The following is a 144,179-nucleotide window of genomic DNA, read 5'->3' as shown; positions in this document are numbered from 1 at the left end:
ACATTTTCTAAACCACAAATTTAATCTGGTAACTAAACTATTCCATGTTTGGAAAAAGACTTAACTGGTCAAAAACTGGCATTACTGATTTGGGTATACATCTTATCATAGTGTGTTCCTCCAAGACAGACTCATTCAAATTTCATGACCATCCCTTAGTGGTCCCATTATTATGTTTTTTTTTTTACACATCTGCCCATAAAAGTGAATTAAAAGGAGGGTGAAAGAATGGTCAAGTTACCACATCATTAAAAAAATCCCAAATTCGAGCATTCGAAGGAAAGGAAAACACAAAGTTCATAGTGTTACGGTAAAGCTTGGTCATGGTTAGGAGAAAAAAAAGCAGGCTATAAATTTCTGATGGAAGCTTTGTTCTGCTGAGCTCTCTATAAGATATAAAATATGAACTAACTATGTGATTATTAATTGGGCCCATTGTAATTTGAGGATTCTGGGCTGCATATTGTTGGCAGCTCTCCACGGGGTCTGTCTGTGCAGGAACGTGTCGAGGGGGTACCAGCCAGGATGCCTCAGCCATTTAGAGAGCAGCTTGCCACTCGCGCATCGGCATACCAATGAGTGGGGTTAAAAAGGCACGGCTCCTCTCAGAGACAGCCCTCCTTCTCCAGCTCGGCTCCAGAGGGTCTCCACGGACTAATTTCCAAAACCACCTCTTAATGTAGGCTTGTGTCAATCACCTGAACAGACAGCTTCATCCCCTGATATGGAGTAGTCACACAGTAGAGCCAAGCAGACCAAAAGGAAATACAATAGTGCTTTACAGTAGCAGTCACATGGAAAATAATAAGGAAAGCTTTTTAATGGCACACAGATTATTATTAATAGCTTTGAAAAAACACATGTTCATATTTACATTACAGTGGTAAAACCTGAATCAAATGATAAATTAATGGTATAATGATAAATCCAATGTTTTTTTCTTACAGACTTTTGGAAACCAAACTCTGGAGAGGGTTTTTTTTGCACATTATATTCTCTTTCATTTAAAAGGTAAGTCTTGTCCCATACCACATTTTTCATACACAGAAATATACAGCAGTGTGCATACAGAGGGTTGCATGTTTACTGATACATGCACATATAACATGCGCATAAATATGGATGTGCAATGGTTATACGTGTATGGATGTACAAAATCTCAGTTTTCTAATCTTTTTAAACCTTTTTATTTGTAAGAAGTGTTAATTAATAAATATCTCAGCATATGTGTAAATGAATATATCTAACTGCCATGGTAACATTATAATCAGCATTGTTTCTTATTAGAGACATAAGTGTGAAATTCTAAATATTAATATTTCAGTAAGCGTTTTGACCTGTTTGTGTGTGAATATAGAAGAACTGATTATAGTGAAATGCTTATTATAGCTGGTATATCGTTTTTTGGTCATAATTAGCCTAATTGGTACATAATAATAATGTTGACTGGGCTCTGGTGCCTTCTCAATAAAGAATATGGATTAAAAATATACATGTCGTACAAATAGAAAATCACAGTGTACAAAAGATAAAACATATGGTTTACTGGAGCTGTGTAGCTTGAATAGAGACACTGCTGCCATTTCTGATCCGCAAACAGCTACACTCTCCACTTAACTCCTAAACACAACTTATCTCACACTTCTTCCGGAGCCCTTTCACGCTCTGGCTTCTCTGAACATTGAATAGCTGAAAAACCATCCCTCATACTGAGTTTTGCTTTTTGTGTTACAATCCAAGATGACATACGACACAAGAAATGATGAGAAAACTGTGGGGAGGCTTCCAGTAGATTGATTCTCCCATCGCTTCATTCTTTTCTAGTTAGTCTTTTATTGGCTACAAAGGTAGAGTCGTTGTGAAGCCGAGTGAGAGAGGAGTGAACCAGCCTGCCCTGTTTAATCCACGGGGCATTGAAGGAGGGTGATCACTTCTTAAGAGCACAAAGGCCTACAAGGAAATCAGTGCGGCCTATGAGATCCCAAAGCTGATTTAAAGGAGAGATGTCCCAGCTTGGGCTCCAGGCCTTTAACAGGAATAAGGCCATCCTGTACAATAACATCCTGAGGCTCCAGAGGAAAGCACTATTCATGGTCAACTAAGAAGATCTCAGGTTTGGATAGAAACCCTGTGTCCCTTATAGAAATAAAGACGTTTGCTTCTTACAGGAGGAAAAAGTGATATCTGAATTATTCAATCAATGCATCGCACACTTCCAGATTTGTGCAAATGGTGTAAAAGTAATACAGTTAGATGATGTAGATCTGCTGTGTTTATCATACATTTCCAATTACATGTACTATATGTACATGATATGATATACTGTTATAGGCAAGAAAGAAATCCTGTGAAGTCTTTTTCTCTTACGGGCAGATCAAGTCCATCTTTATCCAAAACCCTAATCATAGCAGATCATAGCATTGAAATGAAAACCCACATCCTCTGTTTAGCCACAAAGAGGGAACAGAAGATAAGGATATTATTTATATGACTGTGTTTTACTGAAATACAAAGCCATCAGATGTAAAAAGATTAGCGAAGCGACAGTTGGCTGGACAGCCAGTAGCAATTTTAGGAGATAATCAGTGTTCTGGGTTTTACTTAGCAGCTTTGTCATCTTTATTTCAAAAGCATTGATTGCACTTACGAGCTCTTATCTACCTGATGATGTGCATTCATTCGCACAATGTTAACATTATCCCAAACTAGTAGTTAAAGTTTACGTAATTTATTGAAAATAGCCCATGTGGACAGAAGCAGCTTTGTTGCCAGTACAGGCTGACGGGCAGACATTTTTGCGCTAAAGAGCGAGTGCAAAATTAATGAAGGGGAACTCTGACTTTTAGTCAATGTAAAAATGTCATTAATGTTATTATTCAGTCACCTCTATGGTCCTGAATTTATATCACAGAGACCTCATGTGTTGAATCCTGATTGCATGTATTTCCATTTCTTCAACATCAGGGGACCCAGAGAGCTGAGAGGGGCACCTGGGATGCTCTGCATGAGTGACATTAGTGTATCTGAGTACTGAATATCTTTTTCTTTGTGTGGTACTCTACCTGAGAACCTGTAATACTCCTCATTTTTTTTATTTGTCACATTAGGAGGTATTGTAAAGTCTTTTGCTAATCACGTGCCTTTGATGGATTATAACAGAGGCTTTTGAAGAATCAGGCAGGCCAAAAGTATTTAAGCATAGATACTTAAAGTAATTTTTAAAGTTGTTTTTAAAATACACATCTTTAGAGAAATAGATTTGCTTGTCCATTCCCTTTCTCTTATGTCACATTAAAGATTTAAATGTGGGAAAATGACTTTAGGGTAAATCCATGGCAACATTTGCATGGTCATATGACAGCAGAAAGGAAACAGACTACTGCTATATTGCTCAACATAATGACATTTAGTATTTTGCTCGAATGTAGTACGGTGAGTGCATAGTCCCAGAAAAGGTGACCTCAATATGTAACGCCATTCGATGGGATGATTATATATGGGAATCTGTATAGACATACTTTGTGATTTGAGAACAGATAGAAGGAAAAGGCCAGAAATTTGAATATACAGTACAGTAGCATTGTGTGTAATTTGCCTTGGATTCTCATTGATTCTTAAGTATTCGTATCAGATCAATGGTATTCTTCAGACAAATATGTCCCTGATCTTCCTCCAATATGATCATGGAAAAATAGGTCCAAACAGTGTTTAATTGACAGTGGTTTTCTCAGAAGAAGTCAATATTACAGCACACCTCACAAATAGAAATCAACTCAAAAAGCCCCTTGGTCCTCACTTGTGTATCCTCCTATGCCACTGCTTCCTCTTTCAAATGTTTTACCTTCCCAGAAACACAATGAATTCTCAATACTGTCTTGATGGCCTGGTCAGTTTATCAGATGTTCATTATTATCATTGGTCAATTATTTTGATGAGCTCGTTAAAATGAATCATGATAAATGAGTAAAGATTTGGCTGAAATATCATCATCATGATCATAACGGCCAATACTGTTATACTGTATCTCCCAAAATGTTTAAGGGTAACAGGTTACTCTATATCCCATTGTATATTTATTGAGAGAACAGAAGACTGTACATTTATTATAAGTCCTTCATTCTTTTCTCAGTGAATTGGGTGTCACCTACATTGCCCCAAGCTTGGCATAACTGTCTAAAACCTTCAGAAGCAACCTGCAACCACTGCTGGGCTTTGCTTTTATTAGGCTCAGCCCTACACAACACAGCATGACCTGATTTGGACATTTACTGTAACTGAAACATCTAGTTTACATAACCATATTAGGTGTGTGCAAGGTAAGAATTAAACAAAATATTTATATGTTAAGTATATTTGTGATGGCCAGGATTCTTTATTTGTTTAATATATAAATAAAGGGCAAGACTGGTTTGCTCAAATGAAAAAGTTTATATAGCAAGACTTTAATATAACATATTTGACATAAATTTGGATTATGTAAATTCTGTATACCCATGTGTTAGAGAATACAGTTAACTTTGCGTTAGTTTTCATTTCTATGATCTTTCCCAGGTTCCCCATCTTTCGCCAGTAGCTACATCATGTTGACTTTAATTGGCAGGTAACACACATTACAAGGAATTGAATTAGATACTGAGCCTCTTATTGTGGAAGGAATGTAATGACTTTTTTTATTTATGGGAAGAAGATATGTTCAGAGGAACAGCATCATAAAGCTCTTCCACAATGGCTTCCATACTCAGACAGTTGACAGATGGACTAAATCAGATAGGGAACGAACAGTTGAAGTACATCTTTTGATCTCATGAGAGGATTACGGGCTGGACTGTGTGCGAGTGAAAATCTGGAATAGACAACAACATCCAGCAGCTGTAAACTGCTCAAAGACTGAAACCACCTGATGCCTCCTGTGAATCTTCTCTGTATTCCAGGTCACAAACCATTGAAATATATTTAAATATCATAATGTTGATTTGTGAAATGTATTATTACTCAGTTGTTGAACAGTTATACATGACTTGCACTGAGCCTGTATACACTCTTGATCTACAGTACAGTATATCGCACTGACACGGCTGAAGTTTGAGATGGCAATTCCACAAAGGTTGTCTCTATGCTAGAAATGCTGTCAATTTACATAATAAATACAATGTCCTCAACTGCAGAATCTACTTGTTGACTATAGCCTATAGGGTTCAAATAACCATTTTCAGGAAATTCTCATGAGCACCTCATCATTTTAAGATTTTTGACTTTGCTTACTTTGGATCATGGGAGCTGTAGATTTTACATCTTATTAATTAATCAGAGTTTTGCCTAAAATTAGGTGTACATATGTACAACATACTAATTTGTTATTTTGATGAAAACAGTGCTCATTTATGACTCTAATGTAATCATCAATGCAAAAGCAGATATCAATGTGGGGTAAGGCGTCAACGTCTTAATGTGCCTCTCTCATTTAAGCCATTCGATGAGTCATTCAGAGGTCCCTGGTGCTCAAAGATTTCAGAGAGCACTACAGAGCTGTTTATATTGAGTCGAGTAAGTCTCAGTGTACACAAACTGACAATGGTCAAAATATTCTGAACTGCTGGAAATCTGTGCTCAACACTGTAAGTGAAATACATGCTTTTGCTTTGGGGAAATAGTCCTCTTCCAATTGTGCTGAAATTGTGCTATCCTTATCTCAAGTACTTCTTCACTGATACGAGGAGCAGCCTGCTTTGCAAAAAAAAAAATACGATGTCAAATCTTTGCAATTTCAATTTCCTGTGACATGGCTCTCCAATCCATAGGAAAAAAAATTGGGGGGGGACTATTTTTGAAGTGCCCATACAGTACTGAGATTGAAGAGGAAGATATGAGTTTATGCAGATGTGATTTAGTCACTCAAAGTGGACGAGTTTGATAACGCAAAAATAAGCAACAGCAATAACACATCTCAAAGTGCAAATGTAATACGTCATGATTACACACTGCAGCTCATCTTGTAAATGACACATTAATTGGCCATACACTATACAAAATGTTAACGGGTGAAAAATTGTCAAATTGTTTTACCATGTCTGGTTTGAGTACAGTATACAGAAGAGTATTGCAGCATAAAGAAAGCGTTGAGCAGCCATTCGTAACTCCCAGCACAGCAGCAGAGAGAACATAGTTTATTTATTGACATGAAAATCTGTATTAGCAGAGCGGTGGCAGCAACATACTGTGACTACACTTTTTGTCTACAGCTTTAGTGCACAACTATTCTGTATGGCCAAACACCTCAACAAAGTATTTAAGACAACATCATCACAGTTTAATCATTTGTTCCATACAACATGTACCAATGAGTGTGTACCTATGACGGCAATGTGTTTTATATCAGCATTTGTAAAAAATAAACAGATGTTTGTAGCTCATTTGAAATCAGTATAAGTTTGATAATGCACTCTGAAGTGTCAAATATATGAGTTTTTATAGTAGCTGTACTGTACACTGAGTAAAATGACTTCCCAGACAGCATTGTCAAGGCTACATTCAGACACAGCAGGTTATATATCAGATTACGTAATTAATTTAGCTGACCATATGCATGGCTGCACGAACACCACAGGCCATGTTCTTGGCTCTTGTCACTGTCTTTGGCAGATTTGGCTTAGCAGGGGACATAAAGGGAGATGTCTTCCTCTCTGTTTTTCAGTGTACACCTGGTCTGAAGTCAGTTTGAGGTGGCACATCCACACCACGCATTCATCTTTTATAAAATACCAGTTCATGAGGGGGAAATGGCGTATGCATGGTTTTTGTGCATACAGTATGTATTGTGTATACATCTGGCCCCAGGTGTCCAATATTCTCTCTTCTTTCATCTTTGGTTTAGTCTCCACCAGCGCCTGAGGGAGATATGTGGCCTTTTAGCTGCTAAATGCTCTACTGTGTTCACCTGCTATTTGCTATCTCTGACAATCATAGTTTGTGTGGTGATAATAAGTGATACTTTGTAACAAAAGGTTCTCTGATCCATTTTTTCTTTCAGGTAAATAGTAAAAATGCATGTGTATGTGCATGCCCATGTGCGATGATGTTTTTAGCACTATAAGCAAACCACCATCCACCACCATGGTTTACACTGAGGGACACACAAACATGTACACGCTGAGGCTGTAGCTAGTAAATTATTATTGCCATGTTTCAGTCTTCAGAAGAAATACGACAGCAATTACTCCACCACCATGTGAGTTGACCACCTCTGCAAACCATTACACATAAATATGTTGTGATCCCTGTGTTCAACAGTCTGTTATGGACAAAGATGCATTCCTCTCCTTTTAGTGTGCAGTCATGTCTGAGGTCATGGCCATTTTGTCCATATCCCATTTCTTGGTGTATCTTTAGTAAGCCACGCAAACCGTGTGCCGTAGCTCAAACTGAAGTTCTTCACTGTTGTTGGTATATGTGGGTCAAAGAGGAATCTTTTGAAAACAGGAAGATAGGAATACTGGCCAGCACAAAATGAAAGGGGTTTACAAAGCTAGAACTATTCTCTTAAATGTCTGACCAGAGCAAACTGATATTCAGTGGAAATACTCTAAGTGCAAATATTGCTGCACCTGCTCCATCACTTTTGTACCTTTATACACACAGAAGCATCTGGAAGGCAATACTGGACTGAGATTCAATTAACTTGTGTTATAATAAGGGGCAAAGACTGGGAGTTAGCGGTACACAACTAAGGTCCAGAGGTATGATTGACGTTAGCCTCCATTCAACCTCAGCATGAAAGGAAGCGCTAAGTAAACAAATAGCATGCTCTCAAAACCTTCTGTGTATTAAATTGTCCAAAAACCCTCATATTTTTTTTTGTTGGAAACATGAAATGGTGTTTGGTTTGTGCGTGGTTATAAAGGAACCATTGCTGTTTACCGGATCAGTGCTTGGAATGTGTATGCATTGTGGCTTGTTGATGAATTGAATAAAGTCTGTGAGCTGAGCTGTAAATCTCTGAGTTGAAGGACTAGCTGTATCTCATACTGGCCTCTATCTGAGGGAAGAGAAAGCCTCTGGGCAATGATAGAGAGGTAGAGGAGGACAGTGAAGGGACAACTGGTAATTTAAACAGTATCTTATTTTGAATATTTTTCTTTAAAAGAATAGTAGCACTGTCCTTGTTATCTTTTTTTGTTTCATTTTGTATTATTTATATAAAAAAAAACACTGATTGATCGTGGTGGGCATGCTTAGTGTCATTGTACTGTACTTGTGTTTCTTATAGTTCTTTGCAGATAATACTATGAGTTCCAGTGACAAATAGGTTTTTATTTGTGCTGAATGAATGACAGTGTCAGATTCTGTCTAGAAACCTTTTATGTTTCACTTGACTGCACATTTCACAGTCTCTCTCTTTCCTCACAACAGCCCCAGAATATATTAGTCTTGTTGTTCTGGTGTTTGGTCATGTTTGTGAGACGTACATGAAGTGTAAACTAAACACACACACACACACACACACACACACACCTAATTAAAGAGGCAAACACTGTTAATAGGCATGTCGTGTTCACTGCAACATTTTCACACGGCATAATGCAAACTTTTCTAACAGTGCATCACCTGTTTGAAGTAGTTTGATTTAAATTTGAATCACTACTTCATACAGTATCATACCAGTACTGCTTGTGCCAGTGAGTTTAACAGAACCACTGAAAATGTATTTATGTATTTACACTGTATAACTGCATGCTTGTAGCTTTAACACTAAGCCAGTCAGTCAGTCAGTGTGGTTGCTGTGTAGGACTGTGTCATCAGTGACTACTGTGAGTAAAGTAATAGCTAATCAGTGGGGTTGTGTAATCAGTGGCGTTTGAAGGTGGAAAATATGAAATGCTTCATATGCCTAAAAAAATAATCATTAATATTTCGACTCCTCTAGAGCAGGACTACAGGATACTGCAGGACTAGGTAAAATGATGCAATGTGATCGTCATACAAACACTGCTTGCACGCTGAAGGATAGCAATAGGAGAAGAGGAGTCAGCCATGACCATTAGAAAAGTGATCTGATGTAATCAGATTACACATACATACCATGCTATAACAGCAAGGTAGACTAAAAATCTTTCACCCACCGATTCAAAACTCACTTGAAGAGAAAGGAGGCACGGCGGGTTCTTCCTCTTGGCAAACTTATCAGAGAGCATGGCCAGCGCAATTGGGGCCGCATGGTGTTGCGAGTGAATGTTTTTATTCTCTTCAGAGTGGAGAAACTCCTTTCTGACTCAGATGTTGTCACAGGAGTTGTCATGATGACTTTCAGCTGCCTGACAGTCTCAGCAAGTTGTTGTCATGGATGGATGATGGCAGGGACAGGGTCGTCTTCCCATTGTGAAGCCCTGAGTAGAGTCACAGTGTGGTCAACTCAGTCTTCAACTTCTCCTTGTTCACCAGGGGCCAAAGTTTTACAGCGCAGTCAAGTTCTGGGGTGGGAAAGGATTTAACAAACTCTGAGAAAAAGGGCTGTCAGCTAGTTTAGCAGCAATAAGGTGGTAACTGTGAGATGATGATGTGGCATGCTTCATTCATAACTGGTGCTTTATTGGTGGGGTAGTAGTGGCCAGTCTGTCAACTTTTGGTCCACTTTTGCAGAATATTGTACAAAACATCCACCTGTGGCATGAGCAATAGCTGTAGGAAGGTGGGGTCCTTAAGCTTTTATGCTTTGATGATGGTGGCTTCATCCCAGCTTGGCTGCGTACGTATGTCCCCCACTCAGTTGTTTTTTGTGATCCTCTCGCTCACTGTTTCAACCCAAGCACCAGTGAGAGAGAGACAATATTGATATATATTGCTATAAGACGGCTGCAGAATGTTGTAATTGTTAACCTGTTCCCTCGAGCAGCCCGAGCCCAGAGGAGAGGGAGCTGACTCCAGTCCAGCTTTCCAACGTTAGCCCGACTGCTGCTACTCCCACGGCTACAGAAATTGCAGTCCACAGCGACATTTTTGATGATATTGACATTCAGGCTCTCATGAGGGAGTTTATCAGAACTCCTGAGCGGAAATCTACTTTTGGAGTACAGTGTGCCTAAGGTGAGATGTTTCTATATTTACTGCCGCCATGCAATAATTACTTATGCTAACTTGTTTGTCATATTATGCACCCAAGTTGTGATTTTTTACTGGTTGTGTTTAGACGTTTTGGCGGATTAGGACTGTGTTCTTATTGCACTGCATTTTCATGAACATAACCTGGTTTGGGTTTGTCTGTGTTAACGGTTGCTTTACCTGACATTGTAGAAGTTTGACTGCTCTCAGAGCCCACTCTGCGGGTGCCATTAACAGTGTTGTTGCTGTGTGTGATTACTTTGGCCGCTTCTTGTGATATTATTTCAAAATTGGCCCTTTTGTTATCACCTTCCATCGATCGCTGCCTGTTCTTCACAACTTGCTGGTTATGCAGCTCAATTCCTCGTTTATATGTGTTGTCAGTTTGGGTAGCTATGTTTGCTCTGCCAAGCAAGTCCAATTTAACCGTGTTGTACTGATGACTCCCGCTGCTTTCATGTTTGGTGATCCTCTCTGAAAGATGCTTGCAGTCCTGAAAATCTCTTCTTGTCCAACCTTTCTGAATAACACACACACGGGAAGCAAAAAAGCACCTTGTTTGACAAGCTAGCCATTTTTTCCTGGAGAACCACTCCACGTTAAATCAGTGATTATTTTTACCAGCAGTTTGGTTTATAACAATATCCCACAGCTGGTGGGCAACGAAGCATTTCATCTCCAGTTTTTCTTCAAAAGGCAGACTTTTAAATTCTTTCTGTAGAAGATAATCCACTTTGTTCATGACGACCGCAGTTGAGAGAGCTCGCTTCTTTAAAATAATTACTAACTTCTGCCAACTGCAAGCAAAGGACGACAACAGTACTTGGCAAATAGCCAATCAAATAGCAGTGTGGCAACAGGCAATCAGCCCCACTTGGCATCAAATTTGTGCCATCCGCTTTCATTGCCAAAGGCTTTGTGCATGCGTATTGTTGCTTTTCCACACTCGGGGCACTTGACATTGCAAATGTGGGGCTATCCCCAAATAAAGAAAACACTATTCTATTGTAGAATAATGATAAATATGATACACATTAATCCATAATTCTATTAATTCACTCAGAGTTACTCTAAAACCACACTTTTTTCCGCTGCCAGCAGGGTGGCTTTGCCTCAAATGATCCGTTGCCTCTGTATGTAATGTAATGTTTGTGCTGCTTTCATTCCTCCATGGTGTTGTAAAACTTGTGGGACAGTATCCACCTCAACAAGCATCGATCAGCATTAGAGGGCTGATTAGTCAGCAAAGTCTCATCTCTGCAAAGTGAAGACACAATCCTGTGTACCACATCTGACAGCATGACTTTCATTTATAATTCATTTTTATACGTGTCTAACTACCTCTTTCTTCTGTTTCTATTGCCCTGTTGTAAGTTTTGTAAAGAATGTCATTGTATTGTGTAACTCATTATCTGTGCATATGACAAACAACACAGTGAATGAAATTGAATGAAAATCAGATTTCTTTTTTATTTACAGCATCATTTCAATCATTATATAACACATTTCTTTTTCTACATTTAAAAATGTTGTTAATCTTTTAAATATTTGTAATATTTGAGATGCATACAGCCGTTATTTGACAACAAAATCACCCTGAGGACAATTTAAACAATTTAAAACACTGATAGCAAATACTGGGAGCCTCTGCCAGCTGTTCTGATGAAGAATCATGGACAAGTACAATGGCACTGTCTTAAAAATGCGAAGAGCTATAGTATAAATGCTGTAGACATACAATGCAATGAATTGTAAAGTCATTAGCTTGTGTGTGTTTGGATGCTTTCTGCCCTCTTGTGGTGGTACTTTGTAGAATGAGGCACATTTCACATCTCATCAGCAAGAAGATCTAAGTGACACGAAATTAAATGATTTGCAATAATTATATAGATAAATATAAAGATATATAGCATGTAGATATATGAGAAAAATTAAAAGAAGGATTTTGATGCATATAATGTGCTTTTGTAAAATTGATATGAAAGAGAAATAAATACTTTTGGATCACATATAATGTATTTCCTTTATAAATTACATAGGCGACTGTCAGTTCTATAGTCTGTAAATTGTCCAGCATATGTCAATTTCATTTTCAGGTTCTCGTTTTGCTAAATTTGTAGTATGGCACCTCGACATGTAAAGTGAAAACAAAAGATTTGAATAAAGACATCAAAGTAAATGTACGAGCAGAATAGATTAACATAATTTAGAACCGCCAGTGTGATACAGTAACACAGATCCTTCCTGACTCTGAGCCAGATTACATAGAGAGGGAGTCTGCTCACAAATGCCCAGCAAAAGGTCAGCGCGGTATTGAATTTTTTCAAATATTTTTCAAAATACCTCCTGGCATTGCAAATATTTTTGACCACTGCGTAATACTTTGGGGAAGGATGAATCCCCACTCCTCCATGCCCCCCATCCTTCGCTCTCCCTCTCTCTCTTGCACACATACACACAGATACCACCACACAATGCCTGCCAATCTGCACAAAAAAAACACCGCTCTGGGTTATTCATCGATTGACCATTCAAATCCCAACATATGCTGCTCTGCTTCTATTCCACTGTGTTCTCAGAAATGGATCATTTCCTAATTCTTCCACAAGGCTTCCCACCCCGTTCAGGAGTCACTCGCACACCATGTAAATGAGAGAAAAAAAAGTAGGCTGTAATGTAAATTGATCCAATACGTGTGTAAATGTGCTTGTGCACATGCGCACGTGTATCCGTGTGTGCCACTGTGAACATTTTGACCTATTTTGCAGAAAAATGCAAGGACAATACATCATCCTAAGTTGTGCTCTGTAACCTTGAAGTAAATTGCCCCATGATATATATCATGTTGTTTTGAAGTTTCTTTTCCCAACTACATGTTACGGCGTGAATGATAGCGAACGCAGGAAAGTGCATCAGAGAGTTTGGGTCTACTTTTGCAGTGTACGATAATATTCACCCCAAGTGCTGCACTGTCAAACATCTCAAGCTTTACTTTGCTTTTCATGTCTGTCTACCTTTAAAGTCCAATATGTTTTCCTCTCCAAGACCCCCTCCTGGTTTTACCCCTGTCGTTTTCCTTTTCTTATCCATCCTTTTGATCACCTAAAACATCAGTCCATCACCACCAGAAGCTGTGGTTTATGTCTCCCTGCTGTCCACTGCCTTCCAGGGAGAGCTCCTCCCCGCTGAGCCGCCGCCCGTTTGCCAAACTCGAGTGTTTGTGGGAGAAGTGAGCAGGTTTTACATGGAGGACTGCCTTAATGTTGTTCAGTTGGTGGGCAGCCACACAGGGTGCTGCACTTCAGATTCACTGTTTGTTCATCTGTGCAGGGCCAAAGTCATTCCTCTCTCTCTCTCTCTCTCTCTCTCCCCCCCCCCCCTCCCTCTGGCTCACTACCTCACACACACACATTATACACGCAAACACAGCACACCACCATAACCTATATCTGTCACAAAGAGAACATTTCAGAATTAAATCATCTGAATGAAGTGAAATGTTTTATGTCTTGATATATGTCAGGATATCATCTGATTTCATGTAAACACTTGGTTTGCCGGGATGTTGCTATTTCGTCTGAGCAGTGGAGGTATGCCTTTCAACTGGGGATTAGGAGGGGACGTGGCCTCTATAGGGCTCCCTCAGAGCAAAGCCAGTCCTCCCATGTTAATTTCTCAAGGTCAAGAAGAACCTCTGCAATGTTCCAGCTTTGAAGGTGGACTGAAAATACAATAACAGGAACCCTGCTGTATGTGTGTGTGTGTGTGTGGGGGGGGGGGGGGGGGGGGCACTGACTCGATACCACTCCATCTACCTGTTTGCTAAGATCAAAGAGGCCAGTTACAGAGGTGTTTCAGGCCAAACAACAAAAGACAGATATGTCTGTTTAATGTGAGTTCATACAGGACTTTGTGTTAAAATGAAACTTTTGGCTTCGACATAATAAAAGCAGTAACTCATATTAAAGAAAAAAACAAGCTGATCTGCAGTATTACTGTAACAGAGCATCTCTCCACTCTTGTCCTTGTTGGCTCGGCTCCTGTAGGAATAAGCTAATATGACCATTCATCACTCACTGTCTTAAACAGTTACTTTACAGGCTGCACTGTCTAGGTCTAATTGAGCTACTTTACATTGTAATAAGGCAACAAAATGCGCTGGATTAAAGCAGACCCTGTTCCCTCATGTATTTAAAAATAGGGCTTTGGAAAAAGCTACATTGCGTGTGTCTCGCCTTTTGAGATTTAATGACTATCCTGTGACTCCACAGAGAATTACTGCCAGTAATTGATTATTAAAACTTGAAATTGCAAACTGCATCCATTATTTGACGAGTGCATGTGTTATCCTTGTAATTAACAAAGCTTGGCACTTACCGTTTGCCAGTTCCAAGACCCCCAGAAAAAAATATATCAGAGGTTAGAAAGGCGATTTATAGAGCAAGCACTGTTTGGGCAATTATCTGAGACATAATACATTACCAAAGATGCTCAATACGCCACGAAAACTCCCCTTCACACCACGGCACAACCATGGTCTTGAGAAATCTCATGCAATGTGTAAAAAGATATGACAGGCATTCATTGTATAGCTTTAGATTTGGTTTAGAATAAATGTCTCCTTATTATTGCTGTTACATTTTAATACCACAAAATATTATCTGCATAAAACACTCGTTATTGCAACGTTATAGAGCATAGCAGTATTATTTAACTGCATATGACCTCAAGATTTCAACCCCTAAAACCCTTGCTCTTACAGTAAGTGTCAAAATTTGAGAAATTTTGTGCAATTTTTTATTCATCATAAAAGCCTAGATGTCTCGTAATCAATTTATCAACAACAAATAGAGAAAGTACTGTATAGCATTTAAAATTTCTGGGGGCATTTTGGATGAACTGGACATATTGAATAATTTGCCACCAATACCGATAATGCCTTCATGTTACAGATAGAAAGCACAAATGCAGAAATATAACATTTCTTGAAACCATGAGTTAAATCCCTGGGCTGCAAAAAAATGTGTCTCTGTTCTTGCATTTACTTTTTTTCACAATTGTTTTTTTGATTTACATCAAAATAATCAGCACAGTGGCTGACTTTGCAATCGTCAATTTAAAACAAGTCAGATTTTTGATCTAAATTATGTTGTACTGTCCACTGGAGTGGTGCCACTGTTATAAGGGCAGGGAGAAAAATCCTCCCTTTTAATTCTGGCGTTATATAAAGAAAAGAGCATCAAATCAACCTGCATGGCCTCCCTTGCTGTTAGCTTCTGATCTATAATCTATTAAGACAAGATGTTTGTTATGTTGTGTTTGAACATTGTCAATGAAAACTGAATGTTTATTACTGCAAAATGAAAATAAAGTAAAAGCAAAAACAGAACAACTGTGAAATGTAGCCACAAGTTAATCACATTCTACAGTTTGTCTGATTTAACGTAGCTAATAATTTGCTCAACACTGTTTGATGATATTTTACAATTTATCTGTATTATGTGTGAAAAACTGAAAACAGATTCTTCCACGTATTAAATTTTTTCGCTCTCGACACATGATTATCTTCACTCCGGTCCACTGTGGCCACTGCAGCTACAGTAAAGAGTTGTTGTATTTGCTTCTGGCTTTAGATACTCCTGATGGGAGAGCCCTTTGCAAAGGAACAGTTAAAGCCTCTAACCTTCACTATAGTGCATCCCCTAAACAAACCTAGCTTCATTTCCTCACAGACTCATACCCAAGCCCAGATAATGCCCCTTTGCGGATCAAGAGCAGAGCAAACAGCAAGGTCTTCACTTCATTGGAGATAATCAGTAATTGGCCGAAGACTGCGAAGCCAGATAATTGAATACAGACTGGGGGAATACAACAAGAGGGGCATTTAAGAACAGAGTGAAGTTGACAACACTCAAGTGCAAAACCTGAAGTCATAAGAGTTAGAGTGCAGGCAGGAGTAAATCCAATGTAGTGGTGAGAAGTATTGCGAACAGTGGTGGTTGTCCATGAGGGCCGAGACAGAGTGGAGAGAGGCTTTATTTACTGGGAGAAGTGCTGTATCCACAGGCCGTTTGGGCAGGATGGAGCTGGATGAATTCATTAAAGGAAGCGCAGTCTCTCCCAGCTGCCATCTCTCCCCCTGCAGCCAGACTCCGATCAATGGCAGGAATACATCCAAAACAACATTTAGCACAAGACCTCGGAAGCAGGGGTGCATTTAAGACTTCTCTGTGTGCGCACATCTCCCCTGGATGTGAGCACTGTTCCAAAATGTGCTATTGAAGTAGAGCAGAGGAGGTATATGGGCAATGTGCTCGTATCACAACAGAGAAGTTTGTTTAACACGGATGCTTCAAGACAAGACACTCTGCCGCTTACTGTTGTGTGGGGAACCATAATCATATCCATTACTATTTATTTCCATATTCTATGGAGCCCTGTAAGTCAGTTGTAAATGAAGATGTGATTACCTTAAATTCATTACTTCCACCTGTAATATTAAATCATTACCACCAGAGGATTGTTGTTGGTGTCATTGTGAAACACACTTGCAATGTATACATACATGTGTCTTGGAGTATTCTATTGTATTCTGGTGTATGCATATTTCTATGCGTATTAAATGTCAGATGCTCAATACCAATGAAGTCTTAGTTGCACAACCTTTAAGCAACTTAACTTTTTTCAAGTCAACATGAACCTAACATGCATCTTTGACACATTTTAAATGCATTATGTAATTTAAATTGCTCTACAAACATTATCATTTCAAACATAAACCTGGACAAGCTAAAGCAAAATGCTTCTAGTACCATCTAGTGGTTGTGAAAAAATGTATGTGATGGTGCTGCGAAGGACACGTAGAGTATGTACTATGTATACATACAGGGCCCACAGAATTCAGTAAATCATACTTGACAATGTGAGGCTAATGTGTCCCATACACATATATAGTGACTAAATTTAACTATGTGCTGGATCTCATTAGAAAATCATGACTTATGTATTCACTATAAAAATCTTTCTGAGCACAGAAGCACCCCACTGTGAGCTGATGAGACGGCTCAGGTGGACATTTCATTTTATAGGTGAGATTTAGTGTCTGACATTGCATTTGTATCACAACCCTGTATGTCCTATTTACCATACAAAGACTATAAAGTGTACTGTATTATACTTTAAATAAAGGCTGAGTTTATCGGCCTCGTGATCGATTGCTTCACACTGTCCCAGATCTCATCAGGGCTTTTGAGTTAAGAGTTTAGTGTGCTGCGTGCTGAACTACAGCAATCCCATTGCTGGCCGTTTTTAAACATCACTGAAACCTACTGGAAAGCTTATTGTTCAATGTGACATTAATTCATACAGAGTCAAACATTACAAACAAACAAACTGTTTATATATACAAAACTATGCAGTCCATGACATTCATTGTTCAATGCACTGTCGTCCAGTTGGGGAAAAAAAAAACTACCAACAGAAGATCATTTCAATCATGTCACTGATTTAAAATAAGTTGTTTTTAAAAGCTGATGCATAATTCGCTTTATGAGAACAAACAATATCTGACACTGTATATGCACAGCAGTGGCAATAACATCAAAATACAACCAAGCCAGGTTTTGCAAACTGTATACCTGAATTTCTGGAAAATATAAAACCTAAATTTCAATATACAATGAATTCAGATATGATCAAAATCAGTCACACACCATTTCTGATTTCCATCTTAATGGCTTATATCTAAAAAATTGGTGAAACATTTTTCACTGCTCTTGCTCACAACTAATTTCATGTAATACAAAGATTCCATTTAATCACATACATTTAAAATGAATGTACAGTGCAGGCTAGTGAGGTTGTGTGCTATTTCTCTCCACCTGTACATTTACCCCTCTCTTTCTCTCTCTTCAGCAGTCTTAGTCCAGCTTACAGGGCATGCACAGTGACACTTCCTGAGAGGTCATTTTATCTCTCAAATAGAAAACGATTATTTTCTTTAAAAAAAAAATAGAATACCTGAATACATAGAGATACAATGACAATGAAAAGTAGGATAGCTTAGTTTTACTCAAAATTAACAGGACAGACATTGTGTACTACAATTCCCAGCATGATATAATTTAAAATAAAAGTAGATGCCCTTGTTGGGGTTCAACCATCATTAGCTTTGACAGACCATGACTGAGAGGTATATATAATTACTGTATACATACTGTTGAAATGTTTTCAGTGAAAATTCAAATTCCAGCTACTGTATGCCACTTACTTCAAGAAAAAATGACTTTCACTGGTGTCATGATGTTGTTAGACTCACAAGCTGTTTGCAGTACACATTCAGCTCTACGTGAGCACAAGAAGTCATGTTTGGACTTTGCACAATGGATTTACCGCCATCTATGGGCACATTACAGAGCCAAAGAGTAATGTTCACCAGACAAAACAAATCATCTTCAGCACATGTAGTCAGTTATTATACAGTCTACTGTCAAAAAGAGGGACCATGTGCCACACTATGAATGTGGATGATAACAGTGGTTTCAGTGAGCATGGCTGATCAGTTTGTCTGTGTATCTTTCTTCTTCAAGGCACAGGAACACTGGGAGTGTTTGTCCAGAAAGCCCCCAGAGTTAAGGTGCATGTGGGCCCTCGGGGGTCTTTTGGGTCCCTTGTTCACAGGGTGATCCGGGCACAGTGGTGTTTGAGCTTGCAGGGCAACACCCCTCGGTTTAGCTGGTAAAACTCCACCAACTGGATCAAGTCGGTGAACCGTGTGTGACCATCATCCAGACTGTAGAATAACTCCCCTTCATCATCCACCTACAGTGAAGTATGCACACATAAACACACAAAGGAATTGCACAGAAGAGATAGGTGACTTACTGAGCACAAGGCTCAAATTTGGAGGTAGTTTTTGGAAGATGAATGAAAAACATTGTGGAACTGTACACCCAAACAGTGGATTGTACTCACAGGTAAGATCTGAAAGTGTTTGATTTTCTGCATGTGGCACAGTGACAGTACAAATGTCTTTGGGTTGCTTTGGCTGTCCCTCAGAAGAAATACTCTGAAAACAAAAAGAAAACTTCAAACTGTTGTTTTAAGTCCTCACTTTTACCGTGTTACCTCGAGATTTCCCAAAGTATAGATAACAATGAATCTAAATCATTTTATAACACATCATGCGGCATTTGCTAGCAATTCAAGAATGACTTAGGACAAACCGTCTCTTAAAGTCCAGTCTATTATGGACCACTAGAGAACATTGTTTTAGCCCCTTTGTTTTGCTTTTTGGAGATTTTCTTCTGTATGTTGACAGATGCAAAAATGTAAAGACACATTCAGATGTTGTGATAATACAATAAAATAATACAGTTGTAATGTTTCTTATGTCTTCTTAAAAGACTAATAAACCTAATGTCTTTAATGACACAATATAAACAAAAAGCAACAACAGTCTAACTGCTTACCCATCGATAAGACCCTGTTGAGTGATTAGACGCTGAGCCTCATCCCGAGACAGTTTGCCGTGGAACCAGGACTGAGCACAGTGGAGAGCTGAAGCACAAAGAGTAGACAATATATTAGAAATGATTTAGTTCACCTGTGTACAGAGAGCAAATAAGAAATGTCTCCCACAAACCTATGTTTAACACTGAGCTCTGCGATGTGGAGGGGCTCCCGTGGCCGCTCAGACGGTGGCAGCTTTTCCTCTACAGGAGAAACGAATTACAGCCACAATATTAGCTAAAGTAATGTTAATACATAGTTAATTTATTAATGTATATTTCTTTTGTCTTTGTATTCTATAGGTAATAAAGTATGAGGTGCTCACAACCGTTGACCTTATTAGCTTTATTTTGTTGTGTTAACTGTGTTGTGTGTATAAATATATATTATAGTATATGTTCACAAATACAATGTAAATTCTTAATAACTCGTTACACTGACATTAACAGGTAAGATAAGGTTGTGAATTGTAAGATTACATCTGAAGAATTTGTTCCTAGATTCTCTTACACCCTTTTTAGCACCATTTATTTTAAAGATTTTCATTGAATTCACCATAATCTCCATAAACAGATATCTACATATGAATGTAGAATCTGTCTGGTCAGTAAGATTTTGGTATCGGAAGTGTTCTGGTTCCGTTTGTAGTCCAAGTAGTATTGACCAATCACGTTTGAGCAGACTTTGGTTGCATGCAGGTAAACAGTCAAATCATCTTCAGGCGATAGCTGATGGGTTCTGAGATTGCTAATTGGACTGTAAACAATGACCGGTGCACAGAAGAGGAAGACTTGGCGGGGATATCAGTTATCCGGATATCTGCTGGCTACACCGGAAGCCCCGAAACATTGGCCGTTTTCATTGCTGGGTTCCGAGAATGAGTTCACCAAAATGTCTAGAGTACATGTTTTCACTGGGTGAAACAACAGAAACATGGCTGTTGTTGGGAAATGTCTCTTACTGTTGTTTCTCAGGCAGAGAAGGTTTTGTGAGCGTTACCCTGACTTACCCTCCATGACAGGCCTTCCTCTACAGCCACAGACAATGCCTCAGACGGGTTCTCAATCACTCGGCTCTTTTGGCCAGAGAAGTCCATGGCCACCAGTGAATTCTCTGAGATGCTTCTCTGAAATTGCACACGTACACTGAAATATTATTTTTGCATTAACTGAGTTTCTATTTGTTTAAATCCATCCTCAGATTTTTGCTTTATTTTCTCATGATACAAAAAAAAACTACTGTATTAAAATATGTATTGTACTAAAATACCCAGAGGTTTTTCTTTTTTGGTTTGATTTCCTTTGTACACTGTGGAAGGGAAGTAGACTGACTTCTGCCGTCTTGTGGTATTGTATTGCCACCTAGTGTCTGAGTAACGTGACTCCATCTTCATCATTTCTAGATGATTCCAGACAGAAAACTCCATTGAAAAGAGATTAGAGTGGCTTTGAAAAGAATGACACATGGGCACATTTTAGTCCTTTAAGCTGCCATATAGTGAGTGGCTCACTGCACACACACTTATGAAAATTCTTCTTATCAGGATTACCAAGAAGCTTTTAAATTACCACATTCGCTCCTCTACCAGCTACTAAGCTTACAATTTAAACGAGTGGTTAAAACAAAGTGAACAGTGTTTACTTTGAGGGTAGAGGCATTCCTGTCCGTCACTTCCACTCTGCCCCAATTCCAATGATACGTATCATTGCTTATAGGTATGTTACTTAATATTCTATTTGAATACAGCTGAATAACATTTACTTTTCAGTTTTCTCAAGGTAGCATGTTGAGCTAGATGTGTCAAGTAAACCACAGAAGATTCAGCACCCTGACCCTGCATTCAGCAGATTCGTGTACTCCCTTATCTTTCTAGCTAATCCTCTTGGCGAGGCTGTTGGTCACATATGACCCTCCGACAGCAGAGAAGAGGTGATGAGTTGTTAAATCTGAGAGCAGCTGATCACTGTGTATTTTTAGAAAGCAGAGGGTTCATGAACATGTCCAAAAGCCATAAATAGATTGTGTTCACTGCTGTGAAAATACTCCCTGTAGAGCCTGAGGCTATTCTGGGACACCAAACCTACATTAACACACTGAAGGTGCCTCATTTGTCCTGTGCAAATGTATTAATGCACTGCTATGTCTTAGCTCTGAGAAATTGTCATTAAAGCTGCATTAATTGATTTGCTTTTGGTCACCTGGGGGCAGTGGAACAACATTGATGTAATATCACCTTATTAAGTTGTAATGGCAAAGTTGTTAGCAAACATTTCCCCATACATCCAACAGACACGGAACAGCATGAGCATTAATTTGTATTTCATAAGTTTTGTATTTCTGGCCACCTGATGAATGCAAGTCCAATATTCACTTTCCTTTTGGCTCTGGTCTGGTCTCCACCAACTCCTGGGGAAAATATCAGGCTTTTTAGCCGCTATGCTCAACCACGTTCCCCAGCTAGTTTCTAACATGATACGTCTGTCGTTTGGAGAAAGTGGGTTAATCAGAGCTTTTTGGCTGAAAAAAAAAAAGAGCTGCCTACTGCAGCTAAACACAACGTTAATGAGCGCAGAGTTTCTGGGCTGAAAAAACAAAACAGTGAGTGTTAAAAGAGGCCAGAAGGCCCCACAAGGTGAAGTTCAGGTAAACTGCAGAGTTGGTTTTAATTTTTCGCGTGAGTTCTATGACATAAAAAGAAGCCCTTCATCTTACCATTGGTGAAGCTTTCTGTTTCTGGTGTGGCTGGATGAAGTTTTGGTACAGTTGCATCCCATACTGAAACACAGAGAAATATTAGCATTTCAAATTCTAATCCCAAATATTTATTACATGTTAACTTTAAACTTCTTTCAATATACCTGTAGTGTGATGATGAAAAAGGGCAAATACAAATAAATCACAGTCTGTTGGGCTTTACTGTATATTATTTATAGACTTGCAGGAGAGTGAGTAATGCTCTAAACTGTATCCAGCGGATATCCAGACAATGAACACATGCTGCTTCTATAAAGAGCGGGAGTGCTAATCCAGCAGCACTCAATAGTTTCCCTCGACCTCCTCCCAAAGCTAAATCTGATTCTAGCACTGACTCAGCATTCCTCCTCTTAGACATCACCCGGAGTTAGTGATCAGCAAGCCAACCTTTAACAAGCGCATGGCTGTGATCCAGCAGGTCCTGGTCTGCTCATCATCCGCACAAAGCAGCTTCAGGTCCCGGGCTGAACTACACTTTGCGGACTGGAGAAAGAAGTTACAGGGAGACAAAAGGAGTTCAACATGCTGGAAATCAATACTCTCTACTTCTCCTTTTGTACAGTTTTGACATTTTTAGAAAGTGATGGTACCTTGACACAGAGGCCATAATCTGTGGGTGCTCCGTGTAGTTTTTTGGCTGACAACACTGTGTAGACATCACTGTCACTAAAGTCGGCGATGAACTGGAGATGCCTCGGTTCCTGTAAAACAAATAAGAAAAAAATACAGTATAGATATGAACTTTCATGCAACATCAAATCAGTTTTGGGTCTAGTATTCATCTCCACAACACGTCTGTAAATCTGTTGTATGTGAGGGATGGAGAAGCATGTAAGGTCTTTGTTTGTGCTTGTGTCAGTATCTCTTCAATTTATTCTCTGATGTGATCACTAGTGTGAGGAACAAAACAAAACAAAAAAGAATGAGAAAAAAGAACTGCACATGAAAGTAATTTCCTTTCAGAAATGATGGGGACATGTTTCAATTAGAAAACTTAAAAACTGAAAAGTGGATAAAACCAACTTGAATCAAGCCATGCTTACAGTCTAATCTTTTGGCCAGAAGGAACATACAAGTCATTTAGGACAGAGGTGGAGCACACTTATATTTAAACAACGCATATTTATCTATAAATAACAGTGTTATCAGTGATTCTGGGTGTGGTTAACCTATAAATGTAATGAAAGAGATAAGGATAAAATTAGACATATTGATAAGGGCTGTACTGAAACAGTATGAACAGCCACATTGTGCCAAAGATAATTTTCCAAGGAAAGAAAAGCACAAAGACTACCATTGTGCTTTCTTGTTACGCACACACCGCTCCCACTTCCTTTTTTAAAGTAATGAAACAGCCGTTAGTGTCTGTGCTGACTGACTAGCAATATGTCTGACCACAGATGAATGGTAAACCTGCTGAAGTAAAAGTGGGCACCATACCAAAGAGCCTCCCTGCACTCAACAACAAATGGGTCCACTGTTGTAGGAAATGAAAGCAGTCGAGAAGTGGTTGAGTTGGCATGGCTGGTGCCTATAAGCTTCACATGTCAGCAGCATTGAGAGTACTGTTTCTGCCTGACTGCTATGCCAGCTGACCTAAGGAAAATCAAGCTAAACCTGTTCCACTGCCCTCTCACAACATGAGTGAGATATATACAGAGGATGAACTGGTGACCCCACTGCGTACAAACAGAGGACGAGGATGTATTCATAGATTAAGTCAAGAATAGAAATTTTCCAATTGGTGCCATGCATTATTTAATTCTGGATGTTTACTGTGTCAACTAAGGACTATGTGCATTTAATTCAAGTAAGGGAAAAAACATGATGGACCAATGTAATGTATTTACATATCAAAATAGGATTGCATGTGATCGAATGGTTTTATTTGTATGCAACAAATAACACATTAATCTGCTTTTTCAAATTGCTTTTCATGCTTTTGCTAATGTAATTTTGTTTTACTGACCTTGGAAGTTCCCTTATTGGAGAAATAAAGCCCTGACCTCCGCAGGACAAAATAAAACTTCTTCCAAGACTTCCTGCTTTGCTCTTTGGCATGGAGGTGTCCATGTATCTCTGGACAAGTGCTGGAGTTGAGAAAGGTCTGTGTTGGGAAGAGAAATATTTGTCCATAGATGGGTGTGTGCAGGGGATTCTTAAGGTACAACACATTTAGATAGAGGTTCAGAGCTATACAATTGGCACTCAAGGGCAAAGAGATTGCACTGTAAACAGATGGAACTTGATACCTGTATAAGCTGAGAGGGATCCAACATCCCATTGGTTTCACTGGATATGGAGACCATGTGATCCGGGAAAAAGTCCTACCAATATGAAAGCAATGTCAGTTATGACAAACACCCCTCAGCCCACACAGTGGTGGGAATACAGGTGGGTTGGTTCAAAGAGATGATATACCAAATGCAAAAATGATGTATATGAATCCATCACCATATAGAGAGATAATTTCATCACAAACTCACCAGAGGTTTCCTGAAGAATTCATATTTAGCATAATTTTTCCTAAAACACAGCCGGCTGTCTGTGTCCATTCCCCAGCCTGATAGCACCTCCATAACAGACTCATGGTCTTCAATGGTTCTCTCTTGTGAGATGAGGAGAAAAGAAAAAGAATGACCGGTTAACCTGTTTTTCACTTCTCTATGGATAACAGATGGAGACCAACTAGAATCAGATGTAATGCCAAACCACAGTAAAAGACATACATTTAAATCTTCTCAAAATCACAATGCAATGATATCTGCAGAAGGCTTGCTGATAAGAGTTATATTGCTTTACTTCGAGGAGTTTGATTATTAACCTTATATCAATGTGTAACCTCTGGATGAGAGCATGGCTCGCAAGTCAAGCAGCACAACAGAAACATTAATTATTTCCAAGAACTTAAAATGATTGTTGAATTAATGGAAAATGACAGCCATGTGGAGCATTGTTGAACAATGAACTATGAACATCAAGCCAAAAAGTCACCAGACAACAAGTAATAAGTCCTGGTTTACATGGCTGATAAGATCATTCTAAAAAAATGCATATGCCCTGCTTCATAAATTATTGAATTGAATAAGCATTTATAAGTGCCCTTTACATATGAATTTTGATCGTTGTGCAAAAAAGCAAACTACAGTCTACAACCTAAATATGGGCTTAATTTTTCTTAATTTTTATGAGAAAAAGAGCCTTTAGCTTTGAGACATTACATTATGACACAATGTTTAAAGGGTTATATTAGTCCAGGGGAATATTGTCAACCCACTGAATACATTAGTTTATCTGAAAAAGTAAAATAATATTTAGATACATGGTTTTCACTGGATAGCAATGATATGTAGTTTTGATTAAAAAAAACATTGATGACTGGAACAGAACAGATGGATGAATTATGTAATGTCTGCAATAGTGTGAAAATGCAGCTGAGAAATCTTTTATACAGTCACACTGTCCCCTAACAGATCAGTGTTAATATATCATTGACAAGTGTGTGCGTTTTTCACTGTTGTCTTAATAAGAACTATATTTTATGTCATTCATAAACTATTCTTAAATGCAAATGGAGGTAATGTGCCTTTCATGTACAAATACCTCTGTCACAGCATATGTTACATAAATAGTTAAATAACAGCAGGTAATGCTGCTTAGAAATGCAGACCTCACAGCAACCTCTTGCATTCCACAAAAAAAGCCATGAAAATACAAGTACGGTTGAAAATTATACAAGTGAGAGAAAATCCATATACCTCAATGTAGACAGTGGTGTCTTCACACATGCACTGAACTACCTCTCTCCTAATGCAATGCCAACGGTGGATAAGACATAATATTCTATGCACAGGAGATCTATAATTGATGCCTCACAGTGATTAAGACACAATCAGTACCAACATCAGCTCCCTCATATTTTACATGATGTGACTGGGAAATGAATTGGTTCAGGATTGAGGACGATGCTCTGTTCCACTCACACATATCTCTACACATTTCACCACTCCTCCCACCAAACCAAGCAAACCTCACCCATAGGCCTAACAACATTACCATCACATGATTAATACCAGTTCATACTACAATAAAAATCAAGTTTATTCATGCATATTTTGACCAACAGCAATTAACCTGAACTCTGCACATTATCTTAGACTCTCACAAATGCCACATTAAATTTTCTCCTGGAGCCAGAAAGCCATTTCGTTTTCACGTCATCATTTCATTCATCATTACTGAAATGTGTACACTGATTGAGAGGTGTGGAACCAGTCTAGAAAGCCAAAACCTTTATTTTTGCTAAATGTTCATTGCAAAAAATATGGCTAACAGTGACTGACAAAAATGACATCATATAATGATGAATGATATATATTATATGTCAGAGTAGTTTTTTGGCTACAATGTAGAGTATAGGAAACCGTGCGGCTCTGAGCCTCTGATACACTGGGTTGCAGTGGGACCTTCTGATTAAATACAACTTCAGTGTTCTGAGATTTGATTAAGATATTGATCCTGCTGTTATCACAATTTTTACATTCTTGTAAAAAGATGACAATGATGACAAAACAGAATCTTACCTATTCCCAGATGAGAGAGGTGTTCAAAAAGAGTCCAGCTGTGGTCATCAATGCAGTGGTTCTTCAAGACAAACAGCTGGCATATGTCCCGGGCAGTGATGTCACTGGGAACCTCTACTGCTCTGCTGGTGTTATCTTCATTATAAACTTTGATTACCTGAAACAGGAGCATTGAATTAACAACCATTTCAGCCTTTCTGCAGGATGGGATACTTTTTACCTTGAAGGAGTACAAGCAGAGTGTTGTTTTTGACTTGAGGTAATGCAATGAACAGTATTAAAAGTGAGACAAAGTATCAGACAAATTAATCAGTTTGACCCACATACACCAGCTAGGTTTGTCCTGTTTTCTATTGCAGCAACTCGATATTCAAAAAATTTGAGTTGATGAAAGCCCTAAAAAGTAGAGATCAAAGTGCAATACAGGTTCCAGGATGTAAATATTTGAGCTTGTGAAGAAAACCGTGTAGTAATCTTGCAATAATACCACAGTGAGACATCAAACACTTAACAAATTAATCCATCTGAAAGTAGAACTTACCCCCCTGTTTGGAGCCAAGCAGAGTTCTGAGTTTGGGCAAGCTCTGTAGCCTATGCATGGCTGAGTACACAGCATTGCAAAAGAGAGCTTTTGTAAGAATCATAAAAACGTGCATCAGACAGCACAGCAACTGTCAGCTGGGAAGCAACCAGTCTCTCTCTCTCTCTCTCTCTCTCTCTCTCTCCTGCTCTGTGCTGCAGTGGAGCTGAAAGGAGGCAATTAGACAAAACTGCCTCTTAGCACAGGGCTGTCCTGACTCCACATATCTGTATCGCAACCAAATCACCTGCTACCTTTCTCTACCACTAAGCGTAAAGAAGCCAGAGATCAATCTGCTCATTCACTGGAGCCCCTTCCAGACATGCACCCCTTTACGTTAATCTGACTGTCTGATCTGATCACCTATGTCTGAATGACAAAATGCCATCACTTTAACAAACAGACGAAGCCAGCAATGTTGCCATGTCTGAAAAGGGCTAGAGAGAGAGAGAGAGAGAGTCACAAGGCTCCAACCCCCTCTCTATTCACATTCACACGCCCATGGCAAGCAGAGCTCCCAGCATAATGCTCTGCAAGAGCCCACAGAGCAATTTACAAAAGGTGCTGGTTAAATGTAATGCTAGTTGAGTCAACTCAGTCTAAAGTTGACAGAGTCGGGTGCGGGGGGGGGGGGGGTTGTCTCTTTTCTCTCATTGAGCTCTATTTGTCGTTTAAAGCTGGGCATGATGAGCCCGATTCCTTTTGAGGAGAGAAAGGAGGTCAGAGCTCTCAAACACGGCTGAGGTTTGCACCCTCAAGGAGTCATCAGCAAATGGGAGCATCCAGCGATGACATCACCTCTCAGTGTAAACCATTTAGTGGTTAATCAGCCCGCTTGGAGCCTTACAAGACAAATATCTTTGTTTGTAGATGTCTAACAAAGACGAGGGGCCTGCATTAAACAGATTACTCCAGCAGCCGGTGTTTTAATATAGTCAACGCTGCATCACAACACTGCAGGTTAATTATCCAAAATCCTTCTCAACCAAATCTGAGACAAAGACAACAACAGCCGAGAACTTGGCACAACAGTGCAAAATCATAATCATTTAAAATAAACAAAAAAATGTACCCCGTATTTGCTGCACTGATGTCGATAACTGTATCTAGTTTGGGCTTCAGTTGCTGTGAGGGAGTGGCTTCCTGAGAGTTGGCCAAATCAAATCATTCAGGCATCACATTTCACCAGGAACAGGGTAGGGTTTGTCAGAGGGTGAGGAAACCTTTGGTGCATTAGCATTGCAAATGTACTTTATGTTTGCATTACTTAGCCCAGACAAACTAAAATATTAGTTAGTTAGTTTGTTTGGATGTCGAGAAGACACACATCGACAATGACTGCCAATATGACATTTTATCTGAACCATGAAATGAATCCATTCCATCAGTCAGTCCATATCCTGTAAACTTGCATACAACAACCTCTTATATGACTATTATACAAGAGGAAGAGACAGGGAGACTACACAGTGTTGAAGCAGGAGTTGTGTTACTGCATATTGAAGTTTTGTAAAGACCTATGGAAACTCTGAGGGAGCTACTGTGTTCCACAGCTGAGATGAAGATACTGTGCATACAGACTGTTGCCCAGGTGCTTCACCAGTCACAGCGTCATTCTGTTGGGTTGCATCTCTACAGTAGACCTTGGAGGAATCGTAGAGGGTATCAAAAATGCAGCAAAAACCATTGAAATCCTCACTGAAATAATTATGAAGCAAACTTCTTAGATGAGATAAATCTTTTTTTGGGAGGTGCATTATCACTACGTTACTGCTGCTGGTGAAGGTGGACATCAGAGCCACACAAGTAGAGCAGTTTCCTGTGAACGTGCTAAAGTGCTGTCTCCATGGTTACTGTGATAGTATTTTTTTTGTTACATTTGCATAATTATCACCAATTATTTGATGTCAAATAGTGGGTGTTTGGCCTAAGGCACCAAAATGGTATTCACATGGTTTGCTGTAAAAGCTATTTAAAAGCGAGGCACAGCAGAGGAAAAATGAATTCTGCTCTGCAGCTTGTTTTAGATTCACTAATTAACTTAGCTGATGCCTGAGTCATGCAGAAAAGTACCAGATGTTGTTTCCAAACATGAAAAATATTCCATGCTGAAGGAAAGATGTATAAAATTCTCTAAAAAAACAACAAGATGTTCCATTTGATGTAGTGCAGTCATATAAAATGGCATCTTGTTTTGAGTTTTTACCTGAAATATATAGGAAGTATGATATTGTAAAATCTTGTGGAATTTCATCATTCGGCGATGTGAATCACAGCAACAAATCAAACAGGACACACTGGTGATATTTAGTCTTCTACTCATGTTACATCTCTGGAAGGCAGGCATACAACATACAAAAACTTTAAAAGCAGCAAACGACAACTTTCACAAATCAATTGTGAAATACACATACTTCCATAATACACAGTATATACCGTTTATATTATCAACAGATAGGTCAAATAATTATAATTGCAGAACTCAGAACTACTAGAAACAAATTACTGTATCATTATGCATAATTCTTCACTCCAGGTAATTGAAAACAGTGGAGTGGAAGGTACTGTTAATCATTGGTTAAGAATTTTTAATGAATGGCCAGGCAAGGTAGCATGCTGTGTAAATGGCTAATGTCTTTATCAGTGAATACAGAGCTGCATTCATCAGCAAGTAATCCTGATCCAAATGTACACACGCTTTCACCTGAAAAGCATTCATGTCCGCCTACATCATGTCAATCAAGTACACAAAGTTTATGTTGCAACATGCAAAAATAAAGTATGTTAGCTGGAGAGATTACTGTTCTCACTTTAATAAGAAAAAGAGAAAACTGGCATCAGTTGTTCAACTAAAAATATTGAGTTGTCTTGGTTGCAGCCATGCCAAAATGAGACGTCACTAACATTAACAAAGTGATGGTATTAAAGTCAGCCTCATTGGGGGAGATACTGGACAACAATTTTCTAAAAAGTGCATCTCAAATATGTGGATAGTTTGTTAAAGGTTGATTAAAACTCACCACCCAGAGAAAATCTGATGAATGGTTTAATTCATTCTAATCTAGGCAACCTTCAGCAGTGGTGACACTGTCAACATTAATTTATTTTCACACCTCCCACACAATACAGTATCGCTAGCTTGGAAAATTGGCAGAGCAAACAGACAAACATTTTAGCCTCCTCCAACTTGAAGCCACAGTTAAATCTGCTGTCTAATTGCTGAAACTGGTTGGTGCAACAAAGTCTCCTGCGGCAGCCAGAAATGCAAAAACATAAACAAATAAGAATACCTTCAATTTGTGTGTTACAGAATCGTGACCAAGATATATATTCCAAGTGAGATATTTGAAAGTTGGAAAAATAAATTTGTCAGTGCCCTCTAGTCAAAAAACTTTGTTTCTAAATTAACGCAACCTTATCCTACACATTGTTTGATACTTATCAGCTGAGATATACTCACGTATAGTGATATATACGTAATAAGCCAATACTGGAGAAATCATATAGTCCCACCAATTTATGGGTCAGGCTCTATCGCTACAGTATGCAAACGCCAGCTGTAATCAACATACTTTGATGCTAACTAGATTTGATTTGTAGAGCTGCATGCATCTCAGATGTGAGGGGTAAAGCTGGGGGCAGAGCAACAGAACATGATGTGCACAAAAGGCCTTTCAATGAAAAGCAAAAAAAAAACAAAAAACAGTCTGGACAAGGCAGAGTAAATCCAGACATTGAGTATGTAGCAGTACATAGTCTTGTTGAACATTAGACCTTTTTATCTCAAGGACAGGACGGTGTGAACCATTTTGCCAATTAGACTGCTCTGGTTTAACCTTGAACTGCACTCCCACAGCTGCGGCTCTATCACTGCATGGTGGTGAGGAGGTGGCCTCCAGCCTCATCTATCTCAGGAACCATTGAGAAATGTCCTCCCAGCTCCTCACTGTAACAACACTGAAAAAACAGACAGTCTCAGCTTCATACAAGCCCATTCTCTCTGAAGGCCAAGCCAGGTGTTATTTACGCCTTAACAGCTTACTACATTATTTGTGGGTTACAACTAATTGCTCCCAAACATGAACTAAGATGCCGGTGCTCTCAGTGCTGAAAAAGACATGGTCCACTTGGAAATACAAAGTAATAGCCAGAATACCATTTGCTTTACAGAGCACTCAGCACCAATGATGTGATGAATTACAACAGCAGACAAATGTTATCAAGCTACACAGATAAGCATGCTGGAAAGCAAGTTGCTACTTAACACAGTAAAAATGACTGTTGAGCTGCTGCAGTCTTTACCACTGTAAATAATAAATACAAATATTTGGCCGAATTGTTATTCTGCTGAGTTTGTTGGGATTGGATTGGCATAATATGTTGCACTCAGAGATAGGATACAAAAGATACTTGTAGTGGCTCTAAGAACATGAAAAATGTATTATTATTAAAACACTGCAGCTGTGTCCCATCATAACACTATATTTATCTCGTGCTACATGGTTCACAAGAAGGTGCCATATTTGTCATACAGGTCCACACTTCATTGTACAATTCAACTTGCCAGATGGTTTACATTCCAGGTCGTCCCTGTTGGTAACAAGTGATTTCATTGTTAGTATGATATACAGGTTAACTCCCCCGTGTCAAAGTAAACAGTAAGAGCAAGTCATCATAAGAAGGACGGCAAGGATCTATAAATCCATAAGACATTATGGAACAGTTTTAAAGGGGGAACAGGCCGGAGTTTTATAATTTACATTATATTGTTGTTGGACGGATCAACGGATGTTTGTGAACATGAACAACTTTGAAATCACAGGACCAAAACTCTAATCAGGTATGTCCTACCAATGTAAAGCGCTGCTCCACAAACAACACAAAAAAACAGTCTATTGACATTCATACTTAACGTGTGCACTTTCTCTGTTTAGTATTTATGCTCCTTAAGTGAACTGTAGTTTAATACATCATCTTTGACTATCAAATGATAAGTTGCATCTGTGTCACACTCACATAAGCTAACATTTTTTAAGAACCCAGTGGAAATCCCAGCGGAAATTCAGTTCAAACAAGTAACATTAGCACAGGTAAATAATTGTGAACCCAATATGAACATATTTATGAAGTTTAAAAACTTTGGTAATATAACTAATAATCAATAACTTTGTCTCACATGAGGTTGGATCTCATTCATCGCCATCTAAAAAGAAAGCTTAAAAATTTAGAACAATCGGCGAACATTAACATTGAAGGCAGCGCTTCACTAATACAGAGGAAAATGTGAAGATGTTAAGAGATAGTACACAGGAGATGAAAGATTCCTACCCGCTTCTGCAGACAAAGTGGTGTGATGGCAGGCAAAGTGACTCTTCTCGCATGGAAATTCATTCTTCTGCCTAAAGTGCGCAATTAATTACTAAAATGTCTATACATAAGGAATAAGGACCATGTAGAAATTAGTTCTAATGTCAATTAATAATAGATAATATAGTATTTAATACAGAAGAGTTTTTTTCTATATGGTAACCCCTTTGGCAGCAGTTATAGTGACATCCTTCACAATGAAAGAGTGAGAAACTAAGTCACATTGCCTCCCCAAACACAAACTCCTCCTTTGTCCTTGGGAATGTAAAAGCTTTTTCCTTTTCACTCCTTTTAGAAAGTCAGTTCCAATAAAAACGTGAAAAAAAAGATTTTCTCATGGTGGACATTGTTAAAATACACGAGGCCTGAGAAAGCTCAAATACTTGGAATCAAAGTTATACATTTGGCATGGTGATAATGTAAAACACAGCAAAGGAGCTGAAGATTTCCCGGAAAGAAGGCTACATGTATCAGATTGTTTTTGCCTACTTTGTAGCCAGACACTACATGGCTATTTTTAGTCTTTAGTCCCATAATACATTTCACTAAACAAACACTCATGAGCATATTCATGAAAATTTCACATTAATGTTGTATACTTTGTGTGTGCTGATATTAGACAAGGATATAAGCAAAGAGTGACCACTAAAAAGTCCACAGTTTGTTAGATTACTAGATAATGAAAAACTAAAGAGTGTAGTGAGGGAAATAAAAAAAAGTTAACACCTGTTAGATCTACATCAGGCCTCAGATTATTTGTTTATTCTCTTATTTCACTTTTCAAAAATGCTTTTATTTAATCACTATTATTATTATCATTAGTAGTAGTAGTAGCAGTAGTAATAGTGTCCACTCGTAACTCTTATACATACACACACAACTCAACTATGTCATGTTTCTTTTCCTTCTATTGAAATTTTTTTGCTAGGCATTCTTTAAAAAGTCATACGAGGATGAATAAACCCCATTACCAAGATATGTTTTTCTTTTGGGTTTATATTCTCTATCTAGATTTTTTTTAGTGTTTGCTATATGGCGGTTTTCAAATGTTTGGCTAGACACAGAAATAAAAAACAAATTAAACTATGCATTTTAGTCTTAATGTTCTGAATATGCTGTATGTTTGAGTCAATATTCATACAATGCTTTGGCATAACTGTATCTTAATATGGCCATGCCCTTTAAGAAAGAGAGAGATCCTAAATAGCTCTTACTCCCACAGCCACAATTTACATCTGTTTTACTGTGCGACTAGACAAAGAGGCCTTGTGAATAGTAGTGTGCCATCTATACAGGACACGCCCATTTTCAAGCCTCAATCTTTACCATTAGAGTATTAACAACTATAAATCAATGTCAAATAAAACAAAGTTTTAAAGGTTGACAGTTATATTTTAGGCCTTAATCGTTCGCCTCTAGTTTAACATATTACAAGGCATCTAACTTTCCACTGGTACAACATGGAACTATACTAGTGTACTCATTTCAGAAATTACAGTAAGCAAAAGTATGAACAAGATACCAGATGCTGTGGAGGGTAGATGCCATTTCAATAAAGCTATTAATGCATTTATAAAGAAAGAAACAGTCACAGACCACAAGGAGCCTGAAACTCATTGACCATGTCACATTCAAACTCATTCAACCCTGCAATGGTAACACTGTACTGTATATCTGGTTCAAGTGGTGTGTATGCCCTTTCAGTATGGTTTATATGTTAGCCGTGGAGTAAAAGTAGGGTAGCTATGTTGCAAATTTGTCACTGAAATCTTGCAAAGCTACAGTAAAAAGCCTGTGCACTGCATTTCAAATTTCATGTGCATGGGTCTATACTTCTTCCATCTTCTCTCCTTATAGACATAAACAGTATATGTTATCATGATATTTAACTTCACATCCCTGAATGTGGAAGTTTGGCACCAATCATTGTCCTCTGTTTCAACTCATGAGAACAGACAGGAAAAGAAGAACCTCCCACAACAGGCTTCATGTTTATCTGGAAACACAGCACACTGACTTGTGAGAGCACAGACAAGCAGACGCTGCTAGTTATCACACAGCTAAAAATGAATTGGAATTAATGGAGCCAGGATGATAACACAGTCTCCACAACTCCCATTATAAAGCCAGCTCCAGACACATCGTCCTTGTCCAGGGTTGATTTAATCAAGACCCTTTGCAGGCTCTGTCAAAGTAACAAGTCACCAAACAGAGGTGCAGAGGCGAGTGTCTATACAGGTAGTGTATACCTAACTCTGGGCAGGAGGGGGTCATCTAAAAACAGCAAGAGATATATATCAGTATCCATCTTGCAGAGCAAGGACGCAGCCAGACATGTTACAATCTTATCTACTCAACAATTTTGTTCCCTGAATTCAGCCTTTAAGGCAGTATTGCCTCCCAGCAAATGGGTAAACCCTAAAATGGCATCAAGCCAGGGAAGAGGCTTTAGGATATACTGGGGGAACAGAAGTCCCTTATATTTCTTTGTCATATCATGAGCTTCGTATCATTATGGATAACAGTAAAAAAAATAGTAGCTATTGTCCACACACATAACAACCAACAGGAAGTACTAAATGTTTGACTGACCAAATCAGAGTAAGTTTGGATTTTTAGTGTATTCACATGGTAATTCTGTTTCTGATAGGATCAGAAAAGAATGTGAACACAGCCTATTTATCTGTGTGATGTGTGTGTGTTTGAGAGAGGGAGAGAGAGAGAGATGCTACCGGTGTTTAACACAAACACATGTTCTGCATTTGACCAATTAATATCATACTACTCACAGTTTAATCCCTTAAGGTTGCTGTTTATACACGACCCATACATAAGGTATGGTAACAGCATAGCTCTGTTCGGTCAGTAAGCAGCTTTCTGACAAATCATTAGTTGAATGGAGAGAACATGAATAAATGTTTTATATCTGTTACGGACGTGGTGCTATGTAGCATCTGAAATAACATCTCTAAAAGGGGAAGGCGTTTCCTCTGAGTCATATGGCTGAACTGAACACTCAACACTGTCTGGACGCAGACTGTCTATGTGCTTCTGGTTTCTGGTAAGAGTCCAAGCATGACTGCCCACTATATTCCTGGAGAGTGGAGGCTGTGCCAGCTACTTGGACTTCCACAAAAAACTGTTTATTTTGCTGTTGTATCATGAAGATATTCCAGTTCTTCCATGACGTTTTGCTCTCCAGCTTACACTGCCCTTATCAACAATATTAACACAGAATTGTCTTCACAATGACCGACTAGTAGCATGACAGGTTTCTCAATCCTACAAACATTTACAGCAGCATCATGTCATGCTAAATTTTGTGTGTTTGTGTCGGCAGTGGCGCGGTGCTGTGGCTGAGCCAACAGTCTTTGAAGCTGAACCCTTGGTATTGCCAGTGTGCACTTTTCCTGAGGTCACACTCAAAAGTGCAGGAGGATTTTATGTCACAAAGTTATCTCTAATGTCACGGTTGTATGTCTGAACCAGCTGGGGTGGTACAGGACATATTCTGACCACACACGTTATATGACTTTATATCCATTTAGAAATGTACTTTTCTGGAGGCTGGAATCTAGGTTTCTCACTGACATAATGTGGCAGTCACTTGGTGGTTTTGTTATGGAAATGTACCATGACACCGCAAACACAGGGCTCACAGGGGGCTCCGATAAACCAGTTTCTCACGAGTCACATACCTTTAAAGCCTGTGTAAAACAAAGAGATGTCAAGCAAAGGGTCTTGCCACAATTCAGCAAAGCCATTCAAATCAACTGCAGTAAAACGAAAACGTGGGTTGTTTGAGATGCCACAACAACAGACACCAGTGCCATTTTCCTAGCCTTCTCATTTTATAGATAAGATTGATAAGATTATCAATTGTAACTGACGGGAAAATTACTACCCAAAAAGACACACAGGGAAGCTCAATGGACAATTTTCCTTTATAGAAAAGTTAGAAGGGTGGGTGAGGGGATGAGTGCTGCACAGTTGGAACAATGATGTCATTGGTTTCTTAAGTGCTATTGAAAGAAGGTCATAACCCTGTGACATGAGGATTATATATAAAAACAGCTGGTCAGTCTGACATACTCCCTCTGTCTTCCCAATACCGCTGCTGAAAAGACTAAGTGAGAGGCTGTCAGGCCCATGAGGTGCAGGCACAGGCCTCATCAGCGAGATACATAAGGATCATTCTAAGACTTGCTAACAAGCAAGCCACATTGTTGCAGAGTGAGGACAACTGGCTGTCATTTTGCCACTTCACTGAGAAACTGGCGGATTATTCTCGCACTTATCAAAGAAAATGCCAAATCTGTGCAAATCCCTGACCAGTCTTCACAATAGGTAGGTGAAAGCACAGGAGAACTGGCAATCACTTTTCTGATGTGAAACCTTGACTTGAGTGAGGATGGAATAGAGTAGAAGGGCTCATTTGAGAGTTTGTATATCAAGTGGAGATTCCAGTGTTAATAATCGAGCAATCTTACCACAGTGGGTGTAGAGGAACAAATACACTCCTGTGCCAATCACACACATACTACAGAGGACAAGCTTCAGAAAACACTAAAAACAACTTTCTGTATGTTTTTTTTCATTCTCAGCATGAAATCCACACATGAGCACAGAGAGGTTTAATACTGCTGATAGTCCTTGGTAACTGCTGAGCTCTGTAATTTCAAGCTTTCCTATGAGTCATTGCTTTGAGCTGCCCCCTGCTGCTACACACGCACACAGAAATACACACACACACACACGCACACACGCACACAGAAATACACACACACACACACACACACACACACACACACACACACACACACACACACACCACAAAGATACTGACAAACCTGAAATCAACATCAGCATACAGTATAGGGATCCACATCCTGGAAATATCTAGTGGTTGACAAACCAGACTAATTTAACAGCCCTGGAAAATGTATAGACAAAATCCATTTTGAAACCCATGCACTTTTGAAGCAGACCTATAATTGTTAGCTTTCCAAGATAATGAATGTGCTCTCTTTTTAGAATTTGGCAGTGAGTTCGGTATAAATGTACAATTCAACTACAGATCACAGGGTCAAATCAAATAATTGTTTGTTGTGCATTATAATACATTTTCATATAATTTGCGCTCATTGTTTAAAAGAGCAGAAGGAAATAAAGTAAATGATTATTCATCTTGAGTTGTGAATCACCTGCGTAAATGTCTGCGCAAGTTGTCGTAGACTGATCTATTGCCAAAAATTATGGGATAATTAGATTGCAGGGGCAAGCAACAATAGTTGTACAACACTATGGCGGTGTGCCATTAACAAAAATGTGTGTGTGACGGTGTGGGTGTGGCTCTAGTGCGGTACTCAGTAGCTTTTACTTTAACTTATCATTATGAAGTAAATATTGATTGCACAATACAATGGCTATAGAGGCATTTATATTGGTTGCCTATAAGCCTCACTTTCACTGTGTAATTCTGTCTGCCACCAAATACGATCTCTTGGATCCCAAGCATTCTTCTTCCTTATATCTTATATCCAAAGTGGTGGTGATCGTTTCTTGGAAATTTGGAAACAAATGCAGTGTTGTCTTGTGTTGTTGATAGTTGCCCGGCTCTGAGGAACACGGGAAGCGATCCGATGGTCTTTGTAACAACTGACAGAGTTTGTGTTACTTAGTTAACTAGCTGGCTAGCTACAGCTGATATAGTCTGCCTGCAACAGTTGTGATTTTGGCCGCCAAAATCGACAGTCGTTGGCAAGCAATGAGCAATTTACTTCTGGTAAAAATCAAAGATCCCTTGTTTCTTAAATTACTATCAATATCAAGTGGTAAATCTGGCACTGTTATAATGGTCAGCTGCACATGTGCCATGCAAGACTGGAAACCTTGACAGGCACAGTAGTAGTAATTAAGAGGGGAGGGGCTTAGTATATGGTCAGTTGGTGACCAGAATTGGCTCAAGATCTAGATTGGAGTGAAAGCTTTTCCAGCAACAGCAGGTACTTCCCCACAAGTGCAGGACAAACCACACACCCTGTGCTAAAACAAACGTACAAGAGTGGCTGTTGGGCACTAAGCCAGGTATATCCTGGGTAAACCATACGGTTTTCAAATACAATATCTACAGGTGGTATCAGACCTCACATGTATTGCACATTGTAATGACCACTGTATGCAGGTATAAACCTGGGCCCTCAAAATTAACATTGTGTGTGGATTTTCTGAGTGTGCTGAAAGCATTTCTTTCTCCTCACTGCAACTAATTTACAGACTCACAAAACTGGTTCTACCATCCATATGCCCTGAAGTTTCAGACAAATCGTAAGCCAAACTTCATGTAAATATGCATTTATTTAAATTTAAATATGTCCTGTGGTTGTTTTTCTGGCACTCATTCCAATTACAGTGAGCATGACTATGCTGCCTGAGGTAGCATATGGAAAAGGTTACAACAGAGGCCTTATTTTTTCAAATAATATGCCTCTTACTTTCACAAACATCAAGTACTGTAAATGGAACACTCACCTGAGTTGCACTACTTTTGGTCCATGGTAATAAACATTCAGAGACAAGGGGGGAGAGGGTTGAGGGGATAAGCTCAGGAAAAGGGTTTGGAACAGGGGAAGAGAATGACTCCTCTTCCTCTTTATTGCTCCTAAAGGACAAAAACACACAGACAGAAAGAAAAAGACGCTGCATAAAATACAGCTAGCATTGTTCAGATCTTGTTTCAAATTCTGTATGAGGTCCCATAGTTTTTAAAAGCACCGTTTTTGGGCAATGTGTAGAAAATGATGCACACTTCTACAAACCAAAGTATCTTGGCCATTGAATCTCACTTAAAGTATCATACTGGTATACAGAAGCTTCAGGGACATTTTGGATGAAGCAGATAGAGAATTAACAGTTTATGTGATATTGTGAGAAACTTAGGGAGCACTTTCTGTGGAAAATCAGGCTTTTAAAAAGATTAATACGAACAATAGATCACTTGTCTCCCTGCGTTGCCTGTAAGAGTCAGTCCAGACTGTAACATTGTAATGATGTATTAGACTTTATACTACACTGATTTCACAACCTGTAGCTTAGAGAGCTGTTACAACATATTGCTGGTTCCTCTGCTGCCTGTGTCCCATGTAGAGGAATGAGGAATATAAATGGAGCAGGTGATAAACAAACGGACAGAAACAGAAAGCCGTCTCTGCATGGACCCTCTCAACTACCAGACGACACACCCCACTCACCATCAGACTTAGATAAGATGGCAGGCAATGCACGTGATCAAAGAGTAAAGCAATTTGTTTGTCATAATCTCAAAATATTTTATAAATGTGTCACTCATCACAATTCCTAAGGGTTGCTGCATTCTTATCTGTGAAGATTTAACACTACAGAGAAACCATGAGGAACGTTTTGTACTTTACTTCTAAAATGCATTTAACATGTCCTTGCAGTCAACTAACATCTATAAAACTGTGAACATATCTAAAATACAATATTCCATTTTCATCATAAGGTAAGAAAGAGTTAGATTTTAGTACACTTGCAGATGAGAGGGCCTCAGTGTCTGAAAGGTGCTGTTCTCTGACTGACGCTTTCTTTACTGCTCAGTAAACACAGCAGTTACTGAGTTACTAATTATCTCCCACAAACTAACAGGTGCTTGATTTGATTCCAGGTCTTTAACTGCACTGTTGAAATAATACATTACACTTCATTGACAGCTGCGTTTGGGTCGAGCCAATTGTGTTTACAGGTACAAAGTCTATGCTACAGCTTTCGAATAGACCTCTGTGTCTCACTCCTGCAAATACAAAGAGTGTACTATTCTTTAAGGCAGCTCACACTGTGAGCAGTAGTGTGTACAGTAGAAAATACTATCAGTTTAAGTGGAAGTGAATTTATCTTAATTTAATCTCATGAAACAGAGTGGTGTCATTCATGGCAAGTGTAAAGAAGAGTCATACCTGTTCCCCTTGCAGAGCGTAGTCCTGATCTTCTGGGCATTTGGTGTTAGGAAAGGAGCTCGCAAAGGGATGAGGGCTGGGCTGGAAAAGCCACTCACATTACCACTGCCACTCTGAAAAATCTCTGCTTTCTCTCCGAGGCTTCCAGAAGTGTGTATTTTGTCCAGTGTGTTATTCATATCACTCATGTGGGCCAGCTAAATCCAAGGCATCATCTGGAGCAGAGAGAAGAGACGAGCTGTTGGACTGGAGTGTGTGCAGAGCACAGTTAGAGAAAGCTGGCTGGCGGGGCTCCTCTGCTCACAGCTCAGCAGAGCGCGCACACGCACACACACACACGCACACACACACACACACACAGACACACACACACACACACACACACACACACACACACACACACACACACACACACACACACACACACACAGTGTCTCTCTGGCTCATCTGCTGCCCACGAGGCTGGCCCAGTGGGGCAAAACGATCCCTCCTACCCAAACATGATCCACCACAATAAAGATATTTTTAACACAATGACTCCCAAAACAGTCATCCTTGCTCTGACACAGTAGCGTACTCATAATCAACTAATTTGCTCAGCCTCCTCAAGTCTTTTGTTAATGCTGTTGCTTTCATTTCCCTTGTTTTGCTTTTTGATATAGTTCCCTTTGCAACCTGGAAGGCAGTAAATGTGCACACAAAGCACACTTACACAAAGGGGGTGTCTTTAGCTCGGTAATGAGTCCGGGAGGGCCGCCAGTACTATAAAACAAACTGTTCTTTTGTCATGGACTTCGCACAGGGATCCAAATTGCACTTTAAACTTAGTACACTGTAGAAGGCATGTGGTTGTACAGAGTAGCCAGCCCAGCAGATTGGTTGTGTTGTGGGCTGTGTCATTCAGTGACAGGCTCCATGTGGGGGATGGTGGGGATGATAACATCTTTCTGAAAGGTAATGTGTAACAGAGTCTGACCAAGGGAGGACAGGCTACTGGAGATACAGACTAACAGGCAGCATAGGGTTAAAGCAATACCTCACAACATTAACAGAAGACAAAGTTAACTTGATTACTTTGGTAAATATGACAAACAGGGGCCGTGGTCCAGTTCTTTTTACTTTAAAAAAAGGAAGAAATGCAGAGTAAGGAAAACAGTACAAGGTTGCATCTCAGAATGATTCAAGACATGAATTTCATCTACTTGAATATGTATCTTTTGTGTGGTTTAATTCTCAAAGGAAATATCTTGCTAGGAGGTGGAAATCAGACTGATCTGTATGACCTGTGTCTTTCTGTCTCCATTAATCCACTCTCCCAGACATGTACCTACCATAGCATCTGTCACAGCTCTAGGTGGCTTGGGTTACCTTTTTACACAAGCACTATTATATGCATGCCATGAACACAAGAGAAACAACTGAACACCAGACAAATCTGCACCTCGGTGTGCCAGTGCTGCTCTGGCTTAAGAGGTAAAACCAGCAGTGTCAGTGTTAGTTTCTTGAGATTGATTCTGGAGAGCAGAGAGCAGCAGGAGACGGGTGTAGACAAATGGTTTAGCTAAGGTCCTCCAGTGGACTGATACAAGGACAAGAAACCCCAGGCAGCATGAGAGGGCCAGAAATAACCCATAGCCTGGAACACATTCTTTTGGTATCAGTCAATGCAAATGCTAATTACATTGGTGTAGGATGAACGCCAAATCTATTTTAGGGACTTAATAACAGTGTTTCATATAACCGTAAGACAGTTTTTAAAAAAGTATAAGAAAGGTTGCACAAAGAATTGTTGCTAAGCAAAACTTTGAGAGTCAGTGTGACTAACTGGAAAATAGGTAGATTTCTTTTACTGCAACGGTTTTGTACCAAAAACTGCTAAATTGATTCCCTCATATTGATGATTGATTGTCCTTGTCCACTTAACGCTAACATCTGCATAGAGTTTCCATGCTACACTGAAAATTGTTTCAGCCTCCTTGTTTGCTCTTGTGCACACGTGCTGTAGTGTAATGTAACTGTAATGCATTTTGGTTTAGGTTTCACACATTGAGATCACTTTACTTTTGGTACAAAAGTAATACAATCATCATTAAATGTGCCAATCAATTATTCAATTGCATTATTTTGTTTTTAAATGACAGACTCATTACCTTTTAATATCATTTATTAAATTATTTTTTAGGAATTTAGGAAATTCCACCCTGTTGGAGCTGTACTTATGGTAAGTGCCAAAAATGACATCATGGGCACAGATTAATTGGCCTAATGAGACTCTGGTTGTTGCCATTCTTAGCAGCTCTGCTTTCAGTGCCACAGCGCCAAGAGTTGCTGGCCTGCCACTATGCTAATTGCCAGGCTTATAAGGTGTTAGTAGTAAAGAAAGTACTACCACTGTTGTTTTAGTTCAGATTAAAACAGTGAAGCAAAGTGTAGTAGCACCTCATCCAAACTTATCACCTCCTCACTTTTGCAAAGGCCGTCCTGCAGGCCACCCCTCAGCAGAGCATGGACAAGGAGACGGTGGAAACTGGATATTCCACCTTGCTATACAGTTGGCAATGGTGGCCAACAACCTGCGGCTGCTGGGTGTGTCCCTGTCACAGCTGTAACAACAGGTAAGACCTCTGTATTAGCTCAGAGGTTAGATCTGGTGGAGAGGAAAAACCTCAACTGCCATAGGCTATGTTATGGCCCATGTTACACAACTGCCCTCTAGCACACTAACAATGAAGATCCCCTGGATGCTCTATTGCTACTATAAAGAACTGTTTGGAGAATCCATCTCCCTCAGACCCCAGCATTTTCAAGAAGACAGCCCTTCTAAAACAGCACTTACTATTGGGCTCCTCTTACTTTTGAAAATTAGTTTTGGTCTGTTGGTCCACCAGCTGATGTACAACTTAGACAAAACCTTTCATGCTAAAGAACCTCATGAGTTTAAGTCAAACTACAGCTGTCCAGTTCAGCTCGATGCACTCTATCCATCTAATGAAATGGAAAGGTTACAACATTTGTGCACTCTGTCGGGTGGCTTATGTGGAATGCGATGGAGAGAGGCATAGCAGCTGTTGGAGACTACAGGGAGAGGGTGGCTGGCTAACACTTGTGCTGCAGCCGTGTCTTTACAGACGAAATCCACGCTAGCCCATTTATAATGTGAGATGTCAGCGATCATGTCATTTCTCACCACTTGCAAGAATAATTATTTGTGCATTCTGAAATTTCTCACTTGAATTCAATGCATAATTTCTGGCATGTTATAAAAAAGTTGTGGAGAAGCAAGGGCAACTGTCAGATACAAAACTGTATCGTTTTCCAGCGAGTTATCCTATTTTAACATGCTGAAAATTGTGATAGTGTGTTTTCTTTTTCCTCCTGGCTGTGTGTTTTGATGACAGCTTTGTTTGTGACACATTTGAAAATCAAATTATTCCCTTTTCAAATGACATACTGTCTAATATCCTCTTCTCACTGAATTGCTGAAGGAACGCAGAATATGCTGCCAAAAAGAGAATTACATTGGATGTAAATGGGTGCTCAGTCAATGACATTTGTCTGGTCTGTTTTTTTCATTACACTGACAGTAACTAGGAAACTGCAGGTAAATGAAATGAACATAATGATAATTAAAACATGTTAATTCTGGGAGGTCATATTTACTCACAGCCGTCTTTATTTTACATGACATCTGAAAAGTGTGATATATGTTGTTTACATGAAGTTAAACACACAACCCTTCATGCTCATGAACAACAAACGTTGGCTGCCGTTAACGTTTAAAAACACCGACGGTGTCGAATTCAACACTTGGGTTGACGCTGTTAACATGGGATATGTTGCTAGCTTAGACATTTCATGGAGCTTGGTAGAAATAATGGATAACAGTTGGGAGGATGTTAGCATTAAATATGCTTTGATAATATCCACTGCATGTCCGGGAGGTCTGCCCATTCGTATCCCTCATTTAGAAACGTGTGGGAGAAAGCACGACCTTGATGTGTTTCAACTAGTTAGCTATCACAATCATTGCTAAGTGTTGTACGAAGAAAAGCTCAAGTTCTGTCCCGTTGTCCAACTATTTCAAAGGCTTTAACGACCTTTCGGACCGTAACGTTAACTATTGCCAGACTTCTTCGTAGTGAGCGACTCATTTTCATTATAAATCAATAAGACCTGCAATTCACTAAAATAAAAACTTAGGTAAACGTTGTTCAACTACAACAACAACAAAAAAACACTTGAAAGACTGAAAATGTGACACCGTCGCAGCTCTTCCTGCTCTCTCTGCACCAGCTTCACTCGACTCAATAATACGTTTGAAATGACCTGACGTGTTTACAGCAGTTCTTACCTTGTTCCCCTTTTAGTGGAGTGGAGTCTCCAATTCAAACCCTGAAACCTGGTCTTCATGTCGCTGCTCCAGTGGGGAATGAAACTCACTCACTGCTCGCACGTGCAGCACAGGTGCTCTACTGTAACGTGCTTAGCTTTGCGTCACACACGGTGATCACGTTTTACCTGTTGTGAAAAACAGGCTGTATTCCACGGGATCCGAGTTCAGCAGTTTATACAAGGAAAAAAAAAACTGTATTGCATCATGTTTGCACTCACTGAAGGCAATGACTTCTTTAATAAAGACAACTGGAATGATAAAAGCTTTATTCATCACAACACTGCTTGACAAGAACAACAGGTGTACTGTGCACATCAGTGTATTTCTGCATATAGCTTAATCAAAACTCTGTAATACTTAAATATGGATTTAATGTATAATCTTAGGAGCATTTCAGTACCATAGGTCAGACCTGGTCTGTCCTACACGTCCAGTATTGTTTACATTTATTATTAGACATTTTCTGAATAAACCCGATAATATTACAACTGTGGAAGTCAGTCTAATAATTTATAGAATTGTTCTCATTTAAACGTCCTTATTCACTCACAACAGTAATGCATTAAATGCAAGATAGTCATCACACAAAATAAAAGAGAAGCATTAAAATATGCAGGTCAGCCAGGGATATTACTTAAAGACATATGAGAAAATAAACCAAAATACAGCAATTATTAATGATCAAAATACATCATTTTATGTACACTGTTGGAGACTACCAAAAGAGGTAAAACAGAAGACAGTTTCTGCGTCTGTGTCGTGGTTCTAGAGAACTCAAAGTCGACAGGATAAGCTCCTCCTGGAAGAAAAACAAAGAATACAATGGTTCATGTATGTATTTTAGACACATTTAAATTACATCATATTAAAATGTGTTGGATTTTGCTTACAGTAGGTGATATATTGTCAGAAGAATGAAGGCACTGCTATGGACTGCTCTCTCCGTCCATTTGAACAATCCCACTAAAAGCTGGTGGTTCACCCTCTACTCCCTGCAAGGAGGAGCCTTTATTGCCATCCACCTCTGTATTTTCCTGTGATGTTAACAAAGAGACACAATGTTTGCAATCACTGAAGACTTACTGTGCCAGACAACATGAAGAGACTGAAAATGAAGGATTGTCCCTACAAAATTTAATACAAAAAAAGCCCCCAGTGCCCTGTAATGCTCCCAGTAGTGAAGGAATAAAGCATGGGACTGCATTGTATCTCGACTCAACAATTCTCTTCATTTGTTTGGACTATGTGGACTATTATGAAAAATTATGAAAAAGTATTCAGAGAGTGAGAAGGGTTGAGAGAAGATATTTTGTAGCTTTGGAGTACAGAAAATGCACACATCAATCAATGTATAAAATCAGAATTTACTTTGGTTTTATGGTGATCTGCATGCACAAGAGTTAGTCCTGAAATCCTGTATTCAGTATCTTAAGTCTGTCCAGATATTCAGGATCAGGTCAGAAATATCTGAGTATGGTAACTAATAAAAGCTTTTCTCTAAACCCACAAAATCGTGAAAACCTCACAAAGTCCAACTGCTGTATAAGGTATACTTTTCTGTCTGGAATAAAATACTGCTTCATTACAGACACGGTCACAGGTTTGCCATAATTTAAGAAGTCATACTAGAAAATCTAATTCTATATTTCTTTCTGCATTAAAATTTAGTCTACAGTCACAGCTACAAGTTCTTGACCACCACTAAAGCTCAGATAGCAGTGAATTATGGGGTATACAGCCGTCATCACTCTACGTCTATTCTGTGTGGAATACACTGCAGAAATAATTAATTGTTAGAGGATTGTGCCCCTCATTCCCTCTTTGTCTCAGCTGCCACCTCTCATCCTGTTTCTCTTGAAATTGTCTATAAACCCTCTTGATCCTTAATTTCAAATGAACTAAACAGAATAAAAATTCAAACTGATTAAAATTGAAAGCCCACTGCGATCGCCTTTAAAAGGATTTGGGAATACAGCAGTTAGTTTATATCAAACCCAGGGCTGCTTCAAGTCAACGGGTCGCAGGAACTATTACAAAGTATTCTGCTACTTATCAAGATTTTATAATGTTCACCACTGGTCACAGTGTAAATGGCTGACAAAGCACCAAAAAGAGGCACCACAGCAGTTGTAAAAGTGGTTTTTATTTCAAACAAACTAAAGCAGTAGTGGGTTAAGTCACACTCTTGTCCACTTCTATACAACTCTTTTAAGGGAAAACCAAAAACGTGCTTTGATCAGTAGTGCAGAGTGCTCTTCTGCTCGAGCATTAACACATCAGTGTACGAGTTAAAGTGTAAAAAAAGCTATGACCAGCGATACAAAATAGTCCTTTACTGCTTTCATCTTTATTTAGATATTTAAATGTAAGTATGCTTTGCTATCAGAACTCACCTTGAGCTTCGATAATCCTTTCGACTCTATGAGTGATGAGGGACTTTTAATTGGGGAGATGGGTGGTGAAACAGGCGAGGGAGGCGAATTTGGCCCATGGGACAAGGACTGGCTTCTTCTCACAGCAGAGGACACTGCCTGGGCGAAGCGGGATGGGGTTGCAGGAGAATAGGGCCTTGGGGCAGCAAAGCTCCTTAGTTTTTCCAAGCTTAACCCTGAGCTTGGCTCTTTAGATGACAAACTACTTTGCCTAGTCATTCGCATGATGGCTACATTCTTGTCATCCCCTTTAGGGCTCAGCTCGACATTAGTGGCCCCTGTCGTCTCCTCTTGACACTGCACAGGAGGTGGGAGAGGAGGGGGCGGTAACTTTGCTCTCTCTGCTGCTCCTTGAGCCTCCCTCTGGCCAGAGCCAGGACTGGCACTGAGATTCTTTTCTGCGGCTGAAGTTACATAATACCCAGGTGTTTTTTTGTGCTGTGCCAAGCGGAAAGAGCCAGGCTTAGGTTTAGTTGCGGGTGGAATTTTCATTTCCTTGACCTCCGCCGGTGAACCTGCTTGAGACGCCCCATCAGCCGAGGATGAGATCTTGTCGTCTGCTTTAGGTAAACTTGTTGGTGATGAGGAATGAATGGATTCAGGTATACTTCCATTAACAGTGCCTTGGGTAGTAGTAGTGCTAGTCAGTAAGTCTTCCCTGGGTATAGTAGAGTGTAGCTCACTTTCTTCCTTTGAGACCTCCGTCTGTCCACTCGGTGTTGTGCTTTCCTCCAACTGTATAGAACCAATATCAAGTCCCTCCTCTGGAGCTGCAGGCGTCTCCAGTGTCAGTGCAACTTCAAAATATCTAAGTTTCTCCAGAGATTTCTGAGGCACGATAGTATACGTAGTCATTCCCACCTTGGGGATGTAGTCTCTTGTCAGCTCGTTGGAAGGCTTGGGCTTTGGCTCAGAGTTTGTGGCATAAATAGACGGTGCCTTTGTTGCGGCAGGGGCACTTGGTGTTGAGTCTTGGCATGATGAGGTCTCTGAGGTGTGGGAAAAGGCATGTGTGAGGTCAGGTGGGTCCAGTTCCTCCGTCAAAGTGGCCATATCTGTCTTCCCTGCTGATTCGAAGGCAGGCGCATTAGCTGAGGAAGGAACTTTGTCCATGTGTTGTTGTGGAGGCAAAGGCAGCAGTGTGAAATCTGTTTGCACTTGAGCATCCTCTCCAGCGGGGCATGATGCGCCGGCAGCCACCGGGCTCTCCAGCCTGTCAGTCTGCTCCCGGAGGGTTTCAGTGTTTGCCTGAACAGAGGCCTGCGCGTCTCCATCCTGCATTACAGGCGGAGGGAGGCTGCTGGATACAGTACTGCAATCACCTTCGACACTTTCAGGTATAGACACTTCACAGATGGGCTGCTGGCTTACATTTTCAACTTGACGCGGACCACCATCTGTACAGAAAAGACAATTTGTCACGTGAGACAGGTGTGCTGACTTTCTTGGCTTAGTATAGCAAAGTTCAAGAAATACATTAGTATAATACCACTATAATCCAAGTGCAAACCCACTAGTATCTGCCACTTCAGATGAGTCTGTGCTGTCAGCTGTCTTCACATCACTCAGAGTTGCAGAATCATTCACTGTGCTCTGCAGCTGACTGTAAAAAAAGAGAGGGAATTAAAAGTACTGCTAACACTAACAGAGAAACGTGGCTCAGGTTTGAGAAGTCATACTAGAGTTCGTACTTGCCATCTGAGGACAGATCACGAGACTGATCTTCCCCATTGCCCTCACAGGACATTGTGCTCAGTTTCTCAGTATCTGGGGACAGGGAATGCAATGAAACCCCAGCAGACATGTTGAGGATGCTGTCCTCTCCCTGGGTATCACTAGCAGTTGCAGACATTAAAGAGGCAGTGGTCTCCTCTTGCTCCATAATCTCCTCCAGTGTGTTAGCAGCTGCACCCCCTGTAAAACAACAGCATAAAGAGGTCATGTAAAAATCACTGACATTTACCGTACCGAAAATGGCATTATAAGCCAAATGTTGCTAGGTGATCAGTGGATCCAACATCACATGTGTTAGCTGTAAAAATATTTTTAAAAATGTTAAAATTACTTTTGGCAATGATATGATTATTTATTTTAGTTATTGTGTTTTCCCATGCATGAGAAACCAAGCATCTTTCTATATCCATGTCTGTGCTCATTAGGTACACACATTAATAATGTTCTGATGAATGAATTCCACTTCATCTTTTACATCTCCGTCTCCCTTGTCTAGTTCCTAATTTAGCACTTCAAGGAAGTGCATCACAGAGAGCAAAAGGAATTTCAAGGCTACTTAAACAAAACTGCAGCTTCTCACTGTTCTCAGCCTCTGATCTCTATATCTGCCGAGCAGCACTGGGCTGTTGGGGAAATAGCAAAAAAAGGGAACTTTCTCTGTGAACTTAGTGTTTGAAAAATTAGGAGCAATGGGAGGACGGAAATGGCGGCTTATACATGTAGAAAGCATTCGTAAAAAGTCTGTGAACACAGTTTCTATTAATGAGGCCTGGGAGATATGCTGCTAGTGAACTATGGGTAACAAAAAAGTTGTGAGATTTTTTTGACGCAACAACAATGTAAAAGTTTGTAAAAGAACGAGAGACAGATGCATTTAGACAGTAATTTAACGGAGATTAGACAAGAAGGAAAAGTGCTATGTTCATTGGGTGTCTGTGAGATATACAGGACACTAGTTTTATGTCTAAAGAAAATACACTTAATGGAGTGAAGTGAAATTTGTCTGTGGTGCTCAAAGCAGTTGAAACATTCATCCTCACCTCCAACGTATCAGGGTGGCGGCAGAGATGTCAAAACCTCAGCCAATAAAACCACAACTAGATGCATGGCTACATGCCGTCAATGGAAAGTGAGAAAATATGCTTTAAAGAAAAAAACAGGATACAATCCAACTTTATCTAAGGCTGTATGTCCTAATATTTCTCTCATCTTTATCACTTCAGCCAAAATAAATTGCCTGTGTTTGTTTATTAGACCTCAGTTAATTATTTTGGAAAGATAGGCTTTGTTTTTGCTTTAAATTGCTTTGTATACAGGACGGGAGGAGTTTCCCTCACAGGACAATACAGTGAGGGTCAGCTGTTTCTACACAATCACAGGAAAGTATGTCAAAGCAAGTTAATTATAATCAACCCAGAAAAAATACCGGGGAATTCAGAACCTACAATAATTTGGAATGTAGCAAACAGTAAGTTTCCTCAATATTAGACATTTCAGAGATATCTGAATCATCAAGACTTAATTTCTAATTAGATAAAAGTGAGTCTATGCAAAAAAAAAAAGCTTGTCTCAAGTAAGTCAACATATGTAAATAAAAGTGGTAGAGAGCACACAGAGACCGGAAAAACAGGCAGATGAAGCCCAAGCGCTAGAATTGTAAATGAATGAAAAAGGCAGTTTAAAGAACATGCTAGCAGAACCAGTGCAGCACAAATTCACAAATGAAGCAGAATCTGCAGAGTCAAACATAAAACCTGTTTAGATGAATAATTTTCCATGCTCCGACCACCATGCAGTTCCCATGATCATGTCTCCTAACAGGGCTGTAAAGTGTTTAAAATGAGCCACTGCTCAAAAACGACCACTAGGAGGCACAAGAGTCAAATAAAATAAAAATTGTAGACTTGGGCTGCAAGGTTTGAAATGACCTGTCTTTGTCTTTTGAGGCCAAAGTACACATGACAAAACATCACACAACAGGCAATACTTTATTTAAAAAAAAGGGTCCTAGCAGCCCCTCTGAGTGATCAAGAAAATTCACAAATATATACAAAAACAAACCTTGCAAACTTTCATCTGGAGGAACTGTTTCTTGGACCACAGCACTAGGGGATGTTGGGGGTGGAGGAGCTTTGCGTTTGGTTCTCTTCAGTGAAGACTCTGCTGATGACCCACGACTCAAACCAGCAACCTATGGTACATAAGAAGATTTAATGAAGTTATACAATCAATTAGAAATCATATTGTCATTCACTGTCACTGTCAGAGCTTCAGTCCACTCACCTGGTCACTGTCCAGTTGTGCATTAGGTTCAGAGTTGAGTCTCCGCCGAATGCTGAGGTCTGAGGGGCAGCTCTGAGACACGAGGATTGGGGGTGCGGGTGCACGTCTCTTCTTTGGCACATCGGCAGGTATCGTAGGGGAGCTGAGCGGAGACGAATTTGAGCTAGGCAAGGCCATGCTGAGGGGTCGAGGCTTGCTCACAAGCACAGGAGAAGCTGGGGCACTGGCTGTCGTTGCCTTTAAAAGAGCAAACATCCAATCAGAACATGATAAGAGGCCTGTTCCCAAACAACATTGTGCACGTCAACCAATGGCAAACCAAAGTAAACAAACCTCCCACTGCACATTTAAAGCTCCTTTCTGATACAGCTCAATCTTTGCATATTCAGTAAATACAAAATACCTGGTCAGATTTTTTCTTGCTTTTTCTAAACTTGCTGAAGAGGCCTTTGTTTTCTTCCTCTTTCTGATTTTTATCTTTTCCCGGCATGACTGTTCCTGAAAAAAACAAACAAGAAACAAAAAACACAGTTTTAAGATAACAAGTAGTCATGACAGTTCTGTTGATATCAATCATGCAGTTTACAAACTGAAATACCTGCATGAGCTGGTGAGGCTGGACACACAGGAGAAGCAGGTTGTCCTGCAGAGTCAAAAAGCATGAGATTCAGCACAAAACAAGTGGTATATACAAGACGATATGTTGGTTAATATGATCAAATCTGCAAAATCTCCTGCCACATGAAGCATTGGTTTGATTTTTTTTAATACACCCGTACTTACCTTTAGTGTCTCTTGCATAAACCTCCCTTATTGCATAATCATTAAGAGAGCTGGACAAGTCCAAAGGGGCCAGTGATTGGACATCTCTCAACAAAACTGTACTCTCTATGTCAAATTCACACTTCTCACAGATGGCTGGTAAGTGTTCAGCCAGGGGGACTCGAGGATTGACTCGTAGAATAGTTTTCTGGGTCTTCTTGTAGTTTATCACCATCCGAACTGTTGCCTGGAGAACACAAAATGTGCCACTTTGAGAAAAATCTGTTAATTATAATAGCATATAGTGGTGTTTACTGTATGTGCCAGCATGCTGTGATGTGTTTGATGTACCTCAGGCATCTGAGGACCTGTCTTTTTATTTTTATCCTCCCCTTTAGGTTTAAGTAAGATCTTCTCTACATCCAAAGTTCCTATGAGAGCATTGGGCTTGAGTTTGGTGTTCTTCCTGTTGGCGGTGACCAGTTCTAAGGTGTGGCTCGACGGGTTCAGGTGATACTTTGCACAAAGCATCACTAATAGATCCATTAGGGGTTTGCTGAAAGAACAAAAACAAAATTATTTGTTTGGCATAAAGGGGAGACATGATGAAATCTGGTTAAGTGCCAGTTACACAATGCAAAATAGAACATTCGGAACAAAGCAATTTTGAAATGAAAGAAAAATACATATGATTTGACATCTGATGTCTCATTAAAAAATGGGCATGAAAATTGCCTCGTTTATCAATTCATTCTATGCTTTGATTTGAGGATAATTGGATGATTGTTTTTAGGGCTGCAGCTACTACTTTTCATTATTGATTATTTTGCTGATTATTTTCTCAATTAATAGATCAATCTATAATACGTCTACAAAACACCACAAGAAACTGTGAAACATGTCCATCCCAGTTTGCCAGAGTCCACAGAGTGTTTGGCATTTTTGTTTTTAAAAAAATTACTTAAACGATTAATTGATTATGAAAAAAGTTTTAGATTAATTTGCTGTTGATAGTCAAATTGTTTTTTTGTTTTTTTTAAGACAGCAGATTTCATAACTTGGTACACTCACTGATTTAAATTAAATGTTTAAATTTAAACAAGCTGTGCAGAATGTGTGGAAAAAATAAAGAGCACATTTACATTAAGTTACAGTAGCAAGAGTAGCCGCATAAAGCTTTCCTGACACTGATAATACAGTTTAAACATAATGCCTTAAACTTTATCCTGAAAATAAAGCGTTAACTCTGCTGTGCAGGCACTTGGAACAGGTTTAGATGGAGAAAAGAAGGTAAAGAATTCAGTGCTTAAATCCTTTCATAATGGATTGCTCTCAGCAATTTCTCAAGAGGCCAAGGTGCAAAAGACACCCAGGAAAAAAATGTTTGTAAACTGTGTGCATTGTGGGAAAGATAATCATATCTTAAGTAAACTCTGCTGATGGAAAGTCTGAGCTGTCTAAGTCTGCGTAGACTCACAGAAGGACACACCAACCTTGTTCTAAAAAACTTTGACATACAGGTATGTTGACACATGTTGATCTGATTAGGTGGTGCAGACCTAGCTTAAGATGTGCATGTGTCTTTTTTGCACTGTAGCATGCAATACTTACTCACGTCATTTAATAGGAGAACAAACTGAAGAAATGCAATCAATTCTGCTCCTACTGCAAATATTAAGCACACACATTCAGCTACTCCACCTATCTGACTCAATCGAACTGGAACTGAACTTTATCTGAGTCTCATGACGCAGTGTTTAAATATAATATTGAAATGTTCAGCATGAACAAATGGTGTTCTTGGTCAAACTGACAAACTGATTGAGAGATACTGATTTAGATACAGCGGTCAAACTGTACCTTCCATGGACTATGGTCATCTTTTCTTCTCCACCAGGCAGAACCACAACCAGAGAGAGGTCTTTATCAATAAGGTTCTCCTTCTGGTCCATGGTTAAATGAGGTTTTCCTGGGTACCACTGGGAGAAACCTGGAGAGTCCAGCCTCTTTAGTCCTGGCGGGGATGGTGCTTTACTTTTGGTCGACACCCTGTAGTTGGACAAGAACGTGTAAATTATTCTCAGAGTTGCATCAGCATTTGCAAAAAAGTCTGACTATTGCTTTGACACAGCCGGACAAACTGGGAATGGTTTTCCACTTCTGTGCATGTGTGTGTATTTTTAAAAAGATGTCATCAAAATTGGTTCTGCTATCTCAGACAATAATCTGATTGAAACTCAAAGTGCACCAGACAGCATGAAAGGAATCCTTTCTTCCTTAGGTTTTAGAAAGCAGTGAGGCTATTACATGAAAGAGCTCAAGGCCACTTTGCAAACAAGTCACAAGACAACCAAGTGGACAGATTTACTCATTGAGCCTGAAGAAATGGCTGTGAATGGACAGACATGTGAGAGAGACTGATAATAAGACGCAAGACAGAGACCACAGTTTTTGTAACTGCAGACACTGTGTTTTATAATGTAAGTTGTGGTAAAAAAAAAAACGGTTTTATAGCGTAGTGCATGTTCTTTTTAGTATAGAGACAATGCCCCATGTATTAGTGAACATGACTTGGTGTGCTTTTTTCAGTGTGACTAACTATGACAAACACATTTCGGTTTTGAGGTGCATTTTTGAGTGTTTGTCTTAGCTTGACATTCCTGGAAACTGTGTCAATACAGTGTGGGAGAGAGCATAAGCAGTCATGGGAGACCAGGTATGCCACACAAAAAGAATCACAAGCCATGTACCACTTATTTCATGTACCACTTATTTCATTCACCTCAAGATGTCAGCTGGCCATCTGTTGGACACAAACAGGAAATATGTGACGCATTGTATTCAAGATAATTACACCCTTCTCGTAATGCTCCTGAGAGGTGGTGGACAATAAAAACCTGCTGTCAGTAAACAAAAAAACACTGATCTGAACAGGGTCATAATTATACGGTTTTGAGACTAGCTGTAACACATCTTGTTTGGTGTTAACGTTCGCTTGAAAGGAAAAAGCTGCAGATGTTATGATAACAAACCAAAGCAAACCCAAGATCACATCAAGTCAGCAAAGGCCATACCATTGTACTGCGATGCCATCAAGGCCAAGGAATAAATAACTTAACATCATTGAGTCAGCGCATTGATAAAAACAGGCTTTTTGCAGACCCAACGCCTTGAATTATAGCCTGTAAAGTCTCACGTGGGGGCACTGCTTATTCAAACAGAGGAATCCGAGCAATGCAAGGTCACAGGCTCCACTGAGGCACGTCTAGCAAAGGATTATTAGTCTTGCTATGGGGGCAGCTGTCCTTCAACACTATGACATATATGAAAACACACACACTAAGACACATGGAGTTACTTGTATTTTGACTGACAGAGTTACTATAGTCTGTTGATATACAAATCATAAAGTCAATATGCAGTATTTGCCATCCTATATGTCATATAAAGTCCAGAAACAAGCCATTATCATGGACATTCTTGTCTCAGTCACACAGGAAATATGCTGTACTGCCAATACTACTGTTACTATATACTACCATGATAGGAAACAACTTTAATGGTGACTTTTTCTGGTCTTACAGGGCAACTTTGCCAGTTTAGACATGATCTATTTCCTACAGTTCTACAGTAGAAGCTGCTGTGAAAAATCTATGTCTTGAGTGATGGTACTGGGATACCAATGAGGACTACAAGTTTGGAAGGAAAAGCTCACACAAACCTCGAAACTCAAAAGTGAGTTGCACCCACAGACTCAGGCAGTTAATATTTTAGCATGCTATTGCTAAATTAGCTCCCGCTAGCTGAGACCTCCAAGTCTCAGGATGTATTTGGTTATTTCAGACATCAGTCATCCATTATTGTCTGTTATTCCTCAAGCAACTACATGGCTGGCTTTGCAATACATACATGTGTCTACTGTTTTATCTGATCAAAAGTTAGCCAGACTACAGGAAGTACAGAGGATACACAATAATTTGAGAAATTGCCAGAAGAGCTGAGGCAGCAACAGGAAAAACAAACAAGCAGTAAGCAGTGGGACACAACAGAAACACACTTGTTTATCTGTTCATCTTTAGGCCAATCGCACCAGCAGTCTATACAATAAAACCACACGATCTAGTACAGACAATAATGAGTAAACCCAAATAATATACCACCGTGACTTGTGAACTGTTTATTTTTGTTGATTCTGTTCTGGCGTGTCTGTGACAGACTGTAACAAGCTTGAAAAAAAAAATAAACTGAAAGGAAAAATGGCAAGTAAACCAAGCAAGAGGGTCCAACTGCAGAGCTCTCTCCTAAGGATCCCTGGATTGGGTTGTGTCAGCTATTCCTAAATCCAAATACATAATCCATTAGTTTGTGTTTCGTGTTTTGTTCTTAGTTTCAAACTGGATTTTTACTCATTCGGATTGCACCAGTAAAACTTCTTAAGAAACGCTATAAAGACTTAGATAATGTGTAAGCTTTTTCTGGGTAACATCTGTAGCACCTTCCGATCAAAAGCCATCAACTATGTCAAGAAAAAGACCGTAACATACTGTAACTCACAAATGTAACAGTTTTAGGAGGCCACACTATATATTCAATTAAACTGGCAATCTTTTGTATGACTGCTTTATTTAAATGTGCAAACATGGAGAAATGTGTTCTTCAGAGTGTCCCTCGGAGTTAATATTAGATATCAAAGTACAAAGTTATTTTGTCATTTAATCACATTAAAAGGTATGAAATTTCCCCATTTTATACCATTATTAAACAGCATTTTGATGAAGTTTGGGAATATTTCTGAACCTTGTTAAGAATAAGACTCTTCGCTCTTTCCATTGACTCACTAACCTGGGGTCCCAAGGAGTGAGGTCTGATCCTTCTGGCACTCTTATGGGTCTGTTTCACTATTGAGAGTTGGTGAGAGGTAACTGGTAATATAGCATTGAGCAGAAGTATTGTTGTTATGGTTACTTGTAGTTTAATATCACTTCCCTAATTTAGAATAGAGGTTAACTGCCAACCAGATCCTGGCCAAGATACAGAGAATTATCACCTAGCAGAGGTCTACTGAGCTTTGTAGCCACTTTTAGCTCACATGAGTTTTACAGCCCACAAATTTACAGTATGCTTCGGTCTTACCACTCTCATCAACATGGTTTCTGGAGGCAGCACGCAGCCGTTTTCAGCGAACACGACAAAATAAACCCCCTGCCGAAGCAGACAAAGTGAGCAACCAGCTGGTGAAGACAGACAGATATCTAGCAAGCAACTGTAAGACATTTTTCTTGGGAGCTGCTGGGGACCAACTAGAGTTAGAACAGTACACTTAACATTTGTCATGTGGCAAAAAAACTCCTCAAGAAGGCTGCTGTATGCTGACACGTAAGCCATAACAACAATATGAGGTCAGTTTCTCTTGATATATCCGTTTTCATGGCTGTCTGTGACTGTCAGCTTGTTTTGAGTTAATCTGTCTTCAAGTGGATGAAATTTGAGTAACGAAAATTGTGTTGATGAGTATGATGCCTCTATCTGTCCGTCACCATTTCCACTGAATAAACCTAACAAAACCTGTTCCAGTGAGGTGCAGGCTGACAGAAGGTAGACAGGGAAGAAGGAGAGGGCTGCACACTCATGACCCTGTTGCACTATTGATACATCTACATTTAACCTTGTGGCACATATTGCAAAATTCTGGATTTAGCCCCTTATTTTTATTCATTTATTTATTTATAGACTGTAGGTCTCCAATTCCCTTTAGTTAAAAGACACCAGGATTTTCCAATCAACAACAATTACTCCTACAGCTCTGTTGACATTTTGGAGCCAGTGATATGATGCTTGTATTTCAATGTTATAATAATGATAAGTTTAAAATCCAAATGTCTCTAAGCCATTTTGATCTAATTGTTTGCATTTTATCTAGTCAAATCAATGCAGACCAAAGTCTTGCAGTTATAGTTTGCTGGTGGCTGAGCTTAAAACAAAATCACCATAAAACTTACTAAACATGGTCATGCTCCCAAGAGGATCTCTTTTCATTTAGGTCACACATGAACTTTGCTTTATTTGTGTGTGTGTGATGAACATCATTGCTTTATTTGCTGTTGTTTAGCTGTTTGTGTCTCTCCTTTGTACGCAATCTTGCCATCTCAAATCTTCACGTTCAATCTGAGTGTCGCTTTAAGCAACATCATCAACTTTCACTTCCTCCAGAAAACTCACTCGTGGCAGAACTGGCATGACATTTACTGTTGATATTCAATATTCATTGTTCCCAAAATAGTATGATATTGCCACACAACAAAATGTTCACTTCACACATGGAGGTGCATAATGTAACAGGCTTATTTCCATAACATTTGCAAAGTACACAAATGCTCCCCAGAGCAGATGGTAATTCCACCTTGAAGCCAAAAGTCAAATGGGATGTAACTGTACCACTGCCACCTCTAGGGACCAGCAGTGGTACCTTAGATGTGAATAACATTAATGTGTTGAAAACTTCTCAACCCCTACTGGACAGTGTAGAAGGGTGTGTTACAGTGTTAGATGAATAATAATATACCGATTACACACTGTTGGTGTGGAACCACCAAATATGACCATGGACACCATGAATTCCCTGCACATACAGTGTGTCAACAGACTGGCTAGCTAAAACAGACATTCACAATGTGGTCTCTACTGGGTACAAAGTCCTGGTTCATGGCTCTGGCTGTTTATTTGGCAATGGGATTATATTCCTTTAGCATTGCGTCTAAACTTTTTCTTTTTCCACACATTTTATAAATGCTCCAAAACTGGGCCATGCAAGTAGATTTATTAAATGGATACAGCTCTTGTGATTTTAATGGAAAAAACAGAATGTGATATCTGACTGTGAATGCCCCGAATAGAATCAATTAATAAACGAGTATGGAAAAAGGACACAATAGCCATGCCTCAGGTTCAGGGTCATCCCAGTTTATACAGCTGTGTCATCAGTGATTTTTATCAAGACACCTCGAGCAGGTGACAGACACGGACACACAGGCTGGTTTGTTTTTGCCATCCAGGCCTGTGTTTTTTTTCCAGAGGCCCAGGATGTGTTGCTGAATGAGAGGAGACGTGTTGAAGCTTGACTGTGCTGATGCCTCATTCACAGGGTTTCCCTGGGAGGTCTGACACTCACAAACAAGCCCATTCAATACCAGAGGACACGCTTGTCAGACAGGATCACAGACTACCAGGAAATAACAGGCCTGCTGTCATTGCACTGTTTGTTTCATCATACGATAATCTTGTGAACTTCAGTAGTGTAAACAAATGGACTCTGAAACAAATATGCTGTACTGTGATGAATAAATACTGCATGCTACGCGTTGTTGTGTTGTGTCTTGGTTTAACTGCAGCCACCAACTCATTTGTGATGTGAATATGTGTGAACGACAGATGTCTGGTGTTCTGCCTCACACCTGAGGAAAATATGCAGGATAACTTGAGACAGTGGGGGAAAAAAGAGCTAGAATAGAGGATAACGAAAGGCCAGTATAATATCCAGATGCTGCTTCACGTGTAAAAATACTTCAAATACTTTTGTGATGATGCGTGAAAAAGACAGAATGACAGAGAGAGACAGGGCCAGAGAGAGAGTCTGAAGAGTGGTGGAAATGCATATCTGTCCTTTTGTCATAAGTAATCAAAAATGAAAAAATAATCATAATATCTGCAGGAATCAAGCAGCTGAATAAAGGGATATCCAAATTCCCTACATTCCACTACACTTGTTCCAGCTGGCATGACTTTTACCAGAAACATTTCAGTCACTTCTATGTATTCTTTCCACCCAATCAATTAAAATCCCTTCAGGCAAATGCTGGATCAAATGTAACAATGAACAGGGGGAAGCAGCCCAGAGAAGAAAGCAGCCCAAAGAACTGGTAGAAATTTAACTTTCCTTTGAAAGTCTGAGAAGGTGAAGCATTAAATTGCCTACTGTAGTACGTTAGCAGCTGCTGGGTAGCAGGATGGGGCCTTTGGGGACTTGTGGGTTCATGTACATAGAAACTAACACATTTTCAAAGAGGTTCCTTCTGCTCAGACAACACCCAATTATTTTAAGAAACAACAGCAACAATTGAATGCTCCAATGACTTAAAACACTCCCATAACTCTGCTAGCAGCAGCTTACTAGCTGGCTGCACAGTCAAATGTACAGGCTCAAACATGCCACGGTGTTGCAAGTCCAACACACCCTCCACTTCAAGTCAAAACACAGAGGTAGTTAACAGTCTGTGTAAAAACATTTAGTACTCCAAAACATTTCAAGGTCCTCTCTCAAACACTTTTAGGGGAAGTCAGTGAGAGCACCACTGTGCTGTAAAGATAACACAATAGGCTTTACAAGAAGAAAGAACCAGAAATTTGGAGAGCAGGTGTGACAGACCTGCTTTTCCTCTCAGTTTGCCAACATTTCTTTCCACGCTCTTACCTCTTTGCCTAAGGTTGTCTCCGCTCAAATAATTTCCATTCTGCTGTGCATCTCCTATGAGTAGTCAGACAGACTAAACTCTATCAGCATAGCTTAGTAATAGTAAAGGTCCACCTTAATGCCACGCCCAAGCTGTGACATCAGACAATCTGCCCCCTCTACCTAAATCCTGTCGGCCCCCTCGCTGCGTCTCTGAAAGCTCCGGCGGCACAGTGTGTAGTAGCACTCCCCCCTCGGTCATGAGCAGAAAGGTAAGCAGCTTTGCCTCCCTGTGCAGACATGAACCTGTGGGTGGGGCCAGTGGAGCAACAGTGCACTGAGCCACACTGCAGCGTGTGCCCCCCTGGTAGCTCAGGAATTTAGACTGGATTAAATATGCTGAATTATCATGATGTGTTTCAATCATGAATGAGCCTCAGAGTATCAGAGTAAAACAACAAAGGGAGTCAGAGGGACTCCTATCTCATTTATTGTCTTCTCATTGGGTTAAAAACTTGGAATCCTCCCCACTCCCTAATTTAATCAGGTACTTCTCCTGTGTTTGTGTTTCGTTACTAAAAAACACTGCCAACTTTTCAAAACCACACCTTACTTCTGCTGCACTGACTCACTCCAAAATCATGTGAGAGGACTTGTGGGTTGAGCGTCACGCCAACGATAGTGATTCTTGACAAACAAAAGGTAACATATATTTCCTAACAGTAAGCACTTCCTCCACGTAAACACTGAGGAGCCTCACATTTGTGTTGTGATGATTTCATTATTTCTTTCCTCACTTTCTTCCCTTCAAGACTGCAGACATAAAACTCCCAAGGTACAATTCTTAAATGCTTACACAGAATTTCAGACAACATGGTTTAATTTAAAAACATAAATGTGAAAAGCTGTGACTAATACAATATTCTAAAGTCAATAAACATATTCATGAAAGCAGGCAGGTAAAACTGATAGTACAAAGCTGTCAAAGGAGGCTGTCAGCACCTTGCACTTAACAGATCCGGCCACAGAAAGCACTGCCTTTGGTAGGTTTTCCGTTGTTGTCACTGTTCACTTAATCAACACTTCACAATTCAAATTAAAAAGTATTCAGTCTTGAGGAATGACATGTAACATAACACTTATTTTTAGCTGCATATGTATTTATCTGTTTACTTTTTATAGGTATGGATACACGCTTTGCACATTATTCACTGGAGAGAGTGCTTTAGCTCTGCTTCCTCACCTTTCTCTGATCTACACAAAAGGTTTACAATAGAATATGCAACCAAAAGCAGGGAGCTTCTAGCAACAGCAACATTAGTAGGTTATTGTGACTTCCCGACATTACACAGCATTAGATTTAATCAATAGAGTTTTACTTATTTTCCTGAACCCTATAACCAACAGTACGAATGTTGTTTCCTGCAGATTTGATGCTTGATGTGCTTGATGCAATGTAAAAGCTGCGGCTTTGTTTTGCAAACTGTACACCGCCCGGTACGGAGGCAATACATTTGACTTTCCATTATGAAGTAAGTGCTCATTGCCAGTCCTTTATCAGTCAGCCCTGCACTTTCACTTAAGAATGTGCGGCCTACTCTACAAACACCACCATCAAATACCATCAGACGATAAGGAAGTTAAGTGGTGAATGGAGATGTTAGTGTGTAGGAGCAGGCCGGAGGGGGTGGAGTTAAAGAGTTGCACAGAAGGGGGTGGGGGGTGGGGGGGGGGGATCCCTGAGGAAGGACAAAACACAGGGCCAGAGCCACAGCTGGTAATTTGGTGAGAGGTCACTCACAGTAAACACAAGATTTTTAAAGGGGGTCTGGAAAAGCCATTACTTCATAAGCAGTGTGGGATATGGAACGAGATTAGGGAGAAAAAGAGCACAGGGACCCTATGAGAACTTCCCACTTCCTATGTGCATCGTTTATTTTTGCAGGCAAAACAAAAACTTTTTCCCACAGCGTTTTGCAGCACAGGCCTGGTCAAACTCAAACTCTCGCATCCTTAACACCACAATGTACAATTCTGATAAATATTTATGGACCAACCTTATGACATTATTAGCTTTTCAATGCAGTCTGTAATACCCGTTTGTCATGATCCGCCTCATTTTCACTCAGCATTATTGCTCCCCGTGGTGCTCACTCTTGCACTATATATTGTACTAATACTACAGTACAGCAGAGCCAGAGTGAGCTAGCAGGTCTGCCAGGCAATCAGGTAATGAGATTATACGGGGTGATCTCTCAGTTCCCTATACAATACAGCTGACGTCATTCTAGTCTGTGAACTGGGGTCTGCTATGGTACATTACCCTCATCTTATCTCAGAGCAGCTCAAACATTTTACTCTAAACATTACACTGAAACAAACCAATGGTTCGGTCTCTGTTAATGTACAAATACATTTCTTTGAATTGAATAAGCCTGTCAAGAAGGTGAACTTAGAATAAGTTGTTCATTTCCAGATACACACAACAGCCCTACACAGCTTGAATAGCATGCACAGAAAAGATAATTATCACTCTAACCTCTGGTGACTTGACCTAAAGTGTGTGTGTTTTTTCCAAGCGAGACCAACATTTAGATGAAATAAAGTTGGTGAGAAAGAAAGCTTCCCCTTGAGTCATAATTATAACTATCACACTATGTCCTTTCATCTGAAACAATGCAGCATTGTCTACAGTGGGGCATCTTTCAAAAGGCTCCACCAGCATGCTTTCCCTCTTTTGCTGATCACATGAACTGAGGTTTCTAAAAAGTGTATATGCGCACAGTAATTCTGCACTAAAACAGGCACATTCAGTGTCTTACTTCATAGCTAATTGTGTAAACATAATATTCAGTGTTGCAAAACCCTCAACACCCCAAAAAAGAAGACTTCATTTCATCCTGATGTCACCAGGGTTACACCCTTTCAGGCAAGAACAACACAACTATCCTGATCTTTCAATGTCACGGTCAGAGGAGGAGCTTGTGTACCTTTCCTTCAACTTTGTCTTTGAAACTGAGTTCCCTATTCATAACATTAACTTGTGAAATATTTCATGTGCTTCTGTTCCTCTACAAAGTATGAACGAAATTCTGAAATTCAATTGCAATTTCAAGAAAAATCCTCAGAGACATGGTATATAATGAAAAACAGCTGGAACAGAAACAAAGTGACAGAATCTTTAATACACAGTAGCTCTGCTTGCTTTACTTACTAATGCTCACTGTTAGTGTGGATATCCTCATTGAAACAGCTGGCTGATGTTTGTTTATGTCATGCCGTGGTTCACGAGCTTGCTACAGTTAGGAGATGATAAGGTTCGGTAATTCAGTTCATTAACTAGTGCCTCCATACCCATATGCACAAACATCTGGGTGGATCCAACATTCTGAACATATGCACAGTGATGGTGCCATCTAGAGAACAAGGTGTGCAATTTTGCATTTTCCATTTTACACCTGCCAATATTGGTTTAAGGTTGGATTTATGATTTGTCATTGGTTGAATAATTGCTATACAGCTTGTGAAAGACCAGTTGTAAACTCAACCAATGCCAACGTCAGGGCTGGCTTGGCCTTTTCTGTGAATATCTCATCTAGGCAAGACAAACACGGATAATGAAGGTCACGCAAATCATGGCAATTTGTCCCTTTGTCACACAAAATGTTTGAATGCTATTGGAGATAAGTAAAAGTTCATATTGAGAGCACACAAAGGACTAATTCACGTTAGGTCATTCTGAATGTTACCCAGGCCGAGAGTGGGAGGCATCCAACTGTTATGCCCTGGAAGAGTGCATAGCAGAAACAAAGAGGGGCCAAGACTTCCAGTCTGTTTAGCCAGAGTCCAGGCAGGATCTGTGCAGCAAATCTATTTAATTTATGCTGCTGTGCACAACATCAATATCATATAAATACATAATCGTGTCTACTTTAGCGATAAAAAGAAAAGTTTGCTATAATAACCAACAAACTTTGTTTCATAATGTTCATAGCTGTCCAGTGAGAGGTATTCACTGGTATTTACGGTCAATGCGTTGGCTTCAGTGTGGTAACAAAGACAAGCCATTATTCCCCGTTCCCTGGATGTTAGCCATTTTGTCTGTTTCAGCCCTGTGAGGCAGAAAGCATCCATGAGATAAAACGTCCCAGTAAAGCAAAGACACACCAGCTCATTGCCAGGAGAAGATTGCTGATTTTCCCTCTTGCTTTATTACATCTAGTGGGTGGATATCTTTGAATGACACCCTTTATCTTGATTCTCGAGCACAGAAGATCTGAGTGGGTCTCCTGTGGGCAGCATGTTGTAGACCAAATTATATATTTTCCTGAATGAAGAAAGCCTTGTTGTCTGTGAGAATCATTTTGAGGAGAAAAGGCTGTGTTATGCTTTAGTGTCCTTGGTTTCGACAGACTAGAAGCCTAGATGTTGATCACACATCTAGTTGTTGTGAAACGTTAATCACTGCAAAAACAAGTGACTGCCACCGTGTTTCAACTCAACATGCCCACTTGCTTCACGTGTTTAAGTTTCGCCACTCACGCTTGCCACAATTTTCATCTGTAGACTCATGTGAGCAGCTGTGCCCTTGGACTGCCTGCATGTCGGGAAACAGCTGTGGGGATTCACAATACCTTAACTAATTCCTCATTCTGCCCTGAGGAAAGCCAGCCATGTGAGCTCATGGTTTAAGGTGTGTCCAGTTAGCAGGGCCAGCTCCAAGCGGTGCACTGTGTAGGAATAGGTGAATATGCCTTTTAAAGATGTACAATTGAGAAGAAAAAAAAATGCACCAGTTATAATTCTATTGTTGTTAATAGATCTTGTGTCTGTGTTGTGTGTGCTAGCAGCATCTCTGCTTGGAGAACAGCCAGCCCAGCGATTCTGACAGGGTCAGTATTTTGATAACTAATGTGGCGTAGCTTTAGGGGTCACATGATCACATATGACTGCATTTGAAAAAGCAGGGAGCAGCGGTTTATTGGCTCCAGAAATACAAGAAGCCACAAATAAGACAGAGAACATGCGTGCCCCCCTCCCCCCCACACGCCCTGAGCAGCTTATGAAGGAGTGTGGTTTACTTTTCCAAATAATAGTCAAACCACAGAGAGATTTAGGTAGTCTGCTGCTCTCCACTGCCAGGGAGTGTGGCTGTGCTCCCAGATTACACAATATTTATGAAATATGAATACAAGTCACACCAAGAGAGTGTATATGATGTGCCTGAATGCTATTTTTTTTTTACAAATGGGGAATTACAGTATGCAGGGCAGGACTGGAAACTATCATGGAATACTGGAAACTATCATATGTTTAAACTCTCCATCTCACCTCTAATTTAAATCTAAAAAAAAAAAAACTCGGCAGATCTCCTCTGGATGCCAAAGGAGTGAGTAGTGACTCTGTACAAAAGCTCTGGAAACTCACTCCCCCTTTTTAATGATTCCAACCTCTGGAATACAAGCAGCTGACATCACCTCAAAGTCCCTGAACCAAAACTGATGAGAAATTCCATCAAGTCATATACACAGCACTTTTACAATGTGATTTGCTTTGACTATTGGACATGACGAATCAGTATTTTATAGAATATCAGTTTCAAGCCCAGTGAACGCATGATTTCCACAAGACGAACAACCGTAAGGCTCATCACAGGGAGAAGAGGCAGAATGTTTTGCCTAGCAAAATACTTCCCATGACCTCTACACATGGTCAAGGCAATTTCTCAGTAAAACTTTTGAGGGCAGGAAATGAGGAGAGTTCAAAGGTTGAAACGTCTGCAACAACAGTGACTTCACAGAGATGCACTGAGTGAAAGGAACGTTTGAAAGCTGGTCATGCAGATGCATTATTTTACAAAAGTTGGCATTATATTCATACTTTAAACAGTTTGGGCAACAAACAGCTGGTAACCTGCTACCAACTGCACTGCACAGTCTGCCAGTCAAAGGTGGAAGAACTTGAGTTTAATGGCATTATTTGTGCACAATGGAAAAAAAAGCAAAGACTTGCATTTCCAGGCCTTTGTACTTTATCTGTTTTATACTTTTATTTTCCAAACAATAATGGACAGGACATTGGGTTTATTGGCTCAGTTAACAGTAAATGATAATTAATATTTCTTAATTTTTCAGTAAAAAGGCGTCTCTATATAACACAGACAGATAGGACAGCTGGTAATCCAACTGACAGTTTGCTACATACCTCAGACCAGAGCTCCGTGGATGGGGCTGGGATCCATGATCATCCATGACTAAACTCATTGGTTTAACAAAATCCCTCGGACTAGTCAAACACAAACAAAAAGCACAATTCATTTTTAGTAAGAGTTCACATACCAAATGTTGTAAAGGCTACTCTAACCTGCTGCTTTCAAGTGATGCAAACGGGCAAATACTGAAATATGGGCGAATCCCACATGAGGTCATCAGTTTTTCAGTCATATGAACGTTTTTTTCCCCTTCTTTTTACTGGAAATAGGGCTAACGATTAAAAGTATTTACTGATCACGTCTTACCATGAATGTAGTTGGTTTTCGACGTAGTTGTCAACTTCCATCAGTCCTCAGAAAGGTAACGTTAGTTGTACACTGCCACAAACAGGCTTTGTTTGGATAAATGATCCATAATTCCGCTGTGAAGTTCCGTGTTTTGCGCCTTTTACGCAAACCATTCCAGTGTGGGAAGATAAGTCTCTCCTCCTTTTAAACTACACAGTCAGCCATATCGAAATCACTCTGCCCCTGACTTCGTGGACAGCTCTGCCAACTTTTCTCTATACATCCAAGACACTGCATCGCAACATTGAGCTGTAAAAAGCGGGGCGTCTCTCAGATCCAGTTTCCCTTCCCTCCAGGATCCTGCTGAAGCGTGTGGCATAACGGTATCATGTCCACGTTTATATGATGAGCAAGAACACACAAAGCAACAACCATGCCACGAAAAACAACCCAAGTAAATTCACTCATTTAGTTTGAATAAAAAAAAAACATCAGTGTTGTTGTTTTGTACTTCCTTTAATAAATGCTTTATGTGTCTACAGTGACATCGTGTGGTTGCATATGGAAACGAAAAAGAAATTCACCTTCTGAGTGATACAAATAATCCAGAATAATAAATATCAAGACAGACTATTAATTCCAAAAGTATGTGGACACCTCAACATTACACCATATGTGAGAACATCTCATTCCAAAACCATGGGCATTAATATGCTGCTATAACAGCCTCCACTCTCCTCAGAAAGGCTTTCTGCAAAATATTTTGGAATCTGGCTGCAGCAATTTGCTCCCACAACAACATTCAAGTTCATCTTAAAGGTGTGAATAGAGGTCCGGGCTCTGTGCAGGCCAGTCAAGTTCTTCCACACCAAACCCAATAAAACATTTCTTTATGGACCGGGCACGGGGGCACTGCAATGTTGAAAGAGGAAAAGATCTTCCCCAAACTGCTACCACAAAGTGCGAAGCAGACTATTTTATGAAATATCATTGCATGGTGTAACCTTAAGATTTCCCTTAACTGGAACTAAGGAGAATATAGCCCAAACCATGAAAAAAAGCACCAGATCAAGTACATAAAGGTATGTGGACAAGGGTGTCCATATTTTTGCCATATATAATGTAAGTTTAAGTTTAATTAAATATTTGGTGGATGTTCATCTCATACAGGTGGCACAGTGCCAGAGACATTGGCGTCTGCACAGTAGAACATCTCCACGCCATGTGAGCAATCCTGAGGGTAGAGGCCAGTCATGGCCAAACCGGTGATCATGATAAACACACCGAGTAATATCAGGATGATGGATATCAAGTTTTCACCATGGAACCAGCGGCCGGGGGAGAGTTTGAGGAAGCACGCAGATGGAATGATGAAGATAAGAGGGGTGGCGCTCAGAACGCCCTGGATGGCAGAAGAGAAGACCATCAAGGTCGAACACACACTTAATAAAACACTCACAACATCACATTATAACCAAAATTAAATGTAGACAAGTACAGACTGGATGAGTTGATATGACTTACATTCAGCTCCAGAACAACTCCCAGACAGTCAAAGGCCAAAGATATTGACGCGCAAAGTGCAACTATGACCAACGTTATGGCCACATGTTCAGCTTTTGAAAGATCCCTCCTGCAAATGACATTGGATACCACCTGAGAAGATAAACAAGGATGTGAATGAATTGGTCCTAATTAGAGGCTAAGTAAGTACGTTTATTTACACTATATAGCACCTTTCAAGAGCAGACGTCATAAAATGCCAAAAAAGCAAATAAGAGACATTAAATGCAGACATCCAACTAAAAACATAGACACAAACTAAACAAAAGCAAATCTAAACAAATGGGTCTTGAGTTCTTTTTTAAAATGTGGCCACAGGGTCCACAGATATTAAGTCCAATGGAAGAGAGTTCAGAAGTTTAGGAGCTACAAAAGCACAGTCTCCTTTTGTAAGGAAATTAGGATTGGTGTTCCATGAGACCTTTCGGAGGACTTGGTAAGAGGCCTGGCAGCAGCATTTTGGTCCGTTTGTAAGCGGTTCAGGGAAGTCTTGCTAAGGCAGGTGAAAGGGGAACTGCAGTAGTCAAGACAGGAGGAAATAAATGCATGAATAATTGTCTCCATCTCAGCTAGGGACACAGTGGGCCTGAGTTTTTGCAATGTTCCTCAGCTGGTAGAAAGAGGAGCAAACCCAACATATAGAAAAGTAATTCAAATTAGCATCTGACATTGTACTGTCAGCATTGCTCTGCAGGAGCAATTGGGTGTAAATGCCAAGCTTTCTTTTTTATTCATTTAGTTACAAAGCCACGTCTATAGCTCAAAACCTCAAAGTACCACTTTCCCTCAAATATGTAAACGTTTAACTGTTAAATTCTTAGGTTGCCGTGTGTGGGAAAGTATCACTTACCTCTCGCGTAACGAAACACTCCAGTGGAAATGTGGTTATTATGCTGAGGCCAAAACAGAAGCGGCCGAATGTTGCCAGGTTATCATTTCTGCAGTAGTTCTCAAATATGTCTCCTAAAAAGTGGAAACACAAGATCATAAAAAACACATTTGTGATGTAAAAAGAAATTAGAGGCATGTAGTTCAACATCTCTCACATTGATACCTTGTGTGTAGCCAGTGAAGGTGGTGTAGCCAGCAACAGCAAAGGCAACACTGAATAATAGCGCAGAGCCTACAGACACGTGGGTGACCCGAGACCAGTTGGCTAGTGTGGGCTGCTCCAGAGAACCGTAGATAAGAAAGCTGTTGTGGTGGCATATAAAGGCTAAAGAGACACACAGAACATACAGAATAAAATCATTAAAAATATTGCTCTGTTTAGATGAAAACCCCAGAACAGACAGTTTGAAGCATTTTACTTCTGTGCTTGAACTTAAACTGTAAATGCTCCTTTAGAAACTGAGCATACGAGACTGAATCTTTGCACATAATTAATGTGTCTAATATTTGTACTTTTCCTGTATATGAACCAAGAGGGTCTCTTCGTCTTAGGTCAGGCTACACAGCACTGTATTTTCCTAAGAGCATGCACATCCCCATCTAAATGGCCTCCTTTGTAGCAGTGGTAGCTATTATCATCAAGGCACTTGATTCAAGGCCATAATTTTCACCACAATGTGCGTAGAGGCCTTGGTGGACCGGAGAAAACCCAGACCTCTACTCACTGGCTGCACTGATGGGCCGAGCCTCACTCAACACTGTGCATTAAAGCTGTGGGCTTCGGCTCTTTGATAGGATCAATTTAATGACATTAAATTAAAGCTGCATTAATCGATTTCTGGCCACTAAAGGGCAGAAAAACTCAAAAACAAGCTGACGGACACAAAGCCCCGACATTTTCTCACTTATATTGAGTCGGGCAATATAAGTGGCCAACTCAATATAAGTGAGAAAATGCACACAATTTCCTACTTAAAAGAAATCTAGCAGACATAGAGCAACATTATCATCCTATTGGAATGTTTTTGGCCTCCCAACAAATGTAAGTCCACCATTCACAGGTCTTAAAGCTCTGTTTTGGTCTCCACCAACTACTGAGAAAAATATCTTAATCTTGTCAGGTACTTTGTCAACCCTTTGGTGCTGGGAATGCAGCAGACATTGGTTTGATCAGGCGTATTGCGATGCATATGATCTCTCTCGCCCAGGTGAGGCGATACTGCTTTTATCCTGTTTTCTGAGTTTTGTGGAAAATCTTCATTTACACAACTTTTCTACTATTAACGTATTTTTGTCTGCAGTACATACGTTCAGTCTACTAACAACATATTGTTAAAATATTCTAAATTCTATCTCCATCATCACCATCATGCAGACAAACTCACCAAACGACATTACACCAACTGCCTGAATTGCATTCCACTTTGCAAATGCCCATGCATTGTCTGTAGGGAGGCTAGAGAGTGATAATCATATTCAGTCATCAAGGAACAGAGAAGCATATGTTTGTATAATAGCATTTTAGTGGGTATACATTAAAAACCCTATTGTTCATACACATAGATATTTAAATTAAAATCCCTATGGATTAGCAAATTTCTGAATATTCATTCATACATTTGGTGTCCAAAGGTAGCTGCTCTGATGATTACAATGACGAGGATGGTAAGTGTCAGCACCATTGACAGGAAGGACACCTGGTAACACATATGGATGATTTACAGGCAGCTTCAAAATCACTAAACAACACTGACAATTGTGTAATAATCAGACTTACCTTCCCCAGTTTCTCAATGTTTCGATAAAGCGAGAGAGGCAGCGTAAATGCAACGGTTGTTAGCAAGATCACAAAGTGACGCTCTGCAAGTATGTGATCTGGACCAACTGCAAACGCAACACATGACACATATACATTGATCATTTGAAGCATTTGAATATTCTAGATACACTGCATGTGTTTTCATTTGGGAACTTTATTTATCGCACATGTAGTGTTGTTTGGCTTTTATCTGAGGGAGGGAATAAACTATATGCAGCATACCTCCTGGTATTCTCTGAAATACTTTGGTCAGTGTGTCACCAGTTGTGATGTTGTAGCTGATCATAGCTGAGGACGAAAACAGAGATCAAACATCATATTATTCATATATAGTCAAAAGGAACGGAACAGAAATAGGAAAAGGACAATAGATACAATTATTTGTCAGACCATTACACATACATTGCACATAAAATGCTACTGCACATATGATATAATATTTAACTTTGGATTGAACTATTTGCACACTAAACAACTTACCAATAAAAGGATAAAGGAACTGCAGTCCAGATAAAACCAGAAATCCAGGGAAACCAAATGTGCTTTGCACCAGTGACTGATAACTGTTTGTTCCTGACAAGTTGCCTCCTTTGATTAGTAAGACGATTGAGTAGTCTGCCATGAAATGCGAACATGTTATTAGTTTGCTCATTTGATAGATTCATGCTTCCATTTTCACAATGACACCTTCAATACACCCACCTGTGATGAATGCAACAACTATCAACAGCAGAAGGCCAAACGGGAGCCCTGCCTGGTTCAATGCATATGGCAAACCTGGTAAAAGAAATATATATATATATATATATATTATATATATATATATATATATATATATATATATATATGTATATATATAACATAGTGCATATACATAACTGCAGCAAAAGAATCCCTTAAGAGAATATCAAAGATCCCTTACACAGGTAACACACAATAAAGACAAGTTCATGTTAAAGACAGGATGACAACATGAATTTCATGAGATTATCACACATTCTGTACTTCCCCAGATTCTTGAAAACTTCACTGTAAGACATTTTGAAAACACAACAAGATTATAATAGCATGAAACAAAAGAAGTCTGAAGGGTGTCATGTTTACTAGACACTGATTATATATATATTAATTTAGTGATCTTCTGGAGAAAAATCCAAAGTTTAACTCTAAATTGTTTTTGTATTGTAATGCAAAAAGTGTTACAGTTACATTCAATAGCCTAGTCTATAAAATGCTGTGCTGCTTCTTTGCTGTTTGTGTTGTCTGTGAGACTCTGAAAGAGTTAAAGGGTAGAGAGGGGGCAACAGGCGCTAGTCATATGATGCAGAGGGTTTACCACTGCAGGGCTATAATAATATGAAAGCTTCATCTTGTTGCACCAAAATGAGCAAATTAAACTGATTATTTAACCAAATCATCTCATCTCAGAGCTTGACAGGCTGTAGTTTATCATTCATATCATCATTGCATATTATTTAATTATTAGGGTTTGTTAGGCAACACAATGTAGGCTACTTGAATGATGAAGAGAGTATTTACCAATTATTCCAGATCCTATAATGGAATTGATGAAATTAAAAGACGCAGATATCATTGAACTCCTGGGCTCTCCAGCAGCTTTTAGTGGAGGAATTAATGTTGCCCCTTCTTCATTGTTAAACTGGGGGGAAAAAAGGAACACAAAGCAGCGATAGAAACATCAGAAAACTATCAAGTGGTGTCCTGCAGCAACAGCATCACTTTAGACCGACCTGCTTAGCCATCGTGAGCACCTGCTGGTCGCTGATCTGTTCCTCTTTGTCTCTTCAGTGTTTCACTCTCACATATCTGCGGTGTGACTGAATTAGCAGAAGTTTGTAAAGAAGGTCTGTCAATTCTACTCAACTAAAGCCTTGTTATATCTCAACAGCGCCCCTGGTCGGTCATGGGCCTGTACTCAGGGGTTAAACTGCGGCCGAGCTCCGCCCCCTGACACCCGGATCTCACCCTGTCAGAAGCCAGACTGTCTGCTGTCATGTGTCACACTCATCCGCTGTCTCACGCTGACCGGACAGATGTGGAACAGGCTCCTCTTCCTTGACTTTATGAAGTAGCTGTGGCCAACACACAGCAGCAGGATCTAAACATGTATCTGAGAGAGAGGCTGTGCGCACTTCAAGCACCTGGTGTCATTAATTATTTACATATTCTGACGAGGCTCGCCTTTTTAACCTAAATGCTTTTCAGCTCAGCAACCAGTCGAGCTGTTGTACACCGGTTGTTTATATACGGCGAACTCACCGTATAATAATGGAAACACAATTTATTGTACTAAGTCTATAAGTTACTTTTGATGCTGTAGTTACCTCAGTGGAAAAATATGTCTATTTTTAAGCCAAGTCAGTGTTTTGTGAAATAAATGCAACTACGAATAACAATCGTCTGCTAAGATTTGGGTAATGGCTTTTATAGTTGGGGTGTTGTGTTATCGTCTTTTGGGACCTCACAGAAGCCTCTCTCTATTTCTGGCCATTTAGATTATATTCAATTTGAGATACAACAGTTTTCATTGGACCTACTTCCTACTGAAGAAGTAGTCCCTATGAAACCTGTCCACCCCTCCATCACCCAACCCCCCAAACCTCCAGCCCTCCTCACAAATCCCAGTTTAACCCCTGCTTATACTGAGTGAGACCTCTATACGTTGTAATGGATGCAAATCAGCAGTGGTGAAATAAATACTGACTTTTTTTGAAACATACAGCCTGTAATTTGGACACTGCGTCAGACGAGTGTTAATTCAACTAACTTCTGGGACACAGGTTTGCACTTTGACACAAGGCCAAAATGTGTACGGAAATTAGGAAATGAAGGATTTAAGGATTATACTGTAAATCTGACTATTAAAGAGACGCCTTTGTTCAGGGACAGAAACAATTAAAGAATAAAGAAGGAATTGGAGATAAACTGTGGGTTACAATAAGAAAAAAGAGAACTGTTTCTCGCGATGAGGATTGTGAAATATTTTGTGAAATTGTATCAGTTTAGGTCAGAGACTCCTTCTGTTTTCCCCACAATAACAAACTATGTTCACGTGGCAGAGAAAACAGCCACCACTGTAGAACAAGAAATGTGACAGCAAGTACTTTTCCACACATAAAGATAGATACACAAGCAGCATTACATAACAAAGTCTACACCTGATATTGATTTGATTAGTTCAGTTTGTAAAACTGAAACGCTGCTAAATGTGTTTTGGAGGTAACACCTTTAACTCCCATATTCATCATTTCTATGCAGCATATACATATTTAATAAATTGTTTATAACACACATAATGTAGTTGGTTTACAGTATATGTCATTAATTGTAACTATGAAGACATACAGTGTTTCATGTGATTAAACCATTATATTCATTATCTGTTTATTACCAGAATGGATGCTTCATAGGTGGAGTTATAGTCGTTCACAAATACATAAATAAACACTTAAAAATGTCCTTAAATCTGCCAGCAACTAGTGTGTTATATACAATTTGTTAAATGTTTATATACTGCTTATAAATGCTAAATAGGTGGGTTCAAAATCAGAAATCAGAAATACTTTATTGAAACCCCGGGGGGAAATTACACAGTTACAGGTGCTTCCATTCAAGAGTAGAAAAGTAGCATAAATTTAGAAATGAGAAGTATATACAAATAAAATATATACAATAACAATGTATATATATCTATATATATCTATATCTATCTATCTGTATGTGTGTGTGTGTGTGTATGTATTGCACTGGCAGGTGAAATAAGTCCAGAATCAGTCTGTTTATTCTGAGTGTCTGACACTCAGAGGGAGGAGTTGAACAGTTCGATGGCCACAGGCAGGAATGATTTCCTGTGGCGCTCCGTTGTGCATTTTGGAGGAATGAGTCTCCCACTGAAGCTGCTCTTGTGTCTGACCAGTACATCATGGAGAGGATGTGAGACATTGCCCAAGATGACCCGTAGCTTGGACAGCATCCTCCTCTCTGACACCACCGTCAGAGAGTCCAGCTCCACCCCCACTGTCTGTTGGGGTCCACCACCCTCAGCCTGCTGCCCCAGCATACAACAGCATAGAGGACAGCACTGGCCACCACAGACATATAGAACATCCTCAGCATAGTCCAGCAGATGTTGAAGGATCCTCAGCTGCCTCAGAAAATAAAGACAGCTCTGGCCCTTCTTGTAGAGGGCATTAGTGCTCTTAACCCAGTCCAGTTTATTGTCAATGTGACCTCCCAGGTACTTGTAATCCTCTACAATGTCCACACTGACCCCCTGGATGGAAACAAGGGTCATCGGCGCCTTGTTCCTCCTCAGATCCACAGTCAGCTCCTTTGTCTTTGTCACGTTGAGCTGTAGATGGTTCTGCTCGCACCATGTGACAAAGGTGTCCACAGCAGCCCTGTACTCCTCCTCATCACCCTTACTGATACATCCAACTATTGCTGAGTCATCAGAAAACCTCTGAAGATGGCAGGTCTCTGTGCAGTAGCTGAAGTCTGTGGTGTAGATGGTGAAGAGGAAGGGAGAGAGGACAGTCCCACAGCACGGGGACCCTCTGAAGACTCAGGCTCTTGTTGAAGACATGGTGAAGTGCTCCACATAGCTGGGGGGCACAGGCTTTAAGCACCATGGGGCTGACACCATCAGGGCCCGCAGCCTTGCTTGAGTGGAGTCTCATCAGCTGTCTCCTAACATGGTCAGCAGTGAAGCACACTGTCGAGGTTACCGGTGGGGGTGGGGTAGAGTCGTCCGGTTGGAGTGGTCTTTTGTTTCCATACTTTTTTTGATAATGATATTATTTGTCTAGTATTTCATACACAGATGCAAATCTTCTACCAAACCTTTATGTTGTGTTTTCTTGAATAAGAACATTACGTAAGAATTCTGTTTTATTCGGTCTATATTACTGTTTAAATCATTTCCATGGACTATTTCCATTCATTTACTTTTCTCTAGTTTTTAATTTTTTCAACGCATTTTTGTAGTCATTGAAGCTTTCAATCAGAATAGTTTCAATATATAGGTTTATATGGGAAAAACACACCGGTCGAATATCTACTGACTACTATATATATAGGCTACACATACACCGTATGTGTGTCGCTGTGGAAAAACACACCGAAACTGGATATATATATATATATCCAGTGTTTTTCCACTGTGGAAACTCTGTGATACTCTGCGCTACAACTCAAAGACCTTCATAACTGTTTCTGACAATGCTTTCTGCATCCACCAGGTGGCGTAAGACTCGCAGTGAATGTCCTGGCCCACAGTCAAGTCACCCACCCAACTTTACAAAATAAATGATTACTGATGTGAATAACATAAATCTCAGTTACAGGTATACCTTAGCGATTTGCTTGAGCTGCATTTTGATGTGTTGTGTATTCACGGACTGCAGGAAACTCAGGGTTACAGTTGGTGTAATGACATTTGAATAACTACAGGCTCCTGAAAAGTCTGCCCCCCCCCCTCCTCCTCTCCCAGAGTTTCAGAACACAGTCTGATTCATAGTCGTGGTTTTAGCTTTTAGTTTCTGATACACGCCAAACATCTGTATTCCCGACAATTACGCACCATAATGTCCACCACAATATTATCTCAACAGCCATTCTGGCATCTCTGTCCGCACTTGGTACCCAGGAACATCCGGAAGCGCCACAGTCCAGCACTCTGACTCTGCCGCACGGAGGGGCGGATGAAGTACGCGCTCTCTCTCAGCATTCTTCTGTCCAAATCGTGAAAATGACCAGTTCTGCGCTGTGAGAAGAGTCAAACACCTTCAACGGACGGACGGGTTTGTTTTAAACAACGTTTTATACACACTGAAGCTCTTCCACCCTCTTCATTTTTTAGAGTTCACCTGTCGAGGATGGAAAACTGATGGTGAGTCAAAAGAATCTGTTCAAGTTGTATCTGAGTGCTTTTTCTGGAAAGACATTGGGCTGAAATTGACTGAAAAGTTTATGGAAGTGTGTAGCTGATAAAACAAAAAACATTTGCTTTGTGTTTTTAGAGTTTATCTATGTATCAACATGCATTCAAATGTGTCTGTTCAGAAAGGAGTAGTTTCCCTTTCATCAAAATATTGAATGTCCTTATATTTAAAGAGTTGTGTCTGAGGGGTTTCACACCTGACAATATGGTGTAGCCTTTGTATTTCACATTCTATCATATTGTTAGTGTTGCTATTATTATTATTATAGTAACTGTGTTGGAAGGCCTGTATAGGGGGAAAAAGTGATTGATCTCTTGTAGTCCATATGGAGAAAGACTAGAGTGCAAATCATGGGCAACAAATATTACCGAAGTTAATGGACATGGCAGCGATTATTAGCCCACACTCCACCTTAGACGACTTCCTGCTTGGATGACTGTCAACATCATTATTAGATTGCTGTCAATTAGAGATTAGACTGCCCTGTTTGCCTTCTATCCACACTGTACGTACACACAGTGTAGCCTGGCAGGTTGTACGTAAAAACATGACTTTATTCCAGTTAACAGCCCCTCAGCTATTTCGCCAACGCCCTGAATGAGCAAGATCCTGACCCTGTAGTCAGTAAGAGGCAGCAGCAAGCATTAGTTGTGAGCACTTAAGAGCTGTGAGTGTGTCGGTCCCTCAGGAGCCCGTGGATACTGAACTGTGATCATATACAGGTATGTTTAAGTGTAAAGAACATGTTATTTCAATCCTGTGCTCATTAACGAAAGTCATCCTGCTAATCACTAACTCTGCCTTAGTCACTCCAGTCGCCTTTGTTACAGTTCTGCTGCTCAGTTGTAGGCCTGTTGAGGTGGTCAGCATAGCAGGACTCGGTCAGGACTGACCGAAACTGAGCTATAGTATGTAGTGATGTTGAAGAACACCCACTGTCTTTACATGTACTATGTATCCCACAAACCTCAAGTTTCAAGCAAACTAGTAAAACTTCGATCAGAGTACATCAGGCTAAATTATTGGTAGCTGCAATTGTTCCTCCTGTCTGTACTGTCCCGGTAGAGATCCAGTGCTTGTGTGATTCCAGTGTGTGACAAAATCCACGGGCCACTTTGCGGTGCAGAGCAAACACACTGTATCATGCTGTGGTTAAGTTTATTCATCAGAATGATATTCAGGTTTTGGACAATGTTTTTTCTTTAACCGTACAACTAAAATTAACACACGATTATAAGTCTGTCGACGCCGAAACCTCCAGTAGCTTTACCCTGCAATGGTTCCATTGGTTTCATCTGGAAGCCCAGAAGCAATAGACTACAATCTGTCACAAACCATCTCTTACCTTGTCTAAGTACCAAGAAGCATTTTGAGGTCAATGAAATTAAGTTTCGCAATGAGTAATGTACATTAAATATTCAAGCTGAGCTGCTGTTTGACACTGCGTGAGTGTTTAATATACTTGTTGGTGAAACAGGAAGCTAAAGCGAGGGTCAGTCATCACTTAAAGCTCGTCAGCAGGACACAGTTAAATGCAGGTTGAATAGCAAATACCAAACTAATGTGTTGACGTCCTGTTCCAGCGAGGGTTGAGGGAAACAAATGTATCCATTTTAGGTTAGTCGACACAAGGTCATGATGCCGACAGGTTGCAGATAAAATGAAGTGGGCCTATTTGAAGCTTCAAAGTGGCAGCTCATATCGCAAGTTGTGTGTAATGAGTTGGGGACAGATTGACAGGATGGTGCATACCTCTTTAGAGGTTAATCACTGAGGGTTGACCTTGTTGGGTGAACATCAAGTCAAGGTTTATTTTATTTTATGTTTTCAGTTAGCTTTCAGAAAGTTAAGAAGTTTGTCTTACTATTGTTCCAATGTTCCTTTTAACCAAGACTGTATTGTATTCCTCAAAATATAGTTATATGGAGTAACTGTTGTTGAGAAGATCCTCTCACATCAGAAGGACTTTATCAATGCACATGTGATGCACTGTAACAAATGGCTAAACACATTTTACTCTAAACTATGACGCTATATACACTTATGACATTTATTGTTATTTAATGTGTTTCATTCACAAAGGCCGCAGCAGAGCAGAGTAGTTGTGCCATGAGCAATATCAGCCATGAAAGTGTGCATATTTGAAGCACACTGCACCACTTATCAAACAAAGCCAGTAAAATATATAATATCATTTGCACTCAGCTATAAAATACAGTCAATTCATGAAAAACTGTATTTTGTGTGAAATGACTGGAAATGATATGGAACTCTGGTCCTAGATGGTTCACTTTTATTTTGTAAAATGTTATGTTAGAAAGCACATTTCTCATTGTAGTGTGTTTGTGTTGGAGCTGGAGCAGATGCATGTAATTTAAAAGTTTGATACCAGATCTATAGGTACTTGTCACTAATGACTATGACTGCAACAACTGAATTCTGTTGGACTGTGACATGTTTAGATTAGATGAATTATACAGCAGGTAAATATTTGTAACCAACACTTTGTACTTGCAAAGGCTTGTGTGCTGCATTTGACTAGTTCAGCAGTTCAGCGCCACAGATGCTCGCGTGCAAATGATCATCTCTCTGTGAGAGGCAAACAGGGAATCTTTCGACTACCAGAGGCAATGTTAATGCTGTTGATTTGTAGTACTGTAGTTAGTAATCCTTTGATCCGAATCCCATCTCTTCAACTGTGTCTGTTTCTCTCAGTGTAAACATTTGAGTAGATGTGAAACCATGTGGAAGAGAAAAGAGAAAAGTCAACCCTTTTTTTCAGTAGTTGGACCTTCCTTTGTCGTTGCAATTACATCACACATGTGCAACCCAGTGCTGTGGGCAGTTGATTGACCAGTGTGTTCATGATGGATTTCTTGCATCAGAGCGGGTGGAAGTATTCTATTACACTATTACATTCAGACCAGGCAAAAAGCTCTCAGTGGCAGGGCACCCAGAGACATTCAGTGCAGTCTGTAGTGCATTCATATTTAATACTGCATAGGTCTACCCAACACGTCACACCAGTCAGGCCTATTAGCAGGATGAATCTTTTCTTCCCCCTACTCTGTCTCAGGCTCTGCGGGAAAAGTGAGCTCTTTTCATTTTGAGGGATGGAGGAGAGGAGCAAGAGTCTCACCTGGAATTGATCATTGTCATGTCAAATCTTAATTTTATCTACAGAAGAGCAGATAATTAGATCTAATTTTACCATAGCTGGCAGGAATTTATGTGTATGACAGCCATCTCCAGGCTCATTATAGCCTGCCACTTCCTGAGAAGATGATCTCTCACCAAAGAACAGGACCACACCCACCTTCCTCTCGTCTTCATTTAAAGCCGTTCTTCTCTTCCAATAGAAATGTGCTGCCATAAATACATTCAATTATTTGTTTCCAATAAAATTATATTTTATGTTAAGATATAACGTAAAATTACATATATAAATTTAAAAAATAGGATATAACTCAAATCAACACAACAACAGGGCGTTGGCGAAATAGCTGAGGGGCAGTTAACTGGAACAACACTTGTCAACCTCTAATCAGTGCTCCTTATCCGTCTGACCCCTCAGGCCTTTCTCATGTTGGAGGCTAGCTGTTCACTCTGAAAGTGCAGGATGAAAAGATGGAACAGCTGCTTGTACCACCAGGTCCAGACAGCTTCCGCCCCTTTACTCTCGAGTCCCTCACAGCCATCGAGACACGGATAGCCGAGGAGAAAGCCAAGAAGCCCAAGGGACAGAAAAGAAAACGCAAAGATAAGAATGGGCTCAAGCCCAGCCGTGACCTGGAGGCGGGCAACTCACTCCCTCTTCTGTATGGGGATGCTCCGAAAGACATGGTGTCGATACCGCTGGAGGACCTGGATCCCTGCTACTGTAATCAGAAAGTAGGTTTGCTTGATTTCAAACTTGAGCATGAAGCCTAAAGATTGGATGAAAACAGTGAACACAGAAGAATCAGGATTCAAATTTTGATATAGATAAAGAGTATTTAGACATTTACTTGAGAAAATGCAGCAAATGCAATTTGCTCAGTTGTTATCACATGACCCAAGAACAAAACTACCATTTCAAACGTCTACTTCCATGCTCACATTTAGATGTTTTCTTAACTGTGTTAAGACGTGGGTATTGGTTGTTGGTTAAGATTCTTAAAGAGGCTTGGGGAGAGTAGCACAGAAATTTGGATTCTCTCATCGAGCACTGCAGCTGTTATCATGGCAGTGCTGTCATGTAGCCAGAGGCTTTGAGTCTTAGATGACAGGAAGACTGGGCCAGTAGAAGAAGATTTATGTGAGGTTCATCAGCAATATACAAAATGTGATTAGTGATTTGAACACTGAAATGGGTGCTGTAAATCATAGCACTAAAGTACTATTTGATTAGTAGCTTTAAGTAGCCCTATGATATTATCATTTGTTGTAAACTATAATGAGATCTTGCATGTCAGAGTATTTTATATGTATTTCTCTTTCTCTGTCAGACTTTCATAGTATTAAACAAAGCAAATGTCATCTTCCGCTTCAACGCCGCTCCTGCCTTGTACCTCCTGAGCCCCTTCAACTTTCTCAGAAGAATATCAATTAGGATTTTGGTACACTCATATCCTTTCATCAAGATATTAATCTGATAAGAATGAATCATGTTTATGTTGAGCCCACACTGAATCTGTGGTTACTATCCTCTATCCGTGAGGGGTGAATTGTTTATATTTATAGTGTAAAAAAAAAGTGGCTTCCTTGACAACTGCCTGCAAATTGTTCAGTATGGTGATCATGTGCACTATCATCGCCAACTGTGGAGTTATGACGCTGAGTCGACCCCCTGAATGGGCAAAGAACGTAGAGTAAGTTTCCCATGAATTACACACTGAATTGCCTACTAAAATCACAAATCTTACACACAGTGAAAATGCGGTTTAGTTTAATGGCTATGTTTCATCTCCAACAGGTACTCATTTACTGCAATCTACACGTTTGAATCCCTCGTAAAGATTTTAGCTCGAGGGTTCTGCATAGGGAAGTTCACATTCCTAAGAGATCCCTGGAACTGGCTGGATTTCAGTGTCATTGTCATGGCGTAAGTACTTGCCACATGTTTAGTCAAATAGAAAAATGCTTGAACAATTGTTAACATATTTTCTCCAAAGGTTCCTTAGTATAGAGTTTTATGTTTTACTGGGTTCACTGTTAGTAACAAAAACAACAGTTTTGTCGAAATGTGTTACTATTAAAGTATGAACATTACTTACCTTATTTCTAATCCATAAAGCTACTTTTTTAGGTCTTACAGGATAAGGCTGGTGTCACTCTATATTTTTCTGACAGTTAACAAATCCCAAACCAATAATGCGTTAGCACATCTCTCAAGACTTTCATTTTTAAAAAAGGCTAGATACTTTTCTAAAACAGCTGAACACTAGTTTTTAGCAAACATCTCACGAACAGGCCTGAATAGTGCATTTGTTAGGCACTATTTTCAGCTGTGGATTAATACACAATCCCACAAACACCGCCGGGCACCCAGTGCAACAATGTGGCTCATTAATGTGTTTTTGGACAACAATGGAGGTCTATGGCACAAAGGAATAAGCTATATTGGACTTTGGTAACAAGGACAGTAGTAGTTAGTACAAAAAATTGATTGTTGGTTTTTAGGGATTTGAACAATATAGAACAATATAGAATATCACCAGACGTATCCTTTAAGTTTGTATCACATGGGACCTAGTGTATATGTTATTGCTCATCAGTCACCTCATTATTTTACCTTCACTAATGTGCATGTCTCAGTTTACTGTTTGACTGCTTAACCTGATGTTGTTATATACTAAAATGTAATTATGTAGTTTATCTATTTAAATTTGTAGGCTTCGATCTATGTTAACTATGTTATCTATGTGTTATTGTCTCAGTCAATTTCCCATAGTAATTCTAAGTTTCCCTGCAGGTATGTAACAGAGTTTGTAAACCTAGGCAATCTGTCAGTTCTTCGCACATTCAGAGTGCTGAGAGCTCTTAAAGCCATTTCAGTTATCCCAGGTAAGCAGCAGGAGTAAGTGCATGTTAGTTAGACTCTTGCACGATTTTCTCACCCTGCCCCTTCACCTCCTCTCCTCCAATTACCTTCCCTCCTGCAACTGTCATGACATGTATGCGGGGTTATCACAGATATGTCACAGAGTTGTTTCAGCAATGTGAAATTCCACAATCGTAAAAACAATCTTTGGCATCCCAGGTGAGAGCGAGTTCAAATGGGCGTGCCTTCAGGTCTTTAATGGATCAGTTTCTGGCTCTGGCTGTCTGACTCTCATGCACAGTGCAGCCACTGAAATCAGGAATTTTAAGCAGCAAAATTAAAGATTTTAAGTTCTTGTGTGTTTTCCCTCCTACAAGGGAATAGTAAATTTAATTTGCATAGTTACTCTGTGAGATCTGTGGCATTTGCTTATGTCTTTTGAACAATCTGCTTCTTGTGTTTCTTGCACTGATGCTTCTGATTATTCCTTGACTGCCATTTGCTCCTCTTTGCTTGTGGTTAATGAAGGCATAATGTCATGTAATCTGTGGTGAGGATTTGTCCCATTATTGTTGTCATTATGCATGATCCTAATTTTCTGTTACTTTCTTCTGATTACCACATTGAGTGATAAACAGCCTCCATTTTTCCAAAAGAATTGAGAACAAAATGTTATCAAAGGGGGTGGCTAAAGACTTATTTTTCTGTAGTATTCATAGAGTTTGCTATTAAAACATCTCATCATTATGAAAGATCTTTATCCCATCGCTTATACAGTGCATCCGGAAAGTATTCACGGCGCTTCACTTTTTCCACATTTTGTTATGTTACACCCTTATTCCAAAATGGATTAAATTAATTTTTTTCCTCAAAATTCTACACACAACACCCCCATAATGACAATGTGAAAAAATTTTTGCAAATTTATTAAAAATAAAAAACTAAGAAATCACATGTACATAAGTATTCACAGCCTTTGCCATGAAGCTCAAAATTGAGCTCAGGTGCATCCTGTTTCCACTGTGGAAGAAGTTTGGAACCACCAGGACTCTTCCTAGAGCTGGCCGGCCATCTAAACTGAGTAATCGGGGGAGAAGGGCCTTGGTCAGGGAGGTGACCAAGAACCCGATGGTCACTCTGTCAGAGCTCCAGAGTTCCTCTGTGGAGAGAGGAGAACCTTCCAGAAGGACAACCATCTCTGCAGCAATCCACCAATCAGGCCTGTATGGTAGAGTGGCCAGACGGAAGCCACTCCTTAGTAAAAGGCACATAGCAGCCCGCCTGGAGTTTGCCAAAAGGCACCTGAAGGACTCTCAGACCATGAGAAACAAAATTCTCTGGTCTGATGAGACAAAGATTGAACTCTTTGGTGTGAATGCCAGGCGTCACGTTTGGAGGAAACCAGGCACCGCTCATCACCAGGCCAATACCATCCCTACAGTGAAGCATGGTGGTGGCAGCATCATGCTGTGGGGATGTTTTTCAGCGGCAGGAACTGGGAGACTAGTCAGGATAGAGGGAAAGATGAATGCAGCAAAGTACAGAGACATCCTGGATGAAAACCTGCTCCAGAGCGCTCTTGACCTCAGACTGGGGCAACGGTTTATCTTTCAGCAGGACAACGACCCTAAGCACACAGCCAAGATATCAAAGGAGTGGCTTCAGGACAACTCTGTGAATGTCCTTGAGTGGCCCAGCCAGAGCCCAGACTTGAATCCGATTGAACATCTCTGGAGAGATCTGAAAATGGCTGTGCACCGACGCTTCCCATCCAACCTGATGGAGCTTGAGAGGTGCTGCAACTGCTGCTGAAACTGCCCAAAGATAGGTGTGCCAAGCTTGTGGCATCATATTCAAAAAGACTTGAGGCTGTAATTGCTGCCAAAGGTGCATCAACAAAGTATTGAGCAAAGGCTGTGAATACTTATGTACATGTGATTTCTCAGGTTTTTTATTTTTAATAAATTTGCAAAAATCTCAAACTTTTTTCACGTTGTCATTATGGGGTGTTGTGTGTAGAATTTTGAGGAAAAAAATGAATTTAATCCATTTTGGTATAAGGCTGCAACATAACAAAATGTGGAAAAAGTGAAGCGCTGTGAATACTTTCCGGATGCACTGTAGGTGTTGGGAGTACTACTGCATGTGGGGAAAAATGCGGTAGTCAATTTGCATTGTGTGTAATGTAGGCACCAGGCACCAATGCGTGGAGTAAAAAAGACGATATCTCTGGTTCTGCTGCATTGATTTTGATCCTTTTTTATTTGAAATGTCCATTACGAGTCTGATAGTGTTATAGGAGGGCAGTGCTAAATCGGTGGAATACTCCTTTAAAGACAGAGCTCGCTGGCATCACTTTGCATTGCTTGCACGTGCCTGCTGTTAATATTGACAATGTCTCTTAATTGACTACTTAGAGTGACAAATGATACTGTATCTGGCAGGCCTGAAGACCATCGTTGGTGCGTTGTTCCAATCAGTGAAGAAGCTTGCCAATGTGATGATCCTCACCGTCTTCTGCCTGAGCGTCTTCGCCCTCATAGGGTTACAACTGTTCATGGGCCATTTAAGGCAAAAGTGTGTACTGATGCCGATGAATGACACTTCCACCATCAACTGGACTGAGCACACACTTAATAAGAGTGAGTATTTCATTTTCCTCTGTTCTACTTTAAGTTGGTCACAACTTGTTCCTGCACAAAAAAACACATCAAAACACACATCATTAAAGATATAACTTGTATAAGGTGTACTTTATTAGGTACACCTTAACAATCTAATGCAACAACTCTGCAATATATTCCATCTATGTGAGTTTTTGTTGACATTGTGTGAGAGATACAATACATTGTAATTTACATGGCTATATTTGATGATGCTGTTGTACAGTATTGGACTGCATTACATTGAGATGTGTATTTATTTTGTCTCCTCATTGGGGTGGACAAAACATTAGAAACACTACAAACACCATTCAGTATAATGCCATCTACTACAACAATGCCATTAACTACAGCCTCAAAAATGGCCACAGAGTTGAACTGACACATCTCTAACCCAGTGTCAACAAAAACGTAACACCACAAGATTCACAGAGAGATCATTTATTGTCAAACACAGTCCTCACCACAGACTGTGATTTTCCTTCTTTCCCCATCAGGTAATCACTACTACCTTCCAGGCAAACGAGATCCATTGCTTTGTGGAAATGGAAGTGAAGCTGGGTAAGCTTATTCTCCAATTACTAGAAAACTAGATACACTATAGAAAGTAGAAAGACTATATATATATATATATATATATATATATAGAATATAATACTTATGATTCATCTGCTTCTGAATTAACATTACCATACAGTGTGAATATGAGGAGGGACGATTCCCTCTGAGCTTCACAGACTCTCTGTTTGTTGCAGGCAATGTCCAGAGGGGTATTTATGCCTCAGAGTGGGAAGGAACCCAGACTATGATTACACCAGTTTTGACTCGTTTGGCTGGGCCTTCCTCTCCCTGTTTAGACTGATGACACAGGATTATTGGGAAAAACTTTACCAGCAGGTAGGCAGTGGAATTAGAAAGACAGGAAGAACTTTTCCAGGCATGTAATACATATAAACGCACGTATATATAACCTTCAGTAAACGCCTTTTTGATCAAGCTGCAAGAATGTCAATTACTAAATGCTTTAATTAAATTAAAAATACAGCAAACACAATGATAAAATGAGAGTGTATTAACAATTAAATTGTTTTTAATGACATAACTACAACCACTTTAAATCCTATCGAGATTTCTAAATGTACCACTGACTGCTAGTGGATAAAAGTACACATTGAGTGGGAGTAACCAATTTTCTAATGTTATGTATTTTGTCAGTCAATGACAAATTTAATGATGCCTCACATCTGTATCTGAATGAGTGAGCGGTGTGTCTTTAAGGCTAACACTGAAATGCTGAAAAGCACACGAATAGCTGTGTTAAATTGCTTCATAAAATCCTTGTGATCATCAAGGTGAACTGCTAATTTAGTCCAGATTTTCTTGTGTAGCTCTGTTTTGTATGAAGCTAGTTACTTAACCTCAAGTGCCATTATGGGTCTCGGTCCTTTGGTTGCTCCGTGACCCAGATGAAATGTTTCACCTCATGTGCGGTGGAGGATGCTGTGTTTGTACTGTCTGCTTCTCTAAATAGCAGAAACAGTCAGAGCTTGCTGTGTTAAGGAGCGGCTCTGTCAAAGACAAAGCGTTCTCACATTACAATACTGGTAATAAAAGTGTTCAAACAAACCTCTAAATGCAGTGCAGGTGCATCTTGGACAGAAGGAACAAAGATGAGTCCCGCTTTGACTCAGGCAAACACAACTTGAATGGCTCTAAAGGCAAATAGGTGTCCACTGAATGGGCCACTGCTTAACATTGTAATATCAGCAAGTACAGCAAACAGTAATACAACAACGCTCCCACGAGCAAATCTTTGTATCACTGTGTGTGATTGGGTAGCATTACCTGTTTGGCTCTTTTATGTCAGTCAGATAACCATATCAATCGTATACTTAATTTACAGCATATAGCACAAAGCAGGCAGTTTACCAAATGATTTACAGAAAGGCAAGAAAATAAGAAAAATAATGTGGAATTAAGAAACACATTATTAAAGGAAGAAGAAAATGCATTATATTAAGTATAGGTATATAGAACAAGTATGAATATACCAATACATTGTTTATTTTCCTTCCAGACCTTGCGAGCATCTGGGAAGCCCTACATGATCTTTTTTGTGCTGGTGATATTCCTTGGTTCCTTCTACCTGGTCAACCTGATCCTGGCTGTAGTAGCTATGGCCTACGAGGAGCAGAGCCAGGCCACCATAAAGGAGGCTAAGGAGAAGGAGGATGAGTTTCAGGCCATGCTTGAGCAGCTGAAACGGCAGCAAGAGGACGCTCAGGTACAGGACAATCCAAAATCCCCTGTAACAGTTGAACATCTCTCTGACACAGTGTCAGCAAAAACTGAACAATAAAAGAATCACAAAGATCTATTCCACCTGTTTATCTACCATTGTCCTCTCTCTCCTCTTCTAGGCAGCAGCAACTGCAGCTGCAGAGAGCGGGGAGGTCAGCGACAAAGTCGGTGGCATTGAGAGCTCCTCTGAAAACTCCAAGCTCAGCTCCAAAAGTGCCAAAGAGAGACGCAACAGGAGAAAAAAAAGAAAGGAGGAGGAGGGAAAAGGGGCTGATAAGAAGTTTCCTAAATCCGAGTCGCTGGACAGTATGAAGAAAGGTCGCTGCCGCTTCTCTGTGGATGCAAACCTGCTCAACTATGACATGAAATGCTCATCCGCTCATCAGGTTCAGTACGATCTGTCAGTATGATTTGTCTGTGAATCCAGTGATATTCTTCTACCTACGAATCTTGAACTGTTGCCCTGCTTTCAGCCTAATATTTCCCAAATTCATAATCCCTTTTATACAGTACATTTCCCATTATTTTTACCTTTAATTCAGATTACTGAATAAAAATTATTCAGATTACTTTTTCAAAAGACAGTGTATTGAAATCACTTCCATCCCTTAATATTTACGAATGACCCTATTATAACTAATATCAAAGTCCATCTACATTTGAACTTAATGCATCCATCCAAGAACTAAACTTGCAGTTGTTCTCAAAGAAATCCTGTTTATGGAGAACAAATATAATCCAGTGGACAGAAAGCTTCAAGTCTAATTCCTCATTTAACCCGCTTGGGTTTAAAGTGACCAATTTCTGAAGAAGCAACTTCCCTAAATCTTCAGTTTACAGTGCCATAGTGGCATAAGCTGTAATATTCAATATCAACATTTTTTTTCAGTATGACATGCACCTTTTTTATTGCAAAATAATGTTAAAATACTGACTCATGTATTGAGCCTGTCAGACAGTAGCAGTGCTTGAAATGGCCACAGACTGTAAAAGATTCTCGATTTTTAAGATTTCATCAGGATAAATCAAAACCACAGTCTGTGATAAGTGTTCTCTTAATGGAGTGGCAGATAAGTTGTGAAGCTCTATCTGACTTTTATCAATAAGAAGACTCCCTGCCTTTTGTCAAGCTCTTTCCAGAGCTCAAAATGAGTGACAGGCAGGAGAAGCAAATGGACTGATAATGTGATTACCGAGCTTTGACTTACATTACAGCCTTTTGAATGGCAGATAGTTGTTAGCAATGTCCAAGTGTTGGATTTTAGAATATTCAGTATATGTTTCGTTGTTCAACATATATTTTGCTAACTTTCCTGATGCTGATTTTATAATTACTTTCATATTGTGCAATTAAACCCAATTCAACGTTTCTTTCACTGCTATGACAATGACATTTTTTATCAGTATTGTCGTCATCATCATCATCATCATCACATCTTCTTCTTCTTTGTCTTCATCAACTTCTTATGTTCTTGTCATTGTCAATCAACATCAAGATGCGTTTTTTATTTATCATCACTATGACCATCGTCACCACCATCACCATCACCATCCTTATACCGGTCATCACCATGTATTTATAATTTTGCAGTTTCTTCAAAATGCTCACAGGCATCATTATGATCATTATCGTCATTATCATCATCATCGTCATCATCCTGCAAGTTTTCCTTGACCTCACCGCAGAAATCAATATTTGATTTCATTTGCACATATGCCGATCATCACCGTTCTTTCCTCTTTACAATCAGCATGTATCATGTATCCCCTGAAGAATATCTTTCTCTCCTAGTCCTTTCTGAGTTTCCGCGGACCCTTGTTCTCATCCAGACGGAACAGCAGGACCAGCCTTTTTAGTTTCCGAAGCCAAGTGCAGGACGTGGGCTCAGAAAATGAGTTTGCCGATGATGAGAACAGCATTTTTGAAGACAACCTGAGTTGGAGGGGCTCTTTGTTTCTTCCCCGGAGTTGTGATCGACGCAGCAGCAGCATGAGCCAACGCAGCTTTTTGCCGCATCTCCTACTGCCACCCAATGGGATCAAGCACAGCTCTGTAGACTGCAATGGGGTTGTGTCTCTGGTGGGTGGGAATTCACTCCCATCGTCACCTGTGGGGCTCCTTCTGCCTAAAGTGACTGTAGATATGGCCTCCACCGGAGACAATGTAAGAAGGGGTTGTCTAGCCCCGATGACCCTCTTTCATTTGTCTATAGCCCATAGCCCATAGCTCTGTCTATTTTGGTTTGATTCTTTTTCTTTGTCCTTTCCCTGACTCACACTGTGTGTTGTGCTGTTTACCTTCATGTGAATTTCAGTGTTCTCTCAAATTTCAATCCATGAACCATACACACTTAACAAAAAAAGCCTCATGCCACTAGCATGGATAAAAATATTAGCAATTTTCTAAATTTCTTTGCAAGCTTTAAAGATAAAGCGGCTGATATTTGAACTCAACTTTAGACCCTTAAAAAATATTTCCATCTGTGATACACTGGCGCAAATATTCAGGAAGGTCAGGAAGGAAAGCGTTTCTCAAGACTTCCTACCACCCTTGTGAGACACAAGAGCCTTGTGGGATGCTAAAACTAACTTTTAACAGGTCATGCTGTTTTTAACGGGTCAGGAATGACAAAAAAAACAATGCAACTTTGTAATGCACAATTCTCTCTCGCTTTGCAATGTGATGCAAAATACTGACACTTGTCACTAGTCATGTTGTAGCTGCTGTATATCCATGGTAACATGCAACTTTTTTTCTGTAACACATCTGTAACAATGTTTTTTATCTCCAGGCTGACACCACTGACACAGAGTACAGACAGGCCGGTGGAGGAACACACCAGGAGTTTATGGACTTCCTCGAGGGCCCAGAGGCCAGACAGAGAGCTCATAGTATAGCTAGTGTCATAACAAGCACAATGGAGGGTAGGTATTGTACACCATGGTATAAGTCTCCTATCTTGCTTATATCTTTGGTATTGAAAAGATAAATGGAACTTTCAGATAAAAATGTTTTTTTTGTTTTGCCGCCACTTGTGTGTTCAGAGCTTGAAGAGTCGAGGCAGAGGTGTCCTCCGTGCTGGTACAATTTTGCCCACACCTTCCTCATCTGGGAATGTTGTCCAGTATGGCTGAAGATCAAGAATATGGTTAAACTAATTGTGATGGATCCATTTGTGGACTTGACCATCACCATCTGCATTGTACTGAACACATTGTTTATGGCCATGGAGCATTATCCAATGACCCCGAGTTTTGCCCATATGCTGGCTGTGGGCAACCAGGTTAGTGGACTGTAGAGTGTAGAGTACTGAGAACATTTTTTGCAGAATAGGTGTCATGTTTTTAAATGGTCAGTATTTCTTTCTTTTTTTTATATAAAGGTATTCACTGGCATCTTCACGGCAGAAATGGTCCTCAAGATCATTGCTTTGGACCCATACCATTACTTTCAGGAGGGATGGAATATTTTTGATGGAATCATTGTCAGTTTAAGCTTGGTAGAGCTTTGTTTGGAAAATGTGGTTGGCATGTCTGTTTTGAGATCATTCAGATTGGTAAGTCTAAATATATATATGTGTCATAGCCAATATGTTCAGATGCATTTTGAGTGCAGAAACATGTGAAATTACTTTTTTTTTTTTTTTTTCTTTTACAGCTGAGAGTATTCAAGTTGGCGAAATCGTGGCCCACTCTTAACACGCTGATCAAAATAATTGGTAATTCAGTGGGGGCTTTGGGCAACCTGACGCTGGTGCTGGCCATTATCGTCTTCATCTTTGCTGTGGTGGGCATGCAACTGTTCGGAAAAAACTACAAGGACTGTGTGTGTAAAATCTCTGACGACTGCACTCTGCCCCGTTGGCACATGAGTGACTTCTTCCATTCATTCCTCATTGTGTTCCGAGTGCTTTGTGGAGAGTGGATAGAGACCATGTGGGACTGTATGGAGGTGGCTGGGACGACCATGTGCATCATTGTCTACATGATGGTCATGGTTATTGGAAACCTTGTGGTACATTATCATCTCTTATGGTCAATTCACAAGTCCACCTTGTCCAACCATTCTTCTGTTATCATAATGTACAATAGCTAAAAGATAACGCAATCTTACATCATATCTATCTGATATCTGATAGGTGCTGAACCTGTTCCTGGCCCTGCTGCTGAGTTCGTTCAGTGCCGACAACCTGGCAGCAACGGAAGACGACAGCGACAACAATTTGCAGGTTGCCCTTGGACGGATTCAGAAAGGCATTGCCTTTGCCAAGTCCCTGCTTCGAAGCAGCTGCAACAGTGTCTGTCTCAGGAATAAGAAGAAAGGGAAGGGTGAGGACAAATCGCTGGATGAGCTCCACAAACCTTTTGGGCCGAATGGTGTCCCCAACCATACCATCAAAGACTTCCCTAAGAATGGCAACGGGGATGTGATTGGAGTGGACAAAAATGGAGACAAGTACATAGTCAGCAGCAAGAGCGATGATTCTATAATGTCCTTCATCAACAATCCTAGTCTGACTGTCATTGTTCCTATCGCTGTTGGAGAGTCTGACTTTGAAAACCTCAACACGGAGGACTTCAGCAGTGCCTCGTCTGATGCAGCAGGATGCCATGTGGTAAGGATGCTCTTGTGGATTGGTCCAATTGGTCTGTCAAGGTGCCTTATTGTTAGAGATGAGCTAAATAATGCTCCTTTAAAACCAAGTCTTATCAGCTATATCACAAGCATACTAATGTTTGTGATGTGTGATGGATGATAAAGGATTTCAGTGTTGCTTGTGGTTCTTGGCGAACATATCTGTTGTTATAGCTAAGTAGTATGATCCATGGCAGTAGTCACATTGAAGCATTTTGCCGAGAATCAATGGCAATGAGGTATGAGCATGTGACGTGATGTTTCCCCTAAAGATCCCATATACCACGACCCTTTAACGAGGAGAGGCCATATAGACAGGAAAATACCAGTGTGTAGATTACATTATGTGCCATTTGAGTCTGAGTGCTGGGTAGCTGAGTCCTCCTCTTAAGAGGGCTGTTTGCTTTGTGTTGGAGAAAAGCTCAAAGAAAGAAAAACAAAAAAGCACACTGACTGTCTACTTTGATTGTTGCAATGTTATTGTTGCTAATTTACTTATATATTCACTTTGTGAATTTACTTTTACTTACACATTTTGTCTCAGCTTGTACTCATTTTGTCTACAGGCAATATTTTATGTGAAGATTTGTGCCTCATTTACAATAACCATCAAATAACCTTTTTAGCAGATCACTCATCCTTTATTGGCCTTACTTCATTTACCCTCCAGTCCTGAATTTGTGTTTTGGTTGATGCTGGAATATTTATTTTCTTTGCAAAATCAGCTTTTCTTTGACTTGATTCTTAGGTTAGTTCACTTTATTAATTCGATTTAACTTAAATACATTTTTGTTTCATTGCCTGGGGTTTTGACAAAACTGTAAATGGATTTTGCATCTTGACATCAATTCCATTGAACTACAATGGTGCATTGCCTGACCAGGCATAATGGGACAACACATCAGTGGTTCATAGTGATTTTCTGATTTCAGTACATTTCAGCTAGCTATGCTAATTCAAAGCAATTCGAAGCACAAACCATCAACACATTGACTTTAGAGGCTCACAGTATATCGCAGTAACATGCTTACATCGTTCTCTGCACTGCATTAGCTGGTCCCAGGACAGCCAAGTGCTCCTGCATTCAAGCTGCTCTCATCTACCAGCTATTAGGAGACACGCCCTGTAGAAAGCCATACAACAACAGGCTGAAGGAGAGACCATGTGGCTATTCTACAACACTGCCAGGCTTCAAATATTCAATGATTTTATATATCAAATGTACTTTGTTTTTATATTTCATAGGACTGGCTGCAAGTACTGTGTATTTAGTACTTTGTGTGTCTCTAATTGGCTAAGCAAACATTTGACTGTTAATACAAGTCATGCTGGGCAGACAGTTGTAGTATGCTCATGTCTTTGTACTCTTATATATATTTATTCATTTATTTTCTTATTTATATAAATAAATAATAGCAACTGTATAATTAAAACATTTAAAATGATAGTGACTAATCAGCGTCACCATCACCTTTGGTGTAATGTCATGTCTTTGAGAGCCAGGTGAGGAGGTTATAATGAAGACTCCTTGTTGCCTTCTGTTTTGACAAAGTGTTCTTCTGCTGCCAAGCTAACAAGGGTGCCCTAATGTAAAGAGGACATGCAGAAGTATTTTCACCTTTAAATTTAAGATTTATTTAATCTTGTTACAGCAAATACTGATTCATGCATGTTCTTTATTGTAGTCATCATACATTTGATTGATTCTTGTGAAGTCCTTCTTACCAACAGCCTTAAACAAGGCTCAAGTTTCAGTGGCAGCTAAAAAGTAACCAGTTACACATGTCTTGTGCAAGCCTCTTGGTATTTTTTTTTTTTGTATGAAAATAACTTCATTTTGAAGAGATATGGAGTGCATGAAGTGGTCAGACAGGTGCTCAGCATGTCAGCCCATCACATTTGTCATGGCTCTGTTATATTTGCTAATCTAACACTGGTTTTACTTGGCTTCATCCCAAGATTATAGAAGACGATGGCCAGTTTAGCTCCTCTGAGGGCAGCACAGTGGAGGCAGGCGGGGATGTAGAGTCTGTAGACTTTGAACTGGAAGAATCTATTGAACCTGATGCCTGCTTTCCTGATGGTGAATACTACTTCTACAGCCACTGCCACCACTTAAACTACTGCTACCTTGGTGTTAATCTGATACTGCATATTGCACTGATAAATCACTGTCTCCCCTTTGTCTGTGCTCAGGCTGTGTGAAAAAGTTCCCATGTTGTCAGGTAAATACGGATGTGGGCTGGTGGAAGGTGTGGTGGACACTAAGAAAGACCTGTTACCGGATAGTGGAGCACAACTGGTTTGAGAGCTTCATCATCTTCATGATCCTGCTTAGCAGTGGAGCACTGGTACGTCCGTGCGTGCAAAGATAAAGGTCGATAAAGTTGTTGTTTTTAAACACCTTGATTTGGCTGCTTTCATGTATATACATATATATTATATACATATTGTAACGCAGTCTCACCGTAGTCTGTTCTCATTGCTATGGTTTGTTACAAAATATAGAAAATGTCTCATTCTATGCAAAATAAGATCAAGATGTATTTATTTTATCTGTATTCATATTTACAACTAATTACTCACTGTTATTTTCATGACATCCAGGCATTTGAAGACATCTACATTGAGAAGAGGAAGACCATTAAAACAATATTGGAGTTTGCTGACAAAATCTTCACCTACATCTTCATTCTGGAGATGTTACTGAAGTGGGTGGCGTATGGATATGCCAAGTATTTCACAAATGCCTGGTGCTGGCTGGACTTTCTCATTGTTGATGTAGGTTGAAACACCTCTGCTTACACAGAAACACACATACACCTATTTTTTTAAAGAATTCTTCAGGTGTTGTTTTTTTTTTTTTATGAAAGGCATGCTGTTGTATCTGACAATGCTCCCTTTAAACTGCGCATGATGTGTCTCCTCTGCTTATGATGTGACATCTGTGTGTGTTCTAGGTCTCACTGGTCAGTATGGTAGCCAATGCCATTGGATATTCTGATCTCGGTCCCATCAAGTCTCTGAGAACCCTGCGAGCTCTGAGACCCCTGAGAGCCCTGTCACGATTCGAAGGCATGAGGGTAAGAGTCACTGGATTTCCCCACCCACTCTGAGTCACGGTGCGCTGTCTACCACCAGCTCACTGCACTGGTACAGAGCACAGGCACTCTGCAGTCTGGCGAAGGGCAGCAAAAATCTCCTTTATTTTGCCACATCTAGAGAGCAGATACCCCGAAAGTGTGTTGCATGTAAATTATGTTTTCCTCTCCTTCCCTAATCCTCTTTCTCCAGCGGTTACTTGTCCTCAAGTATTTCAGTGACAGGGTTGATTACATCACTTTCATTGAAATTACCATCTAATTATACACCAGTGATGCAGGGTTTTTGATTAAAGAAATAGTTTGACATTTTGGGGAATGCACTTATTCACTATCTTGGCGAGAGTTAAATGAGAAGATTGATGCTACAAATTTTGTGGCGTCATCCTGCCTCTACAAGGTGTTCTGTTTCAATGTTTTCCTAAAATTTTGTTGTAACCCACTAAAACCACTTTTAGATATACGTCATCGGTCTCCAGCCTCCTCTCCTAATTCTTTTCCCACCTGTACCATGCAGTTATCATTATATTTGAGTTTTAGTTTTAGTCATAGCTGTGATGAGCTCATGCTGATGTTTATGTTGGCACTTAAACATTCACTCTTGTGCTTTCCTATTCTTACCATTACCAGAGTATACAGTGTTGTGCACCAATTCCACATTCTGTGATCTCTGACTGCTGATGGATTATGTTTGTGTGTTGGTGTGCAGGTGGTTGTCAATGCCCTGCTGGGAGCCATTCCCTCCATCTTCAATGTGCTACTGGTATGTCTCATCTTCTGGCTTATCTTCAGCATCATGGGAGTCAACTTATTTGCGGGGAAGTACTACCAGTGCATCAACAGAACCACAGATAAGAGATTCCTAACATCAGAGGTGAAACACAAGAATGACTGTTTGGCCTTGGGCAATGAGGCTCGCTGGAAGAACCACAAAATTAACTTTGACAATGTTGGCTTGGGTTACCTTGCACTGCTGCAAGTGGTAAGTAACTAAATCATTTGTCATTTAAATCATCAGTGTTAGTCTGTGCAATTTTAAGCTTATAAATATGTTATTTGCTGTATTGGTGGACAATTGGCAATGGCTACTACAATATTTTTTGTGGATATTCATTTTCATATAGGCTACATTCAAGGGCTGGACGGACATCATGTATGCTGCTGTGGACTCTCAAAGCAAGGTAGTCAAATTGTCATGTTTAGCTCATCCTGTTTGTCATTTTATAATCTATCTTATAAATTGTGCCTCTCAATATCGCAATACTTATTTAGTATTATTTAGTAGAAATCCTGATTTTCATTAAATCAAACCACGTTTTTGATATTATGGTTGTCATTTTTTCAGCAATAGATTTTTTTGAAATTATTTCTCCAGGTATGGAAGATTTAAAATGCCTAAATAAAAAACAAACCAAAGATTTAAAAAGAAATGCAATACATATTGATGTATGTTGTTATATAGTCAGACTCACCAAATGTAGGCTGCTGGGATAAGTCTGCCATTGGCCGACTATTTCAGTGGGAATTCTCCTACTGTTCCACTAACTGCGCATTACCGTTTTGCAAGGGCACCGTCGCTGCATCCTGGGCTTAGCGCCGCCCAAGACGATTGTGATTGGTTTAAAGAACAACAAACAAGCCAGTGCGTTTTTCCTCTATCCCAGAATGATAATGGGTTGAACCAGACCTTTCTCCAAAGTGCGGAGATAGGTCTCACTATACGAGACTAGTTGTTAAATGACAAAAACATTTTTTTGATCACTTAAGTGAATTTTTTCATTGTGACATTAATTTTCCATATCACATCAAATCGCAACACAAAGTGTATTGCATTTCAGTGTTGTACAGCAGATGATTAAACCTGCCAATACTATGGTAAAACATTGTCATTAGTTTTCATTAGGAATAGCAACGGAGCTTTTTCTTTTTTGAGTTGGATAGACATTGTCCATGCAAAATTTAAAAACAACCATCTTATTACAATGTGTATTGTATTTCACTTCATTTATTTTATTTTATTTTATTTTGTTGTCAATGCTGTGTCAATGCTGTATTAACTCGGTTTACCATTCCCAGCTTTTGTGTGGAAAATGACTTGCGTTGTGTGCAGCCTGAAATCAGATCTCAATTTCAATTATTACTAACTTCTTTATTACAGCAACATGAGTTTGTTTGGCTTCGCTGTAAACAAATAAACCAAACTAACTTTAAAATACGTTTCCATTTTCTGTCACTATTATAGCCAGATGATCAACCAGAGTATGAAATCAACCTGAAGATGTACATGTATTTTGTTGTTTTCATCATATTTGGAGCCTTCTTCACACTCAATCTCTTTATTGGTGTCATCATAGACAATTTCAATCAGCAAAAGAAAAAGATAAGTATCAAATCTGCTTTCTAAACAAAATGTGATATTTTGACTTGATATTCTGGTGGAAATGCAATATTTAAATGCACTTTCTGTTTCTCTTTCTGTAGTGTCTCCTCATCACCTTTGCTGTGATTTAACATGCCTCACATCCCCTCTTTACCTAGGAGGTCAAGACATCTTCATGACTGAAGAACAGAAGAAATACTACAATGCCATGAAAAAATTGGGGTCAAAGAAACCACAAAAACCTATTCCTAGACCATCAGTATGTAACTTTAATCATGACTGCATAAACTTTGCAATACAAATCTGGTCTTTGTTTCATAGCACCTAAAATGTATTTTTGTTTCTCCACCTTATGTCTATTTCAGAACAAAATTCAAGGATACATCTTTGACTTCACCACAAAACAAGCATTTGATATTGTAATAATGGTTCTAATATGGCTAAATATGGTAACCATGATGGTGGAAACTGCTGACCAGTCTGAACAAAAGGGCCACATTCTCTACTGGATTAATTTAGTGTTCATATGCATCTTCACTGGAGAGTGTTTGTTGAAGATGATCTCGCTTCGCCAGTACTATTTCACAAATGGTTGGAATGTATTTGATTTCATCGTGGTCATCCTGTCAGTCATTGGTATGACTCACCTCTGTTTACTGTGGTGCTCAAATAAATTAAAATCATGAATTTTGTTTATATACATGTATTGTTTACAGTTATTTTAATGTGTTTTGCTTTCTTTCCTTAGGTATGAGTCTCTCAAATGTGATACAGAAATATTTTGTTTCGCCTACCTTGTTCAGAGTCATTCGATTGGCTCGGATTGGCCGCATCCTCCGCCTTATTAAAAGTGCCAAAGGAATCCGCACACTCTTGTTTGCCTTGATGATGTCACTTCCTGCCTTGTTCAACATTGGTCTCTTGCTGTTCTTGGTGATGTTTATCTATGCCATCTTTGGCATGTCAAACTTTGCTTACGTCAAGCACGAATCAGGCATTGATGACCTTTTCAATTTTGAGACATTTGGCAACAGCATGATCTGTTTGTTCCAGATCACCACCTCAGCAGGGTGGGATGGCCTACTAGCTCCCATTCTCAACAAACATAAAGATGATTGTAGCCCTACCACGGAGCATCCTGGCAGTTCGGGAACAGGAGACTGTGGAAATCCTCCTGTGGGAATTGCCTTCTTTGTGAGCTACATCATCGTCTGTTTCCTGATTGTGGTGAATATGTACATTGCAGTCATCCTGGAAAACTTCAGTGTGGCCACTGAGGAGAGCTCGGACCCACTAAGTGAGGATGATTTTGAAATGTTTTATGAGATCTGGGAAAGATTTGATCCTAGTGCAACACAGTTCGTGGAGTACAATAAGCTGTCAGAATTTGCAGATGCTCTGGAACCACCATTACGTATAGCCGAGCCTAACAAGCTTGAACTGATCTCTATGGATCTACCCATGGTGAGTGGTGAACGCATTCACTGCCTGGACATCCTGTTTGCATTCACAAAACGTGTTCTGGGCGAGGGTGGGGAGATGGATATCCTAAGGGGGCAGATGGAAGAGCGCTTCATGGCCTCCAATCCTTCCAAAGTGTCCTACGAACCCATCACTACCACCCTCCGTCGCAAACAGGAGGACTCATCAGCCATTGTCATCCAGAGAGCATTCAGACACTATGCAAAGAAATGTGCTGCCATTAAGCTCTGCGACACATCCAGTGATAACATTCAAAAGGATGAAACAGTCATTGACAAAGAGGATCTTGTCGCAGACAAACTCAAAGAAATTTCTTGTGCAGATAAAAGTGAACTGACACCTTCAACAGCCGCTCAACCCTCATGTAACAGTGTGACAACAAATGGAAAAAACAAATATGAAAAAGACAAAAGTGAAAAGGAGGTTGTGGGCAAAGATGTCAGTGAGCAAGATATGTAAAATAATGCTGGAGATGCTACAAAGACATTTTAATTAATGACCCTAATGTTTACAACCTTTGAAAGTGACTAAGACATCCATTGGACTCCCTTCCTTAGTATGGATGTCTATGCCAAATAGCCCATGCTTACTTGAGTCTAAAGGTTGGTACCTACAATGGAAAAGTGGCTCATTCAGGCTGTAGTGGGACAATTGTGTCTATGTTCAGGAGCAACAATGCCTTGTGGCTATTTGTGGAGATGAGTAAGTGTTCTGAAAAGACACATTAGTTAATGCTTTAACTTATAAATATTGCAGCTAGTTCCGCTATCCAGTGTCTTGAATTATTGTTATATCACTGACCGTTGTATTACTTTACCAACTTATTTTTCAAGCAGAAAAAAAAAGATGTTTTAATGTTATTACTTATTAATTCATAGTTTGGTTAATTGACTTTTTATACACTTTTTTTTACTCTTCAAAAGGGTTGTTCTTTCAGGGGTAGTATTTACAATAAGCAGCAGTGCTTTAAGGCTAGTCTTGCTAACTGATAGCACATAGAATACTTGACAAATCCAAAAGACCATGTTGGAGTTGCTGCACTTAACTAGAAATGTAGACCTGCATGAATGTTTCTCCATGATTATGCATGCTAGAGTGTACTATGTTCATCATGCTCTCTCCTTCTACATCATAGTTCATGATGCAAAGTATACAGTCACGCATGGCTGTTTTTTATACATGACAGAAAGGTGACCTTAGCCTAAAGTCCAATCAAAAGAAGCCGAGTGTGTTGATTATGTTTGATTATCAGTGTCAGAGTAGTAACACTGCAGTACTTTGCACATTCAGTTTTGTACAATCATCAAAATTATTCACATGCTTCATCTCAGCCTGATGTGTGCTACCTATGTACCATTTACACTGTTGCTAATCATGTACACATTTTATCATGAAACTGTGCTAAAAACAGAGCCTTCAACTGAAGGTTTGTTCTTCAAAGCTGGGTATTCAAAAAAAGACTGTGTTGTTTGCACACTGTAGCTGACCCTCACTTAACCATAAATCTGTAACAGTTTGCTCCAGGAGAAGATTATCTGTATTGTCTATTTGTTGGACAGCAGCATCACTTAAAAGTTTTGACTTTGACCAAAAGACAGGTCTCCTCCACATGTCCACCTTTTCCTCATTTTGTCTGATTTCTTTCTCGTTTGTTGCTTTTGATGATGAACCTCAATGTGTATTCTGTAATGACTATGGAATTTATGGAACCATTACACTTTATTACCTGTGATATAAAACCAAATATATTCTCCATGTTCTGCTGCATTCAGACAGACAGGGATATTAGACATTCAGCAGGAGCTGTGAGGTGAAAAATGTAAATGTCCATGAAAATTGTTATACGGACGGCAATTTTTGTTGTGGTTACTGGTGATGTTATATGACTATGACTTTACTTTATTCAACCTTTAACTACATATTTTTATTTGGAAATTTTGACTGGGAAAAAAAGGTAGTTGAGTTTTTGTATGCTTGGTAAACAGTTTTTTTTTTCTCCACAGTTTACCTCTCAGTCTTTATCATGAAAAATATCTAAGTTGGATGAAAGATTATTCTCAATGATTGTCTCAAGGACATGGCATCACGCATCTCATGTCCCCTTGGCTGTTTCCTACTTCTGTTTACATTTTATAGTGGCAGTTGTGTTACTTTTGTCAGTTCTTCCCATAGCTATGACATCCACCCTAAACTGTGTCACAACTGCATCTGCTGTTCCATGTTATAAAAGTATAATTCCATTCATGTAAGTATATTTTGCATGTAATTAGAAGGTTCAACACTTACACTATACTTTGTGCATTATGAAAGAATGTTTTGATCACATAGAATTTAACATCTCCCATCATTCATATGCATACTGCTTGTAGTGTATAAATAAACTGCATGCAAGACACTGCTCTAACCCATTTTACTGAAACGCCAAAAGAATAAAGATTACGTGTACCTCAAGTATGCCTAAAACATTCATTTATTTCATCATGCTATATAAAGACATTTATATATATATTTATGTGTGTAAGGTCCAGTTTCATTTAGTTATGTTTTCATTCTTTTTGAGTTGATTGTCAGAGTGGGGTTAGTGGTGGATTATGGGTAAAATATTCTCCCAGAGTGAGACTGGCTGCCCAAAGGTTGGCTCATGATGCTTTGCTTACTTTTTTTGTCACTTGCATTTTTTTCAGTAAGAATGACTGTTATCATCTATGTCCTGGTGAAACTGCTACTTTATGTCTGTTTCTCTGTCTCTTCAAATCCTCTGTTACAGTGGTAACAGTTCTCTTTTATCATGCCACGTTCAGCAACATTTAACTTCTTATATATTTATATCTTAACTTGCAGTAGATGTGTGACTGGAGTAATGCCTCTCAGTTTAAGATCAATATTGTTATCAGTTCATTGTACGTCCAACAGTCCAATCAGTATATTAATATTAAGTCGAGATGAAAACAAAAATGTAAGTCTGTTGGTCAGAGCTGCTAGTCCGGTACATAAGAGAGCAGCTGTTTGTGAGTTGTATCAAGTTTTATTTAGTATCCACGTTGTTCAGGGCCTGTGCGTCTCAGAAATTGTGTGCTTCACTTGTCATTTTGTGATGTGCAGGTACAGTATGTCACAGTATGCCTTGTGTGCACATGCAAATTTCTTAAGTTTCCTAAAGTTTGAAGTGATTTTCTTCTAAACCTAAATGTGTATAATATACTGTGATGTGCACATTCTCATTCACAGGAAACCGTTACAGAGATCCTAAAATTGTGTTACATAATATTTTCTTTTTCTAAATATTGCTAATATTTTTGTCAGAAGTTGGTCTGCATTATTTGAAATAAGCTGTAGTAAGTCCACAGTATTTTTGTAATGACCAGTGAAAAGAGCACTGGGCACAGCTCGGTCAGAAGGGGCCTTTCTCATGTGTGTCTCTGGTTCAAAGGGTACCAGAGACAATGACATTGACAGACATTGTTGACAGGGCACTGAAAGCAGCACAAATTGCATAAATGTATCACAAATTTGGAGCATTGCTTGCAGTTGGTAGAGTGGGCAATGTGTGAGAATTTACATTCTTCATGCTTCTTATTTTTTTCCATGAATGGAGGTATTTTATTTTACATATTCTACAAAAGTAATCAACATGTTTTAGTTGTTGTTGACGGCTGAAGCACATGACCCATTTAAAATGTACTGCCGAAAACTCTCTCTCCCGGATAGGCATAAATGAAAACATGTCTGGTGACACTGTTTCCTGAAGTCTTTCTTTTTCAAAGACCACATTTTTGGGTGTCACATGTTTAGCTGCTCCTGACTTTCTTTGAAAAGTCTAAACATTGCAAAGTCTTATTAGGAAGCACACACGTGTTGATTTCTCTTGTGTTGAAACTCTTATTTTCTTATGTTTACATTTTCAGTGTGATTATTTATCAAATGCTAAAGCTGCATTTTTAGTAAACTAATGTCAGTAATATCAGGCAGGCATGGATTCCTGATCATCATTGAAGGAAATTGATGAGTAATCATCAGACTGTCCTGATAGCTTTCAGTCAAGTGAAGGGATTTAATTTTGAAAAAAGGATCTAAAGTGCTAACCACATTTAGAGACATTAAGCATCAGCTATTACAGTTATAAGCTTTATGACTGTTACAATGCTGATAGCTACCGAACCGCAATCAGCATTAGTGTCATTTCAGAACCTGTACATGTTGTAAAAGTTATCAGAGTCCATTCCATGTACAAAATGTAATGAGCACTTAAACTGTAAATGGTTCAACTTCTATTGATCTCTTGGGATATTGAAAGCCATTGGGAATTAATGACTTTAAGCAGGCCATCTTGAGTGGCATGACAATACACTATGGAAAAGTCTTCAAAATATTTAATCAATCCCGGCCAAGAAGGGAGCTCCAGAACTGAAAATGTGTACAGGTTCATGATATTTTCAGTTTCAGTGTGAAATGTGTTTCAGCCAACATCTGTGCAAGAAGCTAGAATCTGGTTTCTGAGTGCGCTTTGTGGCTCCTGCCGGAAACTATTAGCATCTTAAGTGGGTAGAACATTTTTATTAATTATTAATAACAGTCCAAATATTCATTACAGCCCAACATCGCTTTTGCCTATTGTGGCTGCTGAATCCTGAGGGCAGTAAACAAGAGGCTGATGGCAAAGTGCTGATTATTCCTGCCATTCTGTCTCATAACGATGATGTGATTATCAGTTTGTGCCACACCCACTCACTGTACTTTATGGTTCACATGTTGTTTTCCTGACGAGCTAGTAAGCAGAACAGCTGAGCTGTCTCTGAATAAATGTTTGCCAGCATGCTCTCAAAACTCAAGGCATTATAACAGAAACAAACTGTCAATTATTGAGATGGTAAACGTCAAAACATTCTTATTCTGTAAAAAATCTTTTGCCTATAATGTCATTCACCATCTGATGTAAGAGAGCCAATAGACTTTGAAATGACTGAAACCAGCACACAGCTCCACTAATGGCAACAGGTGGGGCTGCAGATTGCCTATTTTAATGACCAGTAAATCAAGAGTGATTCTGCAGATTCTCCTTGCTGGTTGCCCAGCAACATGACATCAAGCTCCTTTGTTAGACTGCATTAGGGTGGAAGGTCGGAAGTTGGTCTGCAGTCCCCACCCAGGTAGTCTCGCAGGCTGGGCAATAATATGTGGGCATGTTTTATATGAAAGGATGTCTATTTGGCTTGGGATCTCGCCACTGGCATGCTTGGAGGGGCAGGGTGAAAAACAAGTCAGAGAGAAATCTGAGAATGCTACCCATAACAGCTCTGTAATTTTATTTGCTGTAGATAGATGGGAAGAAAATCACATTAGATTACGTAGTGGTGAGTACCCCCCCTATACCTTCCCGTGGTGCTAATAGACAAACTGACAGACACACACAAACACACACTCACTCACTTTTTGTCCAAACCACTAAATCACACACACACACATATACAGACATACGCTGCCTCAAGTGAACCACTCCCTCTATAACTCACAACAACACACACACATAGCCTACAAATACCACCGTTTACAGACACCTTGTCAAGTAGAAATACAACAGAGGGTTGTTAGATATTACAGCAATATAGTAACTGCAAATACGTAAAAAAAAAAAAAAAATATATATATATATATATATATATATATATATAAATCCCTGACCATAAATATGATACCTGTTGTATGTGTACAAGGCTAGATTTAGTACAGGCATGTGTGCGCACTGAAGAGCAAGGCAATCCAATTTCAAACAACTTTTTTATTACAACATATGGAAAAAGAAATAAAAGAGTTCATTTGCAAACCAGCTGCTTGTGTTATTGGGCATGGCTCTTTGATCAATAATCGTCTGTGCAAACCACAATGGATATAGCCATTAGAATGCTATAGCAGTGTTTCCCAAGGGGTACATATTCCACAGACTTTCCTCTAATAGGTTTTCAAATGCATTCTTTTAAGTGCAACAACACATGCAGTATTTATTGCTCTTTGCTAAGCACAACACCTGATCATCAACCGTGTAACTACTATACTGTATGAGTATTATTGAAAATATAATTTATTTAATTTGGATTAATGAATCAATAAACACAAAGTAAGTCATATTAGATAGATAACATTATTTATCATGTGAATTTATTCTGGTAAAATAACCTGTAACAATATGGCTTAAAAACTGTGAGCTAAATTGTGTGGTACAGCACACAGGCATTTCCCATTGCTGCACATGCTCAGAGCTCGATACCAACCTGATTTACTCTTCCATTGATGTGTGCTGCAGAGAGTAATGATTATGTGCCAGAGTTAGTGCTAAATAGTATCTGATGGGGCATGGAAAAGTCTCTCTTGGAACAGTTGCACCCATGCTGGACACTGGCCGCTCCTGCCATGGACTCAACACCGTAAACATCATACTTGACAGTCAATGCCTGGTATTGCATAACATTGGGCCTCCAATTACCACCGGCTGGATGGAAATATGTTTCCACTGCACATGGTAAACTTTGTAAAGATGTATTAACAGATGAGAACATTCTTGTTTAGATGAGCTAAACAGTAATGTAGTTTACATTACACAATTACAAAAATTAGATAGATGTTGACATTATCTCTAGATCCTAAACTGAGGATGGTAAATTGTGTAAGTCTGGCAAACAAAAGGCCTACTGCCCACATTAATCCAACCTCTGTGAGTGTAATCCAAGCCACTGAGCTCCCTCAAATCATTTCCATATATTCAAAGGAGGTTAAACCTACACTGACATGCAATATTTTCCTGAATGTTGTTTCAAATGCCCTATAAGTCGTGATAAAATCATGACGCATGGTAAAATTCATATTTATTAACACCCCACCCGTCTACACACACACACACACACACACACACACACCCTGCCCTACCTTACGTTAGATCACCATGAATTCTGAATTCATTTATTTTCCCATATAAATGTTTTGAGTATCAGCTAAGTATTTTTTTTATTGGGCTATTATTATTAATAAGTAGTGGTAGTGTAGTAGTAGTAGTAGTAGTAGTAGTAAAAGTATTACATTTTATAAAAGGATGACTGCGCCACCTGGAGATACGAGGGCGAAACTAGCTCGATTCATAAAGATGGCGTCCACAAGTGTTTTTTTTCCCTCAGTTTAGTCTTTCAGGCTTCCTACCTGACTGAGAGAGCCGTAAATGTTTACCAATCATAGCCCAAAAAACATTACCAATTAAATATGAAAGGATGCAGAAGGATATATAAAATATGGTTGGGGTTTGGATCTGCCAATCATACTGAAGCAGGCGGGATACAACAGCAGCAGGAGAGGCAGTGTTGCCTGAAAGAACCTCCCCAGGGTACATAACGTTCTCTCTACTCTGCTGTTACTAAGTTACCGGGTAACGCTAAATGAGTTGACGCAAGATGGCGAAAACACAACAAAAACTGCAATAGCATCGTTCTTATGCTAAAGTACAACGCAGACAGGGTGAATCGTCAGTTATTATCACGTCAGTAACTGTTTAAGCACAAAGCGTCTCAACCAACATGGAGGAGGAAGAGACAACGTTGGTAAGCGAACATGTTTTAATGGTACAGCACCCAAGGCTCCAGATAAAAGCTACCTGGAGACTCACCCAGTCCAATTTAACAAATATTTAATTTTACAAAAATGTTACATTTCAGCTAGTTGGAATTGTGCCAAGAGGACACAGAAAAGTTACCTAGGTTAGTTGGCTATAGCTAAATGGGAGATGACTTTTCGTAAGACTTTTCAAAAGAATGACATCGGCTAACGTTAATAACGTCAATTAGCTAACGTTAAGTTAACTGTTAGCTAGCCTTAACATATACTGAAGCTAAACACATGATTCCTCTATGCTCTGTTATGAAAAGAATATTGGTGGCAGCATGTGATTGAGATCGTATTTTACAAACCGTTTTGCTGCTAGCTAAACGCAGTGCCTTCTGTCTGTTTTTCCACAGGCTTTGATCAAGTACTATTGCTATGAAAAGTATTTCAATCACGCTGTAAACGCTGCAGCAGCTGCTCAGAGGAAATTCAGCAGTCCTATCTACAGTTTTTTCCATGCATATGGTACCCTTATGCAAGGTAAGCATGAAAGAATCAAAGAAAATAGCAGAATGTGTCTTTTATGGTTAGACAAGTGTCTCTTCCTCCTCTGTCATACATGCACTTATGTCACTATTTAACTACAGATCAAGTTCAAGAAGCCTCAGTAGAGCTGGACACCATAAGAGACAGTCGAGATGTGTCTCTATGCACATTAATGGCCCTTGTCTATGCTGAGAAAAAAAAGACAAACCCAGGTAGGCCAGCATAGTCCTTTTATTCATGTCACAGATGTTTACCCAGACTCTTTTAAAGGACGGCACACGCTTGTTGGTGATATTCTTGTGTGTCTTTTTATTCACAGACAGAGAAGTCATTCAAGAACTTGATGCTAAGGTCAAAGAGGATCGTAAAAGTGCATCTCCCAAGAGTCTGTACTATGCTGGGATGTTTCTCTGGCTATTAGGGCGAAATGATAAGGCAAGGGAGTACACAGAGAGAATGATCAAACTCTCCAGTGGCTCCAGAGAGGTGAGATTTTCATTTTTGTCATATGTTTAAGAAATGCATCAGTATTACATTGTTATGCAATGTCTTGGAGTATATGCAATGATAAGAGGGGCATTCTGGCTTCTCATCTATTTGTACTTTTGTAAAATTTGCACTGATATTTATTTGTCCAGGGAATAATCCTAAAAGCCTGGATAGATGTGACATCTGGTAAAGACGCCTACGCCAGAAAGGCTGGAAAGTACTTTGATGAGGGACTGAAAGAGAGAGCAGATGTTTTTGCCCTGATGGGAAAGGTGAGGTGGGAATTACAAATCCATATTGAATAGTCTTCCTCAGCCACAGCTGAAATTGTTGCGAGGCTATCATTTCTCACATTTCCTATGCCTCTTACATTACCTATTGTGTTTCTAATTGACTCAGTGTTCTATGTAATGGGTCCCATGCCAATGTTTAGTTCATCTATTCCCATCACCATATGAAATCTCTTGCAGTTCTTTTGGACAGTGCATTATTTGGATTATTCCTTTGTAAATTTGGATATACTGCTTCCGTTATTTCTCTTGATAGCTTCATTACCTTTAGACATGTAGATGTTTCATTCATATTGAATGGTAAAGTGATTGTCATGTTTTGTACTAGCCTGTGTGAATGATACACCCTAAGTGACGTTTGGTCTGTCCTAGGCTCAATACTATGAATATCGTCAGAACTACTCCGGAGCGTTGGAGATGGTTAACCAGGTCATTGTTAGTTTCCCTGGGTTCTTGCCTGCCCTCATCAAGAAGATGAAACTGTTGCTCAGCCTTCAAGACTGGGAGCAAACCATAGATGCAGCACACAGGTAATTGATGAGGTGGTTAGGAGGTTTCTCCCAAATCATACACAGCTCTCATCTCTCTCAGGGCACGCTTATCTGAGCTCTCTTCCCCAGACTCTTAAAATAATCTCAAGGAAGGGTTACAGTGTTTATGGTGAAGCGCCAAAAACGTTTGTAATCACCACCAGGGATGTTTTTAAAAAAAGAAAACTAGAAAACACAGTCTGCCTTTACAAATAGCTCAGCATTCAAGTGCAAATGCAACACTAGCGTGAAGCCTCAATCCAGTGCATACTGATTACTCCATTGTTTGTGCTCGCCCCTCCTTGGCCAGTTCTAGACAGCATAAAAAGGCCTTTGAACCAAAGTGCAGAAGTCTAACACAATTCAGAGGATGCGCTGCTTCAGGTTTGCTGAACAGGAGGAAGAAGAAGTGTGATTACTCAAGTTGCACCAAATTCAGAGCCATTGTAGTGGCATCACTGGGAAGTTGTGAAGTGGGAGGGTTGCAGGCAGCATACAGTATACTGTACATCCTTTGGCAGCCTTCACAATTCCTTTTAGTTATAATGTTATTTGTCTGGGAGCTCAACACAGTACTGCAGCAGTATCAGATATTCTAATACTATCAATCAAGGAAATTCAAGCTTATCAAGTGTAGGAGATGGACTTCATTCACAGCACCTTGTTTCATATTTCAGGCTTCTACAGAAGGATAAAAATAACCTGGAGGCACTACGGATGCTAGCTCTACATTCTTTATGTAGAGATGGAGATATCACTGAGGTAGGGATGCAAATCTGCAGGAATCAAAATTAAATTGTAAATATTGGCTTTGATGATGGAGCTGTGGCAAAGTGCTGATCATTTTACAGAAACTGTTTTTATATCCTCCTTGGCAGTCAGTAAAGCAGCTCTCAAACCTCATGAGCAGCTTGGAGATCCTGGAACCACACAACCCAGAGCTTTTCTACAGGATGTCTCTAGCCTTCACCCGAGTTGTAAGACAATTTTTTTTGTCATTTTTGGTCCTCTTTACTTCTGAAGAGTTGTTTGACCTGCATGGTGTTTCAGCATTTGCAGTGTTTCTTCTTTTTGTTTTGTCACAGTGTGGACGAAATGAGAAATTGATTGAGCAGACGTTTAGGATGGTGGAAAGAGCCTTCTCTGTGGCATCAGGGGACTCCGATTTAGCCACAGAGCTGGGCTACCAGATGGTGCTACAGTGCAGAATGAAGGAGGCCATGAAGTGGTACAAGACCGCCATGACTTTGGATGAGACAAGTGTTTCTGCTTTGACTGGTAACGTGTTACAATTATTAATATGTTGTCTACATGACACTCAGGGTCCATACACACGTTTTTTTGTTTCTGAAGATATAAGATTTGTTATTTTTGTTCCGCAGGTATAATCCGTTGCCAGCTAATAGAGGGACATCTTGAAGATGCAGAACAACAGTTGGAATTTCTCACAGAGATTCAACAATCTATTGGGAAATCTGGGGTAACGTCTTTTGTAAATGCTGACAACATACACTATCTTTCACTCTATTCAGAGTATCCTAGAGGAAGATGCTCATCATGGTTTAGAATAATTTATTATGCTTTAAAAACTGTTTGAAAAGCACTAAGCAAGAGCACCAGGCTGGACAGGCAGCAGCTGCTCCTGGCAGTCTTCAGTATTTTCTCTTCAGTTATTCTTCCTGGGAGACTTCGTTTTTGTGCTGGTGTCTTTCATCCATCTTACACAGAATACCCTTGTCAAGTTTTCTTCCCTGCTACCTTCCTCTACCTCTGTTATTTAATTAATTTATTTTCTTTTTTTCATCAGGAGTTACTGTACCTACGTGCAGTTCTGGCAGTGAAAAAGCAGCGGCCACAGGAAGAGGTGACCAATCTGTTGAATGATGCAGTGGACACACACTTCTCTACTCTGCAGGGTCTGCCTCTGGGAGTGGAGTACTTTGAGAAGCTGAACCCCGACTTCCTGCTGGAGATTGTCAAAGAGTATCTTGCACTGTGTCCTGCTAAGGTACGACGGGTAGACTCATCAATGACGGGGTATCCGTCATTAAAATATAAATTCTGGGCCTTAAATTTGGGCAGTGCAAGAGAGCCTCAGTCAGTTGTGTATTTGTTTTGCTACTAATGATTGTGTTTTTTATTTCACACATTTACTTAATCCTCTTGTGATGAGACTCATCATAAAAAAGTTTGAGAATCTTTGCAGTAAATAAAAATTGTACTATTCTTGTTTTAGCCTCCAGCCCAGGGCCAGCCTCCTGCTCCTCCGCTCCAGCACTGTGCCACATTGTTGGATACTGTGGTCAAGATTGTGCCAGGTCTTCCTCAAGGGGTCTTCCTGCTAGCCAAAGTCAGATATCAGTCTGGTGAGCTCTGCATTTAAAATACATGTTTTGGTTTCTTTTCTGCAAATGCTATTTTAAAATGCATTGCTTCTGTGTTCATTCAGGTGACATTGACGCTGCTCAGAGCAGTCTACAACATTGTCTGGACCAGTGTCCCTCTCATGCAGATGCTCATCTGCTAATGGCACAGATCCATCTGCTGCAGGGTAACTTCTCAATGTGTTCCCAGTCTCTTGAACTCTGCCTCAGCCATAACTTTGAGGTAAGATCACCATCGACATGGACAGTATTATTGACCACTAAATGTTTATGAGACAGTGTGCCCTCAGTCCCTTATTTGAGCCACCGTAAATGTGTAAATACATTGCAGCTCTGCCGCTTTTTATCTGTTACATGTAGGAGCATGTCAGCTTGTCCTCAGTTAGGCATAGTGATACAGAAAAGGATGCAGGTGACAGGAAGAAGAAAGTGACATCCGGTAAATGTACTTTGCCTCCATAGAGGGGAACTTTGAAGATATTGTCGGTACTGACAATCAGTGTATATTATTAAATGCCAACATCAAAACAGAATCTGTGTCATCAGTGACAGTTTAGCCAGGTTTGGAGGATCAAAATGACTTCTGTAGTTAATGTTATTTCTTGCTACAATCAGGAACTCACACGCAGAGTTATTATGCGACCAGGACAATATTGATATTGGTTAACAGCAGGGATTGCACGTTCGAATGGGTCATGGCTTCTTGTCCCATTCCAGATTCGAGAGCATCCGTTGTACCACCTGATCAAGGCTCAGGCTCAGAAGAAAATGGGTGAGCTGACGGAGGCTATTCAGACACTGCAGATGGCCATGAGTCTTCCAGGTGTCCGCAGAGCTGGATCCTCGTCCAAGTCCAAGAACAAGAAGACTGAGCTGAGTCCTGCTGACTGTGTCTCTGTTTTCTTGGAGTTAGCTGAGGCCCTGTGGCTCAATGGAGAACAGGTAACATAGTGAGTTTTGATGTAAGAGAGCTTGTACATGATACTATCCTGTTTAATTTAAAGCACTAAAGATATTGTTCTGTATGGTTAATGTGAAGTAGTGTTGTATGGTACTTTGCTGTGAGTACTTTTTTATGGTTTTCATCCCAGTAGTGTTTTTGGGTTTCCACATATGCCTGGCCTTGAAGGAAAACATACAGTACACACTTATGAACAGATTTAATATTTCAGCATGAAGCAGCAAAGGTGATGCAGGACGCCATCAATGAGTTCTCGGGAACCCCTGAGGAGCTACGTGTCACTATTGCCAATGCGGACCTGGCCCTGCTGCGTGGTGACACCGAGCTGGCACTGAGTATGCTCAGAAACATTACCCCTGAGCAGCCCTACTACATCCAAGCCAAGGAGAAAATGGGAGACATATATCTGAACCACAGAAAAGAGAAACGTCTGTATGCAAGCTGTTACAGGTGAGCAGTAAATCTGGATCCGAATGAACAGAAAAGGCACACTGAAATCTTAAAGAGATCTTGATGTAAGATAGTAGCTGAACATAATGAGTGACTATACTCCATCTGAAACCTAATGCATTGTAAATGTTTGTCTGAACAGTAACGGCTGCAGCTTAATTAAATATATGACGACGACATTCAGCCATAGTGCACCAACATTTCATCCAGTCTGTAGTAGGATTTAGTAGACCACAAACAAAGTAAATCAAATAAAAACTGAAACTTTAACTGAAGCCATTCATGCAGTAAAGAAGAAATGTGCACAGTCTTCTGCTGGTCTCTGATGCTACTTGCATCAACAGCTGAGATGTAGTAAAGCGTGACCGAACCGAACCAACGGAGGCATACTGTATGTCTACATAATGAAGAACACCATATGTGATGTGATGTCTCTTGTCTCTCCTCCAGAGAAATGGTGGAGAAGCTGCCCAGCCCTCACACATACCTCTTACTTGGTGATGCCTACATTAACATTCAAGAAGTAAGTGGGAGATGTGATTCATCTGTGTCATATGGGATATTTTTTATCCCACAACTGATTTGTGTGGATATTGGCTAGCTTAGAATTGCTTTAAAGGTGCTACATGCTTCAAATGACCATATTCCCATCATTAAACATTATCTACAGTTCACCAAACATTGTCTCAGGGTCTGAATGAGTGCAACCTAAGTCATCAGCACCTTCACTGGACATTAAGTAAGCAAATCTGCCTCTGGAAAATTGCAGACTAGTTTTCAAGTTGACATGTCAAATATGACAGAAAAAGTTAAATGTCCTGGAAAATAATGTGTTGAGAATAAAGAGGGAGTGCAAATTATTAAAAATCCTGCAGCAGCAAGCAGATAAAATAGCTATGTTGAGGACTAAATAAGAATCAAGTATTTTAAACTTTTAAACCCACTGCATGGTAGTTCACAGGGGATCATTAGCAGCACACCACCTGTAAACAGAAGTAAAAAAAATAAACAATTTATTACAGGTCAGCAGGAACTACTGTAGAAGATTGTGACACAGTATTTTATATAGGCTATATAAAGGAGGAAACAGGGTTAATAGTTACCACACAATGTTTCAAAAGGGAAATTAGCATACACATCAACCAGGCAATACTGGAGAAATAATTGAAGAAAACTATGTTCTCATTTGTGCACAACCCAGAATGTTAGTTAATAAAGAAGAATCGACTTTTGTAATTAATATAGGAAGTGATTATTTAGTCTCATCCTTAAGGGAAACAACTGCTAAACCACTGCAAAAGTTGCAATAAATAGGATAACTGAAACAAGGTTAACAACAACTAAAGTCTCATCAGAAAGCTGTTCAATAATGATTGACAATGGAAAGGGACACAGTGTGCCAGAGCCTGAGTGGAGTAGAGTTAGTTTTAGATGAATCAGTAAGTCAAAGAGGAGGTGTTATGATCACCTGCTTGATTTTATGGCATGTTGACACATATTCTGGTTGTGATGATAGGGAAGATGTTGACTTTCAGGGCTGAAATAGATCTTCCCAACTCGACCATCATCTTTATCCAATGTTCCCAACACTTCTTAATTTGAAGCATGCTAGCCTTAAGGTGTTTACCACATGTTCACAACATATTGTAAATAATGAAATGAAATGTGTTGACTTCTTGAATAATATTTACAAAAACTTCAAACCAACAACAACTTGTGACACCACTCACCGTGTGACGTGTTCATCCTCAGCCAGAGAAAGCCATTGAGGTTTATGAGCATGCTCTGAAGAAAAACCCCAAAGATGGTGCTTTAGCCAGCAAGATTGGGAAAGCCCTGGTCAAGACTCATAACTACGTCAAGGTTTGTGTCGTACACTCATTTAAAGATAAACACGATTCACTCACAGGAAAAAAAACAGTGTTGACACAAGGCTGCTGTTCCACAGGCAATAAATTACTATGAAGCAGCCCTGAAGACTGAGCAACAGAACTTCCTGCGCTATGATCTGGCTGAGCTGCTGATGAAGATGAAGCAACATGAACGCTGTGAGAGAGTCCTGCATGAAGCTCTGGCCCATGAACCAGGTACTTAAGATGTCACAGTATTTCACTCACAGTTACCTCCTAACAAGTCCAAGAATAAGAGCATCTGGTCATGATGATAGTTTGTGCATAGACATGATGCAAATCATGCTTAAGTAAAAACAACTTGATACAAAGATGGAAAAGAAAATATTGGCAAATATTGTTAATGGCAATGGCAAACTGCTTTGGATTTGTGAAGCAAATCAAAACATTATAGTACTATGTTTCAGAAAAAGCATTTACTGATTGTTTTGTTGTGTTTCTAACTTCTACCCAGTGAATGAACTGCCGGCGCTCTCAGATGATTGCCGTTATCTGGTCCTGTTGGCAAAGATCCAAAATAAGGTTGACAAAAATGAGGACGCTTTACTATCCCTACAAAGAGTAAGTGGTTCTAGTTCAGTGACTCTCTTAGACATCTTATCACATTTTGAATCTAATATTGTGCGTGATTATTTCCAAGCAAAACTGGTCTGCCTAAAAGGACAGACATAGAGTAACATACACTTTTACTTGTTCCTACAGAGATGATACGGATGATGCTCGTTATTGTTGTTGTGTTTTTGCTGTGTATAGGCGCGGGATGTGCAGGCCAAGGTGCTGAAGCGGGTGCAGTTGGAGCAGCCCGACGCCGTCCCCATGCAGAAGCAGCTTGCTGCCGAGATCTGCGCTGAGATCGCTAATCACTACACAAGTCAGAGGGGCTATGAGAGAGCAGTCAAATTCTACAAAGAGGCTCTTGTGTATTGTGAGACTGATCGCAAGGTCAGTGCAGCGGAATCAAAAACGTCCTGTGTACTCAACTGCAGCTGTGGTTAACAAGCACTGGCATCTTTTGGAGTCTAGTGCTTGTGTTTTTGAAATTTTGTGATCTTAGGGGTTTGATTCAAGCGAGATGTCTGATTTATCTACCCTACATTTTTCTACCAAGACTGTTGTCACATGAATTCATATGAATGCACTCTCTGTTCTTAGGTGATGCTGGAGTTGGCACGCTTGTACCTTACTCTAGATGAAGTCGATGCGTGCCAGGACCAATGCAGCGTCATTTTGAAGAATGACCAGTTTAATGAAGATGCAACTCTGGTTTGTTCTGTCTGTCTTATTGCCACAGTTTTGACCAAAACCTTTTTTTTTTTTGGAAATAATTCGTTATTTCTCTCACGTTTCACTCTAGATGATGGCTGACATTATGTTCAGGAAGCAGGACTATGAACAAGCAGTTTTCCACTTTCAACAACTCCTGGAGCGCAAACCAGGTGCAATGAAGCCACGTTTCAAACATTTGCGATGAATTGATGATTTGCCCTTCTCTAAATGGAAAGCATAATAACTTATACCTGTTGCTTTTAGACAACTACCCAACACTGTCACGTCTTATTGACCTGTTGAGAAGGGCCGGGAAGTTGGAAGAAGTTCCCAGATTTGTTGATATGGCAGAAAAACATTCATCCAGGACTAAGTTTGACCCTGGGTTCAACTACTGCAAAGGACTTTATCTTTGGTAAGTTTGGAGGAGTGGTTCCTTGGAATAATGGCGACATCTGTTTTAAGATTAGTGACTGAACTTGCGCTTGCTGCTCAGGTTCACAGGAGAACCTAATGACGCCCTGCGACACTTCAACAAAGCACGGAAAGACAACGATTGGGGTCAAAATGCTGTGTATAACATGATCGAAATCTACCTGAACCCTGACAATGACACCATGGGAGGAGAAGTATTTGAGAATTTAGATGGTGAAATTGGGTGAGTGGCAGCAGGAGCATACTAAGACTCTAGACTCCATACAGTACATATTCTCTTGTTGGCAAACCCACAGACTTACTCCCAATGTTCACCTTCCAGGAACTCCACGGAGAAGCAGGAGTCCGAGCAGCTGGCTGTGAGAACAGCTGAGAAGCTGCTGAAGGAGTTAAAGCCTCAGACACCGGGCGGACACATACAGCTCCGCATCCTTGAGAACTACTGCTTTCTGGCGACTAAGCAAAAGGCAGATGTAGAGAAAGCCCTCAGTGTTTTCACAGAGATTGCAAACAATGAGGTAAGTAAACTCCAGATGGTGTGCATGAGTTACATCACTCTCTCTTGTGTAAATATAGCCACACCAGGAGCCATGCATTATTTCAGGGTCTCTCTTAATGTCAGTCATTCCATTTAGTTATGAACTGCACATTATATCAGGCTGGATTTTTATGGAATATGCACAGAATTGTATTTGTTAGATTTTAACATTTCATTTTATTATTTAACTTTGTGTAACTGACATCAGTATGGTTTTGGTGTAAACAAATGGAAGTGGGATAGTGATTCATCCTGTCTAACCAGGATTCTTTGTTTGAACTCAGAAAGACCACGTGCCGGCACTGTTGGCCATGGCGACAGCTTATATGATGCTCAAACAAACTCCCAGAGCCAGGAACCAGCTCAAACGCATAGCTAAGATGAACTGGAGCATCGTTGACGCCGACGAGTTCGAGAAGAGCTGGCTGCTCTTGGCAGACATCTACATCCATTCGGGGAAGTATGACATGGCTGGGGACCTCTTAAAGAGATGCCTCAATCATAACAAGGTCAGCCTGAAAATATTGTCACCGCTTCAATATTATGTGGTTTTCAAGGCAGTTCAAGTCACACAAAAACTCTTTTCCCTTATTTTGTAGATTTGTGTTACTTTGTAATGTAGAGGTAGTCTTTCATGTAAATTTCTTTGTGATAAGAATTGCCCTTTTTTCCACAGTCATGCTGTAAAGCTTATGAATATCTGGGCTACATTATGGAAAAAGAGCAGGCATTCCGTGATGCAGCACTCAACTATGAACTGGCTTGGAAATATGGAAATCGGACTAACCCAACTATTGGTATGTCAACCAAAATCACGTGTCCAGTTCTATTTATAAGGACAAAAGGGATCAAGAGAATTATATTTCTAACATGTAATGTCTGTTTGTATTTTTAGGATACAAGCTTGCTTTCAACTACTTGAAAGCAAAGAGGCACGTTGATGCCATAGATGTGTGTCATAAGGTGAGACACCTGCGGATGTTTACAGTTTGAGAGATTTAGATCTCTTTTTATCCTGTGAATCATCTTTGTTTCCGTCCACAGGTTCTGGCTGCTCATCCGAATTATCCAAGAATGAGAAAGGACATCTTAGACAAGGCTCGTGCTGCCCTGAGATCTTAGTGTTGGAACTGTGTGTGTGTGTGTGTGTGTGTGAGAGAGAGATTTATTAAGCCAATGTTTCTGTAATAGAATGAGTTACTTTGATTGACTCCACTTTTATTGTTTGGCTTTTACTGTCAAGTTAAAAGAATGTGCAGTTATGTGTGTTATTTCTTTGGGAAAACCCCTGAAACACATTGCTATGTACATTTGTTTCGAGTATATGAATAGTTGGGTTCTGGCAATCCTGAGGGAAAACACAGTGGCCAGGGGTTCAGACACATGCTCAGCTGAAAGCATTTTTCTTTCTTTCCTCATAAAGCCAGACACCAAACCCCTAAACATTTCAACTGATTTCTGAACATAAAAACAATAAATAATAAAAAGAAATTGAAATGTGCTCTATTTGATACATTTGAGACATGAATATGAGACATTCATATTGTGTTTGAAATGATTTCCTATGGTTTATTTATATGAAAATCAGTATTGTATTGTTTTATCTTGTGATGAATATTGAGGATGTAGATACATGTGGATATTTGTTGCTGTTAAGCTTTTTTTAAAAAATAAAATGATTTAGATACATGATGTTGGATATTTGGCCTGATTCTTTTTTTTTTTTTTTTTTTTTTATCCTAGAGATTTAATGATCATATGTACCCTCCTGATTAAGACAGTTTACATCATCAGTATCCCCACAGACAGTTGCCACATAGACAAACATTTAAAAGCGTGACTGGAAAAACTACAGGACACAGTGAACATTTTAGTGGACATAATAAACTGGATGCCTGCCGTGGATGGGGAGTGCTGGGGAACACAGTCACTACAGATGGAGTCAGTCTGCGAGTCAAAGGCAGAGAGACTTCAAACTGGGCACCAGAGCGGGCTCCCTGCGGCTGGAATCCGCGTCTTTACTCCTTCAAGCATCCAACTCTTTATAAAGACCATCCGCTGTGGGGAACCTGCGAAATTAAAGGATTAAATAAACTACAGAGTGCTCTGGTGAGTGTCAGCTTTTATAACTTTTATCAGGAGGGGTCAGATGTGATTAATAATCCAGGCAGATCCGCTTCCATTGCGGAGGGAAGCTTAACTTTTCCAAATGCAAGCTGGACCATGTGCGTTTTTAGTTTCTATCAAGTGTTCTCGTTCATAACTTCACGCGCTGCGTGTTCGAGATGTTTTGTGAGAGAACCTGATTGGACGCGGGGGGCTGTGTGTGGGCTACTGCGCGTTCCTCCGTTATTTGTAACCCGGCAACTGTCCCAGTGAATGACCAGTTGAACAAATCCTATTAATGACACCATTATTGAACCTGAGGAACTCTGCGGAGAACAGTCTGCACTGAGGACGAAGTGGCTGCAGAGCACTTGAACGTATTTATCAAGAGGTTTGTCACTAGAAATGGTTGAGCGAGGATTATGGCATATAATATTTAAAATATCACAGTGCCATCCTCAAACTAGTTTGTCGGGTCTCTTGTAACGCCTGATTTCTCATATATATTCCAGATATGGATTTTGACACGCAGAAGCCCCCTCTGCGCAAGCGCGCCCGCACGTCTCCTCCCTCTACCTGAGAAGAGCTCACCTGGATCCAACGAGACGGAAGTTTTGTGAAGGCAGGACACACCGCAAATCTTTTCCCGTCTCCTCGAACAGTTTCTTTGGCCTTCAAGCAACAAATAGAGGATCTCCCGTCAAAGCAGGATGCCACTCGTCGAGTTTTACAAGAACAATTTAAAGGGCTTTTCTAACCTGAACCTGTAGTTCAGCGACTCATGGTACGTGGTGTTTTTCTCTGAAGGAATCCAGAGCACGGGTTGTTTGCTGATTCCATGAGCCGATTTTAAATATGTGATTTGTAGATAACAGCAGACTACTTTTAACTTCACCAGGAACTGCTACACATGTGATTTCTTTTATTTCAAAGACGAAAAGTACTAAGATGTGAATGCAGTGACATGGCAAGTAGTGTGTCACTATGTTTCCAGTATTTTCTCTGAAAGCCTGGTGTCTTAAAATGGATAATTACATCAATGCTGGTTAATCATTATTAAACATCTGCATCTGTTTATTTATTTGGAATCTCAGACCAAAGCCAGCCTGCTCTCCGTGCAAGAAGAATGAAAGCTCTCCGCAGAGTGCTCCGAAGGAGATTGCACCCACTTAAACTGGTGATAGTGGCCCTGGTCTTTGTCACGTTTGTGTTCTTCATACAATGGGAAGTGGGCAGCCAAAGCCAACAGGAGGACCCGTGGCTGAAGGAGATGGCAGTGAAGCGAGATGCCATGCTGGGCATGGTGATGGGAGCTGTGAATAACTTCAGGGACGCGATGCCAAAGATGCAGATCAGAGCCCCTGTACGGCAGCAGGACAGTGCAGACAGCGTGTCCTGTCTGCCCGGTCACTACACTGCAGCTGAGCTCACGCCAGCTCTGGAGCGGCCACCTCAGAAACCTGTTGCTCCTGGAGCAGCTGGGAAACCTTTCCACACAGACTCACTGAGCCTTGAAGAGCAGAAGGAGAAGGAGAGGGGTGAAGAAAAACACTGCTTTAACCTGTATGCCAGTGACCGCATCTCCTTGAGCAGGGACCTGGGCGCAGACACGAGACCACCAGAGTATGTCACTTTGGTACAATCTTTGTGCCTCTGGTAAAGCTGTGCAAAAATCCCTCATGTGTACCTAATTTGTCATTCAAAAGTGAACATAGTTGACCAAATAATATTCAACTCTTTTTCCAAATGATTTTGATTTACAAACAACATGTAATTGCACCACCTAGTGGGTATAAATGCAGCTTTGATTCTGTACAAGAAGTACTCTACTTTCTTTATTACTACTCCATGGATTAATGTACTGGCCCAGATTCTAACTCAAAGTCTCACACACACAGATCAGTGTAATATAGATGGGGTAAAGCAAATCTGACTAACCCAAACACATTCATCATATTTGCTTTTTGCCACTGGGGAAAGTCTGGCAGAAACCACAGAGATGATTGTTCTGACTGAGACTTTGTTTCAGCATGCCTGCCCAGTTACTGTGGCCAGTTCAGAGAGGAGCACAGTTATGTTTGGCTAGCTACAGTACATCCAAGTGCATGTAAGTCCAAGTACATGTCAGTTCATGACACGGACATAAAGCCTGTCCATGTACCGGCTATCTTATTTGGGCGAATTACAAAGTCTCTCCCACTCTGATATGGCAGGTATTTCAAAAGGCTGCTGCACATGCGGTGTCACAGCTGAAATGGACACCCCACAGGGGAGAGTCTGCAGATGTAATAACTAGACTATTGTGCCACTCAGGAACTGTACAGGACAGTCAGATCTTTGTGCTCTTTTTTTTCCCCTTCTCGCTGCAGATGTATTGAGCAAACCTTCAAGCGATGCCCCCCCTTGCCGACCACCAGTGTGATAATTGTGTTTCACAATGAGGCTTGGAGCACTCTACTGAGGACAGTATACAGTGTCCTCCACACCTCCCCTGCCATTCTCCTCAAGGAGATCATCCTGGTGGACGACGCCAGCGTGGATGGTAAAATTCAACAGGGCCCTTCAGGACCGCCCTGCTCTCTTTTGGGTTCGATTTCATGCAGCAAGTTGGGTGGGCAGCTCTTTGCTGTGCCACGAAATGTGCAGACAGGAGCTCCCTGCTTGTTCTGTGGCCCGTGAAGTGGGTTACAACAGGAAGCGAGGGGCTGCTAGTGAATACTTTCCTAAGAGGAATTAGCAGTGGTTGTGCTTAGAAATGAGTCAGAGTTAACTCTTGTAAACAGGTCTGATGTAGGAAGGAAACAAAATGCTGGCAAGGAGAGAGGTTTCAGGGAATGCAGTCCATCTGACTTTCTGCACTCTGTTGTTTGTTGGGAGCAGGCCACAGATGGAGGCCACGTTCCATGTTGAAGATGAAAGGAAGACAGCTTTGTCATTTTTCATCTGTTTGAGTCCCTCACCCTCCAGGCTGAGGGCTGTGAATATTATCTACTTATCACTTTAGCAATAGCCCTCATAAGACTGTACAATGTTCACTCATATATTATTTCAGATCAGATTTTTCATAATGTTCTTCTCAACCTATAACTTTATGTCTAATGGAGATCCCATACTTTCAGATGTGTTGAAGGACGACCTGGATACGTATTTGAAGCGGCTGAGCATTGTTCGAGTTGTCCGCCAGCGAGAAAGGAAAGGACTCATCACCGCTCGGCTCCTGGGTGCCGCCGTGGCCACCGGAGACACGCTCACCTTTCTAGACGCCCACTGTTAGTCAACACCGCTGATATTACTCACACATTAAAACCAGTTGCATGCTAGACACACCCGTACTTACACACCCCCTGCTCAACAACATAATGGCTGCCATGGCTTTACATTCCAAAATTAGCCATTAAGTGGTTATTGTTAAGAAAGATGTCGTGACGCAATGTCTGCTTTGCGTGTGTTGTCAGGTGAATGCTTTCATGGGTGGCTGGAGCCTCTGCTGGCCAGGATAGCAGAGAACTACACTGCAGTGGTGAGTCCTGATATAACCACTATTGATCTCAATACTTTTGAGTTCATGAAACCGTCCCCATATGGCCAGAACCACAACCGGGGCAACTTTGACTGGGGCCTCTCCTTCGGATGGGAGAGTCTGCCAGATCATGAGAAACAAAGGAGGAAGGATGAAACATACCCCATCAAGTAAGCAAAAATGTCTCATGAATAAAGAATATCACCTTTACATGAACTCTTGTTTTTTGCAGGAAATCATTAAATAATGACATTTCTCTATAGGACTCCCACATTTGCTGGTGGGCTCTTCTCCATCTCAAAAGAATATTTTTACCATATTGGAAGCTATGATGAAGAAATGGAAATCTGGGGCGGTGAGAATATTGAAATGTCATTCAGGGTAAGACGTCACTTGGCTGTCATTCTGGACGTGCAGCATTTTTGTTATTTGTCATTGGGCCTCATCCCTCAAAGGGCTGTAAAGGCGTGTCTAACTGTTATGCATCTGTCTGTGCTGTCTCCCATTAACCTGCAGGTGTGGCAGTGTGGCGGACAGCTGGAGATCATCCCTTGTTCCATTGTTGGTCATGTTTTCCGCACCAAGAGCCCCCACACCTTCCCCAAGGGTACACAAGTGATTGCTCGTAACCAGGTGCGACTGGCGGAGGTCTGGATGGACGACTACAAGGAGATCTTTTACCGTCGTAACCAGCAAGCCGCACAGCTGGCGAAAGATGTACGTACTGCTTCAGACTCTTTATGCGCCTCTGAAATCCTGCACGTCTATCCTGGGATCCTTTCAAATGCAGCTTTATCTTCTACTCCTCATGGTCATATGTAAGTGGTTTTTAAGACCACTCATTATCCCTGCCCCCTTAAGACAAGTTTGAGCAAATCCAACTCCAGTCTGTGAATTGCATACAACCAGCATTAAGTCTGATCATGACTTACTGAACATACTCTGCAGGGGAAAGCATAGACCTACACTTAGTGGGAGGACCATATTGTAATTCTCAATGCATGAATTCGTAGAAATGAGACATTCTTTGAAATGGAGAGCAATAGATGAGGTATTAGGGGCTGAAAGCTGTTAACCGACAGAGAAAAAGGGGCCTGAAGGAAGTCAGCGCTGGTAAATGACAGGCTCTCAGCATTTCTCAACATGTGGTCCCGTAGGTGCCATAAACGGTTCCCTCAGGGCTATACCTCACAGAGCGGGCCAGCCCTCTCCCGCTGGCTTCAAACAGACACGCCGTCATCAACAGCTTCAAGAAATACGCTGGAGTAGCTATCAGTGTGCACTAGTGTAAGCAGCATCCTCGCCATTATAGTAAGTGCTCTCATTATTCAAGAGCATGAGGTGCCTGCAAATCCTTTTAAATGTGTGGCTACGCTTCAGTTTAAAAGGAACAGTGATCGAGTACTTGTCGGTAGTTAATTTGTTTAATAAAGGAGTCATTAGAGCACCGGAACAGAGTCACTGATTTCAGAAAAGTAAAGTGATGATGATATAAGTAAAATAATTTAAAAAATCCAATGTGGAATATTCCTATTCTCTTTGAGGTTATGCCTATTTGTTTTTTGCAGTGGAGTCATATGTTTTATTTCTGTAATTGAATGACTTTTCAGAGTGTGGCTCTATGGATGGCAGTGTCAGTCGGTCAGTCAGGCCACCACTTTGAAATATCTCAACAGCTATTGGATGGATTGTCATGAAATTTGGTACAGACAGCCACGGTGCCCAAAGGATGAATCCTAATGACTTTGGTGATCCGCTAACTTCTCCGCTTGCTCCACTATGAGGTTGACATTTTTGTTTTCTGGTGAAATATGCCAACAACTATCAGATGGATTGCATGAAATTTGCATCACTTACTCATCATCATCGCAATAACATTCCCACCTGCCTCAGTTTAGTGGTTATTAGCAAATGTTAGCATGCTAACACGCTAAACTAAGATGGTGAACATGGTTTATACCCTATATATAACTTTATATCCTGCTAAATATCAGCATGTTAGCATTGTCATTGTGAGCATGTTAGCATGCTGACATTAGCATTTACACAGTCTTATTCAGAAAACTGCTTCACAGCTGCTCCTAAGTGACCTTATTCTATATGTGACAGTGTTTTTGTCAGACATGTCACGGTAATGATGAGAGCAAGAGGAGCCTATCTGAAGTCAAGACGGAGCATCACTGCTTTGTAGTTCAACGCCTGCAGAATTAGCCCCGTTAGTAACCAGCATGCCTGCAGTGTGTTGACAGACTCTTCTCTCCTGCCTGCCATTGTTTTAACAGAGGGCTTTTGGAGATATCTCCAAACGAGTGGACCTCCGAGCGCAGCTGCAGTGCAAGGGCTTCTCATGGTATTTGAAGAACGTTTATCCAGAAGTCTTCATGCCTGATCTCAACCCACTCCGCTTTGGCTCGGTAAGATCACACACCCCACCACCAGCTCTCCTCTTTCCAAACCTCAGAGCTCTGTCTAGCCACTGTGGGTTTCCACTTAGGATCTCCAGAGGGTACTGAGCAGTTCCAATTTGACACCGCTGACAACACTCTAGAGACTAAAGTTGTTTGAACAGCTTGCACTGGATGTTAGTTTTTCATTTTGTTTCCTCTCACTGCTTTCCCCTTCCCTTTTCTTTCTCCGTAGGTAAAAAATGTCGGCAAAGACTCGTGCCTGGATGCTGGAGAGAACAATGAGGGTGGGAAACAGCTGATCATGTACCCATGTCATGGATTAGGAGGAAACCAGGTCAGTTAGAAAATGTACCTTCTATCACTGAATGACACGAATGTGGTTTAATCACAGCGGTTGATGGCATTATTTTTTCCTTTGCGGTAGTATTTTGAGTACTCCACACATCGCGAGATCAGACACAACATTCAGAAGGAGCTGTGTTTGCACGGGGCAGAGGGGGCTGTGAGGCTGGACGACTGCCAGTATAAAGGCAGGAACACATTTGCAGGAGCAGAGCAAAAATGGGAACTGAAGGATGTGAGTTTGGCCTTTTGCATTTTCTGTGCACTCACTTGTGATTTCAGATACTCTGGTTATCATTTTAGGAAAGTAATGGTTTGGTCTTCTCTTCATATAGAACCAGTTGTTCTACATGCCAGGATCGAACATGTGTCTGAGTGCCCGTCAGGAGCATCCCTCTCTGGCCCTCTGCAACCCCTCAGACAGATACCAGCTCTGGTCCTTCGTCTGAGTGTGCAAACTACCACTTTACAAAATAGCCACTCTGTATGCATTGGCATACTAGGACATGAGTATACTATACTGCAGTTTTTTTAGATTAATGACATTGAGTTTTAATTTATTTTTATACATAGATGAACTGAACTGCTGCTGCTGCTGCTGCTGCTGCTGGGAAGTTTGGACTTTGAGAGAAACCACATTGTGCCACTGCTGGAAGGAAGCATTGAAACAATGCTCCCAATCAGACTGTGAACTAAGATTCTTGGAACAATGAAGATGCACTGCGTTGACAAGTGCCTCTTTTGTGTTTGAGATGTTTTCACTTCTCCAAGTCTTCACAACCAACACATGCAGTATTAGGCATATGAAGCCTGAGAGACGTACAAATCTGAAACAAAATCATACAAAGAAATACAGTAGATCATGTATATTATAAACAAGGAGTTCAACATCCCAAATGTTACACACCAAAGAGACTGAACGTGAAAACCTGAAACACACAAGTATGTTGTGCATTGTCCCTTTTTTTAAATATTTTAATAATGTAAAACCTTTTATTTGCTACCGTCCAGTGCCTTAGATGTTATTTTATACTGGGTGGGTGGAGTGGTGGAGGGATGGGTGATGGTGTGGTGGGGTTGTTGCAGTTTTCTGTTGATGTGGAACAATGTCTTCTACAGCGTTGTGATCAAGAGGGTCTTCAGATCAGGGTTTGATTGGATTATTTCATGAAGTCATTTTTTTTCTCCAAACTCTAAGACCAGAAACCTTTGCTTTTATAATTTCTATGAGTAGAGACGTTATGAATGAAGAATGATCATTTGAATATCAGTTTAGACCTGCATTTGAGAGAAAGTCCTTAAACATGAACAGTTGTGTTCGGACTTAAGGTTTTTGTGCTCATGAAAATAGTGAAATTGACGTTATTATTGAAGATTAAAATGCATTTTTATTTGACATACAGTTAATACTTTATTAAAACCTGCATGCAGTCAGACTTCATTATTGATTTCTAAGATGAATCATTTTCTTCTTTTTATTTGCGCCAGTGTTTACCTGTTTAATTTCAAATGTAATGCTTTGGTGCTTATCAAAAGGGAGCTTTTAACATAAATGAATGCACAGAAGGAACTCCTATTTGTTGATCAAATGCCTGAAACTCCCCCTCCTCATCTAAACAGGGGTCCACTAATGAATTTCTGGTGCAGGCACTAGTGTGAGGATGGCTGTGGAATATTATAAATGACTTTAAGTTTGAGACTGGGTGAGGAACAGATCAAATGTGTGAGTTTGCCTGTGGAATGGAAACTGTTTATGTTGTTGTCAGACTGTCTTGGTATGTTTAGGTCAATAAATTCAGTTGGGTAGTACTGCGAGCCACTTTGTCTCATTGCTCCCTGTGATCTGCAGAGGGCGCTTTGCACCAAGAAATTACGCTGAACAACTGAACAATGTTGACTAACAATTTTAGCAATTTTAATTAAATTTATTTCAAAACCATGTGAAAAATGAAACAACTGAAAATGAAGTTGGCTCTATCTACAGTTGGAAAACCAAACACATGGGGAAAAAAAAGCAAAATTGTACCATTTTGTGCAAAACATATGCATTTCACAGAATAAGAAAAAGAATTAATCAAATCAGGCACATGAAGCTTTACAACTCACAATCAGCATGAAACAAAAGACAACTTTAAGATAGTGAATCAATTTACTCAATACAGACTTTTAGTAAAACACAATAAATACACATTTCAATATATCATTCATAATAAATACTGGAAAATAAAATCCAACACAGGATTCTTAACTGGATGCAGTGTCATTGTATCTAGCCTTCTCACACTGTATGCTTTGGCACAATTAATCTGTACTATAGGCCATGTTGATGCCACTGATTGCCTGACAGCAGTCTGTACGCTTCCTTTGTGCCACCGAGGTAGCATCAGAGGTCCCAGCTACTCGACAACCACACAGAGCCATCACAACTGATACTAGTGATTATACAATATGGGCAGATATTTGCAAGCTTGGAAGAGGGACAAATATCTGTATTCATGCAGGAGCAAACAGCTCAAGGTAAAGAACTTCAGCAAGGTATTACAGTAGTACTATTCACTAAATTGTTGCAGTCCCCCAATTGTTGAGTGGTCACTCCAATTTCCCTTTTGTCAGTGATTTTATAAAGGTGTTAAAAGGTTATTTACAGATTTTTGGTAAACATTTTTTGAATATCTGGCTGTTAAGTCATTTTCAATGGCTCATGGGACACAGGAGTCATAATGTGTAGCTATTACTGATATGAATCATATTTGATAATAAGCTTTGATTGTCAACCTTGAACATTTGTTTCCTCCATATACAATTATTGAACCTGTGGCATATTTTTCATTAAACTAATGGTGCTTTAAGTACAATATTAAGTACCCTGACAGTCAATTAAAAGTAATCTCAGTCCACTTTCCAAGAATTTCCTCTAAAAGAGAGTGCCTTTTAAAAACCGTCAAAACTATTGCACTTAACACTTCAGCAGAACAAATCAACATCATTATTGGATCCACATAAATAAACATCTTAGTTATTAGACAGTGGAATGTGGCTTTTACAGCGTTCAAAAGCAGAAATCCAATAACCAGATCCTTTACGAAATAGTGACACATTATTTTGGGTCAATACTTCGATGGAGACTGGTTACTGATGCTTTTCAGATGAAGCCTCTTATGCTAATTCAATGATAAAGATAGAGTTCTGCTGTCTATGATGAAACATAGAGCTCCTCATTCTTTTGGAGATATGACAAAGTGCTAATTTATTAATATCCCTGTATCTTCATTTGTAGTGACACCTGCAAATCACGGGATATTCTGAGAGTGAACAGTGGAGAGAAAAAAAAAACAAGTGAGGGGCCATGTTTTTTCCACCGTTCAAGTATTTATCAGTTAACTGCATGCCACTGGACCCCCACACACATGTGCATAAGGCTGTGAATTGATTTCTGACAGTTTATGCTACTGATATTGTATTCCAAACATACAAATAAGAATCCAGGCTTTTTCATGCTTTTCAAAACCATAGAAAAGCATATAATAGCGACAAAAAGAAGAAGAGAAATGTACATTATGTATACAACACATTTTTATATAAAACAATGGCAATATTTTCCCCCTAAATGTCACTGAGATTCCCAAAACAGCATGCGTATTGTTATCAAAACATTTACAGTATATAAGTATACACATAATTCAGAAACAATAAATAAACTGACAATAAACATTTTTTGCACATTTGACACATACAGTAGACATAGAAAAGTTCCATCTACAGTACAATATCTGCTTAAAACTAGAACTTTACATCTGAAATTACAAGATACATTGCACAGCATGACATAACTGATGTTTTAAAATGTTTTTGATCTGTTCCATCTTGCAGTTAAGCGCACATTGTAGTGGAGAAACCTTCAGGAGCAAATGACTCCTCAAATAACATTTCCATCATAAACCTATGGCTTTATAGTTACAGATGAGAATGTACGACGGTGCTGTACATTGCTTTGACATTTAAGGTCAGATAATGCAAAAAGGCCATGATTACTCTCCCTTAAAATACCACTTGGTCAGGCTCAAGTAAAGACATAATAATGAAAGAACACTTCAAAAGGTGAGGCCCACTAAATGGCTGTGACCTCGGGGCAATGGTCTGGTAAAGGGAGGTTCTTAGTATTGTTTGCTAGTGAGGTCAGGTCAGAGTGTCCATTAACACTGGGCTCTTGCTGTGGCTGTTCATCTGTCGTACATGAGCTGTGGCTGCTGTAGGAGCCCTGGGCATTATTGTTCAGGAAGTTTTGAAATTGTGTCTGGCTCTGGTTGTCAGGCTGCTCCACAAACGCTGCTTTGGACAGCGCCTTCTTCTCCTGATCCGGCGTGTAGCAGGTCGAGGGGGCGGCAGCAGCAGCGCCGTTGGTCAGAGAGAAAGGGTGATTAGCCGGGTATTGTTCCTCAGCCTGATTGGAGTAGTTTGTGTACTGTTCAGCAGACACGTTGAATGGTCCTTCGGTCACGCTGCCGTTGGTCGTGCTGACTGGATCCTGGAATGCTAAGGCTTCCCCGTAGGGTTTACTGGGTTGGCTGGTTTGGCCATTAGAGACGGCGCTGGAGCTCCCCAGCTGATAGTACTCAGCTGAAGAAGAGTTCATTAAATAAGTGTTTCCGTTCATGTGGTTATCATGTGCCACCGAGCCATCACTGTAACACAGCACAGAGGACAAGGGGACCACCTCGGTATGAGACACTGACAGGGTTGTCATGTCGTCCTGGAAGTTCTCAGACTTCTCTTCCTCCTCATCGTCGTCCTCCTCATCCTCAGAGTCGCTGTTAGCTAAGCTCTGGGTGCTGGAGTCAGACAGTCCGCTGCAAACACTGCTACTATCCTCCTCATCCTCGTCGTCGTCGTCTTCGTTTTCCTCTTCCTCCTCCTCCTCCTCCTCCTCGTCTTCTTCATCTTCTTCCTCGTCTTCGTCATCCAGCGGCTCCTCCATGTCATCGGCAGCCTGCAGGTGCATGCTGGCCGTCTGTGGAACGGTGTCAGACAGAGAGTACTCCAACCTGTGCTGCGACTGAACGAGAGGGTTTGCGCTTCCCAGGTCGTTAGTATCACCACGGAAACCATTGGCGGACGCCTGCTGCTGCTCGCGACTCTTCTCCAGTTCGAGCTTCATTATGGTGTGCAAGAAATGGGTCCGAACACGGATGGGATTAAACTCCACTCTCCCAGTTGAATTGCTGCAGCCCTCTTTTGTGCAGCCACATGGAAATGACATACGGTCCACCTGAGGAAAACATGACATTTACTGTGCTATTCATTTTGTTTTAAACAGATGACATGACTGAACCAAAAATGAAAATGCTTTCTTTAACATACTGTATCAGTCATTGATCCCTGCACCTTCTCTTTGAATGTACAGTATGTTTTTCTGTTTACAAAACTGAGGATGTGCGCGTCATGGGCTTTACCTGGCACTTGATCCCTGCGATGCTGCAGGCACAGGTCTCTGGGTCACAGAAGACTCGGCAGTCACAGCCGCAGTCCTCTCTGGACATCCGGATAGCTCGCAGTTCGTGTTTCTCTTCCACGTCAATCTTCTTTACCCCGGAGGAGCGCAGCAGTGCCCGGCGCTTTTTAGTGGTAAGAGGCTGCAGGAAGAAGTACTCGTCTACCTCTGTGTTATCCAGATCGATGTCATCGTCAGAGATGTCCTCTGCCGTGAGCGTGTTGGCCTCTTCAGACTCCACTGTGCCATTCTTAGTCAGCTGAAAACAAAGAGGAGACACATCCAAGACTAAGTCCAATGACAAAGTGGCCAATTTCTTCACATACTTGATACTGATATCATAACGCCTACTGATACTGCCTTTACCTTAAGTTTGATTGAGTTGAGTTTCTCCTCCTTCAGGTGATCTCTGAGCATGTCTCTGTGGATCCTCTCCTGCTCCAGGGCAAACTCACCCAGGGAGTACTGCCTGATCCAGCTGTGTCTGTTGGACATGCCCAGCGTGCTGCCTCCCTGGCTGGGCACGCTGGTGAAGCCCTGCCGCCGGCTGAAGTAGTACACTGTCACATTCTCAAAATGCACCCTCCGCGTCCGCAGGCGCTTCTCTCTTTTCAGTATTGAGTCAGCTGTAAAGGAAAATGGGAAAGCTTAAAAAGGTGGTACATTTGGTGGTGCATATAATTGTCATCTTGCTTGTAAACTGTTTTCGATAATTCATTAATCCAATGTGGAAAGAATTAAAGCTCCACATTATAAATCACTGCATCACATACGTTCTTCCATGTTGGAGTAGAACAGTTTTATAGCCATGTAAAGCCTGTTAAGATAAGTGACGTTTTTATGGCAAAATTCTGTCTTGCCAGGTCTACAGCGATCCTCTACATATCTTAGCACAGCTTTGCAGGGAAGGATTTCATCACATCTCTGTGCTTCCGCTTGGCATGTGAGTCCTCAGTGTGTGTCTTTTTAAGGAGAGCTCTACGAGAGGGAGGGGCAGAGAGGAGGGCAACGGTGGAGCATAAATAATCCCCTGCCTGGCCCAGAGATGAAGAGTGCTGGTTCACAGAAGCAGTGTTCCCAGCGTTCACCCCAATATCAGACAGGACAGGACAAATAGAAACCATCTGGTTACAACAGCTCTCCACCCCACGCAAGAGGGACAATGCATTTCATTACAGATGTAGAGCTGTCAGGGTACAAAGCAAAGCTGAGCTTCATTATCTACCAAAAGAAATGCAAACAGCTATCAGCTTGGTGTCAAAACAGTTAACAGATGTTAATGTCTTTGTAATCTGCTTTTCTTTAAGAATGTCTATGTTAAAGCCTATGAGAAAAAAACATCTCACACATATTTTTCACAGTTTTGCAAGCTATAATCATTAAGTGTTCCTTTACCATTTAAAGACAGATTCAGACCTGACTGTTTCTAAACCCTAAAAACACATTACAGATGTGTTTCCTCCTCTCCCCGACACAACAGCATGGGATGTAAAACCACCTAGGACTTAATTGTTCCATCTCTCTGCCAAGACAGTCAATCACTGTACCTGCACATGTCACTTCACAGGAGTGAAGTCTTCATGGTGCACAGCTCCCTTGTTGCTGTTAGCTACCAGCAGCTGCAGCTGACACAGAGGCCAAGCTCAGCCTTTAGGGACGTAGCACCCTACTTGTGTCTCACTACAGGGACGGGGGCCCTGTCACCCATCTGCACATCATTCACATAGATAACAAAAATAGTGCATCATCAAAACACAAATGTAGTGTTGACTTTGATTTTAACTAAAACGAAAGTAGCCAAATTGTGCTCATACACACACATGCTGTCAAAACGTGACTCCTTTCTTTTGTTCTTTAGGATTTTTTGGCACCGAGTATCTGGATGCTTTGAAAAATCCCCCAAAAGGATTAATATACTACACCTGTATTATCTAGTTCACTCACATTCTGTCTCATCTCTTAGATATTAAGAGTCACATGTGCACTGCGTTACTTATTAGAGATGACTTCAGTGTCCTTTTGAACCTGCAGAGGGGACATGTCTTTTGTGGTTGGTTTATCTTCCATTAAGACTGCATTATTTAATACGAAGCCAGTTCAAGCCAGGAATGAATGTGGAATCTCTCAGTAGCAGACCTCTTTTGAAGTGTTTGTATATTATTTATATAAGCAAATAAATAAGACAATAATTTTATGTACTGAGAGAGTGGTACCTTTACATGTACTGTGTTGCACACACACAGCTTGAGACTGCATCAGCTCATTTATCTGGCTGGGCCTGTACACTGATGCTGTTCCTAATGAGTATGGCTGTCTGTGCATCCTTCCCCTTTATTACAGCACTAGACTCTTAGCATCACTCAGGCTCCTTTCCTCTCCTCTCCTCTGCACAGCTACAACTGTACATTCATATTATGCTCCCTTATCAACAGACATGCAGATTTGTTTTCTTTGACCTGCATCCTGCATTGATTGTGAGCTACAAAATCAGGCTGTCTCTCTGAGTGTTATTCCCGTCCTGATTAAAAATCCCTTTCAGTGCTTTAGCTTTGTTTTCCTCGAGATGAAATGATGACATTAATCTTACTGTCAATAGCACACGTTAGCAACACTGAGCACAATGCATGAATTTAAAAGGCACAGGCACTCACGGGTGAAAGGGCCTGAGGCAGAGGGGTTGACACTGTCACTGCTGTCCCCACTCTCACTGCAGGAGACCTCATCATCAGACTCCCGCAAGGAAGAGCACGGGGAGGAGGAGGCTTCCACCTCCTCAAATTTCCTCTTCAGTATTCCACTCATGGCCCGCCGCATCTGCACCTGAAACCAAAAGACAGCAGAGGGGCCACACATTATTTAATATCCAGTTTAGGGCCTTCATAATCCTCAATACACTCAATTAGCAATGAGACCCAGACCCCCCTCCTCCCTTCACACACACACACACACACACACACACACACACACACACACACACACACACACACACACACACACACAATCTCTCCTGCCGCTATCCCAGCTCCCAGGCATTCCCTGGGCGATTGATCACCTTGGCACAAAGGAGTTGAGATGGAAGGAGAAAGCTGCTAATTACATACTACGTCTGCCTTACAGGAAGTTCATTCCACTGCCTTTGATTGAGAGGCTGGAGTAAAAAGAGACCGGGCCAACTTCTCTTGCACAGCTGCCAGTCAGGATGAAATTATCTATAATATATATATGCATTATGTACAATATTATGTGATTGCATTTTATTGCTGCTACACCTAGAAAGCATATCAAAATAATACAAATATCCACTGGCTTAAAATGTATTAAACTGCATTTTATAGGAAGTACAATCTGTAGCCTTTTCTAAAAAAACAATGCAACACATTCAGACATACATAAGTAGTATTGGTGGGATGTGGAAACATGTGCATTTATGTATATAATGACTGACATCCGGTACGTCTTTAATGAGCATCTGTTAGGTCAGATGCTTCCTCTAGAAAAAAAAGGAAAGGCCTCAGGTGAATGCAGCCACAGTCACCGCAGAGCAGAGACAAAAAAGATACTGTGACAGACTATTGCCTTATAATCTACTACAAAGCCAGTCTATAATCATGTATCATAAAGCAGTGTAAATATAATAGCAGAAATGGACTACTAACAGACCTTTCATTGATAACTACCTTTATATAGTGCCATGATAACAGATGGGTATAACAGCAGCTCTCCAGTTAAATCATTGTAGTGCACAGTTTCTGTAATAATCCAGGAACTATCTTTGTATGGCTGTGTAGGTGCAGCTAAATGTTTTGTGGTTACAGCACTTCATGCAGAGGCTATTGTAACAGAGGAGTTACAGACCACTTCAATGTCAATTGAGAGGGGCCATTAACTCCCTCTGACTGATGATGCAATTAGACAAATAAACAAGAACAAGCTCATCAGTCAACTACACTAAAACTAATCACCATTACACTGGAACCGTCTCTAATAACTCCTGCATTGTAACTATCAAACGATACATTATTTTGATTACAGCTTTTTCCCTTTGAATAATATCCTACCACCATTCTTCTGTCATGGATTGTTATATTGCAGGACTTATCTAATCTCACTATTCATGACATCAGACATTGTTGAAAATGTAGTCCTTTAATGTATTTAGCTGTAGAGCCGCTGGAACGTCATGTCACATTTTTAAAATAAACCCAATAACACAACAGAGCTGCTGTAGCACAGCAAGAATTGCTATGATGGGCATCTTTTCCCCCTCACTGCTTTCTCTCCTGGAAACTGGAATCAGTAAAGATAGCATGCATCTTCACCCAGTCCCACTCTGTCTATCTGCCAGAGCAGCTTGTGGGGGAGTTCCATTCACAGACAGCCACAGTGTTTCATCTAGGCTCTGCTATCGAGTCATTACAGATGCAAATGCTGCCTGAGAGACATGCTGCCTGAGAGAAAAGAGGTGCAACCCGGAGAGGACTAGCGTTGCCAGCAAGAGGGTCATTGTTCCCAGGAGGCTGTGCTTGTTCAGTGCAGTGACATGGCACCGCCAGCATTTGGAGAACCTCCAGAGTCAACAACTCTACCTACAACTGAGGAATGTGAGGCATCCTCCATCTGGGAGAGAGTGGAGGAGAGAGGTGTTTGTCAGGGTAACCTCACTGAAAAGATGAATTGATATTAATTTGGAAGCGAAATCCATAAGGGGCTGTATCCTGAGCGAGAGTTTACCATCTTTTAGATTCTGTAAAGCCAACAACTGAGCTGGCTGACAAGAAACCATCAATCTCCTTTCTCTTCTGAGTGATTATGACACAAACATAATGACACTAAGTAATGAATAAATCCTGAAATATATTAAATTAGTCTTGTGAGGTGGAAAATGTTGATCTCACATCAAAACAGCAAAGAGACGAATTCATTTCACAATGTACTTCATTTGTTGGCAGACAGGAGTGGAAATTTCCACCAGAAATGACCTGTGCAATTTTAGTCCATTTCCTAGCGAGGGTCCTAATTAGATACCATTGTTGGAAACCTATTCGTATGCTTAGCTCTCAGCTGATGCTGCACTAGCCTTTGATACCAAAAGTGGTTTCCATGGAGATTCTAATGTACTCTCACAAGTTGTGCTTTCCCATATGAGCCAGCGTTACATACTGTGTACAGTATATGGGTTCTTCATACTAAAGCACCAATGTTAGAGCAAATTAAGTTCATATCTAAGCAAATTATGTTTACACACTTATCACAGTTCCTCTCTCAGATGAATGCATAATTAGTTCATTTGCATTCTGTTACGACAGCATGAAAAGTTAAAATCTTGAGACTGGACGGGCATGACATCATAAACCACAGAGCTGTGGGTAATCTAGGGTGAACCTCTTTCATCACAGCTAAATAAAGAGATTGTTGCTCCTCTCCAACAGCTCTTTCTTTGTCTTCACTGTTGCCTTACCACTAATCATGGCTGGGCAGCACACACTATGGTACAAGGGAGAAAATCCCAGAGAAAATAATGCAGCAAAAGCCAGCTTGGAAAGCCCCTCCCTGTGTTTGCCTCTCTGTGCACACACATCAACTGTGGAAACCAACTCTTGTCCTTAATCAACAGCGCTTGCAGCACTGTAGCACACTTTCATTCTGAATGTAATTCTTTTCCCCCCTCGTCATTCACAAGATTCCCACAATCACAATAAACCGATGTGACAGCACAAGGCTCAAAACACTCATGCCAAGTGATGCCAACAAGCCTATGGCATCTGGAGCAAGTCATGACACATCAGTCCTAAAATGACCAGATTACACTTCTCTGTGTGTGCTGGCCCTCACAGGAACAACTGACCTGTATCCACTGGCAGCCTGTGACTCCTTTCACCTCTTCTCACAGCAGCACAGCCGCACAATCATAAATGTGGCTATTCAAAAAAGGTGAAACATGATGAATGAAGAGGTTCCCATTTTGCTTCAGTCCACTGACTTGCGACCCCTGCGCTCCACGCGCATGAGAAAAAAGGGTGCAAGAGTGTGAGAGAGACTTGTAATTTTCCAGCTCTGACTGCACTGTCTGTACCGTATGCTTTATTGTTGCAAGACGACAGTCTTTCTCACTTTAAGTCCCTGTCTGTCACTGTGTTCCTCTCTCTCTTTCTGTTTCTCTCTCTTACTCTCTCTCTCTTTGGCCACACAAAGGCTCATTAGCTGCAGCCGGCTGAAAAGCAGGAGCCTGACTGGAGCAGAGTGGAGCAGAGCAGAGGCAGCCTGTGAGATCACATGGGTGGGATGTCTGAGAGAGAGAGAGAGAGAGAGAGAGAGAGAGAGAGAGAGAGAGAGAGTCAGGCGTGCCTCTGCTCCTGCTGTCTGCAGATATTTTTACCAACATGAGCTGGAGAAGGGGAGCGGGGGCGAGTAGGGGGGAGGAGGAGGCAGAGGTATGGTTGGGGGGGGGGTTCAGAAAGAGGGAGAAAGACAGAATGTTGGAGAAATGGATAATGAGGGGGGGGGCATATGGGAGATGCAGGGCAGTGGGAGAAGAGCCGACAGGGGGGTGGGGGGGTGGGGTATAGCAGATATGCAGAGAGGAGGGAATTCAGAGGGGAATAGTAAAGGGGAGGGGGAGAATGAGGAAGAGGTGGACTGAGAGAGAGAAGGGAGGTGGAAAGGGGCAAAGAAAAGGAAAAAGGGAAACATCTGATGCCAAGAACAACATAATAGGACCATAAAGAGAGCATAAAACTACAAAATAAAAGCTTAAAAGACTTAAACAGACCAGGATAAATCAAATTGAATGAAACATTACATTATTATTTAGATAAATAAAAAAAACATATATAAGTGTTGCCAAAACTGGCAACATCATCCAGCTGAAAAGTAGCTTTGCATAAGAAATCTGACCATATACTAACATGTACTGCCTCATCCACAAAATAATAAGATTTGCCAGCGCTGTAGTGAATGTGACCACAGCACTTCCTATATGCCAGGAAGTTCTGTAGGAGAGTTAGTGGGGCCTCAGCTTGTGCAGTCAGAGAGCCATTATATCATTCTTGCACTCAATTGGACCTTATGTCAACAGAAGGTCCTGCACTTCCTCGTACAGGATAGCTTTAAGCCTAGAGGCTTTTTTACAGCCAGCGCAGCATTACCGTCTGTACAAGCAAATGACCGTTTCTGAGCACAAACACAATGCAGTTGGCAAGAATAGTACAGTTAGAGGCAGCTCTACTAAGCATTCACTCATAACCTCACATTTGCATTTTTCATGGCTCTTAAGAGGGCATGATTTAAATCCATTGTGGGTCAGTTTGTCTTTTAAAGTCAACAAATATTGACAATCTTATGTGAAAGGATTTGTGTTTTTTCTTTGATGCAACGATTGTCATTCGACCCTGTAATGTCAGTGTCCTCACTAAACCTCGCCTCGACAGCACCAACTCCATCCCTGTGGTCTCTTCCTAACACTGCACTCTCTCTGTCTCTCTCTTTCTCTCTTGTATACTATATAACGTCATCCAGCCAAAGTCTAAGACACATTAGGTAACAGCAATAAGCTCATTTTGTCGAAGATCATATCGTAGATCTGAATCACAGCTTTTTTAAAGCAAACATCAGTGTGACATTACCCTGTACTGTGCAGTATTTAATAAGCAAATGTTCTTTCTTTTTGTCCATGTAATTATTTCATCAAGTTGTTGTGATGTTACACTAACTGTCAAGCAAGCTGCATTTCTACAGAACATGCTACATTCATACATTTAATAGTAGCAGCAGTAGTAGTGGGAATAGTATATTATTTAAGGATTTATACCCCTTCTAAGAGGGACTTTAGCCATTGGAATGGCTCATTTTAAATATGCGGTTTGCACACAGGATGCCAGTGGAAGTGTACTGACTGTACTCTGACAGCCTCTGCTCAGCACTCTGCTATTATGGCTGAATCAGAAGGACCAAAGAACAAGCAAGCATAACAACTGCAGCAGCCCTGTGTGTGTGTGTGTGTGTGTGTGTGTGTGTGTGTGTGTGTGTGTGTGTGTGTGTGTGTGTGGATGGATATGTGTCTCTCTCTCCACTGAAAGACCCTGCAATCAAAATGAATGCCAATGACTTAGTCATACTGATAGGTGGGAACATGAGTTACAGTGATTTGTGCCTGCTGGATCTGTGGGGTCTAGTTCTCGGCTGTCTGGTAAGGCTGTAAAGCAAAGCTACTATCTCTATCTTAACTTGAATAACTTCTGTATTCAAATTTGTATAATGGAAATGGATAGGCATAAACCCATGCCTGGGTTTCTGTCTTTTAAACTGTTTGCTATCATTTTCATACTTAAATTTATTTAAATCAATGAAACATCTATTGTAACGCATCCAGGTTTTCTTTAGGGTTTTTACTTCCAGCCCAGCAGGTTTAATAATTGTGACAAAACAATATTAACCCATGAATAGGCTGTTAAATATAAGCTTTACAAGAATCATAGAATATTTCCATTACAAGGGTCTTCTGCTTATCAGAAAAAACAACCAGAGTGAATAAAACATATTGTGTGCATATGTATCTTGTTCAGCTGTTACTCTGCACTGCTCTTTTCTCTTCAAATGTTTTTCATTTAAATGATTTTGAGTGTAAGTAGAGTGTATTATGATAATGCATATACAATATATTCATCCATTTTTTCCAACCTGTTTTTTCTTCTGATCACTTCTTGCAGAGCTTTTGATGAAATGTGTTATTAGATGACCTCATCTGCATTCCTTTAATGATTCACCCATGAGCATCGCACACACTGTATATGCTGCTATATTACATACAAAATGCAAAACTTAAACTGGAGAGATAGCATTTGTTACACCATTTGCAGCAGTGATGGTGACCTATATTTGCTCTGACTTTCAAGAGGCTTTTTTTATTTCAATGAAGGAAAATCGAAGACAGCAGGCGAAAATAAACAAAGGAAATGTTTAGAATTAATCACATGTGTACCCATACTGTAATTGAGGTCATATGCAAAAGACTTGCCCAACTCCCACTGTAACAGATGAAAGGTAGCCTACATCTTAGAATGTGTTTTTAATGACATCTCCGAGTCCTATTATTTAAAACAAATGAGCAAACAGAGGAGTGCTTGTAATTTCTCACGGCAAATGCTGTATACATTTGTTTGAAAAAAATGCAAAGGTTCATTCGTTGTTTGTTTTCTGTGCACGAACAAAGTGGAAGGGGGAGAAGAATCATTTAAGAGCGCTTGCCTTTTGTCTGCACTCACATGACCTTCCTCATCCAATACTGTCCTGCGATAGCTATATCCAGGGTCCTTGGCACAACATTAGTGATACAGGTCGTTCGGGGGGGGTGCACGTGTTGAGTGAAAATGCAAAGTGTAAAAGCAATCACTACATAAACCCTTCAGTGATCTCACCAAAACATTTGACTCTAGACTGTCTGGCTTCATGACAACCTATCAGCAAATGTGTAGCAGCAGTAGCTGTGAATCAGAACCTTTAATGGCAGAAACTGGAGTGAACCAATGATGAATCATTGCATCCACCCTATTTATCACCTTCATGACAGCCATTATCCATCTCAGCACCAACACAGTGATCTCACAGTATGTTCTAATACCATACAGAACAGATGGCAGGTTCTTCAACCTATATAGGTTCAAGTCCAAGGCCAAGGGCCTCCATCAGGTCTCCATCAGCTGCGTATTGCTGCTCTATGAAGCTGTAGTACACAGATCATGATGCCATCTGCCATCATTCAGAACAAGATCTGCAGTGCACCCACTGTGCATTTCCAAAGGCATAAAATATACTTGGACTGGCCATAAACAGATAGAAGACTGTGGACTGTGCCACCTCCTCACATGTACCATAGATCACTTTGCCTACTTTGGCAGTTTGTTTCTCTCCTCAGAGCAAATACTGACACAGAAATACAGCAACACATCAGCTACACAAGCAGGCTTTTGCCAAACTTAGTTGCCCACCCCACTATGTGGTGCAGAGGCAGTACAGTACAGACATCTCAGAGGCCTGAAAAATTCATACCAGAGGTGCCTCCTGAAAATCATGGACATCGGCCAGGAAAGAGATCAACAAATGTTAGTATGCATGGAAACACATATTTACTGGATTTCTACCATAACCATCAGCTCAGACAGATTGGCCATGTAGTTAGAATATCTGACTCACTCAGGTGACCAGAAACATGACCTCTGTGTCTGTAGGTTGCGTAATTAATGAAGTGTTTGCTAACACATTAGCTATACCAAATGAATTAGCCGATAGCATTAACAGCTGTGCTTCGGCTGAGTATTTCGGCGCTCTGGTGGTCATAAATTGCTTATTGCAGCTTTAAATGTTTCTAATAGCAACCCTGATATCCCGTATGTTCAGAGTCAGTGTCAAAGTCAAATGCCCTCAACCCTCTCACCTTCCCTGCGCTACATGCATCCCTTCTGCATTGGTATGAAGTGTTGCAAGTGAATATATACGTAAATCACTAATTAGCTAGTTACATATGTATACACAAATTATTTGCATGTAAATACAATCTTTAGGAGACGCACTTCCTCCAGAAGGACCATCAGACTCTTCTCTGAACGACTGCCAAACGTGTATGTGTGGGGGAATAGGGGTGGGGTTGGGTGGGTATAGATTGATATAGATTGCAACTTTGCTTCCTTGTTCTGTATCTGCGTCTGCCAAATGCCTATGCCATTCAATATGGCTGGTCGCATCACAGACTACTAGTGTTTCCACAGTGATGATGCACACATTTATACAGCCCAGATGGCTTGGCAGATCGTTTTATTAATTCTTAATTTTCTTTTTTTATGCAAGAAACTTTTTTCATTTTTTTCATTGCGGTAGACCCCCTCTGAGTGACTGAGGGTGCGTTCCAGTGGAACCAACTGATGCGATCACAGAGCAAAGACAAACCCTGAAACCACAAAAGATCCTGGGCCGTGCAGCCAGTCTGAGGTTGTGTTCGAACTCATCCATCACTTGTGTCACACTAAGCCATACATGGCAGCCTTGACCGAGAGAGAGAGAAAGCTAGGCCGAGAGAGAGAGAGAGAGAGAGAGAGAGATAAATAGATAGATATATAGAGAGAGAGGCTCGGTCTCAGCTGGACTCCCCTGAGGAGACGCTGTGGCCTGGATGATTATACAGCTACAGATGATGTCAGTGGAGGATCCCTGCCACCGAGAGAGCACAAACACACAAGGCCACAGCAGAACGTGTTTTATGATAGGTCAGGGGGCATCTGCCTTAATCTGTATTTGCTACACAATAAACAGTCATTTGCATCCTGTCCCTGGAGAGCACGCAGGGACCACACACCAAATATAAATGAATTCAATGGATGCTTAAAATGAAAGGGTAATAGTGTGTGTGTAAGGACAGAAAAAAAGGCAGCAGCAGAAAACTCTCATAGATTATTCAGTTATTTTCAAAAAATCCATGTGCAAATGCTACAATTAAGCTACAGTATACTGTATCCATGCTGTAATATTTTATCCATGCACACGTCCTTGCCGAATTTGCAACTGGCCTGTCATTACTCACGTTAGGCACAGAGCAGTGAGGAAAAACACCTAACAATTTGTTCAGTGGCAGTGACAGTAAACATTTGCTCAGGCTGTTTTTCCACTGTACTGCAATAAAGGTCAGATGGACATGCACATAAATAGCACTAATTGTCAAATATAGTCCTCTTCATTCTCAGTCAGCTTTGAAAGAATTCCACATGTACACAAGGAAAAAAAACATTCAGCAATTAAACACAAAGGAATCCATTTAAAGAAATGTAGTGACATCTACAGATTTATGCAAATGAGCCTTCACATGCGCTCTGTACATTTGTTAACTTGCACTTGCCTGAGGCTGCAGACAGATCTGCTCCACACACATGAAAGGAGGGAGGGGAAGAGGGGGGTGGGGGGGTGGCAGGGCAGAGAGAGAGAGAGAGAGAGAGAGAGAGAGAGAGAGAGAGAGAGAGAGAGAGGGAAGGGAGGAGAGCGTGTAGGCCACTGCTCAGCACTCAGCACACGGAGGAGCTGCAGCCTGGTGATGCAGCCTCCCTCCTGCAGCTACAGTACAGCCGAGTGCTGGGAATCATTGATCTGTTCTTCCTCCTCATAGAACAACAGAGGAAGCACGGCTCCTTATTAACCACATGGGTCCAGAGCAAAGGGCGCTCGCTCCTCCAGTACCACACATCTAGCTGCATTTTAACATCACATTAAAGCATAAAGAGCTTGAAATAACTGCCTGTATTATGAGTGGACAGTGCACTACTATATTGTGGTACTATATCTGAATGAAAATATTTTTGTTGTGAACTCATTTGACTCCTGGCGTGATGCTGTGTGTGTTATTTATTTATTTTCATTCTTTCACACAAAAGCAGCATTAGCAGTGTTTTAATGACATAGCGCTACATGTTTGGATTGAAGTGTAACCTTTGACGAGACACTTCATCCAGCATCTCAACCGTCTTTGTTGTTACAAGCAGTGATCAAAAATACACAGTAGCAGACAAGCACGAAGGAGCGAGCTCCACATTCAGACTAATGTTTTGATTTGCTGTAATTCAAGTCACACAGTGCGGAGGCATAATCAGGTACCCTCACCCTCATGTCAATCACAATGCTCGCCTAAATTATTCATGGCGCTATATTTTATTTATGACTATATTTTCCC

At 40.3% G+C, this 144,179-nt stretch overlaps 7 protein-coding genes across 8 annotated transcripts; 3 read left to right on the top strand and 4 right to left on the bottom strand.

The window, feature by feature from the left end:
* Window positions 1-17,469: 17,469 nt before the first annotated feature.
* On the bottom strand, window positions 17,470-32,910 carry grb14 (growth factor receptor-bound protein 14). Its single transcript, XM_070914319.1, has 13 exons — window positions 32,848-32,910; window positions 26,940-27,096; window positions 24,843-24,964; window positions 24,609-24,683; window positions 24,326-24,463; window positions 22,947-23,057; window positions 22,744-22,839; window positions 22,315-22,377; window positions 20,612-20,728; window positions 19,736-19,805; window positions 19,563-19,650; window positions 19,066-19,159; window positions 17,470-18,912 (listed from the first exon to the last, which is right to left on the bottom strand). Exons 1-13 carry the CDS (start codon window positions 32,908-32,910, stop codon window positions 18,766-18,768), a joined length of 1,341 nt encoding a protein of 446 aa, XP_070770420.1. The 3' UTR covers window positions 17,470-18,765.
* Window positions 32,911-45,501: 12,591 nt separating this feature from the next.
* Window positions 45,502-67,467, bottom strand: cobll1b (cordon-bleu WH2 repeat protein-like 1b). Of its 2 annotated transcripts, XM_070914658.1 has the most exons (14): window positions 67,427-67,467; window positions 67,114-67,194; window positions 54,324-54,512; window positions 52,815-53,019; window positions 52,485-52,710; window positions 52,300-52,344; window positions 52,105-52,199; window positions 51,702-51,938; window positions 51,480-51,609; window positions 49,376-49,598; window positions 49,199-49,287; window positions 47,646-49,081; window positions 46,143-46,286; window positions 45,502-46,051 (listed from the first exon to the last, which is right to left on the bottom strand). In XM_070914658.1, the coding sequence occupies exons 1-13, from the start codon at window positions 67,465-67,467 to the stop codon at window positions 46,179-46,181; spliced, it is 3,105 nt and encodes a 1,034-aa protein (XP_070770759.1). In that variant the 3' UTR covers window positions 45,502-46,051; window positions 46,143-46,178. The 2 variants fall into 2 exon arrangements, with proteins under 2 accessions (XP_070770759.1, XP_070770760.1); XM_070914659.1 differs by lacking the exons at window positions 67,114-67,194; window positions 67,427-67,467 and adding an exon at window positions 60,931-61,032.
* A 1,103-nt stretch (window positions 67,468-68,570) lies between these two features.
* On the bottom strand, window positions 68,571-73,444 carry slc38a11 (solute carrier family 38 member 11). The gene is made up of 12 exons (XM_070915018.1): window positions 73,433-73,444; window positions 73,221-73,341; window positions 72,384-72,458; window positions 72,162-72,296; window positions 71,904-71,969; window positions 71,640-71,746; window positions 71,480-71,559; window positions 71,248-71,318; window positions 70,026-70,187; window positions 69,822-69,934; window positions 68,933-69,064; window positions 68,571-68,810 (listed from the first exon to the last, which is right to left on the bottom strand). Exons 1-12 carry the CDS (start codon window positions 73,442-73,444, stop codon window positions 68,571-68,573), a joined length of 1,314 nt encoding a protein of 437 aa, XP_070771119.1.
* A 7,827-nt stretch (window positions 73,445-81,271) lies between these two features.
* Window positions 81,272-100,688, top strand: scn1laa (sodium channel, voltage-gated, type I-like, alpha). Its single transcript, XM_070914194.1, has 26 exons — window positions 81,272-81,535; window positions 82,132-82,250; window positions 82,405-82,494; window positions 82,599-82,727; window positions 83,598-83,689; window positions 86,111-86,329; window positions 86,827-86,890; window positions 87,085-87,226; window positions 88,407-88,613; window positions 88,750-89,016; window positions 90,423-90,794; window positions 91,423-91,555; window positions 91,676-91,914; window positions 92,014-92,187; window positions 92,289-92,645; window positions 92,770-93,246; window positions 95,226-95,349; window positions 95,463-95,617; window positions 95,874-96,047; window positions 96,227-96,349; window positions 97,077-97,349; window positions 97,492-97,551; window positions 98,610-98,747; window positions 98,902-99,006; window positions 99,113-99,383; window positions 99,496-100,688. Exons 1-26 carry the CDS (start codon window positions 81,272-81,274, stop codon window positions 100,686-100,688), a joined length of 5,961 nt encoding a protein of 1,986 aa, XP_070770295.1.
* Window positions 100,689-107,785: 7,097 nt separating this feature from the next.
* On the top strand, window positions 107,786-119,241 carry ttc21b (tetratricopeptide repeat domain 21B). The gene is made up of 29 exons (XM_070914195.1): window positions 107,786-107,809; window positions 108,224-108,350; window positions 108,458-108,568; window positions 108,676-108,842; window positions 108,995-109,117; window positions 109,508-109,665; window positions 110,343-110,427; window positions 110,544-110,642; window positions 110,751-110,943; window positions 111,048-111,145; window positions 111,473-111,673; window positions 111,902-112,031; window positions 112,115-112,272; window positions 112,767-112,991; window positions 113,222-113,460; window positions 113,911-113,983; window positions 115,213-115,323; window positions 115,409-115,547; window positions 115,825-115,931; window positions 116,124-116,312; window positions 116,523-116,633; window positions 116,725-116,806; window positions 116,901-117,051; window positions 117,133-117,294; window positions 117,394-117,589; window positions 117,894-118,118; window positions 118,286-118,406; window positions 118,505-118,572; window positions 118,654-119,241. The coding sequence occupies exons 1-29, from the start codon at window positions 107,786-107,788 to the stop codon at window positions 118,729-118,731; spliced, it is 3,951 nt and encodes a 1,316-aa protein (XP_070770296.1). The 3' UTR covers window positions 118,732-119,241.
* A 1,600-nt stretch (window positions 119,242-120,841) lies between these two features.
* On the top strand, window positions 120,842-126,496 carry galnt3 (UDP-N-acetyl-alpha-D-galactosamine:polypeptide N-acetylgalactosaminyltransferase 3 (GalNAc-T3)). The gene is made up of 10 exons (XM_070914380.1): window positions 120,842-121,338; window positions 122,085-122,257; window positions 122,835-122,984; window positions 123,171-123,405; window positions 123,499-123,616; window positions 123,752-123,952; window positions 125,518-125,649; window positions 125,876-125,977; window positions 126,068-126,220; window positions 126,321-126,496. The coding sequence occupies exons 1-10, from the start codon at window positions 120,842-120,844 to the stop codon at window positions 126,432-126,434; spliced, it is 1,875 nt and encodes a 624-aa protein (XP_070770481.1). The 3' UTR covers window positions 126,435-126,496.
* A 3,597-nt stretch (window positions 126,497-130,093) lies between these two features.
* csrnp3 (cysteine-serine-rich nuclear protein 3) lies at window positions 130,094-134,287 on the bottom strand. Its single transcript, XM_070915144.1, has 4 exons — window positions 134,125-134,287; window positions 131,840-132,099; window positions 131,436-131,732; window positions 130,094-131,251 (listed from the first exon to the last, which is right to left on the bottom strand). Exons 1-4 carry the CDS (start codon window positions 134,285-134,287, stop codon window positions 130,094-130,096), a joined length of 1,878 nt encoding a protein of 625 aa, XP_070771245.1.
* Between the last annotated feature and the right edge of the window lie 9,892 nt (window positions 134,288-144,179).

Source organism: Enoplosus armatus, chromosome 11 (assembly GCF_043641665.1).
Source record: "Enoplosus armatus isolate fEnoArm2 chromosome 11, fEnoArm2.hap1, whole genome shotgun sequence".
NCBI lineage: Eukaryota > Metazoa > Chordata > Actinopteri > Centrarchiformes > Enoplosidae > Enoplosus > Enoplosus armatus.
Note: the sequence above shows the minus strand (reverse complement) of the source record. Positions and strands in the feature narration are given on the sequence as shown.

Bases quoted from the DNA above. Each gene is read 5' to 3' on its own strand.
- grb14 (XM_070914319.1), bottom strand. From the start codon at position 32,910: ATGAATTTCCATGCGAGAAGAGTCACTTTGCCTGCCATCACACCACTT. The intron at 22,378-22,743 runs GTTGGCTTGCTG...TCTGTGTTTCAG, and splicing joins CAGCCATGCGCTTGTTAAAG to TATGGGATGCAACTGTACCA. The intron at 19,160-19,562 runs GTAAGCAGTTAG...TTTTGTTTTCAG, and splicing joins CAACAGGGTCTTATCGATGG to AGTATTTCTTCTGAGGGACA.
- cobll1b (XM_070914658.1), bottom strand. From the start codon at position 67,467: ATGGAAGTTGACAACTACGTCGAAAACCAACTACATTCATG. The intron at 52,711-52,814 runs GTACATCAAACA...TGTGTTCTCCAG, and splicing joins CAGGTCCTCAGATGCCTGAG to GCAACAGTTCGGATGGTGAT. The intron at 52,200-52,299 runs GTATTTCAGTTT...TGTTTTTTTCAG, and splicing joins AGCCTCACCAGCTCATGCAG to GAACAGTCATGCCGGGAAAA.
- slc38a11 (XM_070915018.1), bottom strand. The intron at 69,065-69,821 runs GTAAGTGATACT...TTATCTTCTCAG, and splicing joins AGTGTTTCGTTACGCGAGAG to GTGGTATCCAATGTCATTTG. The intron at 68,811-68,932 runs GTAAGTCATATC...TCTGCCATCCAG, and splicing joins GAGTTGTTCTGGAGCTGAAT to GGCGTTCTGAGCGCCACCCC.
- scn1laa (XM_070914194.1), top strand. From the start codon at position 81,272: ATGGAACAGCTGCTTGTACCACCAGGTCCAGACAGCTTCCGCCCCTTT. The intron at 86,330-86,826 runs GTTCTACTTTAA...TTTCCCCATCAG, and splicing joins TGAGTATTTCATTTTCCTCT to GTAATCACTACTACCTTCCA. The intron at 88,614-88,749 runs GTACAGGACAAT...CTCCTCTTCTAG, and splicing joins GGCAGCAAGAGGACGCTCAG to GCAGCAGCAACTGCAGCTGC.
- ttc21b (XM_070914195.1), top strand. From the start codon at position 107,786: ATGGAGGAGGAAGAGACAACGTTG. The intron at 111,146-111,472 runs GTAACGTCTTTT...TTTTTTCATCAG, and splicing joins AATCTATTGGGAAATCTGGG to GAGTTACTGTACCTACGTGC. The intron at 115,324-115,408 runs GTTTGTGTCGTA...GCTGTTCCACAG, and splicing joins AGACTCATAACTACGTCAAG to GCAATAAATTACTATGAAGC.
- galnt3 (XM_070914380.1), top strand. From the start codon at position 120,842: ATGAAAGCTCTCCGCAGAGTGCTCCGAAGGAGATTGCACCCACTTAAA. The intron at 123,406-123,498 runs GTAAGCAAAAAT...ATTTCTCTATAG, and splicing joins GATGAAACATACCCCATCAA to GACTCCCACATTTGCTGGTG. The intron at 123,953-125,517 runs GTACGTACTGCT...TTGTTTTAACAG, and splicing joins CCGCACAGCTGGCGAAAGAT to AGGGCTTTTGGAGATATCTC.
- csrnp3 (XM_070915144.1), bottom strand. From the start codon at position 134,287: ATGCGGCGGGCCATGAGTGGAATACTGAAGAGGAAATTTGAGGAGGTG. The intron at 132,100-134,124 runs GTGAGTGCCTGT...TTTCCTTTACAG, and splicing joins TGCCTCAGGCCCTTTCACCC to CTGACTCAATACTGAAAAGA. The intron at 131,733-131,839 runs GTAAAGGCAGTA...CTTTGTTTTCAG, and splicing joins TCAACTCAATCAAACTTAAG to CTGACTAAGAATGGCACAGT.